Source organism: Toxorhynchites rutilus, chromosome 2 (genome assembly GCF_029784135.1).
Source record: "Toxorhynchites rutilus septentrionalis strain SRP chromosome 2, ASM2978413v1, whole genome shotgun sequence".
In the NCBI taxonomy this organism is placed as follows: Eukaryota; Metazoa; Arthropoda; class Insecta; order Diptera; family Culicidae; genus Toxorhynchites; species Toxorhynchites rutilus.
The window spans coordinates 146,969,828-147,114,006 of NC_073745.1; the positions used below are offsets into that span (position 1 = coordinate 146,969,828).

The 144,179-nt window shown below is 37.6% G+C and overlaps 1 protein-coding gene across 5 annotated transcripts; it reads right to left on the reverse strand.

Moving 5' to 3' along the window:
- Window positions 1-5,503: 5,503 nt before the first annotated feature.
- LOC129767560 (protein Teyrha-meyrha) lies at window positions 5,504-81,790 on the reverse strand. Of its 5 annotated transcripts, none has more exons than XM_055768586.1 (10): window positions 80,989-81,790; window positions 64,548-64,778; window positions 64,263-64,452; window positions 7,794-8,020; window positions 7,506-7,697; window positions 7,116-7,431; window positions 6,783-7,059; window positions 6,508-6,715; window positions 6,348-6,422; window positions 5,504-6,274 (listed from the first exon to the last, which is right to left on the reverse strand). In XM_055768586.1, the coding sequence occupies exons 1-10, from the start codon at window positions 81,103-81,105 to the stop codon at window positions 6,203-6,205; spliced, it is 1,905 nt and encodes a 634-aa protein (XP_055624561.1). In that variant the 5' UTR covers window positions 81,106-81,790; the 3' UTR covers window positions 5,504-6,202. The 5 variants fall into 5 exon arrangements, 4 of the variants coding, with proteins under 4 accessions (XP_055624561.1, XP_055624560.1, XP_055624559.1 ...); XM_055768585.1 differs by having other exon boundaries at window positions 5,505-6,274; window positions 7,116-7,428; window positions 64,263-64,467; XM_055768584.1 differs by having other exon boundaries at window positions 5,505-6,274; window positions 64,263-64,467.
- Window positions 81,791-144,179: the final 62,389 nt, after the last annotated feature.

Genomic DNA, 144,179 nt, shown 5'->3' on the forward strand with positions numbered 1-144,179 from the left:
CTGTACAGTACAAGGTTCTAGCGTCTATTCGATCTACTACAAGTAACTATGACACTGACATTGAATGTTTTGTGACACGTACAATTACTTCCGAATTACCACTCGAAGCATTTGAGTCTAGGGCTCTGGAAATCCCCCAAGATTTAGTATTGGCTGATCCATATTTCAACATACCTGACCGAATCGACGTTTTACTGGGTATGGATATTTACACAAGTATTCTAAAGAATAATTGTGTGCCTCTCTTGAACGGAAGTCCAGTGATGCAAGAAACCGCCCTTGGTTGGGTAATTGGTGGAACTATCGATGTAAACAAAACTATGATTTCTGCTGTATTGTCCGATGAGGATTTGAATAATTCGCTTAAGAAGTTCTGGGAATTGAGTGCTGTGATTCCGAATCTACATACACCGTAGAGGAAAAATCGTTGTGCTCCCGTGGCCGAGTGGTTAGCGTCAAACCTAACATGCCGGAGGTTCGGGTTCGATTCCCGTTCTGGTCGGGGAAATTTTTCTTCAAAGAAATTTCCTCTGACTTGCACTGTGGTCACGCGTATTCTAGAGCTTGCCACTCAGAATGCATTCAAGGCGTGTTATTTGGCATAGAAATTTCAACTAAGTACTAATGAAAATGACGCAAGTAATACTACGTTGAGACGGCGGAGTTCCTCTAGGAACGTTAGTGCCATATAAGAAGAAGAAGAGATGGTCGCTATGTAGTGGAAATGCCGTTCAAGCAAGGTTGCCCCAACTTGGGAGATTCAACGCAAATGGCTTTGCAGCGACTAAAGTGCTTAGAAAAACGCCTGAATAGAAATTGGACGTTGGCTAACGAATACGTAGAATTCATTTCAGAGTACACTGCTCTTGGACATATGGTCAAGGTTTGTCCATTGATTAAATATCAACTAAATTCCGAAGAATGCTTTTTTTTCTCCCTCATCATGCTGTTGAGAAACCTGAGAGCAGTACAACGAAATGTCGTGTAGTCTTTGATGGTTCTGCCACATCAAATAATGGCAGATCTTTAAATGATAATCTTCTCGTTGGTCCAGTTATCCAATCAAAAATGTTTGACGTTCTATTAAGATTTCGTACTCATAAAGTCGCCTTTAGTGCCGATGTGATCAAAATGTATCGACAAGTAAAACTCGCAGGCAAGCACTAGTCCTTTCAACAAATTTTATGGAGATCAAATGATGCAGATGAGCCCGATGTGTACCGATTAACAACAGTTACGTATGGTTTAGCTTGCGCTCCCTTTCAAGCGGTTCGTGCAGTGAAACAACTTTGTATCGATGAAGCGAAAACATTCCCGTTGGCGGCGCATATAGTTCAAGAAGATACGTACATGGACGATATTTACTCGGGTGCTGATACAGTTGAAAATGATAGTTTTCTAATCAACCAAATGATTGCACTCTTCAGAAGCGGCAAGTTTGAGCTTCACAAATGGTGCTCCAAAAGTAATGCTGTATTAGCTCAACTACCGAAGGAGAAAATCCAACAAAAACTAATTATTTTTTTTTTTTATTAATTCGTTTATTTTTACAGGCTCAGTTACTTAAGTTTAAAGGAGCCGAATTCTTAAATATATTTTTAAAACTATATATATATATAAACAATTTTCTTACATCTATGGTTAGTAAGGTGGAAAACCGATTACTCGCGGTGTACTCGAGTTTAGAAGGGTGACATATTTTTAGGAGAAGGATGGGATATAAGGAAATTGTAACAATGTTGATGAACACTCAATTCTTAAATCTATTCTTATATCTATAGTTTATTTACATGTCAACTTATTCTACTATTTATAGCAAGGGGACGAATTACCCGCAAAGGAAGGAAAGGAGGGTATAAGGATGTAGGGACAATCACACACGAAGATCTATAGCTTTAAGGAAAACATATATATGGGACATGTAATCAAGGTCTAAAACTATTAATTGATGAGAATCAATCTGTGAAGGCCCTCGGTATAATCTGGAAGCCAGAAGAAGATGTGTTTATGTTCAATGTTCCTCCACAAACAAGCACAGATTGCCCACCAACTAAAAGAAGAATATTATCGGACATCTCGAAATTCTTTGATCCAATTGGTTTCGCCGGACCTATCACTCTAATTGCTAAACTCATAATGCAGAATCTCTGGCGAAAGGGTGCGCAGTGGGATGATCCTGTTGAATAAGATGATATCCAAAAATGGACACAATTCAAGGCGCAGTTGGAATTTTTGCGTCATATTAAGATTCAACGATGTATCCTTCCTCTAGCTACCAAATCCAGCTGACATCATATCGAGAGGCATCATGCCAAAGGAGTTTCGAGAAACAACATTATGGTGGGAAGGTCCCGAATTCCTGCATCGTCCGGAGGATACATGGCCTATTGGGTATCGCGAGCCGGAAGAAATTCCGGAAATCAAAGTTATCGCTAGCTTCAGTACCGAGCGACCTAAGGAAACCTTCGTAATATTCAAGGATTGCAGCTCATACCGCCGTATGATTCGTGTGATGGTTTGGGTCCAAAGATTCATTCGTATGTTAAAGAAACAGCCAGATGTTCCAAGAACCGAAGTTATGAATCAATCAGAGAAAACCGCAGCTCTACATCAGTTGGTGAAAATAGCTCAAGAGGAGGCCTACTCTGATCTATTGAATCATTTGAGAATGGGAAAGACAGTTCCTACATCACATAAGTTAGTCAACCTTTCACCTTTCCTGGATGAACATGGGGTTCTGCGCGTTGGAGGAAGATTACGACATAGAGATTGCCAATTCGACGTGAAACATCAGTACATCATTCCGCCGTACCATAAATTCACAGAAGCGGTTATTCGTGAGTATCATCAAGAAAATCTCCATTCTGGTAATCAGTTAACTTTGGCGATGATACGTGAAACATTCTGGATTGAACGGGGAAAAAGCGCTGTTAAACGATTCTCCTGCTTACGTTGCTGTCGATTTAACCCAATGCCAACACAACAATATATGGGCGACCTACCAGCGGAACGAGTGGAATTAGTGTACCCTTTCTATAACACTGGAGTAGACTTCTGTGGACCAGTGTATCTGAAGCCAGCGATTCGTTCAACGTCCCGAGTGAAGGCATACATAAGTGTCTTTGTGTGTATGGCAACCAAGGCAATACATTTGGAGTTAGTAGGATCCCTGACTTCGGTGGCGTTCCTTGCTGCTTTACGTAGATTCATATCACGTCGCGGTAAATGTGCCAAGCTTTTCTCCGACAATGCGACGAATTTTGCCAAAGCAAACCACGATTTGAGATAACTATATGATCAGTTTCGATCCCAACCGTTCCTGAGAAACTTAGAAGATTTCGTTCAAGATAAAAATATTCAATGGGTCTACATTCCGCCGCGAGCACCTGCATTTGGAGGATTGTGGGAAGCCGGAGTTCGTTCTGTGAAACATCATCTGCATCGAATACTTGGAGAAGCTGTACTAACCTTTGAAGAAATGTCTACCGCTTTGACCAGAATTGAAGCTACTTTGAACTCTAGACCGCTGTGTGCACTTACTGACGATCCTAACGATTTTAATGCATTGACACCTGGTCATTTCTTGATATTTCGACCGCTCAATGCAATTGCAGAACCAGATCTAGCTGATGAAAATCTACATGCTTTGTCTCGGTGGGAGCGTATAACCCAGTACGTACAACATTTTTGGCGTAGATGGAATGTGGATTACGTCAACCAACTCCAAAAACGCTCAAAATGGCACACTAGAATAACTGTGAAAACAGGACAATTGGTGGTAGTTCGTGAGGACAACGTGCCACCGCAACAATGGCTGTTAGGAAGAATTGTCGATCTATTTCCTGGCAAGGATGGCGTAGTACGAGTTGTGACAGTGAAAACATCACGAGGATTGTATAAGAGACCAGTTTCACGATTGAGTTTTCTCCCCATTCGTGACAATCAAACGCCAGCATTGAAGAACGAAGAGCGGTGAACATCCGATCAGTCCCGATAGAAGATGTTGAAAGATTCCTTTCAACGGGGGGAGAAATGTACGAAATGCAACCAGTTCCGAGAACAACATGAAACAGAACTGTCCTGAGGAATCGATTCCAGCGTAGCATCATTGATGATCAAACCCTTTTACGATTTGACGAAACTCCAATCCATATGACGAGATGTGAGAAAGTACGCTAAATAGAATTGTGTAGAGAATGTAAGCTATTGTTTCGAAGACTATATAAACCATCAAATTTCCTTATTAATCTCTCTTGGACTCTCTTGGATTCTTGACCACTTAACCGTTTACAATTCTTGCACTTGTGTAGATAAATTAGAAACCAAAGACAAATGTGATAATAAAAAGTTAATTTGTTCTGAGAAATGAGTGTTTGATTGAGCCGACGTGCAATATCTTCGTCCATCCGGAATTAGTGCTTATTGGAAATATACAGTCCACCAATAACGTCTCGAACAAACGTTTTTACAAAAACGAATACGCACTATTATCTACTGTAGAATGAAGGTTTCCTTGACAATGTAGTTTCGAACTTTCCAGTTATTTTAGGTAACTAAATCGTCATCCTCGAAATTGAAAAAATTAGATCAAAACAACAGAAAAGTTTTCTTTCCTAATAACTATTTGCCACTTTCATGAAATGTATCTTGTTTATATGTGTGAACTGCTGGTCTAATAATGTGTCAAACGAATACACAGTTTTGCGAAATTTTTATGCTCATTTGTTTCAAAATTGCCAATGCGCACTTTTGCCTCGTGCGCACCTTTGCCCCGCAAAACTCTAAATAAATCCAAAAATGAGCCAATATATAGTGCAAATTTGAACATTTTTTACGCATGCTGCATGATTTATGTGTCCCTGATTTAACTCAAGAGAAACTAAAAAGATCAAACAATCTGACATGCCAGACAAGCACGCAATTTGCTAACTTACCCTAATAAGCAACTAATCAATGGCAGCGACGGCGCGTCATCACGGATAACATTCCAACTTTTTCCGTCTCGTGCTGCGTTCCTGTCTTGTCCAGCTACCGATGCAAGCGGCAAAATATGGAAAAAAAAACGCAGCCTTTTCGTCGAGCGGCGGCGGTATTTTTGTGGCAGCTTTTCGAATTATTACTTCGTGCTGCCAGCCAGCAGCTCAGTTCACAGTTCACAAAAAAAATCGGCGGGCTTGGGGAATGGGTTGTAAAACCGTTGCCTAGAAATCGAAATGATGGACAAATACAACAAGAATGGACCGACGGCTACCTGTATTTCGGAAGTTAACCCGCCGGGAGGTAATACTTTTATTGGTGCCAATAATTTGTCTAATAAATTTAGTCGGAATGAAATTGTGAATGTGTTGAATTTGTGAACTTGATGGTTGCTGGATGGATGAATGAATGGATGGGTGATTTCGGATTAAGCAGTCAGACAAAAATCTTAAGATTCATGATTTTAATTATATATTCCACTTATCATCTTTTGAAAGGTTATTTTTTCAAATAGTTTTGTTTTACTTTTACACAAAAGATACAGTTGTTTTTCACTGAGTCGTTATCATTTCCTGCCTTTGAGGGATAGAAATTTCTCTGTGAAAATATTGAGAATGGAAAGAGCTTACTTTTCAATAACTTTTCATAGACATTAACATAACAAATTTGAACGACGGCTTGCAGCTGCGTCGCACAGCATATGGTTTCCGTGCGATGTTGCGTGAATATCATTGTTCATTTGATTTAATTTTTCCAGATTGGCTATTTGCAATACGATTATCTAGTCATATCGGGATAACAGTAAAGCCGTTACTAGTTTTGTTAGATTACTTTCAGAAAGTGATTGATATTTCAGTTATCGCCAATTGGATTTTCATTATTGTTTAATTTTCTCGCTTTTATCACTGGACTCACTCTCAAAATTTCAATCATACAGTTCTGGATTCCTGGACGAGGGATGCACTCTCCGAACATCGAACATTTTCATCGAGTTGAAAATTATATTGCACATGAATTTTACGCATTTGTTTTCGTTTAGTTTTTTGGTTAGCTTTAAATGAATTTTTTTCTTTGTGTTTTTACCTGCAGATGTTCGGAGAAGACTCATGGTCTTATCGTAAGACGATTGATTTACTATCATGTATTGTTTTTATTCAATATAAGTTCTACGGTAGCAAAAATAAATAAGAATAAGAAACAGGTAGCAAAATAAATAGGTGTTTGTTCAAGCGTGAATTTTCCTAAAGTCAGAGTTCGTGGTGACAATCTTACAGCGCGGGCAGGACTTGGAGGATTCCTGTTTGAAAAGAGAGTGAAAATTCGGATTCAATCATTTTGATTCTGTTCAGACTTTGGTCGATTAAACTCACCGTTTCGGTGATCCAACATTCCTCACACAGATAGTGGCCGCAAATTTTCGAGATTATCAGTGTTTTACATTTTTCCTGTTTGAATCAAAAGAAAGAACAACAACAGAAAAAAAACATAAGTTGGTAACGACGTTTCGTAATCGACAGGTTACGAGCTAACCTTACATATGAAACATTTATAGTGCGGCGATCCTTCCAGTTCTCGTATTCGGGCCTTCAGTTCCTCAAGAACTTGAGCTTTGGACGTTGGTTCGGCCGACTCCGATGTACTCACGTAGGAGTCGGAATTGGGTGTGGTTCCCGCCGTTCGGATTGGTATAGGGTCCGTTGCGGAGTCGATTTCAACAGATGAAGTAGCCTCCTCGGTACTGTGGGATTCGGAAATTTGCGGCTGTTGTAATTTATATCGTTCGGATTAAGGATGTTGGGACCTACCTGTTTTTTTCATCGCGTGGAATCGTGTGGATATTGGGACCTCCGCCATGGTGGCTTCCCAGCGTGACTAGCGTGGGCCGTGGTCTCTTCACGCACTCCTCGTCGTCCGTGTTGTCCACGATCACTTCTTCGTCGTTGTCGGTGATCATATCCTGGCTGTGGTCGTGATCCTGTTCGTAGTCAACATCGATTCGCTGGTCGCTGCTGGTGGGAGTTACGCGGGTAATTGAGTTATCGGATGTGGCTGTACCTATAATGTGTGACATTCGAATAAGATCTTAAGCTACGCATCAATATAGTTTTCACATTCGAATTCCGGGTTAGGTAACTTACAATTAAGCGGCAGGTTTAATCTCGCTTTTCTATCCCAATGAGGTACAATTGAACTAAGCGACGTGATGGCATTTTCCTCCAGAGGAGGAATTTTCGTCATCGGAGGGTCGGGCTTCAATGGGATGTTGTTGTTGTTGTTATTATTACTGTGCAGATTATTACTATTCGTATGGTGAATAACATTGGAGGTCATGTTGATTGCTCCGTTCGATGTTTCTTCGCCATAGCTCTCAACATCCACCGTTTCGTCCTCGTCCTGGGCAGAGGACTGACTGCTCTGCTGTTGTTGCTGGTGGTGGTGATGCTGCTGCTGCTGCTGTTAAAAATCAATTTCAATCACCAAATTAGATTTTGTCATGCTGAAAATGGGGACAGAAAGGCGAAACTAACCTTCCTCACGCAGTCCTCGATGTGTTGAGCAATTTCCTCTTGCGTCCGCTGTAGCCTTCCGTGGCAAACCGGGCAGGACTGGCAGTTCATATTCCCCAGAGCCAGCCCGAAACCATCCTCACCATCGAACTTCCGCTTCCGTAACTTACCCCGGAGGCGATCCTGGCGTTTGTTGCGGATATTTTTGAACGTCTATTTGTGGGAATGAGCGTGGCATAAATAGAAATGAAATGAGAATTCAATTTTTAGATTTCCATATCCTCGTCGTGGAAGCAGCTGATTACCCACCTCCCACCGACTGGTGCGCCCCTGGAGGGTATTTTGCATCGCGTGCATATCGACACTCAGCGTTCGTCGCAGCTCGAGCCTTTCGGCAGCGGAGCTCATCTTGGTGAGTCGACCGAGTTCGGCCGAGAAATGGGTCTCTAGGTCACTTGGTGCAAGCTGGATGCCACAGATGGGACACGAGTTGGGTGGTGGGGTACCGACGAAGCTCTTCTTTGGTGGACCGATTCCTGCGACGAGGAAAGGGAAGAGAAAGGACACTAAGAAATTGGTGGTGATGATAGCTTGTTTTGGGATAATAAATTTACTGGTCATAGTTAACACGAAGTTTCCATATTCGATCGCCTTTTTCATCGAACAGAGGTTACACCAATAAAAAAATGTTCTGTAATCTAATTACTACCTTTATTGTGTAGTTTGAATCATTTATTAGTTAGAATTGTTGTTGCAAAATATTTTCGAAATACTCCACTAACATCTTTCAAACCATAGTAATATTAAATATGCACAATAGGGTGAACAGAACTCCATAAGAAATTCCCAGAGACAAGTGACACTATTTGAAATTCTCAAAATCAAACACAACTATTTTGACACATTGTTTTTGGCTGATACCGCTTCGGTTCGGGAAACAATGCACTAAAATAAAAAGTTTCCATATATCGAAACATAATTCTCTCACTGCATGTGGGCTGACCCACTATTTTCATTCCACATTTCCCATGGAAGCTACCCTAAATCCGCGTAATATTGTTCGAGAAGTACCGATTTTAATTATAAACTAATTTGTTTTTAATATCCGATTATCACAGCAGCGACCGCAAGTTGGTTGCGCTCAATTTTAATTGCCTCTGCTCGATGAAAAAAAAAACAGATTGAGCGTAGAACTCTCCAAAATAAATAACACACCATAGGTGAGGTTTAAAAATCATAAACACTGTTCGCCGCAAATATTGTTCCAACAAATGTAGGAGACTCGTCACTGACTAGAACACGTCACCCACATTCAACCGCAAAAAAACCGCTCCCAATTCCAAATTCTCCATTTCCGGCAGTGGAAAAGTGTCAACAACTTGCTGTGGTTGATTTTCCACCTCATGTAGCCGGAATGGTGGTGCGAGTTTGCTGTTGGTCAACGGCGGAGTGTGAATTCCGATTCGATCTAATCAGCTGCTTCTGGCACCGAGTCTAATGAGAAATGACCCCTTGCAATCTTTCGAGCGTTGCATTCGTGGTTTCGTTAAAACTAGAGATCATGAGAGACCAGATAACAATCGATGGTGACAATTATACTAATCGACTTACCCGGAGAATGATAAACCATCCTCTGAAACAGTACGAGAATAAATCTAGAATGGAGGTGCTTTATGCTCAAACTATTTTAAATTCAGCCCCACTTGTGAACGTTGAATGCGGTTCCATGCGTGGTTATGGCAAACATCGTCCTCGAAAATCACTGTAACAACTATACATTTTCTATTTTTTCCATCCCGGAAGTTCTAATCCTATATCAACGATTGCCCTACCGGTGTGGAACACACATTCCCATTTCGGGGATTTTTGGGAATTTGTGTACGAGCATATGCAGTTAGGTTCTCTTTCTCTCGCTTCGAAGCCATGTTTTCGCATCACCCAATTTTTGTCTCACTGGGTGAACATCAACTCAGAGCCAGCTGCTGCGAAGTGATTTTGCAACTAAACGGGCACTCGTGTACTCGGGTTATACATTGATGGACACAAACAACACACGCGTTCATGTTCTGGAGTCATGTTACATTAGTTTGAAAGAGGGAACGGAGTGTCCAAAATCAGCTGATCAGTATAAATTTACTTGGAAAATGGGTTTTCACCAATTTATTGAAAATTTTCTGGATAATCTGGACGAAATTTCCTTATCTTTATGAGTGTTAGCTCAAAATATAAATATATATATATTTTGAAACCTTTATTTCAGCTTTTCACATTTTTGTCATAATTTTGAAATTTTACAAGTAAAAAAATTGTCGGGTATACCGTTCTGAATCGTATTTCGGACGATTTGTAATAATATCTTGAAATTCTTAATGCCCTGATGATATAACTATAAAATTAATATCACAGTTCATTCTTTAGTGTAACCCCTTGGTTTCGCTATCGTTTGGTCGGTGTTAAGTCAGAGTGAACCAAGTCGCAAAATTGAAAAAATCGAGTGATTGATTGCATTAGGTTAAGCATTTCGTAAGCTACATTCCACATTTATCAGATTTGGAAAATCACGCGTATAGCAGGAATAACGTATTGAAATAGTTTTGAATGATCAACGAAAACCCTTTGTAGCATCAAACTTCTAGCTAGTTTTTCTTGAAATCATAAATATGTCACATGATCCGGTCTGACTTAACACCGATTTTTATGAATTACAGCTGACCCGGCAAACTTCGTCCCGCCCAAAATTAGTTTTTTTGTTGTCAATACCTTGAAACATTCACGTTCTCTTATTATGAGCAAGTTCATGGGTCCAATCCAGAACTGTTCATTGATTGATCGACCCCGTTGAATTTACCTTTTACTATAAAATTCCTAGTATTTCTAACAAAACTCATCATTATAATATCAGATTATTTTCAGACACAATTCTCGTTCAAGATTTTTCAACCACTTGCAATTAACATGTTTCTCCGTTACATGGAATAAATGTTTTATACAGAACATATGATAGAACATAGCCCTAATCGGACAATTCCTTCCTCGAGGTCTGCTCTTATCAACACATCCGGCGATCCTTTTTTTTTGTATAGATAGAAGAAGATATAAGAGTGCGTTTCATCACATTAAAATCCATTTCCTGTTTCGAACAAAGATCAATTTCGCTAGCACAAACATCCAAAGGTGGAGTGTCTTGCTGCCCTGTGTCATTGTAAACAAACAATGCTTCAACTTATATTCTAGTGTATTGGTATTGGTAACTACCATACACTGCATGATTTTCATATGTGTATGTGCAATCGCTGAGTATAAAGAAATGTTTTTGTATTTTTAAAGTGACAAGTTTGTATAAAACCAGTTACATCTTCTGTTGTTTTAGTTGTTTTGATCAATAAATCTAGAAAATGCCGAAGGCAAAAGTGCTCACGGAGAGAGGAGAAATACAAATCGATGCATTTCAGCAAAGAAATGTTAGTATCACAGAAATTGTTCGTCGAATTGGACGATTCCATCAAGGTGCTCAATTATTTGGCGAATCCTCAGAATACAGTGAGAAGAAAAGAACTCCACGTAAATCGAAGCTCTCTGACCGGGATAAGCGAAAATAGTAAGAACAGCTTTGAATACCTCGAAATCGCTTGTGCAAGTAAAGCAATCTTTGAATTTAAATGTTTCACGGTAGACATTTCGTCAAATTTTGATATAAAAGTCCTTACATAAAGAGGGCTTAAAAGGTTAATACTTCTAATCTTATACCATCTCACATCGGATGACGACTGGTTTTTGCCAAAGCTCACATGAATTGACAGTGGGGCATGGTATTTTGTGACAAAGAATGTTTTCAAAAGAATACATTTTGCTATACACCATAACGAAAATTTCTTTAATGTATAGGTTATCATCAGTGACGAAAAAAAGTTCAATTTCGATGGTCCTGATGGTTTCAACGGGTACTGGCGTAATTTACGTAAGGATGAACATTATTTTTCGACCAGGAATTTTGGTGGAGGCTCATGTATGATTTGGGCTGGATTCTATGCAACCGGAAAACTCATCTTGAGTTTTCCGGTTGCATAGCTTTCACTTCATTCAAAATGAATAGCAAGGATTAAATACATGTTCTGGAATCCTCTCTCCTACCGTTTTTGCGATACATCGTCGCAAAGATTTCAAATTTCAGCAAAACAATGTTATTATTCATACCAGCGAGGAATCTAAGCAATCGATTAAAGATCAAAAACATAATTTTTTGGTCGGACTCTTCACACTTGAATCCCGTTGAAAATCTTAGGGGATCCTTGTACGCAGAATCTACACTGAGAGAAAGCGGATTGATTGGCTCAAGGCCGCAATATCGGAGATAGGGGAAAATATACAGAAATCCGTTCTACAAAATTTGGTAAATAGTACGCCAACACGAATTTTTCAGGCTATTAACCAAAATGGCAAGGTTACCAATTATTGACATGTAAATCTACCGATTGTTTGAATTTTTCATTGATAATGCTTATGAATTTCGGAATGGTCTCATAAAAACTGGACAGCTGAAATTATCATATTTAAGCCCAATAGATAAAAAATGACTTTTTTGAAATTCTAACTGTGGTACAGCGAAATATATTCAGGGTGGTCTTATAGAAGTTGTATAGAGTGTATGCATAACGTTACTCCTGCAGTGGCCACAAGCGAGTTCTGGGATAAAGAAGTATAAAGAAGTACAACCTGCGATGATGTTTGTTGAAATGACGAAGCGCCAAAAACTTGAGCAACGGAAAAGAAAAATTGAGTTGAAACAGAAAGAAAAAGAAATCCAAACATTAGCTATGTTGAGGAAGTAGGAAGCAGAAAGAAAAACTTGAATAATTGAAAAGGGTAAAAAACGAATTAAGAAAGCGAAATTGGTACAAAAGAATAATGACAAAATAGATGGAAATATGAAACAAAACTGAATGTGAAATGTGAATAACCTTGAATTATTTTATTACATTGAACAACAAATAACTTGAATTTAAATATATAAATATATTTTAAACTAGGAAGTTACAAAATAAAAAAACATTAATAAACGACAAGCATTTTGGGGGAAAATAGGGGAAAGGACAAATGCTTGCAATTATCACAAAAGAGGCTGTTGAAATTTATTTCAAGTTGATTAAAACAACAAGTGATGAAAGTTCTATTACAAGTTTTGTTAGCGACGATCACCGCGAAAATGGCACCACGGCTGTGGAAGTGTAACCTGGGCCAAACATTTTACTCCGTGCGCATAATTAGAGACATTAATGACAGAATGACAGATTGACAAAAAGAAAAACAGACAGAAAGACACAAAGACACAAATAAATATAGTTAGACAGAAGAAACCTTTTGAGAAAACGTGAAAGCTCTCCTGAAAACCATTTGTTATAAAGACAAACTCGGAAACATATATACATATTGGATAGACAAATGTAAGCTAACAAATTAAAATTTATATGAATTTTTGAATGAAAAATAAATATTTGCAACTTGAAGCTGACACAGAATAAATATTGTGTTTGCTCTCAGGAATAAATATCCTGGATATCAGCAAATTTGCTGATAAGCGTCAAAAAGTTTACAAGCCATCAATGGTCGTAATAATTTGTAATAAATTGAGCTTATAACTACAAGAAACCGTTATGCAAACAGACTATCCAAAATTCGAATTAAGTCTGTCCGAAATTTGTTTATTTTCATAAATAGTGAAGTTTGATTCTTATTCGCTTTAATTGAAAAACATTTTTCAGCCATTCCATGCCAAACCGATATAGTGGTTCTCAGATTTCCATGAAATGTGGTAGTTTTGTTCTCTATTGCAAAATATTAGACCCGTATTTTTTATTTTTTCGTTAGGGTGACCATTTCCATTTTAGGGTGGTCCGAAAAATAATTTTTCTTCAACTTTTTCCCAAAAATGAGTTTTTTTCGAAAATTCATAACTTTTGAATCACTGAACCGATTTAGATGATTGACATATCAAATTGAAACCAATGAGCCTTTTGTTATTGAACTTGCAAAAACAATGGATTCTGTTTTCGTAATTATTGATTGTAGTTGTTTTTTGTTGTTTTCATGGCTTTGGACTAGGCACTATTTTAAAAAATATTTTTTCCTGAAAGCTAAGGATTTTTTACATAACATATCTTGATATCAGAGATGCTATGTTTTTCGATTTTAAAAACAAGCTCATTGTTCATTGAAGCTCATTGGCTTCAATTTGATATGTCGATCATCTAGAACGGTTGAGTGATTCGAAAGTTATGAATTTTTGAAAAAAGTCATTTTTGGGAAAAAGTAAAAATGATTGATTTTTCGAACCACCCTAAATTGGAAATGTCACCCTAACGAAAAAATAAAAAAAAAATATTTTTTCGTTAGGGTTTTGTAATAAAGAACAAAATTACCACTTTTTACGAGAATCTTAGAACCACTATATTGGTTTGGCATGGAATGGTTTTATTCGACTTTTTTATGTTTTCAACCAAGTAGGTACCAAAGTAGAAGGCTTTAAAACATGTTGAGCTAATGTATCTAAAATATCAACCAAAGTGTAGATTAGTTTTCTGCATCAAATGTCTTAAGTGACCGAAATATGATTTAGAACGGTATATCGTGATCTATCTTGGTTGTTTTCAATACTTTTAAACGCAGTTGCCGATCATTAGTTCCACTACTCTGATCTTTACGAACGATCGTTTTCTATTTATGGAAATATATAATGATATCGTGTATGATTAAGTAACCTAGTTTACAGTAGGCAATTTTTACTCCTGAAATGCGCAACATTTGGAAACAAAACGAATGACGCATCTACAGAAGATCTATTGAAAATTAAAAAAGTGAAGGAAATAATAATGATTATTCGAAGGTTTCAAATTATTAAAACAACAAAATAAGATCACCAAAAGCAGCATTGTAGAAAATTATCAATCATCCGATTGTTTGTGATTGTGAGACACAAATTTTCACAGTTGCTGAAACAGATACTTTGCAATCGTCTCTACGCCAATGAAAATCTAGAATGCATTATTTGTAGCGAAAAAAACTGTGAGCTAATTCGCGTGAAAAAAACCTCCCAAGCAGATGACACCGAAAACAGTGCTCAGACAAAATCTAATTTAACTCTGATTTCAATCTTCTTCTTCTTCTTCTTATTTTTTTTCCTGACGCTCCTCACAGCGCGTCTTCACTTAATTAAATTCTTTTTATTCTGTCGCCAAACTGCTCTATTTCCTTCCATCCGGTGTGAAATCGCTTTTCTCTTTTTTTTTTTTCAAAACGACAACTTTGCAACAGGATAACAATTTTCACCCGCTGCTTTCGGCGGCCGCGGTGATGATCAACGACAGCCGAAAGGATATTACAACTTAAGCCAAGCGTCAACTTTTCTGTGATCTTTTAAGTCCCTCTCGAAAATCTTCGGTCTTTTGCTCTTTTCCGAATATAATCCTCATAAGAAGCATTCGAAAGAAGAAAAAGAAAAAAAATCACCCCAGTTTTTTTTGCCAAATGGTTCCCTTCGATTGTCACTTGGTATTTTTTATCTGCCCTGAAGGGAATGGGTTGTGGAAAGATCAGTTGGACTCTCACCCACAATCGAAAAGTTTGAAATTGAATAAAAAGTGATGCGTCAAGCGTTAAATGGGATTTTTTCCTCTATCTCTCTCTCTCTCTCTCGTTGGTTTTGAATGAAGGCCATCCTGGCAAGTGTTTGAGCGTAAAGTGGCCAGTTTTGGGGGACGCGGTTCACAAGCGTCCTTCGGTTCAAGTGAGCGGCAATTGTGCGTACGAGATTATGACGACCCACTGAGGCTGGAAGTAATAAACTTTTTTTTCGGACACGGCTTAATCTGTCATCTCTCGTATACCCCGAGGGGGTGAAAGGGTTCGCCCTGAAGAACATGCTGACATTCTATGCGTGTGCTCATGGGGAGAGGAGAAAGCCCTCCGTGACCATTCCCGATAATAAATGTAATTTATTGGTGGTGTTTGTGGTTCACCGATGTATTCGTTGATATTCTACGGTAGTGGTGCGAGCTATTCAAACTTCTCAGCAATTATTGTATCGTAACTTTTGGCGAGCCCGAATCCGTTGCAGTGTCAAACTTATGCCATCGATTCGCTATTCAATGTAAATTTTAATATTTCCATTCAGATTTTCCATATTTGTTTGTCACTCGACTACTCCTCGTCGAGTTACGCTTGCGGCCCAGTGGGATGCATCGCGCGCAGTTTGTGATCTGATAGCCCCCGATGAAGAATCTCCCCTTGTGCAACTGTCAACTGTGTCGACATGCGATGCATTACCACTAAGGCGAAACTCGCCAAGAGTGCAGCTTCTTTACGTCCTCCGCGTGGCATCGATGAAGGTTTGGAGTAATTGTTATTGCGTTTAACGTACCAAGAAATTAGAATAAAACAGATTATTTGCTGCCAGGTTTATTGTTCTCCAGCGGGGAAGAGCCTAGGAGTTCGATGAGATGAATGTACAGCGAATGCGTGCAGTCTGGGGTGCATCATTTGAATCGAATGAATGCCTCATTTCGAGTGCTGCAGATTGGCGTGTTTTTTCCACCGTTGATGACAAGTGGGTATTCATATGCTATCGGATGTGTTTGTCCGCACTTCACCTTTTATAGATCATAGATGTTCGAAGGGACAAAGAACGAATGAAGAAAGGTCATAGTAAGCGGACGTCATACGAAGCGTTTTGTGAAAAACCGTTTTTTTATGTCAATATGTACTTATGCATGTGAAGAACTTTTTTTTTACTTTTTTACGACTTTTTTTACAAAGAATTTTATATGGAATCGAAACTTCGTTGTGTAATAATAGGCGGTAGATCAATATAAGCGGAGTCCTAATAAACAGATTCTACTGTATATTCATTTCTTATCGCTCTTTGGGTGTTCCATCCAGAATTGGGGAATCTGAGGTGAAACATGTAACCAAATATTTTTAATCAATATTCATAGAAAAAATGGTCTACTTAAAATACGAATCCTTATGTTATAGTGGTTCCATCTTAATGTCGTGAGCTATCGTGAGCTCACTTCGTTTTCGGGTCGAGAAGCCGACTCTGAGGTTAAGTCTATCTCTGAGCTAGCCATACTTACATACGCACCAAAAGTTGACTAAACAGCTACGAAAATTATGTTTGTGTCAGTATAAACAATCAGCTGAAATTATTTCAATTTTCATTAAAAGATGCACTGAAAAACATTATTCTAATAATTGTTTTTCTAATAACAACTTTTTCACGTTTTCTTTGAAAAAATTACAACTAATTCTAATTTTTATTGATGTCGAAATAGCGATATAGTGTCTTCGAAAATTTTTGATCTTATCAAAATATGGACTTTTGTCGAAGACGTCACCTCTTTATCTTTTATAATTTCTGGATGTTTGCAGAGTATGTAAATCGTGATAACAAACACACAAAAATGTTACGAGTAGAACATCAATAGTAATCGTTCAAAGCAAACATGAGAAACAGATGTATGGGTGACTTGTCGATAATTGTATGGACTATTTAAATCATTTTCAGAGTATAATAATCTTTAAAAGAAAAATAAATTTTAATTTTCAAGGTTTTTTTTCTCAATTTTTTAAAAATTTGTTTGATATTTTTACGTTGGACTACGTCTTTGATTTCTATATAGGGGGGTCACTCTGCGGAATGTAACGCATGTAACGATTCATTAAGAGATTTCAAACACATTTTACGTAAAATCGTTATTGCGATATATGTTGGACAGGAAATTTATCCAGTATTTGTTTTGCTCAAAACATGAACAGTGAATATAGTAAGAAAAAGTTAGAAATTTGTCCATTAAAATGGTTGTGTTATTACGATTTTACTAACCACTCGTTTTCCCCCACAACGCAACGATCCATTTTTTGCCTACATTCGGGCGTTAGCTCACAATGTGAGTCGATGCGTATAATTAATTATTCTCCATTTGCCGATGATTGGCATTTATCAGCTATTGTATTGTATGTTGTCCAATCAATTCGTGCTCAATTCACGTTATTATCGTGTAGGTTTTGCTACCAGAAATTTATGTAATATTGGTGCAGGATATGATAGGACATGATATTGAGATATTGAATTTAATTAGCTACTGATTTAGAGGTTCGAAATGGTATACTCACACATGTCAGATCATGATAGCTTGAGAAGTCGCGATCTTAATATTATGTTATATGTTTTCCTTAGAAGTAATTATGTTATTATTTATTCAAAAAACATCACTAAAATTTCTAAAAAAATCTGATTTAAAAACTATAAAACCTTTGAAATTTTGATCAGAGAATGAAATAAAGGAAATAATTTAAGTTTTATTTATAAAATAACAAACAAATTTTATAAAACAAAATTAATTAAAAAAATTAAGAATAAAAAATAATTTTTCTCAAAAATATGTATGAACGAACATTAAATGCATAGACCATACGATTATCAACAAATTACTCATACATCGGAAAAAGTGTACTGCTACAGGAAAAGAGTTTTTTTTAATAACCACTTTTTCGTGTTTTCTTTGAAAAATTATCAATTATGTTCTACTCGTAACATTTACGAGAAAAACATTATTTTTCCAGGAGAGTCCATATCATATATTCCAGAAACTATAAAAGATAGAAAGTTAACGTCTTGGACGAAAGTCCATTTTTTATACTTTGAATAAAATTAGAATTAGTTGAATTTTTTTCAAAGAAAACATGAAAAATCTGTTGTAAAAAAAAAATTCCATGTAAATATGCCCATATTCCGATGGACTATACTGCCGTTCTACGCATAGTTGTCTCATGTTCCAAAATCAGCAACTGAGAAAAACGCAATCAAAGTTTTCCCGCATATTTGTCTACCAAAAGCTTCAAGCATTTCAATTTAGCAATACACCGTGTTTTTTATAAGCACTATACTACTGTGTAATGAAATGTGATGAGATCCCCTCACTGAATCAATCAGGCTTGATTACGGGTTTAAAAATTCATGGTGGGACTGTTATGCCTAGAATATCAACATGGGACAATTGAACTTGATTTTTTGATATACTGGGAACAACAAATATTTTTTTTTGTTTTTCCGAAAGATTATGTATAGAAACATCATTTTATGAAGAAATGAGTGATCTGCAACACCTTCGCAGAATATAAATCTCATTGTTATTAGGCATTCGCTAACAAGGTGGACACGTGTTCTGTTAAACTTTTTCTTATTTGTTTGAGAATTAGTTCGTTCTTCCAAACCATAAATGAGTGCATTAGGCCTGCTGAAAGTGTGACATGAAATTCTTGTACTTGAACCGACTTATTCGATATGGATCTACAAAAAATACATTGTGGGACAGTTATGAATAGAATATCAACATGGGGCAATTGAGCTTGATGTTGTTTTTTTAAAGTTGAGAATAAACTATATGTTTTTTCGAGTTTTTCCGTAAGATTATGCATAAAAACAACGTTTTATGAAGAGAAGTGAAAATCGTCAAGAAGTAAAATGGGACAACTATGCGTAGAACGGCAGTATACGCGCTGCTCATATATTTTTTTAAGAATTAAAAAACATACATTTTTGGGAAAAATAATTTCAATTTTTAAAATAATTTTGTTCAGTGTATTTTGTGATGAAAATTTACACAATTTCCAACATTTAATTCTTTCAACAAAATTTTTCAGGTATTATAGTTTTCGAGTTTGATTTTTTTTTGAAAAATAGTCTATTTTTTGGAGATTCAAATATGCAAAAATGCTCAAATTACCAATGTCTTTACACCCACAACATATCACTACGATCTGTGATGTTCTTACTCCTAAGACTAGTTAGCATGAAATTCATCAATAGCAAAGCATGCGCATTTATTGTTTTATCGATTCCGTTCCGATAAAATTCCGGTCAGACAATAGACAAAAATATGAATAGTTTGAAGAGAGGAAACAATATTTCATCGAGATTCGATCGGAACGTTACTGTACCTAATAGGGTATCACTTCGATGAAAATATTTCCAACAGCAACTTTAAACCTAGGAATTATCCGAAACAGTGCACATAAAAAGCACTGCATTCCTTTCATTCACAAATAGCATTCGATTATAAAATCTTTCATTACACGGAAGGAGTATCAATTGAATGGCACATAATTTCTCCCACAGCCATAATGCGTGCCATATTCGACAAATTTAGCTCACCCGTGCGCCCCCCGTTCGATTGATGCACACTTTATGGATGCAATTTTTACGGACCTTCCAACGAGCGACCCCAATGATGTCCAATGGATGTGAACTTTATGGCTAGCGTTAATGCAGCGGTCACTGGAGGCAGAAAAAAACATCTCTCTTTATGGCACCCGACTTGCCGGGGCGAATGAAACCCGTCGGTATATAATACACACTTATTGAATGCACTTCCTTTCTCTCAATAAATTCTTCAAGCTTGAGTAAGAGACAATCGCCACTGAATCCTGGGCCGATCAGTGCCTTCATTACCGTCCACTTGCCGGTTAGTCATGCGATGTTCATAACCGAAGAACCGCCAGCGTCCGGTCCGGTGCCGGAGTGAGTGAGTGTGCATCCGTCGATGTTTTTATGATCATTTAGTACATTGTAAAAGTTTATTTTTACAGCACTTTTGGGAAAGGTTTTGAGAACGGCGGTGCTTTTTTGACTCGAGCAGCAAGCGAGAGAGCGATGCATTTGCGTCCCACCGATTCTAACGACCAGAACAAATACGGAATCTAAAAGCTTTTAGTCATTCTTCCGATAATGGACTCCGAAAGAATATTCTATCGTGGAAATTCGTTGATTTCATATTTATATGTATATCAAAGCAGTCATTTCACCCAGAACGAAAAAAATCGAACAAAGGGTGAAATCAGTCGCATTTCTACAGTCCGTTCGCATTCCGAAGCCTCACATTCTGACCACTAATAATCGTTAAAATATCTGTCGCACGTACGTACGATTTCAAATAGTGTTGAAATTTTGCGCACGTGACACTCAAAACGATTTATTGCCACCCACCAAACGGTTCGAAGGGTTCGTTCACTTCTGCGGGATCAGCAAAAAATACACGCGCAAAATATCTCCCAAACAGGAGATCAGGGGGTGGAGTTATTGATATTTGAACTTCACGAATTCACTACCCGTCGTCGTCTCCGGTGGCCTGAAATGGACCGTGTGTGCACCGTCATCCGGTGCCGGCGGGTTGAGATTTGTAGTTGCACATCGATTGCAATTCATCGCTCAAACGGTCGCTTCTCGTGTCGCGTCGAGACTCATCTGATTTGCATCACAGAAAGATTGGATTCGTTTTACCACTGATTGAAAACCAGATTGGAAATCTTCCAAACAAGCAAACAAAATTCAGGTACCTTTTTAGCTAGACTGCGAAGTACGCGCGTCAAGTAGACGACACACATTGTTCGCTAATGGGCCTCCGATTTGAAGAAGTACTGCGATTTTGTGTAGTTTTTTTTATAATAATCTGTGCGTTTGCTATGCAAAATGAAAACATTGTCATTACGGTAGCATATGCTGCGAGAGCAAATGAATTGATTAGTGACAAAGGGTAACATGGTTTGTGCTTGCCGCATTTTCAGGAAAATATTAGGGATAATTATACTCGACTAGCTGACCCGGCAAACTTCGTCCAGCCCAAAATTTATTTTTTGTTATCAATACCTTCAAACATTCACGTTTTCTTAGTAAGCGCACATTCATGGGTCCAATCACAGAACTGTTCATTGATTGATCTTCTGATCTACCCTTTCAAATTACCTTTTATTATAAAATTCCTAGTACTTTTACCAAAACTCGTAATTATAATATTAGATTATTTTCAGACACAATTCTCGTTCAGGATTTTTGAACCACTTGTAGATAACATGTTTCTCCGTTACATGGAATCAATGTTTGATACAAAAAATTTGATAGAATAAAGACTGCCCTAAATCGGACAATTCCTTTCTCGAGGTTTGCTCTTATCAACACATTCGGCGATCCTTTTTTATTTTTATAGATAGAAGAAGATATAGGAGTGCGTTTTATCACATTGAAATCAATTTCGTTAGCGCAAACATCAAATGGACTAACAACGCTTGCCACTATATAATTATAGAAAATATGCGAATTGAATTTTCAGAATTCTCCCATTTTCATTCAAAGTTTTCCGAAAATTTTCAATTTTAATGAAGGTTGAAATATGTGTATTGGTTTTACGGGACCTCCTCTCCATTCTTGAGGATGGAGGGGGGTCATTTTCGTACCCAAAAACCTCCACATGCCAAATTCCGTTTGCTGGATTAATTCTCGAGTAATGCAGAAATCTGTGTTTCATTTGCGGACAAAGATTTGCATACCAAACAAATTGAAATTATCTGAGAATTGCTTGATATGTTATGCATAACGATTCCCTAATTCATAAATGGTTTAAATTAACAAAAATTTGAAGCATACCCATTTTCTCAAACTTTTGTTTTGTAAATTTCTCTGCTTTCTATATCGAGGAACGATTGGAGTTATGAGGTAGAATGTTTTATACATCACTGCGTTCGTGCATAAAGCGCTCGCTCGAACTGCAAATGCAGCGTTCGTTCATGCGGGCACTGTTAAGAAAGGAAATATTGCAAATGAATCCCGCTTGTTTAGAACATATTAAGAGTTTTTCAATAAGAGCGCTACAAAAGTTTTTTTTAAATTAAAAAAAACCGTTTTGGATATCAATGAAATTCTTTACTCATGTGAAAGTACATTTGATGCCATTATGTATGGAACTCGATTTCTTTTGCATGGCCACAAAACGCTGGCACGCTTGCAGAAGTCCAGACGATGACCCTAATTTTCGACGGTTTTCAAGCACAAATCGGTCGATACTGCTGGAATTTCACGTTCGATATTCGTACGTAGTTCATCAATCGTCGTTGACTTGTTGGTGTAGACCATAGACTTGACGTAGCACCACAGGAAATAGTCTAACGACGTCAAACTGCACGACCGAGGCGGACAATTGACTGGGCCATTTCGTGAGATAACACGCTCAGCAAATTTGGTTTTCAAGAAATCGATTGTTCAATTCGCTGTGTGGCTTGTGACGCCATCCTGTTGAAACCACATATTGTCCAAGTCCATATGATCCAATTCGGGCCAAAAATATTCGGTTATCATTGAGTGGTAACGATTCCCATTCACAGTAACGTGCCGGTCTAAATCATCACGAAAGAAGTACGGCCCAATGACCCCGCCGGACCATAAACCGCACCAAACCGTAATTTTTTCGGGATGCAATGGTGACTCATAGTACGAGTACGTGTGGATTGCTGCCTGACCGATAACGCACATTTTGCTTATTGACGAAGCCATTCAGCCAGAAATGAGCCTCATCGCTGAAGATGATTTTTCGATGAAAATCCAGATCATTTTCAAGTTGTTATTCAGTCCAATTCTCGAACATACGATGCTTCTGGTGATCAAGCGGCTTCAGTTCTTGCGTCAATTTGATCTTGTAATGATGTAGGCTTAAATCTTTTCCCCAAATTCGTCACATAGACGTCACAGAGATGCCCAACGTTTGATGGGCGCTAGTGGCAGCAATATTCTCGACACTACGGGCACTTCTTTGTCTCACTGCCACGGGAACATTTTGTACTGTGCATGTGGATTCTAATTTTTCCACTAGATGCTCAATTGTTGATCTGGCAGGACGATTATGGCGACCAGAAATTGGACGTAGCGCTCTTAAAGTTCAGGCCACTGACTCCGAATTTCGGTAGTAAATTCTAATAATCTCGACTCGTTGTTGGATCGTATATCTTTTCATTATGAAAGGCAAATCTTACTGAAGAGAAATGTTAAGAGAGCGGGAAACATATGGCGTCATTTGCTCGCCCCATCGGTCTACTTTTGTAGCGTCCCTTTTGAAATACCCGTTATAAACAAGCCATTCGCGATTTTTAATACTCGTTCTCGTTTCTCTGATGTCACACATATCGGTTTTGCTCGTTACAAATTCAAGAGCAAAATTATTTCGGAGGATCGAAAACAATCTTCATCGAAAACGATTGGTCAGTGTTTGCGACAAAAAAAAACCTTTTTTCGACAGCCGCCCACAACCGAAAGTTCTGCTTGTTTGCAACCCCACTCAGGTGGAAGCAATCCTCATAATTATTTAAAAACGCATGAAGAGGAACGCTCCCGTGGTCGAGTTGTTAGCGTCACACCTAACATGCCGGGGATTCGGGTTCGATACCCGTTCTGGTCGGGGGCCACTCAGAATGCATTCAAGGCGTGTTATTTGGCATATAAATCTTAACTAAGTACTAAGTACGCGTTACGAAAGATTTCAGGGACATGCATTGTTCAAAGTCTTCATATTGTGCTTTGGTCTGCTCAAACCTCGAGTATGCTTGTGTGGTATGGTCGCCTTATTATCAAAATGGCGTTCAGCGAATCGAGGCGATTTAACGCAAATTCGTTCGTTTCGCTCTGCGAAAATTGCCTTGGAACGATCCTTTAAATCTTCCAAATTATGAAGATCGCTCTAATTTAATTGGACTAGACTCACTAAATCTACGTAGAGACGTCGCTAAAGCGATTTTCGTATCAGACCTGATCCTCTCAATCATCGACTGTTCTAATCTTCTCCAATTAATAAATTTTAATATAAGGATACGAACTTTGCGCTCTCATAAATTCATTTGTGTTCTCTCTTCACGCACTAATTACGGGTATAATGAACCTGTTTCGAGTATGTTTTCAACCGCTCGTACACTTCGTACGATTTTAACGACCCGTTCACACCTGAAAAAAGATTTTTTCTAGTGCCCTTAGATATTAAGTAGCATTTAAGTTAGTTTTAGTATATCATTAGGGCACTCTTGTTCTGGCCTGTTGATCTATCTATATATATAAAAATGGATTTCTGTCTGCCTGTCTGTCTGATTCTTATGGACTCGGAAACTACTGAACCGATCAACATGAAAATTGGTATGTACGGGTTTTTGGGGCCGGGGAAGGTTTTCGTGATAGTTTGAGACCCCTCCCCCCTCTCTAAAGGGGGGCTGCCATACAAATTAAACACACATTTCTACATTACTCGGCAACTTATGAAGTAAATGGAACCAAATTAGGCATATTGAGGTTTTAGGGTGCAATAAATGTTTCTATGGTGGTTAGACACTGCACCCCCCCTCTCTAATCGGGGCTACCATAGAAATGAAATACAAATTTCTGCATTACTCTAGAATTATTCTAGCAAATGAAACCAAATTAGGCATATTAAGGTTTTAGGGTGCAATAAATTTTTCTATGATGGTTAGACTCTCCATCCCCCTCTCTAAGGAAGGGTGGGGGGTTTGGTCAACATCACAACATCACATCACAACTGAAAATTTTCGGAAAACTCTGAAGGAAAAAGGGAAAATTCGGAGAATTAAATTCTCATATGTTCTACAATTACATAGTGACAAGTGCTGTGTTGTTCGAAACTGGAAATGGATTTTAATATGATGAAACGCACTCCTAAATCTTCTTCTATCTATACCAAAAAATAAAGGATCGCCGGATGTGTTGATAAGAGCAGAACTCGAGGAAGGAATTGTCCGATTTAGGGCGGTCTTTATTCTATCATATTTTCTGTATAAAACATTTCTCCCATGTAACGGAAAAACATGTTATTTGCAAGTGGTTGAAAAATCTTGAACGAGAATTGTGTCTGAAAATAATCTGATATTATAATGATGAGTTTTGTTAGAAATACTAGGAATTTTATAGTAAAAGGTAAATTCAACGGAGATCAACCAATGAACAGTTATGCGATTGGACCCTTGAACTTGCTCATAGTAAGAAAACGTGAATGTTTAAAGGTATTGATAACAACAAACAAATTTTGGGCGGGACGAAGTTTGCCGGATCAGCTAGTAACAAATAAATAAACAATAAACAGTTTGTACTTAGTGCCATTTAAGAAGAAGAAGAAGTTGGAAACGGAATTGTCTGACGTATTTCTTTACCAAGCCTTTTACGACTGGCATGATCAAATTCATTTGATTACTGAGTTAATTTATTTATTTATTTGGAGTGATCCCTCAAGCCCACTTAAGTGTGGCTCATTCAATTCTTAAATGGGCATAGAACCTCCTCTTTTTAGGCATCAACAGGTTTAAATAATCCTAGTGACACATACAGGCAAACCTTTTCTTGTGCGGAGGATAGGAACCGCATAAAAAAAGTTTCCCCCATGAAAATAACTCAAATACACGCCGTTCACCGTTCATTTTCCTTTTGTTTCCCTACTTTGCGAAGGGACAGTTTGCCTTTTCGGTTGCGCGTGGCTGTTTCGTGTTTTTAGTTACATGCCGAAACATGATGCTGTTAGATATAATGTCATGCAAAAACTTGGAAAAACTTAGGGCATTTGATGGGAGGAAGGGAATGATTTCAGAAGTGGATAATTGAGACACAAATATACTTTTTTCGCATTGAAATGCATATAAACCATTGGAAAAAAACTAAATGGACGATAACTTTGTCAAATATGCTTCTTTTCATATACCGCACAAAAAAATCGCACAAAAAAACCGCACAAGAACAGAAAACCGCACAAAAATGACACAAAAAAAAATTACACAAAAAAAAATGGCACAAAAACAGGTTTTACTGTACTGTACTTACACAACATCAAATATCTTATTCTACTTAATAGTAAACCTAGACTAAACTAATGGAACACAATATAATAAGCTAAACTAAACTAACGGAGCACTTCACGAAATCTACTTTTATTAGCAGAGCGGGACAAATGGAAATCAAAAACACAATAAAAACGTAGTTAATATGATTTTGTAGCGATGGAATTTGAAAAAAAGTGTTCTTCAATTCCTATGTCTATTTCTTTGTGAACACTTTACACATCAATTATTAGAAATACTTCTTCCTTTTTATGTCGAAGAATGCTAATAGAATCATCAAACAGAAATTTTAGTTACAGATACAGCATCTTTTTGAACGAGGCAAGAAAAGTTCGAAAGATGACTAATCGATATAAACCAGGACCAGCAATACAAATATTTTTTGTACTCAAACTATGGTACAAATTAAAATGGTTGTAAAAACGGGACTGTCCCGTTTAAAACGATACGTTTGGTCAGCCTATATATATTCTAAGTGAATTTATCATCCGATTTGAAAAATCTTTAAAATTTCGGGGATTCTCATGAACCAGCATGTCTAGTGAACAAATCAACAACCATTCATGGAACATCGCCGGTTAGCGGAGTCATGTTCGAGCTACATTGTTCCACTTAAACGAATTCCGCACACACGGCTGATGTTATTAAATATGAGAAAGTTATTACAAATTTTATCATGTGCTTTTATGATGGAATTACTGAGCTAAATTCCAACAACATGCCTACATACAATCCCAACACCGGCACTACCGGTGGTTGACATTTTCCGCTGGGATCAAACGCAACGTTAACTGCAGCCGTCGCCACTGACAGCGCCATCGTCTCTCAGATATCAGCATCAACTTCATCGACACATTAGATTACACCACAGTGCAGTCCGTAGTTCACAATAATCCCCGATTTCAGCAAGCCAATGCGTGTTGTAACACACTTTCCACCAGAGCCCGGCGGGTAATTAGAACATATTTTTATGTTAATAAATCAGGCGTTTTTCTGTTTGCACAACCGATTTACCTCCGATTCCGCATGGTGTGCGGAGCGGCTCAGCATCTATCAAAACGATCGCTAACTATGGGTACGTGTGTGAATGAGTTTCCGTTAGTGCGCTGCCTTATGGTTGTGTGTGACATAAAGTTTATAAAAGCGTTACAACTCGCAATTTACAGTTCTCAATCACCGAGGTTAACAGTTGTGCCTGGGCTCGAAAACGGGGGCAAGCGGTACAAAATGCTCCGAGAGAATAATTGGCGGCAATAAATTAGAGGAGATTATTATTTGTAGTAATTTATTTATTTACCTTGCGCATTCATCGTATTATGATAGTGTTGCTTGACGAGCTGCCGAGATCCGACAAGTCGGATACTTTGGTCGTACATGGGGATGCGACTAGAAGTTGCTCTCTAGGTTGATGTATTTATTTGGTACAGGAAAGGTCATTACAACAATTAAAATATTGCCTTTTGTAGATTTTAATATTTTCCTTCGAACAGAATCGAACTCGTGCTAATAATCACATTGAATCTACACATGGACATTCGGCGAACGGCGAAAGGAAAATAGCTCCACTTGCTGCAATGATCCAATTAAGCGGGGCAGTAACAAATAAATCAACTTAAGGAATGAGCCTGTATTATTGCCCAGCACTGGATAGTGAAACTGTATCACAAATCAGCTCCACAGACACCCTCTTCGAATGTCTTTCCCCCCAGAGTGCTTGCTTGCAAGCTGGATATGGTTCAATTCGTACGACCCGTCATCACTCTTATGGCAAATAATAATTCTCGTAACTCTCCGAAAGTATGTCCCTTCTGGAGATCAGGTCCGAGTCTGTCTGACCGAAGAGTCAGTCCGTCAGTCAGCGAGGCGTAAAATGAGAACCGCATCCAATAAAGTTTCATAACTTGTTAAATGTGATTTCTTTATTATTGAATTATTTTCCTTTTAACGTTCGTTTTACTTGGTTCGCCTTCGGTCGGAACGGATGTCAGAACAAATCAGAGGAACTGTGTGCTAAACAGTATTTTCTCTTCTTCGAAAAATTGCAACACAGTTGGTGACCGTGTACTTCGGATTTGGCAATAGATAAGAAATTGCCAAATCACGAACAGTACATGCAAAATCTTTCGAACAGCCACACCAAATCTCTCGCACCCTCTAATTTGCTTCGGCGCTTCCTCCCCTCCCTACTTTGTGGCTTATACAATGATAAATATCAGATTATATTATTTTTCTAAAATATTACAAATTGTTTGCGACCCAGATGTTATACACTGATCCCATTGAACGTCACTGTCTTCCTTTATGTTTTTTTTTGTTCGCGCTCCGACTATCGCTCTCTTCGCCGATGGATGGAAAGCCCTTATAAGCTTCTCCGTCCGCATGAATCGCTCTTTTTCGCAATCTTTGTCAGCTTCGGAACAAATGACGGGCAGTTGAAAAGGGATGAATGGCACTTTTTTTTCTCTCCGGTATCTGTGTCCTTCCGAGCTCGAGAGCATGAGCGGCGGTCGGTGTGGAACAGAAGGTATGATTTTGTGTATCTATTTAATAAAAAGTTGTTGACTTTTTTTTATTGCCTTGTCTTGTCTGCTGTCTGTTTTCCCCCATCATCAACTAGGGACGGGAACTGGTGTTGGTTTTAGGGATTAGTCCTGCAACAGGGGGAATATCTGGAACACGCAAACTACCGCGCTCCATAGGGTATGGCACGACTGAGCGTTTAATCCGTCGAAGTCATTCACACTTTGTTTGGGTCTTTCCACGGATCGGTCAGGCTCGCTGAATCCGATCAATTGAAATAATTTTTCAATGCGAGAGATTATAAAATTTGTCAGTGAAAATGAAAATAAAAGCGGTGGAAAATCTCTCGAAATTTGTTGGGTGAAGAAGGAAAAAAAACGGAAACCCACAGCCTTCGAAATGGGAAGAAGATTGGCAGGGAATAAAATTTTTATTTCATTTCCATCAAAGCATAAACTTAATTTAATACTTCGGCATGGTTAAAATGTGGCAAAGTGTGAACTCCGTCGGGACCGCATTCGTGCAACACTTCACACTCGGCTGATGGCGTTGAAAAGCCGTTCCCTGGTATGGTCGGTAGTTGATTAAATTTTGAAGATTTTAATCGGTTTTCGGCAATTCACATCGAAATCAGGCTCTCATCGGGGCCACACTCGATTGCCAGGCATCTGGCGCAATCCAGGCAACCGCTTACTGTCGCTCGAAGATTAACTACCGGTTGTGGCACTTTGGTCCAGCCGCCGCCGAGGAGCCTTTTTTGCCGTGACTGACTGACTGACTGACTGATCGGAGAGGATTAATTTCGTTCTGCCTTGTCAGAACGGCGAACGTTTAGTACGACACCATCAGCGGTGGCAGCAGCGATGGGAACTGATTCCGGGCAGCGGATCAAAAGTGTTGATTTGAGGATCGTTTTATGGGTACATGGTACGGATGTGACTTGAGAAAGCCTTTGATAAACTAGCTACTGTGTCTGTTCACACTTTTGTGGTATTTTAAGCCGTTTGGGTTGGAGAAATCGATGAAGTTATATCGTGGCGGCGCGATGAACTGTGGTTCGGCTGAGCTCGAGTCCTCGCAGCTAGTGACTACTCAAAGTATCGATGGGCCGTGACGAGTTATAATTATGCATAATTTTTGTTTTTTTTTGTGTAGAGCTATTCTCTGGCGAATCGTTCACTCACACAACTCGACCCGATTTGGCTCGAAACTTTTTTTTAACATTTCTGCTTCTCCAAACAAAATGTTATAGTCTGTTTCCAGCTTTTAAGAAACCAAAACCAAGCTCAATTGTCCCATGTTGATATTCTATTCATAACTGTCCCACCATATTTTTTTTGTAAATTCATATCAAATAAATCGGTTCAAGTACAAGAATTTTATGTCACGCTTTCAGCAGGACTAATGTTTTCATTTCTGGTTTGGAAAAACTAACTAATTCTCAAACAAATAAAAAAAGGTCAACAGAACACGTGTACACCTTGTTAGCGAATGCCTTATAACAACGAGATATATAGAGTATTGCAGATCACTCCCTTCTTCATAAAACGATGTTTTAATGCATAATCTAAATAAAAACACAAAAAACTTATTGTTGTATTTCAAAAAAACAACATCAACTTCAATTGTCCCATGTTGATATTCTGGGCATAACTTTCCCACCATGTATTTTTAAGCCTGTAACCAAGATTGATTGATTCAAATGAGAGGATCTTTTCACATTTCATTAAACAATAGTTCTCTGCTTATAAAAAAACCCAGTGTATTGCTGAACAGAAATGCTCAAAGCTTCTGGTAGACAAATATGCTAGAAAACTTTGAATGTGTTTTTCTCAGTTGCTGATTTTGGAACATGGAACAACTATGCGTAGAACGGCAGTATATGTATTCGAAATCGATAAAAAAAACAATTTGATAAATTTTGAATAAATAGTTTTATTGTTAATTTTGAATAAAGGGAAAAAATATATTTTTTTAGATCAATTTTCTATAATTTTTACTCAGACACAAAATCAAATTATTTTACCTTTTTAAAGTTCAATTGATATTAAAAATAAAAAAAAAATCAAATATTCAATAAACATATTCAAGATTATTCCGTAAATCCGTAAACAAGGATGTTACGCCTCTTTCCAAAACGATTGTGCCGTTTTGTCTCATATTCCGAACACTTAAGCTTTGATGGCCATTAAACAGTGTTTCATTACACAAAATGGTACTCTTCGCGAAATTAATTTGGTTTTTGGATACAATTTTTTGATTTGACAACAATAAAATTGATTCACAAATCCATATTCATGGTGAAAAACTAAAAATATGTTTAATCGTTTTAGTCTCAGCTATACTTCTTTGGAAAAATATTATGCTCGCAAAAAAATGGTTTTTGCTCTTGTAATTATTGATTGTATTTGTTTCCCATAGTTTACATGGTTTCGGGACCAAGGGCGGTATATCGGTACCGATACCTGTAAATGATGCTAACATAAAGTCTATAACCCAAAAAATGTCAAGGTTTTGAATATTAAATTATTTATAACATCATAGTCCAGTAAATTCACATTTAAAAATTAAGTGTTTTCAATTTGAATCATGCGTAAAAACTTGATTCATATTCCGAACACCAATTTTAATGAACATTTCTGTATAAAATATCATTTTATTTTATCCATTTATTGTAGGTTCTAACCGTTTCTAGGACATAACATGAAAACAACAAACGAAATTGTTGGAAAAACTACAAAAACTGAAAAATTAACCATGTTTGTTTTTTACGAAATTTGCTAATGCAAACATTTTATCGTTGGTTTTGATTGTCACTTTTTTGAAAATGCTTGATATTACAAATTATAGGCTGCATCAATACCTGTAAATGATGTTAAAATGAAGCCTTTAACTCAAAGAATGTTAAGGTTTTCATTATTCAATTATTTGTTACATTAAAGTTCAGTAAATTTACATTTAATATGAAGTGTTCGGAATTTGAATCATGCGTCGAAACTTGATTCAAATTCCGAACACGACATCAATGCAAATTTCAATGAGTATTTCTGCATAAAATATCATTTTTTTCATCCATTTGTTGTAGGTTAATACCTTTTCTAGCACATGAATTTTTGACCCGAAGTCCCCCCTTTTGGATTTTTTCTCAATATAACCCGAAATGTTAATTAGAAACAACTGTTATTCGGAGTTGCGCCTTTTTATTATTAATGTGAATATTTTTTGTAGATATGGCCTTCCAGTTATGTAATAAGGATTTGTTCGATCATTTAAGAAGAACAACTGTGCAGAATATAACTGCCTCAACTCCCGTGAGGAATTCATTAAACGACTTTACACGCGCTTCTACGAAAGAAATTTGGCAGATTTGTTAGTAAATTAGTAGAGAAATTAGACTCTGTAAACACTTTACAATTTGGTAAATATTGGGCATTCGTCTCCATTATTTTGTAGGCCCATCTCATTCGAATTCGCCGAAGAGACACCAGAGTTAACGCGGGACAGAGGAGCAGAAGTAAGTGCCGAATACTCTAATCTCGATCCATACTGTTGCAGTATTGAACAGAAAGAGATTTCTGTTAATTTTAACCTACTCCTTGCGATGATCAATGGAAAAGTAAGCTAGTTTAGTTTTGACAAATTTCTCGTAAAGCTATTAGGTGTACAAGTTTCTTTGGTTCCACAATAAATGGCGTAACTTGATTATTATTCCAGTGAATCAAATTTCAAGACATTTGTTGGAATGCTACTGTCATTGCGCGTCTTTTTCAGTATATGTCAAAAAGTTGAAGCGTAAACAGCATAGTTTTTTGCCACTTCGAATATATCAAATTTCGTACCAACGAGAGTGCTTTTGCGGGGAGTGTTGCTTGATTGCTTCAATATGAAGAAAAAAGCTGCGGAAAGTCATCGCATTTTGGTGAATGTTTATGGTGACCATGCTCCAACTGAGCGATGGTGTCAGACGTGGTTTGCCCGGTTGAATAGAGGAAATTTTGACTTGGAAGACGACGAACGTTCCGGACCGCCAAAAAAGTTTGAAGACAAAGAATTGGAGGCTTTACTCGATAAAAATCCGTCACAAACGCAACAAGAACTTGCAGATACACCTGGAGTAGCTCAGCAAATCATATCCGATCGTTTAAAAGCAATGGTAATGATCGGAAAGATAGGACATTGGGTGCCTAGGAATTGAAGCCACGAGACGTCGAAACATCCGCATGTTTGAGTGTATGATTCATATTGCGTATCGACTAGGAGTTAAAAAATTTCAGGTAAGAAAAAAATTAATAAGATTGAACAAACAAATGCAGAGGTATCAACTAACTGTACACATTGTTTCAGATTCTTCCTGATGAAGATAAAGAAATTGTGAAATAAACTACACAACACATCAAAGATAAATTCAAAGACGAGACTGCATTAACTATTGATCGCATACTACAAGGTAACGTCCTGAACAACTATATAAAATGTAAACATTGGACATGATTGATGATATTCTTTGCTTTGTTCAACAGGAAAAGGTACAACAAACGGCGGAAACACCGTCCAAAGATTTTTTAGAGATGCGGAGAAAAGCGCGGAAATGAGTGGATTGGATGTGGAACTCCTCAAAAGATTTAAAATCCTCCTCACAGCGATTAACTCAGGGATAAGCATCAGCAATGCAATGAATATGCCCCAGATGCTGTTCGACTTTACACGCAAAAGTACGAATGGTATTATATGTCATCCCATACCTATAAACTGCTGCTTCACGGAGCAGAAATAATTCGAAATTCTTTCCTACCAATAGGTAAATTAATTAAAAGATTTGAATTTGACAAATGAACATGTGAATTTAACGATAATGTTATAGGGCAACTATCCGAGGAAGCAGCCGAAGCTTCGAATAAATTTTATAGAGTATAGGTATTTATAGGTATACTCTATAAAATATAGGTATTTATAGGTATCGGGAAAGCTTAATGTTAAATACATCCCGATTGAGGACCAATACCGATCTAATGAATCGATTATTAATCAACTCTGACCCATACATATCGACATTGAGGAAAAAACAAACGAAGAGAAAAACAGTTGTAAGCGAAGAAGTCCTGAGCTGACTGAATATCGAGGAAAAGATACAAGCTTCTCATGATGCCGGTGAAGAGAATCTTCATATTGAAGACCAAGTTCAGCTTGAAGATGAAGTAATTCAGATTGAGGACGAAGATGAAGAAGAAGAGTATGAAACAGAAGCCGATGAAAGCGAGGAAGGAGATGTAAAGATGGAAGGAGGCGAAGTCGATATGTAGCAGTACAGCGCGGACACGATTATATACAGTTTTTGATTTCTTTTCACTGTATATAATCGAATCCTGTATATAATCGATTCAAAAAAAATTTTTTTATATGTTTTTTATGCATGTATTCTTGTTTTTTTTTTTAAATAAAAGAAGAATTTGATTTTTGATTCATTCCCTTAAAGTCAGAAAACACCTTTCTCACATGAACAAAATAAATTTATCCAGATTCTCTCTCGAGGTGATAGACGATCATATTTGATGAAAAAACCCTGCTACGCGTATGTTCGAATTTCAACAATGACATACTTATAGAACTTTTTGTTTGTTTCGGGCTCTGTTGCCTCAAACTGGCTGTACATTAAAAAGAACGCTACGGAAGACGATTCTAGTGCTTTCATTTGAAAGATGTGAAAATTTAGTACAGGATATAGTAGTGGAACAACTAAATTAGTGGATTTTAATAACATTTTGGAAGTGAAAAACTTAAAAGTTAATAATTATTAATGTGTTTTTATTAATTTTATCCGAAAAATTTATATTAAACTAGACTGTTTCTATCAATTAAATTTAAGTTCGTCCACTCTACAATTTGTTCTTTGACGCCCAACTTCTATCTTTCTTAATTTGGCTGCAATATAGATATAAACAATTCCTGGCGAAAATTCAAGCAAAATTATCAACAATCACGATTTTTACCCCACTGTACATGTAATAGCCACTTAACTTCACCTTAACGTTGGAAGGTTAAATTTTTTCTTGAAATAAGCCATATTTGAAATATAAAAAAAATATTTTTTTCCAAACTGTATATAATCGAGTCCAAAATTGTATATAATCGAATCACATATAATCGAGTCCGACCTGTACATAAGAAGGCATTTTTTAAATTTTATGTTGTAGAACTTGTGATGCTTTTTTCAATAAGTATCTATACTTTTTTCAATAAGTATGTATGTTTTTTTTCAATAATTGTAGCTATCTAACCATATTGTTGAACAGCTATTTGTGATGTTTTTTCCATTAATATACCTATCTAATTATTTTGCCAAATATTTTACTACACTATTTTAAATAATATTTTTATCTCTAGTATTGATTTTCGATTGTTCATTTGAAAACCAAACATTATTAAATAAAAAATATTGCACTTTTCCCCTTCACATCATCTCTCATTTTATTTTTTTGGTTGAACCGAGTTGAGAAATGAACTCTGCGTATCCGAAAATATACACTTTGTTACCAAACACGACAAAAACTGAAAAATTTGAACCCCCGTTTTTTGGGTTTTTTGGTGAAACAGAGTTATAAAATGAACTCAGTGCATCCGAAAACCCCAGTCTACCAAAAATTGGATTTTTAGCTCAAAAATCTGAGTTTTGGCCGCCTAAATTTTCTCAGGGACCACTGTGCGCGCTGCGGAGAAAGTGATGATGGTTTTAAATGTTGCAATGTGAGTTTATATGCAGTTTGTAGTTATTTCCTTGATTTACAATGTTAGAATCATAAAAAAAATTGATTGCGATGAGTTTGATAGATATTTCATATATAACATGTTATTTTCTTACCTTTTTCAGTTGTGAAAACAGTATAAGTAATAAGTGCAGTATAACTGCACAGATCGCAATCTGTGCAAACTGCGACTAACTATTAATCCTCACCCATCATAACCAAATGTTTTTCTCTTGGTAACTCTGAGTTGACCAAAGCATTGCTAGACTGAAACTAGTTCGAATAATTGAGTTACTCTCCTTCCTAGTTTTGTTTACAACTCCTAACAAGAATTTGCTCCATGGGAATGAGTGTCTCTATGACGTACGCTTTACGATTCTCGCTCTCTCGTCCGGGCGTTCAATTTTCCTTTCCGAGTGCGTTTACTTCGATGAAACTGGTTAAAATAAAAAAATGCGCTACAGCAGATAGGACGACTTTAATGTTTAATGTTTCACGGAGGATTTCTCAGATGGTGTTTAAATTAATATACAAGAGACTACAAACAATATTCCCCCTCAAATCACTAATTTTATGAGTTAATGTAAATGCGTTATTGGCCAAGGCTATTACGACATCGAACACGTGGTCCTGCGAGATATATTTTTCCGCCAGCCCAAATACAGACCTCTTTTTTTGGGCCCGAGTAAACTGGTGGCTAGAAAAGACCTTGCTTTATTTTTAAATGTTTTTTTATCCTGAGACTGGCTCACCATATTGCACTGCTACTAAAACCGTAGGCTAACTTCAAGGATATTTTTTATTCATTTTCGGCGAATAATCAATAGAGTGCCGTGTTATGAAACATCAGAATAATAGCAAAAACAATATTACGATCAAAAGGTGTTGGACAGGTTATTCCAGACGACATCGGAATATATTCCATCTGATCATCTTTAGAAAGGTTAATGACCTTCAAAGGAGACATTTATCTTGGGCACATTGAATTGATGTTCATGACTTCCATTCGGATGTTTATCAGCTCTGATAATAATTGTGTGGTCCTCACAAAGCATATATTCCAATGCCGTCAGTTCACTGAAATTCTTCGCATACCGTTTGGTGATAAGGTACTGTTGGAACAATAGGTATCGCAGCAAATGATTATCAACATCCTGATAATCATTTGCTGCGATACCTATTGTTCCAACAGTATTCATTCGACAATATGAAGACTGAATACCTGAAATTAACCAGATTCAACCATGCAAATCTGCGGTCAAAGCAGTATGTACACTTGAGAGATGCAACAAGTTTGAAGGGATATAAAAAAACATTAGTCGTTCGATAAACCTACTGCTACATATGTCGGAAGTCCACGATATATGAATAACATACGTCCATACTAAATCATTACATTTATTCGCAACGAAGAACGTAACCACACAGAATTGAATTAATCAAATATGTGATCCGTTTTATCTACAAAATAAAAAAGGGTCTGAAATTCAATCGAATTCGAAAGGTGTTTCGTGAAGTCACTAATTGAATTACTATTGGAAAAATTATTTGGAGAGAAATGTGAATGTTCAGAATTATTGGTATCTAAAAAACGATTTTGGGCGGGATGAGATTCAACCAAATCTGCTGGTAATAACATTAATCAATTGTATCCATTACCCGTTTGCTGTTTATCGGGAGAGAGACGACAGAAAAATAAAATCGACACGAGACTGAGTCAGCCATTCACTGCGGTCAGTGCAATCAAGAATTAAAAATCCCTCGATGAGTGTCGTAAGATTTCAGTTGATCGACTCTTGTACACTACGATTAAGAACTCATCATCCGCTCTATGGAATGAGATTAACTGTTTGTGGCTTGCACTCACGATAAAACTTGAGTAGTAGAAGTAATGCAGAATGTACGCGAAAAAGTTTTGCACGAGTACTTCGAGAATAAAGATCTGTAGCATCGTGTCATCGGAAAAAAGTTGGGAATCGCAAATTCCACGGTGTCTGGTATCATAAAGAACGTCTGATTGTTGATCGGAAGCGAAGATCCTGGAAAAAAAGTCGTCAGATCAAACGTGTGGTTGGGGCCTTCAAACGGAAACCGAACGCCTCAGCTCGAGATGTGGCTGAAAAGTTACATGTGAGCAAGATTTTCGTGCAGAATACCAAAACTCGAGCTGGACTGCGTACGTTTAAGGTACAGAAGTCCCCAAACCGTCACGAAAAACACAATATGGTCGTAAAAAGCCATGTCCGGAAGTTGTACGACTAGAACCTAACGACGAGACATATTTGAGGGCAGACTTCAACCAGATTCCAGGAAACCTGTATCTGACTGCCAAGGATAATGGATAATTGGATGTTACCGAGAACTTCCGTTGACAATAAAGTCAACGTAAACAACGTCAACTGCGGCAACACACACGAGCTGGGTACAGCTTTCATCGTGATGGGGGAGATGCAAAAACGGGTGATTGGTTGGTGGCCGATCAATGAGAGAATGTGCAGATTGAGGATGAGAGGCCACTTCTTCAATATCAGCATTATCAACGTCCACAGCCCCCATCTAGCTAGCACCGATGACGATAAAGAAGAATTCTACGCGCAGCTAGAGCGTGAATACGATCGCTGCCCAAAACACGACATCAAAATCGTCATCGGTGATTTGAACGCTCAGGTCGGCCAGGAGGAGGAATTCAGACCGGTAATTGGTAGGTTCAGCGCCCATCAGCGAACCAACGAAAACGGCCTAAGACTTATCGACTTCGCTGCCTCCAAGAACATGGCCATACGTAGCACCTTCTTCCAGCACAGCCTCCAATACCGTTACACCTGGAGATCACCACAGCAAACAGAAACACAAATTGACCACGTTTTGATCGACGGTCGGCACTTCTCGGATATCATCGACGTCAGAACCTATCGTGGCGCTAACATCGATTCAGACCACTACCTGGTGATGGTCAAACTACGTTCTAAACTGTCAGTCGTCAATAACATAAGACACCAGCGCTCACCACGGTACCACTTACGACGACTACAGGAGCCGAACGTTGCTGCAACATATTCGCAGCGTCTTGAAGCTGCGTTACCGGGGGTAGACGAACTGGATGCTGTTCCCCTCGATGAATGCTGGAACTCCTTAAAATCAGCAATTAGCATCACAGCAGAGACCGTCATCGGGTATGAACAACGAGGACAACGGAACGAATGGTTTGACGACGAGTGCCGAGCGCTCCTGAACGAGAAGGATGCAGCACGCGCAGCCATGCTGCAACGAGCGACTCGACAAAACGTGGAACGATACAGACTGAAACGAAGGCAGCAAACACATCTCTTTCGGGAAAAAAAGCGCCGCCTGGAAGAGAAAGAGTGTCAGGAGATGGAGCTGCTTTATCGTTCTCGAGAATAGCGGAAGTTCTTCAAGAAACTAAACGCCTCGCACAAAGGCTTTGTGCCGCGGGCCGAAATGTGCAGAAACAAGGAAGGAGGCATCTTGACGAACAAAAGCGAGGTGATCGAAAGGTGGAGGCAGCACTACGATGAACACCTGAACAGCGCGCAGACAGGAGACCTAGACGGCGTTGAGGAGGACTACACCGGTGCAATGAACAACGACGACGTACCACCCCCGACGATGGGTGAAGTTAAGGAGGCCATTAATCAGATCAAGAGCCACAAAGCAGCTGGTAAGGATGGCCTCGTAGCGGAGCTCTTCAAGGGAGGGCCGAGAAAACTTGTAGAGTGTATGCACCGGTTGATAGTCAGGATCTGGGACACAGAACAGCTACCGGAGGAGTGGAAGGACGGGGTAATCTGCCCCATCTATAAAAAAGGCGACAAGTTGGATTGTGGGAACTATCGGGCCATCACAATCCTGAATGGTGCCTACAAAATTTTGTCTCAGATCCTCTTCCGCCGCCTATCGCCAACAGTAAGTAGATTTGTGGGAAGTTATCAGGCCGGATTCATGCCCGGTTGCTCGACGACGGACCAGATTTTTACACTGCGGCAGATCCTCCAAAAGTGCCGCGAGTATCAGGTCCCTACACACCACATCTTCGTCGACTTTAAGGCCGCATATGATACAATCGACCGACGACAGCTATGGAGGATCATGGTCGAACACGGCTTTCACCGAAAGCTGACAAGACTGATTCAGGCAACGATGAACGGTGTGCGGTGCAGTCTCAGGTGAGCTGTCGGAATCATTTGAGACTCACAGGGGACTTCGACAAGGCGATGGAATCTCCTGTCTGCTCTTCAACGTGGCGCTGGGAGGTGTTATGCGGAGAGCGGGCTTCAACATGCGGGGCACGATTTTCAACAAGTCTAGTCAGTTTATCTGCTTCGCCGACGACGTGGACATAATCGGAAGAACACATGCGACGGTAGCCGACTTATATACCCGACTGAAACACGAAGCAGGGCTGATTGGGCTTGGGATCAATGCGTCTAAGACTAAATACATGCTAGCAGGAGGGACTGATCGCAACAGAGTTCTTCTTGGTATTAGTGTTGTGATCGACGGCGACGAGCTCGAGGTGGTAGAGGAATTTGTCTACCTTGGCTCGTTGATAACAACTGACAACAACAACAGCCGTGAAATTCGAAGACGCATTGTCAATGGAAGTCGAGCCTACTATGGGCTCCGCAAATCCTTGAGGTCCAACCAACTCCGACCCCGTACGAAGTGTACCATGTACAAATCCCTAATTCGACCGGTTGTTCTCTATGGGCACGAAGCATGGACGATGCTTGAAGAGGACTCACAAGCGCTTGGAGTTTTCGAACGCCGAGTGCTCAGAACAATATACGGTGGTGTACAGGAAAGCGGAGTATGGAGAAGGAGAATGAACCACGAACTGGCGCAACTCTACGGCGAACCCAGCATTCAGAAAGTCGCCAAGGCTGGACGAGTGCGATGGGCAGGGCATGTTGCAAGATTGCCGGACAGCAGCCCTGCAAAGATGGTGTTCGCATCGAATCTGGTAGGAACAAGAAGGAGAGGAGCCCAGCGAGCGAGGTGGTTGGACCAGGTGGAGCAGGACTTGGCAAGAATCGGTGCAGCCGGGAGTTGGAGAACTGCAGCCATGGATCGGGATTATTGGCGAAAAATTGTGAAGAAGATCTAATCTCTCAATGGGATGTAGTATCATTATAAATAAAAATAAAAAAAAAATTGGTGATGGGACGTTGTATGTGTAGCGCACTTATTTCGGCTTTACCGGGCGGCTAAGACCGAACGATGCCGATTGGCGTAACAAAAATTATTAGCTTGGCGAGTTCTTCAGAGCACATTACATTGCCATTGATTTTCTAACGGAGATGCTCCTGTAGTCTAACGTGACGATTTACTTCCCATTGTTAGTTGTGGCGGCCGGATCGTCTGAACACTAGTAGAGATAGAGTTACTATCGTCGTCAGGCATGGCGTTCAATTCACGTGAATGCAATACTTCCAACTCAAAATCGTCGAATCAATCGGCATCTAGATTACCCCAAATGGACTTCCCGTCTGTATCACGGTCGACTGTCCGAAACAGAGCAACTTCCACGATGAATTGGAAATACTGCTCAAGAAACACAACATTAGGATGACATGAAGACAGGCAAAAGGTAAGTTCGAGGGTAAGCTGATAAGTCGTGCACACAGAAAATTCCGGAATTTTTCAGTGGTGGTATGAAAAAACTTGTAACACGTTGGATGAAATGTGTAGTGCTTAATGGTTTCAATTATAATTTTCCTATCTTTCTAGTGAGGTTAATCCGAAATCATCTTTCGGACAGATCATTCCACATCTCAATTTTTGAAATCAGTTTTACACATTGGTGCCGGAGTTACTCAAAAAAAACATTGTCGGTCCAATGTTCAGAATTTTCACCTCTCAGATTCCTTAGCTCCCTGATGGTGGTATATCTCAATAACTCTAGATTCGGTTAGATTAGGAGTTTCCTCTTTCAATTGTTTAAATGAGGAGGCCTAACTGATCCTTACTCTAGATGTCAAACTGATTTAAGATTGCGAGATGACAGAATTTGAACACGAAGTTATTTGCTAATCCATAAATTGTATTCTTTTACGAATTGAAACATCAAAATGAGTTTGAAGGACAACTTTTCTGTTCGACGAATGTTGACGAAGTTTTGTAATCCTCTGTCATTGCACCGCTTTCAATACACTGACCAACCGAAGTCATCGGTTTATCCGGTCTTCCCTGTGACATATCAGAAGTTTGATTATCGACGGAGTTGTCCTTCGAAATGGCCTCTAAAGTTGGTAGTTTCGAATTCACTGTTTTAACCCATCGCAGAAAAGTTGATTTTGGGAACACCTTGTATATGTCCTTAAAAACTGTCCAATGTCTTGTAATTGTTCTTCAATATCTCCGTATGGAATCTCCTGATTCCTGTGAAGATGTTACTTTACATCTCATTGGGAAAATAAATATTATGATCGCAAAACTCCAGTGAAAAATTGAAAAATTACGCGCACCTGAGGCTTCGTGAAGTCGGATCGGCCCTCGTAACGAGTACCGTAGATTTGCCCTCGTATCGAAAAACGAAGTCTTTGTCCGTTTCCACCATGAACTCCGTGAACGTTGGCTCATCAACAAACTTGATATAGAACTGGCCACCGTTCCATTTTTGTAGATGTTTTCGATGGGAATTGGCGTCCGGGCATCTGCGTCGCTAGACGTTATTTTATCCTTCAATGGAAGAATGACATGGATGTCACTTTGACATTGCAAAAAAGAGTGTTTCGAAGGTGATGTTGATGGAAAAAGATAATTTCGACGAATAAATATTCAAGAAAAAATATTCCCGTTTCTTTTTTTTTAACTCCGTGCACTATCGAAATTGATGAATGAAAATCAATACTGAATTGAAAAATACGACTCGTTCCGACTACCTAACGATCATCGAAAAAGCACTCAATTTTCCTGCCTATTAGTTGCAATTTATCGTACGCTCCCGCTGAGCGAGGACATGGTGACCCCTGGCACGGTGAAATTATACTTATTACTTCCATAATCATATCATGATCATCACCATCGCGTGTTATTCTCGACCTACCAGGACCTGGGAGAAGGCGATTGACACTCCAAACCGAACCCGGACCAACGCCGAGAAACTGAATGTACATTCCGGTTCCTAGCGACCTCAGTTGAAACTGAGTTCCGCAGCATTCCCAAACGGCTTGTCCAGGAAACGTGCTCTCAATCGTTCCCGATGGGTTGTGTTGTGTAACCAGAAGAGGAAATGTACTCCGGTAATCGGTTACTACTGCCACTGGATGTGAGTATGTGTGTGTGTGCGTGTGTGTTGACAATCACGGAGGATGACGATGATAACTCGCTCGACTTGGGATATAATTTGTGCGCTGTCCTCGGTCCCTTCGGAGAAACGCCAAACGAATTCATAATGCGTTTTGAATCTGTCTCTGGGGAGGAGTGTGGGGATACACAATTTTGCAACATTGATTTTCACACTCACGCGGGCTGCAAAGTAGGTATGTAACGAGTGCTGCAAAACCACCGGCAGACAGACAGAAGTCCCGGTGTCAATAAGTGACGGCTGCATTCCCTCACCGGCGCAGGGATCGACGTTTGATGTGGTCGGGATTCTGGCGGAGGGTGACATCACATATGACGACGAAGCGTGTCGTTACGATCGATTCCGTTTTTCAAACGCTATTATTTCCATGTTTGGAAAATTGAAAAATTTCACCCTTACTTTAAAGTGTCCCTCAAGGTTGCGATGATAGATACCCTCTGCGGAGTGAAGCTATTTTGAAGGTTGATTGATTTGGCGAAAGATGTAATCGCGAAGGGTGGAATCTAATTTGGATGTGCAAATTACGGAGCTGACAGCCACGGTTTAATAATCCGCTAAGGGGGGACAGTGTGTTAGCACATCATTTATCAAATGTGGGTGGATTGATACGATTCATATGTTTTATTGATTTATCGCAGTTTGATAACTAATATTCCACAAGGAGAGTAGTGGAGTGGGTAAAGCATGTGTTAAAAGAGTTACTGTAATTTCAAAATATCTAACACATTCCAGCTTTGACCGTTAAGGATTCTATTGAAAGAATGCAGGGCAAGAATGCATTACACCTCTTTGATGTTACCATTCCTATGTTCAGCTCATCCATTATGTCGCACCACAATAACATCACTCAAAAATGCGAAAGTCAAAACTCTAACGTCACCAGTTATACCACTGACAAATTGCAGACTGACGCGTGCTGACTTCCTCTTTCAAGAGAGTTTCAACAGCACTGCACATAGAAATGGTCTGGGAGCTTCACAAATATATAGAGACACTTCAAGCTCTGTGAACAACATAATAAGTGCAATAAAAACGGGAACTCGTCGGGATGAATTGATCAACAAAAATATAATGAAATAAAAAGTCATTCATTATTTGATTCCCGCGCACTTTCAAGAGAGGGTGAGTCAAAGATGAAAGGACAAATTTGTCGTTTTTATGATCTTGCCGTTGCTCTTTTCGCTCCGCACCGGTAGTAGCTATTGAAGAGTCAACTGTCCCCTCGTTGTTTCGCTCTGAAGTCCTCGTGTTTGTACCTTGGCATTCAGGACCGGTGTGCAGCGTGCAGTCTTTCCTAACAATAGTCTAATTGACAAATTACCAGGGGTTGGAAACTGTTTCAACGCCAGCGAGAGGATTTCCCATGTTTCATTGAATTTCGAAATTCTGCCCAAAAGGAGCGCCCAGCCAATGTGGTTTTCCAATTTCAATTAGCACAAAACAAATTCATAAATAATTTTTCTTGTTCACAATACACTAGACATACACCCAAAAGACCCCGGAGTGGTGATGGCGACGATTGTACGCAGCAGAGCATCAAACGGCTCGTTGCTGTGGAATGATGGTAAAAACGAGAACGGTGGCAAAAGGATGGTTTTGGAGATTGCCACTGCTGCCACTTTGATTTTTCCCTCGGGACTTCACAAGGATCATGCCGGAGCCGGCGGCAACGACGGGATGTGTAAAAATGTAATAACCGTAGGGGTTAGAGGATGACATCGATTATTTTATGAGTGTTGTATTATTTGATTTATTGCTTGGAGTATTTGGTTGGGATAATTCCTTCATGATTGATACGAGTAAATGCAGCAAACTGTTGGTGGAGGTACTTGAGGATGAATCCATTTGCTGAACTGTATCCAACAATAGGTTTACATCTTAATCATCGACACAATATCATGAGCTGTTGTGCTAATTCCTGTATTGGAATTACATCAACTACGTTTTTTTTAGTTGGTCTACTGCAGATTTAACGCATATTTTATATATAAAACATAGGTTCGTTTCTTACGTATAACTGATATCCACAAGGTAACGGATGATCAGATTTGATCTGTATTTGTTTTCGTTGTCGCCGCCTTAGCTCAAATGAGAATGATAGAAACAATTGGAAATATTGAACGAAAATATTTAAATTTAAAAAAAAGATTACCCATATGCAAAGTTGTTAGATATTTCCTACATGTGCACTAGATTTTTGTATCAATGATCTCATGATCTCATCAGTTCGTTTGGGTTTATAATGAGGGTTTGATTTTGTAAACACAGGCAAAAATCGTGTTTAAAGCTTGAGTCATTTAATACCTGAACGCAAAAAAATGTATCTGTCTCGGAACCATGGTTATTACATGAAAATTTTTTGATTATTTTGATTTTGATAAAATCTTGAACTTTTCTTCGAATACCACTCACATTTTGGACACTCTGTTGACAAACCTGAGCGGCCATTTGGTTCCACCATCTCTCCTATTTTATCGTATCCCGAGTCACCTTTCAACTTTTCTTCAATTTCTGTTTGACAATTGCTCAATATTTCTCGAATTGGCGGAATGGTGGGCAGTTGGGTGGATTGATGTGCTCTTCAATGAAATCCACCCCGTTGTCTCGGCACCACTTGCCATATCAAACTAAAAAATTACAGGTCTACTGCTCGGAAGAATACATTTTTTCAAGCACTTCTGCTTGTACATTCTGGAATCCATAGTCTTGTTTACCACGAAAACGTGTTTTTTTTTTGGTTCGCCCACAGAGATGTTTGGGAACGCTGCTCACGGTCAATTTAACCCATTCCGACTTCCGAATTGGACCAACGACTTTGCGAATAAAAATTCCATATCGATTATGTATTCTATGAAATATTGATGCCCACATTTTTATTATATTCTATGTAATATTGATACTCGACGCGTTTTTTGCAAGCAAGAAGATCTGCAACAAAATTGTGTCAGATAACGATTTCATACTACCGCGAGTAATCGGTTTCTACCTTATTAACAATAGAATTATGGAAAATTGTTCATAGATATATAGATATAATTAATATGTTTGGTTAAGAATTCGGCTCCTTTAAACTTATGTAATTGAGCCTGTAAAAATAAACGAATTAATAAAAAAAAACGATTTCATATTATAGTGACGAAGTTTTAGCGAGAAAACTAGAAAACGCACAGACAAACAGTTGAGTAAGAGTCAGAATGGCGTGTTTCATGTATTCAAATAACCACACCTAATAATTTTCATTCACATTCTCACAATTTAAAACTGCCTTCGGGCCTGTCGTACTGATAAGCAGACTTTACACTGTCAATACTATGAGGCCAGTTGAGAGCATAATGACAGCTGAACACAGTCGACGCTCGATATCGATAAAGAAATTCGGATTTTCTGATTCTGAGAGCATCAATATCTTGATTTTTTATATGAATGCATGATGTTGACGTTTTACTACACGGACTTCGGATCTGAGTGGCCAAATTTGCAAGTGTGTTTGTAAATTCACAGACATTTCGTTAGTCTTTTTTGCGATTGCAATTGATTTTTATAAGCTTCTGAAATTGTAGGAAGCATAAATGAGAGCATTTGGTTTGGAAAACTGAAACTATTAATAATGAAATACGGTTCTTTTCGCAATATAGATAAAAATTAAAAATCAACTGACAAGGTGATGTTGAGAGAGTAAATGGAACGGAACAATGTTTCAGGACTTTTTCACCGTTCTAAACAGCAAGCTAGCAAGCCGGGCAGCCACTTTAGTCTAAGGGTGGGTTTAGACCAGTGATATATTCATGTGAAGAAATATGATGAGATTTATAGAAATCGCATCAACCGTTTACACTAGCGTGAACTTCTATAATGAATATATTCATATTTTCGGTGAATTTATTCACCTAAAGTAGAACTGCATTCAACTTTAGTGATTTCTCACCAGTGAAGCGTTTACATATGCTGAATTTATTCAAGTTATATATACCTCGAATAAGTGTATCATATTTATTCTCACCCGTTTACACCTATTTTCACGCGAAGAAAAAAAACTATAGCTATAGATCTCCCTAATGTAAACCCGCCATAAGTTGTGTGTTTCTTCATTTTTCGCTGTGTGTACCGTTCCGAATCATATTTCGGACGCCTAAGGCATATGATGCAGAAAACAGATCTAAACTTTATGCACATGTATTATTCGGTAGATATTTTTAATAAATTAGTTCAATATGCTTTTAGGCTTTCTACTTTGGTACCTATTTGATTGAAAACATAAGAAAATCATCGAATAAAATGCCTTTCAAATGAAGCGAATAAGAATCAAACTTCGGACACTAAATCAAATTTCGGACAGATTGAATTCAAATTTCGGACACTTTATTTTGTAATTTTATGGACGAAAATTACATTACACTTGATTATATTTTATAGCCAACTGCGAAACACTTACCAAGCAATCACAGTAAACTGTTAACGATGATTAGAACTGATGAAACACGGGAGAAATTTAAATATTTATGAACGGATAAATTCTACGTCCTCACGCAAAACAAACGTCAAACACAAACGATAATGAGAGGTGCTGTTGAATTTTTTTCCAACTATGTAATAATTCAAATGTTATTCTCAAAGGAAGTGATAGTGAAACCAAGGGATCACTCTAAAGAAGCGATGTTAAATTTATAGTTCTATCATCAGTACATGAAGCATTTCAAGATATAAGAACAAAGTGTCCGAAATATGATGTTGTCCGAATTATGATTCAGAACGGTATACAATTGGAGAATGAGAAGATCTGGGAAAATTACGGGCGAAAAAAAAACCATAATTCAAGGTATTGGGTGAATATATAAGTCATAAATTATACACAAAAAAATTAGAGGAACAGAGTGCGAAGTCGGAAATTTTATGTAATTTTGACATGCTGTAACTTCGTGAAAAATCAACGCATATCGACGGAATGTACATAATTTTGAAGCTACAACTTCATAAAGACGAAAGTTACGAATCGTTCATTCGGAGAGTCGGTATGATTTTATACTTCTGATACTATTTCCGATTAAATGCTTCTCTACAAACTTTGAAAAATCGGCTAGAAAAAACGGCAGAACATATCAATATGAAACGTTCACAGATTTTTAGGGAATCCACTAGGCTAAAATCTGCCTGTAAACATTAGAACTTACTGCGATATTTGCAGAATTCGGTGGATTTTGTAAAGCACTATAAAAATCCTGTTTTTGGCACTTTTTTGAAACCGATGCAAACAATTTAAATAATGTTTTTATCGTCAAAGTAATAAATTATCCTTGTACAGATTTGCGATGCGATGGTTGATTATTTATCATCAAAGACGAATCCCATTGATATGCGATATGCGTTTTCACGAAGTTGCAACATGTTAAAAATCACTAAAAATTTTCGACTATTCCGTCTATTTCTCTCATTTTTTGTCGAGTGTATAAGAGAGCTTGCTGATAATATAATTTGCATATATTTCCGCAGACTAAAAAAAAAAATAAAATCTCTGAAACTGATAGGAACAGTCTGTATTTATGAAGCTAGTATTATGATGTGTTTTTGAGTAAGAAATACGAATCCTAGAGTGAAAATTATGAATGAAAATTAACATTTCCGAATCAAATTAGTATTCTATGTGAATTAAAATCACTTTGTTTATGCAAGTGGTGGAGCAATTGTATACGGAAATTATGCCTGAAATTGATTTTATATTATAAAAATGAGTTTAAGTAAGAATATCGAAAAAAATTTATCAATTCAAATTTGCCTTTGAGCCTTCTAATCTGATGGAGAATAGTTTGAAATAGTTTGGATCCGAAACTCGAATGCGGAACCGATATGTTTTCGATAAACATTGTGACATGTTTTGAAGCAAGCTCGACTTGGTGCATTTGTTTGTTTGATTGAAAGTTGAAAAAAAGGGAATGCAGTGACTTCGAAAGCAATCCTCTTTTGAATTCGAATATTGGTGTGCCAAACGGCAAAGACTCTTTCCAGCGTTACGTGACAACGATCTGACTCACTAAAATATGTTTTTCAACGCTTAAAAACGTGGCGCATGATTTCCGAAAAGGAAATGTTATCAAAGTAAAAGTTGAGAACATTTCCTAGAAAAATTATCAGTTGGGTTTCTGACTCTTAAGCATTAATGTTGTGTTTCCAGCTCCGTTTCAAAACATACAACTAAATGATTAGTTCTATGATTTGTCAACAACAGATGAAGGTAAATTTTAGCATATTCAGTTTTCCAGAAAACTTGTAAGAACCTTGCAAATATTGACCGGCATTTTGTGACTTGCTATATATTAATTTTTATGTTACTTATTTTCCTGAATTGTTCATACATTTTCTCTTCCAAGGGCCCAGTCAATAATTTTTTTGGTGCATATTGTCATGGAATGGGTCATGGGTTATTAAAGGGTGTGTCACATCAAATTGCATCACGGAAAAAACGCTGTAGAAATTCGCCCAGTAGACCGAGCCTTTTGAAAATTTTAGACAGTAAAATGAAAACTATTAAACAACTTTTGGCATTTTCTTTTTATTCATACTTTGAGCCCAAGCCCGTATGTTCGCATCTTCCTCTTTACCCCGTCCATAAGGTTCTGTACAACGTCAGGTTGTAGTTTTTTTTTGAACAGAAATCCATTTTCTCTTGAAGTCCGCCTCCGATTTGACAACTTTTGGGTTCTTCCGGAGGGCCTGCTTCATAATCGCCCAATATTTCTCTATTGGGCGAAGCTCCGGCGCGTTGGGCGGGTTCATTTCCTTTGGCACGAAGGTGACCCCGTTGGCTTCGTACCACTCCAACACGTCCTTTGAATAGTGGCACGAAGCGAGATCCGGCCAGAAGATGGTCAGGCCCTCGTGCTGCTTCAATAGTGGTAGTAAGCGCTTCTGTAGGCACTCCTTAAGGTAAACCTGCCCGTTTACCGTGCCGGTCATCACGAAGGGGGCGCTCCGCTTTCCGCAAGAGCAGATCGCTTGCCACACCATGTACTTTTTGGCAAACTTGGAGAGTTTCTGCTTGCGAATCTCCTCCGGAACGCTGAATTTGTCCTCTGCGGAGAAGAACAACAGGCCCGGCAGCTGACGAAAGTCCGCTTTGACGTAGGTTTCGTCGTCCATTACCAGGCAATGCGGCTTCGTCAGCATTTCGGTGTACAGCTTCCGGGCTCGCGTCTTCCCCACCATGTTTTGCCTTTCGTCGCGGTTAGGAGCCTTCTGAACCTTGTATGTACGCAGGCCCTCCCGCTGCTTGGTCCGCTGGACGAATGAACTTGACAAATTCAGCTTATTGGCGACATCCCGGACCGAACTTCTCCGATCACGTCTAAACTGCTTAACTACGCGCTTGTGATCTTTTTCACCGACGAAGCATCCATTTTGTCGTTCTTCACCTTCCGGTCGATGGTTAGGTTCTCGAAGTATCGTTTTAGTACTCTGCTGACCGTGGATTGGACGATTCCCAGCATCTTACCGATGTCCCGATGTGACAACTCCGGATTCTCGAAATGAGTGCGCAGGATCTTTTTCGTTCGACGACATTTTTCCAAATTTACGAAAAATTGACAGTGAAGCATGGCCAACGTGATCTATACACTCTTATCTGATTATAAGCGAAAGCTGAAGATATAATTCCTAAAAATTAAATTTCTACAGCGTTTTTTCCGTGATACAATTTGATGTGACACACCCTTTAGAAAGCACATTTTTAGCAAGGCAGCGATTGGGAAAAATCATCTGAAACTTAAAAACGTACGGATCAGTTGTGGATCACCCTGGCGGAGGCAGGAAGCGCAAAACGGATGTAAAAAGTCAAAAAGAACCCGAAGGTAACTGTCCGTGAAATCAAGGAAATTCTTCAGTTATCAGTTTTCGGTCGAACTGTTCGTTGTCGTTTCGTAGAGTTTGTTAAGGAGCATGCTGATAAGTCCCAAGAGTTCTGAAAAACGGTTTTCAGGGTGGATGTATCAAAATTCGAGTTTGACAGGAAGCGGCGGGCTCGTGTGCGACACAGATCAGGTGGGCAGCTTCAGGAGTGCTACATCCAGAGCACGGTGAAGCATGGATCAGAAAATTTGATGATCTGGGAGTGTTTTTCTTGCGGTGGAGAGGAAAGCCTCGAAAAAATCGCCGTAAAAATTCCATTGGGAGACATCAGGATTGTGTTGTGCAGGTGCAAACTTAAATTAATATTAACTAAACAACTAGAACACATGCACTCTTTTTTTATTGCCACTTATGAGAACCAAACAACCAAAGGAATGCACAATTGGAATGCTGTCAAAAGACGTCATGCAGTGTGAATATTGTTGAAGAATGTGGATTCAATCTGTCATGGAACGTAGTTTATTCTGGGACAAATTTCAATATCAACATCCTGCGGGAACACCTGGAGGTTTCGCTGATCCGGAAGGGTCTTGAAGAGGAGTTCGTATTTCAGCAGGACAACGATCCAAAGCATACTGCCAACAACACCAAGTCGGTTTATTTAACTGCAGCGCTTTTAGTGGTCGGATCTGAAAAGTTTTGACAGAAGTTTGTTTTGAAGTGTTTTTTTTTGCGGTGAAGTGGAAAGTAAAAATCGCTGGGATAATGAAGACAGACTACTATATTAACATCCTGCATCCTTGAAGAGTAATTAATATTTCAGCAGGACAACGACCCGAAGCATACTACCAAGAAAACCAAGTCTTCCGGTCTTTTCGAATCAATCCACTGGAATTGCCTCCACAAAGCCCGGACCTCAACCCCATTGAGAATTTGTGAGTGATTCTCAAAACTACAAAACAAAAATAGCGTCATAAAAAATTGTGTTTAATTGTCCAAAAAAATGTATTTTTTTATGAAGCGTGTCTGGGAGCAGCTTGATCCACAGCACATAAAAACCTGTTGGAGAGCATCCCGAAGCGTCTGCAGCAGGTTCTGAAGACCAAAGGAGGGCACATTAACTATTAAAATGCTTTTCATTCACTGAAGTTTTCTTTTCTGGAATCAAAATGAGGTGGACTCTTTTTGTCATTTTTTTTCAATAGAAATTGTTTTTTAAGTAAAACTCTTTTTTCAGTAAACAATAAGTGCAACTTTGAATGAACATAAAAAATAGTTATCAAAAGAGACTATGATGCGTTTACTTTAATATGAACCAACTGAATGAGATTAATTTTAAAATTTATTTACTTGTATTCATTCACCAACTTTGAAACAAAAAAAAAAGTTAGGTTACAATCTATTTTATCCATTGACTAATTAGAATTCGAGAGGCATCGGCTGTTATCGATCTCGAAAGCACAAAAAATATCGTTCTATCATCATATTCTCATTTAAAATATTCAGACAATTTCACCTACAATTTGGTAAAAACTAATTTCACCAATGGTTAACACGTTGAGCCCCATGTCGGTCAAAAACCCCAAAACTAATAATTATCACCGTCGATTGGGGTGAAAATGGGTCAAAAATTGTAGTTTTCGAGCTTTTTGTTGAATAACTATCGTAAATTAGAGTAAAACACAATTCTAATTACGTAGAAATGTTTTCTAATAATGAACACTCGTAAGTGTTCAAGGAATTGTTGAATAATATTAATTTTTCACTGAACTACGATTAAATGAAAGTTAACCCAATCTCACCCCTTAGAGGGGGTGACAATGGGTCAAAGTAGTGAACATTACTTTCTATTAAGAATTTGTGTTTAGAAATCAGTTTCTCAATAACTTCAAGATAATTTAAAAACATGTAAGTGTCTTGAATGATTATTTGAGTTACGAAAATAGTGTCAATCCACCTAGAAGTGCGATGGAAATGTTTATATACAGCCATTCCATGTCAAACCGATAGAGTGGTTCTCAGATTTTCGTGAAAAGTGGTAGTTTTGATCTTTATCGCAAAACATTAGACCCGTATTTTTTTATCATTAGGGTGATCATTTCCTTTTTGGGATGGTCCGAAAGATCTTTTTTTCCAAAAATTACTTTTTTTAAACTCATGATTTTTGAACTACGGCACCAATTCATATGATCGACATATCAAATTAAAGTCAATTAGCTAGTCTCTTTTCGAAAAATATTATACTTGTAAAAATTTTGGATTTTGGTCTTATAGTTATTGATTGTATTTTTTTATAGTTTACACTGTCTCGGGCGCTATATTTTTTATATTTTTCCTTGAAAGCTAAGATTTTTTAAAATAACATATCCAAAATTCAGAGATGCGCTATTTTGTGTTATTGAGTTATAATTTTTCAAATTTTACCGATGGTCCGAAAACTCTTTTTTCCATTTTCTCCCAAAAATGACTTTTTTTAAATTCATAAATTTTAAACTACCTGGACGATTCAGATTATCTATATACCTATTTGAAGCCACATGAAATACCACATATGCATGAACATTGAATTCTAGTCGCATATATGTTGTCCAGTCGCATAGGAATGTTGAACAAAAACTGAAAACATGTTAACTTTGCAAAATCGCTCGAAATCGAAAAACAACCTCTCTGATGCTCGGATATGTTATGTAAAAAAACCTCAGCTTTCAAGAAAAAATATAAAAAATATGATAACCTTAGTTCCGAAACCATGTAAGCTATGAGAAACAATTACAATCAATAATTATGGAAACAAAATCAATTTTTCTCCAAGTGTAATATTTTTTCAAACAAGACTTGGCTTTAATTTGATATGTCGATCGTCTAATTCGGTTCAGTAATTCAAAAGTTGGCATGGAATTCAATTTTGTGCTTGACCTATTCTCACTCCCACTCAGTGTAAATAAGAGATTATTTCAAAAATATTGAAATCGAATGAATAAAAAATGCGATGTTCAAAATCAGTAATGACTCATCTAGCAAGACTTTGAAGAATAATTCTATCCAATATTTACAATTTTAGTAGTAGTTTAGTGTGTTATTTGATGGCTATTTACACATAAAACTTTGATAAATTATTTAATAATAACTGTTTGTATTACGGTTAAGTATTACGCATTGGAAGTTGTGGAAATGTGTCTCTTATTATACGACTCACAGCTTTCAAAGATATTCGCAATATTTGTCAAGATATTACTAATAGTTTCTCCATTTTTTACCCAATTTCACCCCCATAACCCATTTTCACCACTATCGACGGTATATGTTTTGGCATCCCGATTTATTACATTAAATGAGTCTAAAAATAACAGAAAATGCGCTGCTCCCTCATACTGCTATATCATTTGTATAATATATATGCTATAGCAATATAAGAGCAACTTGAGCGAACGAACAAGAGACACATTGCAAATAACCACGTATTAAAGCTTTTCGCATATTTTGCCACATACACGGCCCAGATCGAGAAAGATATAGATTCACGTTTATGTTCTCCTTTTCGCTCTCAGAAAACATTTTTCAACTTCATTTTATAATGAGGTGAAATATTATGTATTTAAGCAACAGCGCCAGTGGCTATGTGGATAGCGTAGTCTTGTAAAACAGCCTTGCATTCTAGCCGGCTTTGGTTCGATCCCCGTTGACATCGTTTGGTCTTTTTTTGTACAATCCCAAAATAGATGAAAAAAAAGAGATGTCTGCTCCCATACATACAAATGTTTTAAAGCTTTTGAAACAGATGCTTTTACTCGCTCATTTCACCCTTCAGCACACGAAACAGCTTTTTTTTGCCGAAGATGAGATATTTTCAGTCAACGTTAGTTTGGGTGTAGGGGCCGACGGAATAAAAAATAACATGATTTGTTTTCGGATGGTTTACGATATGTGACTACCTTCTAGTCGAATTTCTGACTATTTTTTGTATACAATAAAATTTTCGAATATTGATATTGTGCAAATACTTTCGATGCGGACTGAAACTGAAAAGCGCAGCAAGAACAATTCGGGGCTCAACGTGTTAAAAATGCTATTAGCTACCCCACTTCAAGTTGATATTCTAATGCTGTGTTTGCTTTTGGTAAACATATTTTAAAAACGTCAACATCGATACACGCCGCCACCTAATTACTTGCCAGGCGAGCACGACGCATCACGACGACAGACATTGTTTAAATTAACATTCTCCACTTAATGGATTCTTAAGATTTTCCACCACCATTTCCAAAACAATACCAAACGGAGGGCAGCGAAGCAAAGAATTTACGACCTTACAAGGTGCCATATATCTTCACCTCTTCGTCGAACGTTTCAAACGCATAACACAACTCGTACGCAAAGCCAAGCGCCAAGCAAATGATCTATCATCACCATCACATCACCATCCGCGAGGATCAGCAAGGGGACAGAAAGGCCATAAAGATTACACTCACAAATAGATCACATCGAAAGGCGGCGGAGAGCGGAACGACCGCAACGATTATTTAATTATTCCGCGCTTAGACAAATGGTTGCATATCGGGTCTAACCACGTTACCCGGAGATGAAGACGGATCGTTTGGGTCACTTTCCACATCGTGTCCGTGTTAAGCAAGACACGAGATCCGACACAATCACGTTTCTGTTTAAATTTTTTCTCCATTCAGTGTTCCATCGACTTGAAGGCGAAACAATGTTTAGTCGCGTGCTGTCTGAGGGGGAAAACTCGCGATCAATATCACAAAGGGGTATTGCTGGTACATGTTTCGTGGAAGTGTTTTCTAATGAAATCGTAAACAATGGTTGGAGAGAAATATCAAAGAAAATTTTCCTAAATTGTGGACATGTATCACATGACACTCGGCGCAGGCTTTGAGATATTTCCCAAGTAAAACAACCAGCGCCTTGTAACATGATGGAAGTATAAATAAACCTTTTTCCTATCGGATGTCAGTGTGTTTGTCTTTTTCCGTCATTCGTAAACGAATCGCTGCTGCCCTGAATTATCGACTAATTGTTTGTTGCTTTAATCTTTCCGTATAATTATAAACCACCGATGCTCAGTGGAAAGCAAAACTTCGTAAATAAAGTACCACTTACCTTGGCATTCGCACTCAAAACGCTTCCATAAATATGACAAGCGGTACATTACTGCCACCGTATGGCTGCAGCTGGAAATTCCGTGAGCTTTTGTTTGGATAAAACCGTTGTTTATAATACACGCTCTAAACAATACTACACATTTTCGAGTTGGAGTAAATGATTTCGGTTTAACTAGCTTTGTTTTCAACGTTTGATTCGTTCGTGTTATTATTCGATTTCTTCTTCAACTCAGTGCTATGTTGTCTTCGAGAAAAAAAACATTTCCTCGCACACACCGTGCATAATTTTAAAACTTCAATTTGAAACGATTGCAAAATTATTGCAAACAATAAAGGAAAACTATTGAATCAACCGCCGACGGCCGGTGTATTGTACAATAAAACTTTACAACCGTTAAACTCTAACGAGATCTCCTAAAACCGTGCTAATCCGCAATGGGCCGTTCGTCACAGTTTACCATACAGCCCGAAGCTATATGAGGCTATATGAGCAGCAATAGAAACGTTTACCATTTTGCGGTGGGTCAATTTTACGGTTCGGGATGCAGCATGCGAGCCCACATGCAGAGCTCTGCATCACAGGTTGTGATTTCTAATTTAATCAGCAATTAATTAGCTTTAATGGAAGCAATAAGCCGAACTACTGCAATTGTACCCCGCTGACCGATGGTATAGTGGGTGATGATGATATGGGGAGGATAAGAACTATTTACAGTCCCTTAACGTTTTATTGGGTGGTCAGCTCGGCGTGTTGTGATGGGAAAGATAAGTGTCTTCTGAGGAATATCATTATGTGATGTGTTCACTAGAGAGTTTGCAGATATGATTCATTCAGCCTTGCATTACGGAATATAAAGCCAAGTATATAGCCATGGACAAAAACATATACGAAACATTTGAAAAAATATAAAATCGTAACGATACAGAAAAAATTGGCATGACCTTTGCAGACCCAAAATAGTGATGTGTTCCACATTTTTCGAGATTTTTTCCAATGTTTTATCGTAATTTCATCCATTTTTCATTTATTCATTAATTTGTACTTGTAGAGTAAGGGTTCACCCTTTTAAATATTCTTCAATTGTTTACACCACAAAACAATCCAGCTTTAAACAAAAAAATAACCTAAACTGTCATCCATGCATGTTGACCATTCTCAACATTCCAAAATTAATCTATCTCCTTGCTTATTAATTCCATTCAGCTAGCCGATACACTCACGACGGAATCTTGGAAAAGAATTAATAGAGTTTATGTCAGTTGGAAGCAGATTCCACCAAATAATTGCACTTAAAAAGAAAGTATCGCTATAATAAGATGTAATATGATTTGTGAGAACAAAGTGGCGAGCTCTAGTGCTCCGAAAGGATCGTAATTTACTGAAAAGATAGTGAGAACCGTGATGGATAGTTTTAAATAATGTGACACAGGATCGCAATTTCAAGAAACCTATACGCTAGAAAACCTAGACAAAACCTAGACAAGTTGAAACCAATCGAACACAGTGGTTAACTGCTACCCTCAAATAAGCAGCGACTGGAGCGTTCAAAATCAATTCAGAACCTTAAGAAAAGTAAGGTAAAAGAAGGATTTTAAATAACTTGATTTTTGTTGAAACGGATAGCATACTCGATGTTAGTCTAAGATGTCGTAGGTCTGCATAGATTTTCCTGCATTGTGAATTTACTTGCACATTCCATTCAAGGTTAGATTGAAAAATTACACCGAGGTCGGAAGCTTCATCAACATACTCAATTCTTTCATGATTATGTCTGGTAAATTTGTGCCCGTGTAACGTCTAACAATAAACATTGCTTTAGTTTTCGTTGAATTGATAGGAAGTAGATTATCCACAGCTCGGCTGGAATCTGGGATAGAGTAATTACACTAAATAGTAAGCAGAGTTCGTTGACCTCACCTTTCGAAATTTTCAGCACCTACGCACGAAGTGGAACCCGATGCAGAAACGAAGATTGAGACGGGGACCTATCTAGGTTCAACAGTTGCGTCAATGAGTATACTGTTAAAAAAGTTTTCCTGTTGTATCTTTAAAAAATACTTAAAATCACACTCTTCACTTTTTGATCTGTTTCGCTCGGCGGCTCAGAATGGAAAGATCGATTGTGGTATTCTTCCCGATTGCGAAACCTTCTGAATTTTATAGAATCTCTTTCCTATTTCTATCCCTACTTTCGGTTCCGACATACTGTTTTATGTGTTCGTTAATCTAGAATCATCGTCGAGGACTACTAAGATCTCGATTGATTATTCCGAGCGTTCTGATTCTATTAATACGGGTAATCTACAAATAGGCGTAACTCTAATAAAACATTCATGAAACGACCCACTCGTTTCAACTTTCTTCAGAACTTTCTCATGAAGTGAACCTTTTGAGTGACAATCGGAAATCACCAATTACAAGTATCAGCCTCCTTCAATAGTCAGTCAATTCCGCAGAAGAAGACGGTTAAGATTCTCGGGACAAAATATTGTAGTCGGTTAAGTTTCTTGGAGCAGAAGTGTTAAAAAAACCTCCTCTCAGTTAAAGAAAACTGTAAACCGCGCTTGGATCTTTTGTACACCCTTGTATAACCTCACCACAGCAACAACAGAGTTGACAACTTCTATGTTCAGCAACTGAATTAGTTGTAAAGCAACAGAGTTCAACGAATAACTAGGCGACCGTACTGTATCCTGTCTAAAGGTTGGTCCGCAGTAAAGGCAAAAAGGTGTTAATTTATTACAGCGCTTCTGGTGCATACTTACAAAGAAAAAAAAATTAGAAAAACTGGGCAATTATGACGAGAAAACTGAAGATAAAGAGTAATGTGACTAAAAACATCACTTAAATGAAAATTGTGTGATGTAAAATAGCCAAAACAATGGATGATATGATTGTGCGCCGCTTTATGAACCGAATGACCGAATAACTTAGAGAATTCTTTCAAAACCGTGACGATTTTTTGTTGTCTGTAGTTGTTTAATGGATCATTCTCTACTGCCTTCGGTTTCCTGTGCGCAGTTAGGAATCCTTCCTTTCACACATGTTGTTGCTTCCACGGTATTTCATATGACATGCGGGAATGGAAAATCAAGCCATATTAAGAGGGTCAATTGAATATTGCGTCAGTTTTTCAACCAAAATAACCGAAATGCGAACTCACTGGGTTCGAAAAAGTGGAGTTCCTCCGATATACAAATCGATAATTATAATATTGAGAGGGCGTTCAAATCTGAAGAACAAAATCAAACGGCAATTGTATTCGCTGTTGCTATAGCTTTAAAAGTTCCGCCGGTTAGGCATCGGCCCAAACCTGCGTTTCTCATCGTGATCCAAATCGTTTCCGCCAGAGCTATTACTGCCCTACCCTCTACTTTACTTTACCCTAACACTGTTGCCGCATAAATATCAGACCATCCATGGAAACAAGAAAGCGAACCACTTTGAAAAAAAAAACATCTAGGATAACTATAACAACAAAGTTCCGCAACTATTGGTTAATTAATGTTATAATCCCATGACACTGCTGCGAAGTTCTGCCTAACCGTATATTAGCTTCACCATAGAGGACAAATCCCATGATGCCTGACCTACCATGACAACATGAGCGGTGGAACCTTCCACGTAGAATGCGATTCAAGTCACGTCCGATTGTCCGTCGAGCATTTCCGTTTCGTCTGGCCCAAATATGAAAACCTGTGGAAAAACCTTGAATATCGAGCAGCATCCGCAGCGTTTTTCAAGACGACATCCTTCCATCGGCAACATTAATCTGCTCCCTTTAGGACGCAGGTCTCACCCACCAAATCTTAAAATTTATCGATCATTCGATTTAAGATATACGCCGGTTCACATCAGTGATTTGTCATAGTTATCCTGGTTGTTTAAGACAAAAGCAGGGACTGCCGCTACATGAAGCTATGAGGTATACGAGGGCGAATTGATCAGGGACAAGGTTTGTGACAAATCTCATATCTATTCGGCATCTTACTGGAGTACCCCAGTTCAACATCGAGACAAAACTGGAAAACAAGTTCAGAAGTCGAGTGAAATGTTTTATGAAGTTTCCTGAGCGCGGATACAAGCAGGGATCCCAATAGGTTTCTTGCTACAGTCGTTATTAAATTGAATCGTGTGTCTCTGTGTGCACGTAACTACCATAACAAAAAGAAATGAAGGTGACAGCTTTTGAAATATTATCGTGTAACAGTATATTTGGTACACCTGGATACAAGGTATGCGCGGTCAATACATTCGCAGTTCCTCAGTTTACCTACAGTTTTGGACCAGTCAAATTAAGTCAAATTTGAGTGGATGATGAGAAAGGGTCGAGGTAAGGTCGAATGAAATCTGGTGGTAAGCTCTATCCTATCTATATATATCATCAACTAGGTGATTACCTAAAGCACATAATGTCAGGCTGTCCCGCTTCGGTTAACGTAGCCCCAGAGCACAACATCGTCATGGTACGAGTTGTCCATGGACAACTGGAGACTCCAGTGTGGTTTACTGGAAGTTCTCTTGCCGATTTATCGGTACCAATCTACCCCTGTCTTAGAAAATGACAGTTTCAACATGTAATGGATCGCACTGTTCTGAACGATTTTTCGTTCCACCACAACCGATCAGATATTATGGTTTATATCAAGAGCGACCGGCAAGTCACGATCATCGATGTCGTTGGAACTGGAACTGTCTCGATAATACTGTTGGAAGCACTGAAGGTTTAGACCATAGAGCAAAAATTGATTGGAATGCAAAAGTCGATCATCATCAACATCTGCATGATTTTCTAAAAGTAAAAAAGGGGAGCATAAACGTAAACCTATATCCTCTTAGGTCTGAACCGTGTATGTGGAAAAGTATGCGAATAGGTTAAATGCGTGTTTATTAGCAGTTTCTTGTTTCGCTCGCTCATATTGCTCTTATATTGCTATGGCATATATATTATACTAATGCTATACCAGTATGGGAGAGTAGTACATTTTATGTTTTTTCTGTCATTTAATGTAATAAATCAGAATGCCGAAACGTGTGCTAAACATTAATTTTGGGTGTATGATTGGGAATTAAGTGGTATGGATTTACTTGACAAATCTCGGAGAAGACGGCTGAACTATAATGACTCTACGTAAATCGAAGCTCTGGATTGCGGGAAATAATACGAACTGTTTCAAATAAGATGATTCTCATGGATTCAATTTGAATGCTGGCGTGTTTTACAGAAGAACGATCAATATTTTTTAACCCGGAACTTGAAACTGTAAGATATCTTTCACATTTTTTAAAATGAGTAATAACATTTGGTAAACAGTATGTACAATAGGATTTTTTACGAAATTAAGTGAAACGTTCAGGTTATTGAAATAAGAAATTTTGATGCTTTTGCTTGATTAAAAAGTACGATTCATTCGAACTGAATTTATGTGTTTCTTGTAGTACTAAATAATGTATCATTTACTCAAGTCTTATTACATGCGTTACTATGAAACATATTGATGATGGTTGAGGTTGAGGAACACATTTAGATTGGTTTGAGGTAGCAGTGAGAATTGCATAATATGCAGCGGGTCAAAAAGGGTAGGTACGTGATGAAATAATAAACTTATAGGATCCCAGTGATGAATATTATTGTTTCCGAGGAATCTGGAATAACGGATGAATTGAATGGGAAGTTAACTTTACGGTATGTAAGTATTTAAGTAAAAACCAAACCCACAAAGAGTATTACAATAACGGTGAGGAAAAAACGATAAGGATTGTTGTGGTTGATCACTATTAAAATTATAAAAAAAACTATTGATAAATCAGAAGAGCATTCAATAATTCATCTGGAAATCAGTACACTCTGTCCAACTTTTATAAGACCACCCTGATTCTATTTCGTTGCAACAAAAACAGTTAAAATTTCAACAACACACAATTATACATTGTTGAATGCTTAGAATGAGGTATATTTAACGTCAATTTTGTTCAAAAGAGTTGTTTGTTTTTTTATTGTGCTTAAAAATGATAATTTCAGCTGTTCAGTTTCTATAAGACCATTTCAAAATTCATAAGTATTATCAATGAAAAATTTAAAACGATCGGCTGATTTACATGTCAATAACTGGCAAACTTGCCATTTCGACTAATAACCTGGAAAAAAAACGGTTTTCTCGATATTTTTTCTATGTTTCCGAAATTGCGAACTTAAGCTCTTCAATCGTGGTGTACCGCTTTCCCTCAGCGTAGATTCTGCGTACAAGGATCCCCCTAAGATTTTCTACAGGATTCAAGTCTAGGGCGCAAGCCGGCCAGTCCAAAAAAATAAGTTTTTGGTCCTTAATCCATTACTTAGTTTACTTGCTGGTATGATTAGTAGCATTGTTTTGCTGGTATGTGATTTTTTTGTGACGATATCCACGCAAAAAATGGTTGGAGAAAGGATTTCAGAACATGTATGTAATCCTTGAATGATGTGAAAGCTATCTTGAGCTTTCCGGTTGCATAGAATCCTGCCCAAACCATGTAAGTATGAAGCATGCACGAACCTCCACCAACATCCTTGGTTGGAAAATACTTCCCTTCTTCCGTAAATCACGCCAGTATCTGTTGAAACCATCAGGACCATCCAAATTGATCTTTTTTTGCCAGTGAAGATAACCTCTACATTGAGGAACTTTTCGTTATGGTATATAGCAAAATGTATTCTTTTGGAAGCATTCTTTGTCACAACATACCATGTCCCACTGTTGGTTCATGTGAGATTTGGCAATACTCAGACGTCTTCCAATGTGAGATGGTGTAAGATGAGGAGCTTTAACCTTTTAAGACCGTTTTATGTGAGTATTTTTTACTAAAACATGACGAATTGTCATTCGAGTAACATTTAAATTGAAATATTGCTTTATTTGCACAAGCGATTTTGAGGTATTCGAAGCTGTTCTAACTGTTTCTCGTTCATCTCGGTCAGAGAGCTTGGACTTACATGGAGCTCTCTCCTTCTTACCATACCTTTGAGGATTCGCCAAATAATTGAGCACTACTTGATGGTCCGACAAGCAATTTCTCTGATACCAACATTTTCTTGGTAAAATACATCGATTTGTCTTTCTTCGCTCTCCGTGAGCACTTTTCCCTTTGGCATTTTCCAGATTTATTGATCAAAACAACTGAAACAACGGAAAATGTAACTGATCTTATAGAAACTTGACACTTGAAAAATACAAAAACATTTGTTTACGCTCAGCGTTTCCACACACGCATATGAAAATCATGCTGTGTATGTTAGTCACCAATACCTACATACCAGAATATAAATTGAAATATTGTTTGTTTACAATGGCACAATTATCACCTGGTCTTATAGAAGTTGGACAGAGTGTAGGTGATGAGCTGAAACTGAGACCAACAGTACATCATTTTTATGGGCCTTCTACTAAATTGTAAGTTTGTTGTTTGCTAGGTTTATGTTCTGCTGCAGTCATCATTAGGCCATGGAGAGTGTCATTGTCATTCAAAACGCCGTTGACATGTTGGCTAGTCTGTAATTCGCGGAGCTAAATGAATTCGAACAAGGTAGAATGAATACCTTCAACCATGTACGTTACTATATTTGAAAATAAAATGTTTGAATGGATTGTAATAGGGCGTTGCCAATCCCATAGACGAATTAGCGCCCTCAGATATGAATTAATGGAATGGGATCTGTGTTCATAGACAACTTTCAGGAAGCCCCCAGAATACTACTGCTATCGAAACTCAGAATTCGTTCGCAACTACTAAATGCCATTTTTCCACGAAAAACTGTTCAATCAACACACCGCTTTCGCTTGTTTATGGGCACTTCCAGCTCTTCTAATAGATACATCTCTGCTCTGAGTCGCGGGAGGCGCACAATTTATGACTGTTTAGATCCCCGCTTAGTTTGCTTCCTACTGTGGCCTCAACAGCGCCACGCGGAACCCTTTTTCCCGACGAGCATAATGCTTCATCGCTTCTCTGCGTTTCCCCGCTTCTTTGCGGAGGAGTCCCGAGAGGCGATGAAATTTGATTCCAAAAATCATAACTTATCCCAAAATTGCCTCTTTTACATCGCTTTGGGTATGTGGCAACAAAGAGAGAAAAATATCGAGAAAAAGAAGGCAAAAGGTCATAGAGCATGAGAATTTTCCGGTAAGTGCCGATGCTTGTTCTTAGCGCGTGTTCCGGACGGTCGCATATGTCGAAGTCTTTTTTTTTTGCTTCTCTGTCTCTCTCTCGGCCTTAAACCACCGGATGAAAAATGGTGTTAACAGATTTCTAGTGAAACGAGGCACGCTTCGGCAATATCAATAAAAATTAATTATCACTTTCTTCTCGCGCTGATGCTGGACCAACATTTGCCGGGGGGAAAAAAGACGAAAGTCGTAACATTAGAGCGATTTATGCCGACTCATTAGAGGTAGTCCCGTGTACCACACAGTTTGCGTCGGTCAAATGGATTTGTAAACGATTAACGTACGCAGCATGGACTGGTTTACTGATTGAAAGGAAGTAAAGCGCGGTACTTACGTCTGAAGCCAGGTGTTTCCGGACTCCGCTCGGGACTGCAGATTCGATCCCGCTCTCGGTCGCCTTCCTCGCTGGTGTGCCCCTCCATCGATTCATCTTTGGCTGGAGGGGATAGTGAGGTGCATGCCGGACTCGATGAATCCGACGTCCGGAAGGATTCCGAACCTGAGCTGCCACCGAACAGGAGACCCTTTGAGAAGATATTCTGAAATCACTTATCGTTATCATGTTCGGCAGAGAGAGAGAGAGAGAGCGTCACGCGCCGATAACTGGCCCGAATCTTACTTGATCGATTCCGAATCCGAGGCATTTGGGAGGCGCGAAAGCAGACGACAGGGGCAGGTTCGATGGGAACGGTTTTACGAAGGCTCCTCCCCCGCTGAAGGGACTAGTGCCGCTCGCCGTCGATACGGCCGGGTTGAGCGGGTGTAGGAAATGAGGCTGGAAGCCGTGCAGCAGATGGGCTCCGTAGCCACTCATCAGGGAGATATGGTGCAGATCTTTGGCGTCTGGGAGCTATGGGAAAGAAATAAATGTACAGATTTCGATTATTTAGGGTGGCATTCTATTAAAAATAACATTGTAGTTTAAGATCTGATCTAATATTTTGTTTTGGCAGACAACCGAGAATGTTTGATGAAGTTATTGCACGAGTTCACGTTTACAGACACTAACAACCAGTATAAATGGTCCAAATATTCACCATGCAACAAATAGCCTAACGTAGTCCGACGTCATCTATGCGGCCGTGTTCCGAGCAGGGTTACCATATCTACAGAATAATCTGTATTTCTACAGATTTTTTTGATTTTTTGAGACCTATAATCTGTAGATAAAGATTTCAGTTTTTTTGGGTTTCATACAGAATATACAGATTTTAAAAAATAACGTTCCAATAAAAGTAACGGCTTGATGTTAAAAATATATTTCCCGTTTCACCCATTTTATTCATATAGCCTTCGAATATGTTTAAATGAGAATTACTTGTTTTCAACATTCATGTGTAGCATGATGTCCTACATTCAAATGCCAACGTCTGCGTTCTAGGTTAGTATTATTTATATAAATTAACATAGAACGCCAAATGTGTTGGTAAGCACAAAACCCGAGTATGGACGGAATGGTCCGATTTGAGCCGGCTTTATTTGGTATTCGTCTCTGCCCGAAAAAACTTTGAGGGAAAGTTCGAATGCAAGTAATTCTATGTTCTTGAATGTCATCGTTGTTAGTTCAATTAGATTTTGCGTTTGCGAAATTAGGCTTCGTGTTCCGTTGGTGTGAAGCGAAAATGACAATGGATTCTCAGGTGGAATAGGGATTCGAAATTCAAAATTATGAATGAAAACTTACTTTTCTGTATCACACATGTATTACATGTAACGGAGAAAAATGTTATTTGCAAATGAATCAAAAATCTTTAGCGAAAATGATGTCTGAAAATAGTTTTTTATTATAATGAGTCTTGGAAGTTTTGGAAGAAGTACTAGAGAATTTCTATTAAAAGGAAATTGTAATGGGTCAATTAGAAGCTAAGTCAATGGAAAGTTCTGCGATTGAAACGTGAATGTTCGAAAGAATTTATATAAAAAAATCAATTTTGGGTGGAACGAATAATAATAAATAAAAAACACTGTTTATCTTTCCTAACTATAGAGAATGTAAAATACAAAAGGGCACTCATATTCACCCATATTCTATATTTCGATTGATTCGAAATAATTCGAACGACTTGATTAGATTCCATTCTGTATTCCGTTCGAGTTGTTTTTGCATTTCGTTCGATCTGTTTTTCTTCGAACATTGAATGGAGAAATCGTTCGAAATGTGAAATTATAACTCGAACGAAATAACGGTTTCGAACGAAATGCAAATCCGGTGGAATGCAGAATCGGGGTGATATTAAAAAAGTATCTAAAAAGAGGATAAAGACGTTTTGATGCAGGATTACGTTTCGAGAATATATGGGGAGTACATATAACAAATTGTTCAATTTTGTTTGTTTTATTCTCAGAAATTTCATGATGATTTCATGATTTATGATGATTTTTACCAATTGATTTGGGCTTTCCCTAACAATCTATTTTAATGCAATTATAAAATTTCCTATAGCTAATATGTTAAAATAGCATTGAAAATAGAGCTTCTAATTCTCCATACATTCGTGTAGACCGCAAGACACTTCCCTAATACGGATTAGAGAATCGGTATAGTCGAATTGGAAAAACACATTGTGGTTTAGACATTTATACTAATCATTGAAAATGCTGAATTTCCCCTCAAAAAATAACTCTCACTGGAATCCGTCGTTGAACATCACCTAGAGAGATTCAACTACGACCGAAACCAAAAAAATAAACGAAGTTTGAACCATTTAAACGATTCGATGAGCAAACATATTTTACTGTTTTCTGAACTACGTTTTGCTATTGACTGTGGAATTGATCAAAACAAACCGAAACACCTGTATTCACTCAGATTTATTCGGAGGCCAGAACACTTTATCTTACTCTTTGTAGCAATTCATCGAAATAAATCAATGAAAAATAATGTCGAAACCTGCCCGTATCTTAAGCATTAGCTTCATAGTATTTATCTGCTCAAGTGTTGACTGCCCTCTAGTTTTTGAATTGTTTCCTTATTACATGTTACCTTTTAATTCATTACAACCATTACATTTTTGTGTGGTTTTACGTGGATACCATCAGCATCGTCTAATCAATAATAACTATACCAATCAATGATACTAAAGTTGAGTTTATGCCTGAAAATTGGACTTATAAATTTAATACAAATTTCAATACAGATTTTTGAGAAAAATATAAGATAAAAAGATTTTTTTTCAGACCAAAAACACAGATTTTATTATGGCAACCCTGGTTCCGAACACATCCCTCCATCTTTTTTCCGAGCAGAATGATATTTCTTCATATTGTGACATTGTAACATATGTGATATTTAGCAGAGTTCTTTAAAAAAAACGAATAAATTGGATTGACACGGTCATTCATTGTGTAATCACTGAATCTAGAGAAATGAAGCTTCATAAGTACAATTTTAAAAGAATATCGGACTCATACTTTATAGTTTCTTTCATGCAATTCATCGTGATATTACTATTACCGGTGGTGCATTGTAGAATTCGACGAGGAAGAAAATTAAGTTGATCATGTTGACTACCGTCGGCTCATGTGTGAGGTGAGAAAAAAGCTTACCAATTGAACAAACATTTGATTGCAGAACAAATGCGCTATCGATTTGTTCGAACCCACTATTCACTGCAGAATATATATGTAGTCGTTTTTTTAGAATTTTGCTGTTTATCTTCAATATTCTCCAAAGTCTTCTATCAGTCTAATTTGAGTGGAGACAAACACAACGATATGAAGACGACCCAAATCCGACCAAAACAAGAATGGAAGCAATAAATTCACATGTCCTTATTAGAATAGAACATCAAAATGAATTCTCCATATCTTCAATGAGTCAGAACAATTTTTAAAAAAACTCCTAATTCTTAAAAAAAACTCCTAACATTTGGTCTTGTGCTTGATTCATATCTTCTGCAACATTCTTTGAATGTTTACCACTCATTTAACATATTTAGCCGTACCGCAAGTTATGTAACGAGTTCAAAGCATTGATGAATGAAGAGTTCCAACAAAGTTATTCTTTAATTTTAATTAGTGATCAACATTCATCATCATTTCTTGGAAAAAGATTTTTTTTCTGACTTATTTAGGAAAATTACGCATTATTTTTTCCGTGAATCCTGCTGTGCTAGCTATCTCATTTATCTTTAGTCGTTCATAATTTAAAATCATTGTTTGTACATTGTCCACACTTACTTCAGTAATTGTTTTTGGTCTTTTGAAGTAGAACTACGTATTTCGGTAAGGATGCTAAATTAGGAAACATATCACGTTTTTATGAAATAAAGTTAACGATAATAGCTACTTTCGCAGTGAAAGAATTTAGATACACTCTGTCCAACTTCTATAAGACCACCTTTATACCGATCTGAATCATATTTCGGACACTTTGTTCTAATATCTTGAAATGCTTCATGCACTAATGATATAACTATAAATTCAATATCACATTTTCTTCTTTAGAGTGATCCCTTGGTTTCACTATAACTTCGTTTGAGAATAACATTTGAATTATCACATAGTAGGAAAAAATTCAACAGCATCACTCACTATCGTTTGTATTTGACGTTTGTTTTGCGTGAGCACGTAGAATTCACCCGTCCATAAATATTTAACTTTCTCCCGTGTCTCATCAGTTCTCATCATCATTAACAGTTTACTGTGATTGCTTGGTAAGTGTTTCGCAGTTGACTATAAAATATAATCAAGTGTAATGTAATTTTCGTCCATAAAATTACAAAATAAAGTGTCCGAAATTTGAATTAAATTTGTCCGAAATTTGATTTAGTGTCCGAAGTTTGATTCTTATTCGCTCCATTTGAAAAGCATTTTATTCGATGATTTTATTAAGTTTTCAATCAAATAGGTATCAAAGTAGAAAGCTTGAAAGCATATTGAACTAATTTATTAAAAATATCTACCAACTAATACCTTTGCATAAATTTTAGATCAGTTTTCTGCATCATATGCCTCAAGCGTCCGAAATATGATTTGGAACGGTAATTATCGTTGTAACAAAACGGTTATTTCAACAAGATATTTTCATCCAAAGTCGAATGCTTAGAATAAAGTAGGGTAAGTGTACCAATTATGGAGGAGATATGTCACCAACTTGCAGAAATTTGCGAATAAATACTCTATTTTAGTTCAAAAGTATACTTTTCTTAGCAGTTTGGACTCTGTTTTTTAAGATTCTCACTGATATTTCGATGATCAATTGAAATAACAAAAATTGTATAAAAACGTGTTTGAAAATGCCACTTCCATGTACCCATTACGGTAATAGTGTTCCCGGAGTTTCGTAATAAGTGTACCTATTATGGTAATAGTCGGAGTCACATGGATAATAGGATTCAAATAATACTTCAATAATAAATTTTAAATAAAACTCTGTCTCTATATTTTATTTCTAGTATGCAATACCTTGTCGTTAATTCTATACTCGACAAAAATTATGGGAACGGAGCGCAAAGTCGAAATTTTAAAGTGATTTCAGAAACGCTGTAACTTTGTGAAAAACCAACGCATGAAGATAGGATACACATCATTTTAAAGCTTCAAGTTTTGAGATGTAAAACTTGAATGCTCCTATCTATAAAAATCGATTTTTCAGTTTTTTTAAAGATTTTGTAGATTAACACAGTGTTTTATTATCCAAGTCGTAGTAAACCCAATTAACCTTAACAATCAGCATTTCTCTGATTCCAAGAACGTTCCTGTAGTTCATTTTACTACAGGAAAAGGTTTTAATAGAATGTAAAATTTCCTAATAAAAGTGTTTTTCTAATGAACACTTTTTCAATAATGCTGCTATTCCCAAATCAGATGGCAGTTTTGAAAATTCCAATAAATTCTGTACAAAACTCATTATTTATTGTTCATTATTCGGCAATTTTTGCCAAATTTTTGCTTTTGCTTTGATCGATTCTCTTAATTGACTTTCTCCTATATTCTCGATAGCCATAGCCTTCCATAGACAGATATTGTGCCACATAATTTCAATATGCAAAGAACATCAATCAATTATTTGTATTCAAAACTAGCTGACTCGGCGAACTTCGTCCCGCCCAAAATAGATTTTTTGATTTGAATACTTTCAAACATCCACGTTTTATTACTAAGTGAACGTTAGTGAGTCCAATCACTGAACTCTTCATTGATTGATTACCCTTGACCTTTTACAATTTCCTTTTACTATAAATTGTCTAGTACTTCTACAAAAAATCGTCCTTATAATATAACATTATTGTCAGACACAATTCTCGTTCAAGATTCTTCAAGCATTTGGAAATAACATGTTTCTCCGCTGTATGGAATACATATTTTTTTTTATCTTCGCTTATTTTTCGTCGGCCTATTTCCGCCACTTCAGTGCCAATCACCGACATCAGGGAGGCGACTCCATCTGTTCCTACCTATCAGACTCAACAACACATGAGCCGGGCCAACTTCTTTTACTTCCCCTCCGAAGGAAGACGTAACCAGATATTTTTCGCCTCAGAAAATCCCAACGACGCCAGCTGGGATTGAACCCAGGCCGATCGGATTGTGAGGCTGTTACGCTAACCACACAACCACTGGCGCCGTCAAATATGGAATACATGTTTGATACAGAGAATATTACAAAATAAAGACAGCTCAAATCGGACCATTCCTTCCTCGGGTTTAGGGCACACCAACACATTTGGCCTTCCATTTTTGTTTATATAGATAGACGATTTAGGAATGCGTTATTCCGTCTGAAAATCCTTTTCCACTTTCGAACAAAAATCAATTTCGTTAGCGCCAATATCAAATGGGCCAACAACGCTTAGCTAATTGTAAAACATATGGGAATTCAATTTTCCGAATTTTCCGATTTTTCTCTCCGCTATATTGATCTACGGAAAGAGACGAATACAACGAAATATAGATGACTCAAATTGAACCATTCGCTCCTCGGGTTTTGCGCTTACCAACACATTTGGCCTTCCATTTTTATTTATAGGGATATAAGATATGGAAATGCGTTATTTCGCCTGAAAATCCATTTCCACTTACGAACAAAAATCAATTTCGATAGCGCAAATATCGAATGGACTAACAACGCTTATTATGATGTAATTTTCGAACATGTGGGAATTCAATTTTTCGAATTTTCCGACCTTCCTTCAGAGTTTTCCGAAAATTTTCCGGTTTTTCTCTCCACTATATTGATCTACGGGAAGAGACGAATACAACAAAATAAAGAAGGCTACAATCGGACCATCCCTTCTTCGGGTTTTCCACTTACTAACAGATTTTGTCTTACATTTTTATTTATATAGATTGAACAAACCAAGAACTTCAGGGATGATAATCTGATAGAGGGTACACTTAATCAACTACAAATGAGAAACGAATTATCAAGCATTAAAAGTTCTGGTTCCGGATCGCATCTTCTGTTAATGGGAAATTATAGTTTTTTTTCTAATATCCCGCCGGATACCAAATATTGACCGGATAAGCAGGATACTGAATATCCGTTTCATCTCTAGATTAGTCTGTTGTTGAGTGCATCCCGGTTTGAAAATAACTGCCTGCTCCTCGTTGCTAGGCCTCTCTGCTAGCTGACAAGAGAATCACAAAGACGTGAGGGTTGTAATGCAGTTTTCGTTTCTCTTCTGGAACTGAACAAAGGATATTAACCCATTCACTTAAGATTTAATTTTCAACATTTTGGATCAAACAAATATGCTTCGGTCGGACACGCATAGTGCTATTTCACTACACTGCTGAGCGTTCAAAAGCGACCTATGATATGCAACTGCACAGCGTTAAAACGTTAGTTACAACCTAAGTGGTGCGGACTCAATTCACTTCATTTTCAAGTAAATTCATGCATTTTTTCAAGCGATTTCTTGCAATAAATTCTCAGACCACCAGAGATGCCAGATTTACAGATATGTTTGGAAATTCACAGACATATATGTAAAATACTTTTTATTTTTGTTGCAGACTTTTTGGATATAACAATATTTCACAGGTTCATGAAAAATGAGAGGCTCTACTCATCACATCAAAGATATTTGACTCACCGTATGACATTTTTCCATAGTAGTAACATAAAAAGTTTTCATATGTAGTATATATCAATACACATGACGTTAGACATATTATTTGAGTCATTCATTAACACTTTGCCGCCCGGTGTAACCACAGTGATCACGTTTGCAAAATAGGTCGCACCGAAGTGATGTCGTGAGCATAGTATCGCTCAGTGGCCGACGACAGTACTTCAGTATCTTTTGCATTCTGTTGGTGTTTTGTTTGGTAACAATAACTTGTACACGTCAACGTTTTCTATGATTTCAAAAGTACTTCTGCCCCGACATCATTGCAGACGAAAGAGACGATAGGATTCTTCACAATGAATGAAAAATTGCATTCATTTACTATATATATCTACTATACATCTACTATACTGCCATTTAACGCATAGTTGTCCCATGTTACTTTCTGACGATTTTCTCTTTTCTTCATAAAACGTTGTTTTTATGCATAATCACAAAAACGTATAGTTTATTCCCAACTTTTAAAATAACAACATCAAGCTCAATTGTCCCATGTTGATATTCTATTCATAACTGTTCCACCATGTATTTTTTGTACATCCATATCGAACAAGTCGGTTCAAGTACAAGAATTTCAAGTCACACTTTCAGCAGGCCTAGTGCTTATAAAAAACCCGGTGTATTGCTAAATTGAAATGCTTAAAGCTTTTGGTAGACAAATATGCGACAAAACTTTGATTGCGTTTTTCTCAGTTGCTGATTTTGAAACATGGGACAACTATGCGTAGAACGGCAGTATGCTACACTTCGAAATTTCATTGACTACATCCAAGCGATAACGGAGATCGTTTCATTCCAGTTCATGAGCATCCCTTCAACCTCGTACCGTTAGCCTATATATATATCTTCTTCTTCTTGAATGGCGTTAACGTTCCCTGTGGAACTTTTGCCGTCTCAACGTATGCATTATTTAGCGTCATTTATTAATACTTAGTTGAGATTTCTTAAGCCAAATAACACGCCTTGAATGTATTCCGAGGGGCAAGCTCTAGAATACGCGTGACCACAGTGCAAGTCGGAGGAAATTTCTTTGACGAAAAATCCTCCGGCCAGAACGGGAATCGAACCCGAACACCCGGCATGATAATCTGAGACGCTAACCACTCGGCCACGGGTGCACACAATATATATATCTACATTAATAAAAATGAAAAGCCAAATCTGTTCGTAAGCGGAAAACCCGAAGAAGGGATGGCCCGATTTTAGCCTTCTTAATTTTGCTGTATTCGTCTCTTCCCGTAAATCAATACAGTGGAGAGCAAAATCGAAAAAAAATCGAAAAACTCTGAAGAAATGTCGGAAAATTTGGAAAATTTAATTCGCATATTCAAATTACATCATTATAAGCGTTGTAACAATGGTAAATATGGAAGGCCAAATGGGTTGGTAATCGCAAAATCCGATGAAGGAAAGGTCCCTTTTGAGCCATCGTCAGCTAGTATACATATATACAGCCATTCCATGCGTTCTCAAGGAGATTTTTCGGACCACCGGTTAACTTTGAAAAATCATGTCTTAAAAACGAAAAAATAGCATCTCTAAAATCGAGATATGTTATGTAAAACATTCTCATCTTTCAAAAAAATATAAAAAATATAGTGCCCTCTAGTCCAAAGCCATGAATACGATAAAAAACAAATACAATCGGTAATTACGAAAATAAAATCCATTTTTTTTAAGTTAAAATTTTTTTTAAAAAAAACTAGCTCTTTGGCTTCATTCAGATATGTCGATAATCTAAACCGGTTCAGTGGTTCTGAAGTTATGAATTTTTGAAAAAAGTCAGTTTTGGGAAAAACATATTTTTCGGACCACCCTAAAATGTAAATGGTCACCCTAACGAAAAAATAAAAAAGGGGCTAATGTTTTGCGATAAAGAACAAAACTACCACTTTTCATCGAAATCTGAGAACCACTATATCGGTTTGGCATGGAATGGCTGTATATATACAAAATATACATATACAAAATATTCAATAATATACAAAAGACAAACTTACGTGCATCGCGATGTACAAAATATTAATGAATCTATGAAAATTAACGTTAAAAGACATTTCTACAGATCCGCAAACTTTTACAGAAATTTCCACATTTTTAACAGACTTTCACATATTTTTACAGACTTTTATTAAAAATCATCTGGCAACTCTTCTTTCCACTTTTCATCGAATATTTTCAAATCGCAGGAGTAAACATTTACGTGACTGTGACTTCGTTTGTTTTTATTTCGTTCGGAAAAATATTATATCACGGAAAGTGGACATTACAAACGCGTTGCTCAGTGAAAGGCTGCCCGAGTACAAGTGAAAATGTTCGCGTTAGCTTTTATCGAATACGCTCGGAAACATATTTACAGACGCGTTGGGTCGATTTTTGTGGAGACGATAAACTAGTTCCGAATAAGGGTTCCCGTATCTGTGGAGTAAGTACGATGTTTGAATTATTAAAAACCAAAAATGTAGCAAACCTTTCATACACATTTTCAGGTTTATTTTAATAGAAATACATCGTTACATTTCAACCGGAAAAGAAACCTCGTGAGAAACCGTAATGCCTTTTCCACAATTAAGCCGGTAGTTGACTCAGAAGATTACGTCCATCATCAACACGAAGCGCAGATTGCTTTACCGTTATATTCAGCACCAGGACTAGCAGATTTCATTCGGTCAGATTCACTAGCAAAGCTGTGTCCACCGAAACGTCTCCAAAACATTTCACTTTTGCTATGTATGTACGTATCGAAATTGTCGAATTTTGCTCCCACATTAAAATCTTGGAGTGAACTAAGCGTTATTCGTAGGTAGTTTATGTTCTGTCAGGTTCTGATACTCATATGAAAATCATGCAGTGTATGGTAGATGCCAATATCAGTACACTAGAATATTAATTGAAGCGTTTTTTGTTTACAATGACACATCATCAGGATCATCACCTGATCTTATGGAAGTTGGACAGAGTGTAGTTTGCATACCAATAGGATCGGATATACTCTGTGATTTGTTTGATATGCGATACAGACAAAATTTTTTTTGTGCTGGGGATAGGGACCGCACAAAAAAAGTTTCCCCCAAGAAAATAACTTAAATCCACGCAGTTCACCGTTCAATTTCCTTTTGTTTCCCTGCTTTACGATGGGACAGTTTGCCTTTTCGGCTCCGCGTGGCTGTTTTGTGCTTTTAGTTGCATGTCGAAACATGTTGCTGTTAGAAATCATGTCATACAAAAACTTAGAATATTTGATGAGAGGAGGGGAATGATTTCAGAAGTGGATAATTGAGACGCAAATATGTTTTTTTCGCACTGAAATGTATATAAAGCATCGAAAAAAGCTAAATGGACGATAACTTCGTCAAATATGCTTCTTTTCATACACCGCACAAGAACAGAAAATCGCACAAAAATAATCGCACAAAAAAAAATCGCACAAAAACAGGTTTTACTGCACATAACAATACACTGAATTGTTCAAATCGATGAAAATCGAATGCATTCACATTTTCCCATACATTTGTTTCGTCTATTTGTGTGCTTACCTAGCTGTACCGTCAATAAGGAGTAACATCGATTGCACGATTGCATGACTCGATGTCAACTTATCCACATTGCCAGAGCGTAAAAGTAGAGCATTTGTGTTTTCTATTATCCATTTTAAATTCAACAGTCATCCAGCTACCAATCAGTTGGCGACTACGAAGGTGCTTGAAATCCCCTTTTACAAAGCGGAGAGCTTTCGGTAAGATTTTTTTTTAAATTGGCCTTTTTCAAGACTACATGCGAAGAAACTGAAAAAATACTTTTACTATCTCACTCTTGCTCCCTCTCTCACTCTCTTCTCATTAAACCAGTCTTGCTCCTGTCAGCTGGTGGTCAACATCACTACAAGTGGTCGATACTATACGGTGTTGTGATTAAAAACGTGGTGCGATTTTGTTTGAACTTCAAATTATAGGTGGAATTCGATGAAATTTTTCACACCGTCTGGTGGAGAGTTCATATGTATATCTGTCTCACGCGCATACATTATTGTTGATTTCACGCATCTCCATGTGAAACGGTCGCCATTGATGTTTTGCTTATTAGAAATGTGGAATAATGGTGATGATGAAACAAACAAACCTCTTCAACTGATTCTACAAAACCACCGAAACAATCAGCACGACCCTGAAACCGTGAAACATTTTTCTAAAGAATCATTCATACAGAAATATATCAAAATCGATGCGACCTAAAATAATATCTGAAATGATAAACGAGTAGCTCATAGTACATCACACCCAGCTGGTCCCACCAAATAGACAACACAACCTTCTGGCCGGGGTATCCATACTTTGCCCGACGTTTAGTATTGTCGTAACGGGCCCACCTTTCATCGCCTACCGATCGGATATGGTTTGCTGAGCTACTCCAAGTGTATCTCAAGTTCTTGTTGCGTTTGTGACTGATCTTGATCGAGTAAATCCTCCAATTCTTCATATCTAAACCTTTTTTGCCGTCCGGAACGTTCTTCGTCTTCCAAGCCAAAATTACCACTTTTAAACCGTGCAAACCACGTCTGACACGTTCGCTCAGTTGAAGCATGATCATTATAAACTTCCACCAAAATGCGATGACTTCTCGCAGCTTTTTTCTTCATATTGAAGTAATGAAGTATCACTTTCCGCAAAAACACTCTCGTTGGTACCAAATTCGACATATTCGAAGTGACAAAAAAATATGTTGTTAACGCTTTAACTTTTTGACAAATACTGAAAAAGACGCGCAATGACAGTGGCTTTCCAACGAATGTCTGGAAATTTGATTCACTGGAGTAATGACCAAGTTCTCCATCTGTTGTAAACCCGAAGGAACTTACCGGTACACCTAATAATTTCATATTCCTACGTAGTATGGAATGGAATTGCTCCATATGAACAGCTATGTACAAAATGGTTCATAAAATTTTCAACAAATCATTTATTGTCAAGAAGAAAAACAGATTTTTCCATTATTTTTCTACCATTCTATCGATGCAATGATCAAATTTATTTGAATTCTGTAAGTAGATTAACTCATTAGGAGAGTGAAATGGTGGATGCAAATTATCTTATCGTTTTTCATTTAAATTTTACAGATCTTAGGTTTCGTCCGAAAAAAATGGTAAAATGGTATTCGGATATTTGGTGCGTACACAGGGCGAGGAAGAGTTTTCCATTCGAGTGTTATTTTGGTGTTATTCAGTGTGCGACTGAGCTATATTGTGAGGTAGAATAACATTACCACCGTTACTCGCTATTGCTGGTCTTCCTTCGCAACAGCTCATCATTAAATGTATTCAGTTGACTTATGTAGATTTGATATCATTATATAACATTTGAGGGCGGAAATGTGGCTAGTGTTCTAATAATTCACATTCAGAGCATCTATTTCCCATTCAGACCAATACAACTGGATATAGAAGATAGGTCAATCAATAATTTTCAATTGAATAAGTCAGTCATTTTGAACATTGAAAAAAAGAATATGTGAAATTTCAAAAAATATCGAATTAGTTGTTCTTTTAAGAAAAAATCAAAATTCTGTATAATTCGTGTATTCATTCGTATCTCACCTCTAAGAATAGTTGGATAATTCGTGAATGGTGATGACATTATTCATATTCCATTAACGTTTGTAAACATAAATATCCAACTTATTCTAACTTAGTAAGAGAAAAAAATATTTAGGAATAAATTAAAAATTTGCGAGTTTTTTTTCTGCATTTCTTCTTCCTACCTTATAAGTGTAAAGTGTAAAAATATCGGAAAAAAATTTCAACAGTACATAGTATTGAAATGCATTTATCATTTTCACAATATTGTTTTTTTTTTCGAATAATACTACACGAAAACTACTCCAAAGTTGCTAATTTATTTTTATTTCTTACTCTGTTTTATGAATATATTGAAATAGCACTCGTAGATTATCTTTCATGGACACCTTTCCGATAGAATGTGTTATGGGAGATATATTCAAAATGATTTCAGTTCAAATTTCTCTTTTTAATTTATTATTTCCACGGATCTCAGACGGTTTGATGGTTACCAGGTGTGCCAGTGAAAATTGTCCAGTATTTTCGACGAAGGCTAACCTCAAAGTATTTTTGTCGAAGTAATTCCCGTTTGATTCTACCTGTTTCACCCCACACTCTGGCAAATCGTGGATTACTTTTCATTAATTTTTTTTTGCTCCAACGTAAACCATTCGCTAACCCGACCAAGTGCTGCTTTGCAAGTGCATGTCTCTTTGAAGCAGAGAAGGTGATAATCGGACAGGGCCAGTTCTGGAGAATACGGCGGGTACGATAACGTTCCCTAATTATGTGTTTCTATTGTGATTTTCACGGATTCAGGGGTATGCGCCGGGGCGGATTTTTGACCGAAACATTACAGTTCATTGAGGCGGTGAAAGCCATGATTTTCTGCGCATAGGGTTCTCCCAATAATGTTATAACAAGCAACCGATGAGTTTTGACCGCTTTTTTCTACAAGTGAAAGACAAAAGGAAACACTATTTATTCAGAACGAAACTCGACATTTTTTTAATCAAGTTACCGTTCTGAATCATATTTCGGACTACATCATATTTCGGACACTTTGTTCTAATATCTTGAAATGCTTAATGCTCTGATGATATAACTATAAAATTGATATTACAATTGCTTCTTTAGATTAATCCCTTGGTTTCACTATCATTTCATATGAGAACTACATTTGAATTATAACATAGTCGGCAAAAATCTATCAACACTACTCACTATCGTTTGTGTTTGACGTTTGCTTAGCATGAGCATGTAGAATTTACCCGTTCATCAATACTTAAATTTCTCCCGTGTTTCATCAGTTCTCATCATCGTTAACAGTTCACTGTAATTGCTTGGTAAGTGTTTCGCAGTTGACTATAAAATATAATCAAGTGTAATGTAATTTTCGTCCATAAAATTACAAAATAAAGTGTCCGAAATTTGAATTCAATCTGTCCGAAAGTAGAAAGCTTAAAAGCATATTGAACTAATTTATTAAAAATATCAACCAACTAATAACTGTACATAAAGTTTAGACCTGTTTTTTGCATCATATGCATTAAGCGTCCGGGATATGTTTCAGAACGGTACTTTGTTTTGGACACTAACATATTTTTGAAGTCTAATTTCAAATTAGAAAACAAAAAGTGGGTTATATCTGTGATATAAGGTGCACAAGGTGGACGTAGGACTAACGATGGCTCAGCAATCAATAAATAAAAAACATATAACTCTTATACCTTTTATTTTTTTAACAAAGTGATTATCATACCTCTTCGTTTAGCCTCAAAAGATATATTAACGCTCAAAGGATGAATCGAAATTACCCAGCGCAAATAATATCCCCTCACCAAGTCCCGACAGTTAAAATCATCGATCGATAGTGGCATTCGTGAGAATTCGATACGAAGCATAGAAGAGCATAGTGTTTGGCGAGTCTTTTTCTTCTTCTTGAATTATAGAGACTATAAACGTTTGCAGTTCATTCGTATCTAGCCCTGAGAAGGGCCCTTGGGGAAAACTCAATCCAAACTCCTTCTCCAACTACCTTTACAAAGACGCTTCTGACAGTATGTCATATGATAATAAAGGTAACTATTATAAGCATATAAGCTTATAAGCATTCCCTTTCCAACAAAAATACCTTCCACTACCATAAGAAACGATGGCCCTAATACGTTTAAAAATTTCCTTAGAACCGCTATAAAACCGTGGCATTCAACGTGTTAATAGATTGGTGTGATTTCATTAGCCCGTTTTCATAACAATTTTTAAGCTATAACGCGTAGACACTTTATCTATCGAATGAAGTGGTTATCATACCATTTCGTTCAGCCGGCTTTGTTGTTCCAGCGGAACGCTCTAGTTTTAAAATTTTAATGAGTAAAAGTTTTTCAAAATTCACTGAATTACGTCAAGAATGTACAGCATCACAGTCAGACAGTTGACAGGATGAACTAATTTACATCCCGGTAGCTGCAGACTGGAAATTGACACTTTCTAAACTTTTGGAACCAAGAACCATAAATTTTTTCGAAAAGAAATGTTTTCAGACAAGTTTGCTGCTTCTTCAGGTGCAACTGTTACAATTCAAATTTATCGTCACTATAGTTTCTAAGAAATGGAAGCTTGCTAACACCATGGAGCTATTGGCCTGTTGAGGAATACTCGATGATTGTGGATGGCAAACTGAAGAAGAGGGACAGAATTCGGCTGCCAAATAAATGAGAAACCAGCAAGTGCATGTAATAAAGGGCTGCGTAAAAAGTACGAATAATGGGCTCTGATTAGAAGTAACATTCAAACAAAGGTCTTATAAAAAGCATAAAACCGAGTAACGGCTTCTCGAAAATACATTGAAAATAAAATAATAAATCGTCCGATTTTCTTCATATATTTTAATTATTGTGAAACTTCGTTAACGTTTAAAATCTTACCAAATTATAATACAAACGTTTTGTGATTATAAAACGGCTTACAAATGTCGGTCGATCGACATTTAGCGCTGTCAATATCGATTGTGTTGAAATTGGCTTGAAACAATCTTTTCAAATTGCATTGACATATCAAGAATCTTTATTATTTTTCTTCTAACAGTTTCGAATACCTATGACATACATAGTATTCAAATCATGAATATAGTGGAGTCATACTTACTCTCCATAAGCATTTAAGAGTACGTCGTATGGAAAAATATATCATCGACTGTATACATATATCACAACATTGTGTGATCTAATGAAAATGCTTCAGCAGGAATGTACAGTATCAATATTTGTCAAACCATTATACTCGGTTCATTGGATAAAAATGTTTTATTTTGACTAGTGACGATTATCATTCGTTCAATCAACAGAGTTTCACTGCCCCAACCATTATCACACCCTCAATCGTTACGCCCGAGCCACCCCCCTTCATAAAACAAATTTATGCCACAAACATACTTGCGAGTGAAACGGTCTCTGTATTCGCAATGCGTCGCTTAATCCATTCGCAGCCTGGGAGAACACAACTAGCGCAGGCGATGACATATGGGACGATCCATAGCTGGGATTATCCATGGCACGGACACGGCACGAATTGTTCCACACGAAGCACTACCAATAATAACAGGCTCAGTATAACAGCGTCACCACCCGCGATATGGGTCAACATTTAGCACTCGAATATCACAAAATTTTAGCAAGATTGTATGTTGCGTCAACGAGTTTCGTTCCGATATCAAAACAAATATTTGGAAAGGCCTTATCGCTGTCAACACAAGAAAATCTATCACTAATAAGCTCGACGTTTGATACGATGCGGTGCGCGATCACACTGAGTCTCACGTAAAAATATTCTTCCCACTCAACTAGTCTCACATTACCGCATTAAATATCGCTGGCTGTCACTAGCTTGGGCATAACTGCAACTAAACCTAGTGTTGCCCCGTGCACTGCAACTTGGCGTGTTCCTGCCGAAGGTAGTCATTTAAAATGTTCACTAAACAGAGAGCTCCACTAAACACACTCACACCTTGGGACCCGATTCACTGTGTGGAGGTTGCTTGGGGTGTGGAAGCGGGAGGGTTCGAAAGTACACACCCGCGCAGGGTGGGAATTAGGCAGGCGAAGGGTAGTCGTTGTCGTATTGTCACAATTAACTAACTCGCGGCGACGACGACGGCGGCGGCAACGACGATGGCAATGGCAAAAACGAAAATCACGTCCTTCCGCAACTGACACCTGAGATGTACTGAAGTTGTAACGCAGATGCAGGCTATCAATTCTCGACGGTGTTGCGAAGTAGTACGCCTGTCCGCCAGGTTGGAGCGAGCGAGAGGGCAACAACCAATCCATTCACCGGATCAGGGCAATGGCAAATAAGGGCTGGGTCTGGGGCGGCAAACGAGGACAAGTCCACTGCCGCTTGAGTTGATGCAAACCAGTTCTGCGGAGTTCATATTCGAATAGAAACACGCGCTCTCTCCCGCTCGCGATGTTTTGTTTGACTGCTGCACGCTGGTTGGTGAGATCTCTGAGAGAGCGTGTTCCATTTCTCTTGCTCTTCTGCACATTTTCGTTATGTGCGTTCTCGTATATAAAAGAAAATCAATAGCCTGGCCCATTTCACTGACGTTGGCGCAAGCGTCTTTGGGGCGTGGCTTACCAGTTTGGCAGCACTACTATTGCTGCTCGACTGTTATTATGAACTAGGTCGCTTGCAATATGAACTCAACCCCGTCAAAACGGATGACTTTTCCGGCGGCTGTGAAGGGAAAATCCAACATGTGGACCCCTAGCAGTGGCTTGCGGTTGTGATTGGTAGTATAGTGACTTTAATCAACTGATGGCGATTTAAGACACTCTGCTGGAGTGTGGAATGCTAGTTCTGATATACCGAACCATGCTCCGATTTATTCAATATTTCATGCTCAAAAAATTTTATGTTGCATTATTCATTTCTATTTTAATGCTGAAAATATTTTGTAGATATACGAATCAACGCTACTCGACGCAATCTGTGATTCTGATACTCGGTAAAATCTCAGCTAAGCTATGTTTAAAGCCAAAAAAAAAAGGAGAAAAATCACTGTATGCATTGCCCATCGCTAGTCGCTCTCTACTTTTTTTTACTTTCTAAGCATTTGTTTTTCAACATAAAAATCATTTTAGTGTCCAATTCAATCTAAATCAATCTGTAGCTCTTCTTGAGAAAAAAATGGAGTAGAACCCTTCTTTGGCGTAAAACAGGGTTAGTTTCACGAAACATTGTATCGGACTATTGAAATATTATAAAACGGCTTATTACAACGGTTTATTATTGACGAACCCTCCTAAGAATGTTATTTAGGGATTTCTATGATAGAGCAATTCTATGCCTATGCCAGAATTTTGGACATTCAGTCGTATTTTCCAGCTGAAGTATGCATTCTTTTTACATCAACCATTACATACCAAACCGATATAGTGGTTCTCAGATGATTGTTAAACCTTATTGTTAAACATCAAACACGTATTTTTTTTATTGTTTCATTAGGGTGCCCCTTTCCATTTTAGAATGGTCCAAATAATAACATTTTTCTCGTCTTTTTCTCCCTTTTTCCAAAAATTTATAACTGATTTTTTTAACTACTTCAGATGGACGCCATATCAAATTGAACCCTATAAGCTAGTTTTCTTTATTTCAATTTATATTATAAATATTACACTTGCGAAAAATCTGGATTTTGTTTTCGTAATTATTGATTGTATTTGTTTTTTTATAGTTTACTCGGTTTAATATAGATAGCGCTATTTTTTTCTATTTTTTTCCTGAACGCTGAGGTTTTTTTTACATAATGTATCCAAAAATCAGAGTGGTGCATTTTATTCGTCTTTCATCTAGGTCAACTAGGCAAACTATGAAAACCAAAATACAATCAATAATTACGGAAACAAAATGCATTTTTTTGCAAATACAACATTTTTTTGAAGAATACTAACTCATTAGCTTCAATTTGATATATCTATCATCTCAATCGGTCCAGTAATCAAAAAATTGTGCAATAAAAAAAAATCATTTCACTTAATTTCAAAAACGAATAGAATTAATAATTACAAAAACAAAATAAAATTTTTCGCAAGTGTAATGTTCTTTTCAAAAAAGACTAGCTCACTGGATCCAATTTGATAAACCGTTCATCTGAATCGGTTGGGTATTTCCAAAGGAATTTTTGAAAAGTTTTTGGAAAAACGGTAAAAAAAAGATTTCTCTGATAGTTTGCGATAAGGTATAAAACTACAAGTTTCCACGAAAATCTGGGAACCACTATATCGGTTTGGCACCGAATGGCTGATATGTGTTAAACTAATAAACATTATGGCTGTCAGTTATACCGATTCTGTTTTACATGCAACGGAATTTGCGTACGTCACCATTTTTGAACTTTAATAATTGAACTTCAAAACTCGTTTAATTTCTTCGGCATCATATACACTATGGGGGGTAGCTTAGAGGGATTCTATTATGGAGAGATAAAAAACACATTTGATGAAAAACCCCTCTACGCATATCCTGAAATCTTAACCAGTACATCCAGGTTCTTACACGGTTCGAGGTTTTTTACAATGTTTTTACGCGGATTATCCAACCGACACGGGTTTTTTACGGTGTCCCTCAGTAATATTTTAAATGACCAAATCAACTCTCTCAAACCGCTCTACGATAGTTCTTTGACACCAAACTGCCATTTCTTTTTCTATCGTTGCAAATACGCAATTACGTTATGCTTCAAATATCAATACTAATAAACTGATAAACTGTTGGGGGTCTCCGTAGCCACATTGGTTGCGCGTTCGCTTAGTAAGCGATCGATCGTGAGTTCAACACTCAGGGCCCTCATTGACCATCTTTGTGTTATTACAGAATAACTGTCTCCGCTGTCCGGTCTAACTGGATAATGGAAGAACAGAAGGGAAACTCTTACGCCTAAATGGCTACTGTGTAAATGTGTACCATATGCAATGGTATATAGGGGGAATACTCTAACGCCGAAAAATGGCAACTGTGTTGCAATGTGCTAATTATAGATATGATAAACATGTGATATGTACACGATTATAATTCGGCTCTGTTACAGCTAAAATGCTAATGAGCCTAAAATAAACAAAAGGGATAAAAAAAACTGATAAACTGTCTATGATGTTTTTGATTTGGAAAGGGATTTGCAGCTGTGTACAGAAAACCAAAGTTCTAGTCACAAATAGGACAAAGGACTCAAAAATGTATAGGAAAGAGTGCCGGCAGAAATGTCTCCTTCCATTTGTTAAGACTGACAAAGCTCTGGTGAAGTTTTGACCAGATTTCGCAAACTGCCTTTTTGTCGGTACAAATTGAGATGCACAAATTGAGAAATGTGGGATTTAGCGCGTTTACATGATACTTTACATTTTACAATAATTCAATTATTCATATTTTAAATATTCTTTCAAATACATTTATTCAGGAGGCTTTCATACAACAAAAATTAATAGCAATATTATACCTTACTATTCTGAGCATACATATTCACAGTTGCACACAAAATTGACTAAAAGGACAAGTAATTCCCATATCGATTAAACTCTAACGCCATCTGATGAATAGATTCATTAAGACCATGATTACCGTGTTGCGAACCAACCTGTAGTAAATATTGAGGCCGAAACATGAACGAAAATTAAAAGGTGTTGACTTTGTGGATACATTGTCATTGCTGCTTTGCTGCAATTGCTGCTTAAGACGATCTACCTCAGCCCATTAGCTCACCCTAAGGCATTGAAAGATGTGTTCGATATAGCTGAAATCGGAAACATATAATTATTAACTGCCCCACAGGTAAATAGTGTTTAGGTTCCACCCGGGGTTACCAAATATACAGAATATTCTGTATTTTACAGATTTTTCACAAAATTTCAGATACAGAATCTGTATATACAGAATTACTGATTTTCAGCAAAGATACAGAATTCACAGATTTTTTTTTAAATGCTGTTTCTAAACTTTGTTCTACTGCTCATCAATAATGTCAACCGCACTTTTCAATCAGAAGGTTCTTAATTTTGCAAACTTTATAATGAGACATGAATGTTATGTTTGGTAACTTGTGTTTGGAGAGCTAAGTGCTGCTCTTCATGTGAAATACTTTGAAAACTTTCTGAAGAAGCCTGAGGATGTTTGCGTTGGTATCGATGCAGAAAAAAGCTGAAAAAGGATTGGACGCAGCTAGGAAGTTGATCTTCAAATCGATTTGTCGTGACTTTTCTATTGAACTGGTGAAACATAACTACGGTTTTGATAAACCCTCAAATTTTCGTCAAGCTACAGACCCTTAATGATTTGATGCGCCAATTTCCCCAATTCGTTGAAGCGGGTAATAGACAATGCTTGAATTCATGCTACTCAAGTCGAATCTTATGGGGCAAAAATTGAGTAATTCGGATATAACTTAGTCCCAGCTGTTGGATGTCAAAATGGCGTAATGGGATTTTTTTTTGTATCCATTGCTAAGGTCGTTTGTAAGGCATTTTTTGATTATTCATCAGCATGTGTTGAGCGAATATTTTTGCTTTGCAGTGCCAACAAAACAAAGTCCGAAAATCGATTGGCTCTCACAATTATGGACTCTATTATGAAAGCGAAGAACTATGTAGCGGTTCAAGGAGGAGCATCAAGGATGAAGTTGAAGGAAAATTTGAAGGCAAAAATCACAACCAAATTTAAATTACAAAATTTCAAGACAACAAAACCATGAAAAACATGATACAATTCAGGGGCTGAAAACTATTCTATGAATTATTTTGTTTTATTAACACGACTTTAACAACCCATAAATAATATAAAAAGTGAACATAAACTTTTATTTTCGTTTTTTCCCTTAACTTTTCGATACAGATTTTTACAGATTTTTTGACTAAGAATACAGATACATAGATTTTTTCAGAATTTTCAGAAATAAATGTGGCAACGCTGGTTCCACCATTATGCAAACTAGTGGGAGTTCTACCTCCGGAACGGTTCATCCTATTTTGATGAAATAGTTTTTCCCAGGTTCTCCACTAAATTTTCTGTCATCGTACATATGATTTTATTGAAATTTTGAAAAATAAAATTTTGGTGAATGTTTTTGTTTAATCAGTGAATCGACCCCAAACCGTTTAACAAATCGATTCGTCATCATCGATTTTTCAACAAGATCGCACAATCCATTATTTCGCGAAAAACTATTTTTAATTTAACACGTTATGGAGCCGATCTGGCGTAGTGGTAACATCCATACCTCTCACGCAGAGATCACGAGTTCAATTCTCACTCCCGACATTCTTCCAAAAATGGAAATAAAATTGACGAACCAGCCGAAATGTGCTGAAAGTCACTATAATAGAGAAAAAATAAATTAACACGTTGAGCCCCGCGTCCGTTCCTAGGAGCCGACGTTGAGCTTTTTGGTAGAAAAACGCTGACAGACTGGAACTGAAGGTTACAGAATAAGAAAATAAAAATATAAGGTACACCGGGGCAAGTTGAAACGATTTTTTTTGAAGTTCAACTTGAGAGTTATCTTAAAAAATCACTAAATCACTAAATTGAAATCTGTTTGCATCGTATACAATGTATGACAGATTACTCTAGATAAAAAAATAGAGGTTCACACGGAATGTTTCGAAAAATATCAATTTTTAAAATGTTTAGTTTTCAAATGCATTGTTTCAACTTGTCCCGTAGAGCGGGATAAGTTGAAACGCGAACTATCATTAGTTTAATGCGCGGTTTTGCTTCCCGAACTATCCACAACTATTTTCTTCTTCTTCTTCTTAACACATTAGGCACCGCGTCGGTCCCTAGGGACCGACGTTGAGCTTTTTTGTAGGAAAGCGTTGACAGACTGGGACTGACAGTTACAAAATAAGAAAATAAAAATATATATGGTTTGTTTTCGGATGTTTTACAAAATTTGACTACTTTCTAGTCGAATTTCTGATTATTTTCTATTTATACAATGAGAATCTGTTGCAGCTGGAACCGACACTGGTATTATGCAAACGCTCTTGATGCGGGCTGAATGGAAAGCGCAGCAATACTAATTCGGGGCTCAACGTGTTAAATGGTACCTAGAGTAACTTCGCCGTCTCTACGTAGTATTACTTGCGTTGTTTTTATTAGTACTTAGTCGAGATTTCTATGCCAAATAACACGCCTTAAATGCATTTTGAGTGGCAAGCTCTAGAATACACGTGACCACAGTGCAAGTCGGAGGAAATTTTTCTGACGAAAAGGACCTCCGACCAGAACGGGGATTGAGCCCGAACTACCGGCATGTTATGTGTGACGCTAGCTACTCGGCCACGGGAGGACCTACAACTGATTCATGAAACATTAAATTGAATTACATATAAATAACATGGCTTTTGGTACACTCGAGATGTGGGGGAGCAGCCTGACACACGCAAAATGGACACTACATACTAATAATTAATAGGCTAAATGATCTTGGTTTGTCCAATTTGGGGTGTTTTTACGCAACTAGTAAATGCAAATCGATTTTTCTTCATGAAAATCACACATAATCGATACGAGTTTGGGTTTGTTGAAAAGCCCCAAGTCTCTAGTTGCTAATAGAGGGTGTGTCACATCAAATTGCATCACGGAAAAAACGCTATAGAAATTAAATTTTTAGGAATTATATCTTCAGCTTTCGCTTATAATCAGATAAGAGTGTATAGATCACGTTGGCCATGCTTCACTGTCAATAATCGTAAATTTGGAAAAATGTCGTCGAACGAAAAAGAGCGTCGTGAATTAATCCTGTGCACTAATTTCGAGAATCCGGAGTTGTCACATCGGGACATCGGTAAGATGCTGGGAATCGTCCAATCCACGGTCAGCAGAGTACTAAAACAATACTTCGAGAACCTAACCATCGACCGGAAGGTGAAGAACGGCAAAAATGGATGCTCCGTCAGTGAAAAAGATCACAAGCGCGTAGTTAAGCAGTTTAGACGTGATCCGAGAAGTTCGGTCCGGGATGTCGCCAATAAGTTGAATTTGTCAAGTTCATTCGTCCAGCGGACCAAGCAGCGGGAGGGCCTGCGTACATACAAGGTTCAGAAGGCTCTTAACCGCGACGAAAGGCAAAACATGGTGGGGAAGACGCGAGCCCGGAAGCTGTACACCGAAATGCTGACGAAGCAGCATTGCCTGGTAATGGACGACTAAATCTACGTCAAAGCGGACTTTCGTCAGCTGCCGGGCCTGTTGTTCTTCTCCGCAGAGGACAAATTCAGCGTTCCGGAGGAGATTCGCAAGCAGAAACTATCCAAGTTTGCCAAAAAGTACATGGTGTGGCAAGCGATCTGCTCTTGCGGAAAGCGGAGCGCCCCCTTCGTGATGACCGGCACGGTAAACGGGCAGGTTTACCTTAAGGAGTACCTACAGAAGCGCTTACTACCACTATTGAAGCAGCACGAGGGCCCGACCATCTTCTGGCCGGATCTCGCTTCGTGCCACTATACAAAGGACGTGTTGGAGTGGTACGAAGCCAACGGGGTCACCTTCGTGCCAAAGGAAATGAACCCGCCCAACGCGCCGGAGCTTCGCCCAATAGAGAAATATTGGGCGATTATGAAGCAGGCCCTCCGGAAGAACCCAAAAGTTGTCAAATCGGAGGCGGACTTCAAGAGAAAATGGATTTCTGTTAAAAAAAACTACAACCTGACGTTGTACAGAACCTTATGGACGGGTTAAAGAGGAAGGTGCGAGCATACGGGCTTGGGCTCGAAGTATGAATAAAAAGAAAATGCCAAAAGTTGTTTAATAGTTTTATTTTACTGTCTAAAATTTTCAAAAGGATCGGTCTACTGGGCGAATTTCTACAGCGTTTTTTCCGTGATGCAATTTGATGTGACACACCCTTTACTACCATAAGATGTTGAAATTATTCAAATTTTAATGTTTTTTAACGATTTTCCTTAAAGAAGAATTTTGATCATGGTTTGACCACCTCTGATCATGGTTTGCCCAAAAAAATGATCATGGTTTGTCCGGTTTTAGAAATCTCCATTTTTGAATGAAAACATTCGAATTCACAATTAGATGTTGCATTTATCATTGCTTGAGTTTACTGTCATCATATTGATTCATTCATAATTTAGGCTTTCTTCAGAATATTGCCTTTTCTTGGGCATTTTAGAAGTGTTCACCTCAACACAATCAACACAGAAAAACCATACTTCTGCTATGCGCGAAGCACACCATAAACAAACATAAACAAACTGCAGCCCGCCAAGCGGTTGCCATAGAAATCATGTGGACAAAACAACATTATTAAATTGGACAACTCATGATCAGAATTGAGTTCATCAAAATGCGTTAATTTAATGGTTTAGCTATGTAAATCCGATACAAATGGTGAGCAAGCATGATGTTTACAATATTTATAAGTGTTGTAATCCAGAAAAGGTCTGAATACGTACCAAATAATCATCTGGTGATCGATTAAAAGTTAGCTCGAATGAGGGGCGCATTGACACAATAGAAGGTGTATTTTATAATCCTTTAAAACATGTGATTTCGTAAAAATATACTATCAAACTACTATAAATCATGTAAAAGGCAATTATATGTTTCGAAACATTTGATGGCCTTACTTGACACAGGAGCGCTGAATTAGAGCATTCAAAAAAGTGGGCAAACCATGATCATATTTTCGACTGGACAAACCAAGATCATTTACCCTATACGAAACAATAACATGAAGAAAACTATTTTAGATGCTTTCATGTTAGAGTAGAGTCACTAAAAACGATCGCTGATGAGGTTTATGAGATTATTCAAATATTCATATATTACGTAACGCACTCAGGAAGGGAGGAGGGGATGGCTTGTGGGAACTTGTTCAGAAATAAACCCAAATAAGTCTAAACATTTTTATGCAAATGAACATTTGTTACACGTTATGTAGGGAAAAGAGAGTCTAAAATAGTGGAAAAATGCATTACGTAATATTTGAATGACTCTTTGTTGCAAAATTAAGAAATTTGACTTGTCTGATGACTATGTATTCATAATTTACGTAGAACATTCTGAGGAACGAAATATGAATAATTCTAATTTTTTAAATTTACCATCATTCATTTATACAGCTAATCGATGAATAACATCCGGCACATGCAGCAAAGTTTAAAAACAGGAGTGGGTTATATCTGTGGTATAACCGCAAGGGTGACGTAGGACTATTGTTGATTTAGTGATCATTTTTTTTCAGTTGCATCTGAATCAACTCAATTCTCGTTTGAGAAATTGTTGAGTAAACATCGTTTGCCAGTGCGCGTAGAGCGGGAATTCCTTCTTAAGATTCATTACACCTCTAATAAATTGCCGAAAGACGTGGTCTTACGTTGATCGAACTTGATTGAAAAATCGCAAAGCCAAATGTATTTGGTCGCAGTGTAATATGGTTAGAAAACATTAGAATAAACTCTTTCGCTTGAATGTTGTTTTCAATTCCCAGGGGAATTGGCAGGTTATTTTTCAGCAACGATAACATCTTTCCGGAATCTTCTCGACGCTGGATGGCAACCAAACGAAAATAGTTCCGCGCGTGTATGTGTGTGTGTGTGGTGGCTGCTCCGATGTCTCAAGTGGAACCGTTTGTGGCATCACTCTCCTCCTGATGGATTCCCTTCTGGCCTAAGGTGCACAAACAGGCTTTTGGTGACACCGTTCATCAGCGCTTTCATTACAAACGAAGTTAGCTTCACCACAACAGCGACAACATGCTCCAATCGCTGTTCCATTATAACTGAGTAGATTTCCGAGCGGCGCTCGCTTGTATACCGATTGGTGATTTCAATAGCTTGTTTTGAAAGTAAGGCTATTGAAACAAGTAAGTAACAAGTAGACATTTTATCTTTCGAATGAAGTGTTTATCATACCATTTCGTTCGGTTGTTTAGGAGCTTTTAACGCTCAAAATCTAGGTCTCCGGCGTAACGCTTTCGTTTTCGAAACTTTGTTTTTACACCCCAGTATAGAAATGAAAGACGTAGTCCTACGTCAAAAATAGTCGATTTTCACTGTTTTTTCAACTTACCCCTGGGTTGAAAAAAACATGGGGTGAGTTGAGATGCTCAGAGCTATGCGCAAAAAGATTTTTCGGTTCAGTTTTTGAAACCACTACAATTGATTAATTATCCCTATTTAATTATCAGACGTGCAATTCTGGCGATATTTTTGAAAAAAATCAATGTTTTTGGACGATTGAAAAATATTTCAACGCGCAAAAATATTTGTTTTGATTTCACGAACGAAAAAATGTAAACAAAGGCACGGATTGCGTCAAGGCATTCCAATATTCTGGTAATGGCTGTCATAATATGGGTTGAAATGGTATGGTTTGTTTTCTGATGTTTTACAAAATGTGATTAGAGACTAGTCGAAATTTTGACTATTCTCATTATATACTATAATATATCTTCGGGAGCGAGGACCGACACTGATATTGTGTAAACGCTCTTGATGCGGGCTAAATGGAGAGCGCAGCAAGAATAATTCGGGGTTCAACGTGTTAATTGCACAGAGTTTTCTAATCAAACAAAAGATTTGGAAACAAAAATATGTTCAATGTTTTGAAATTAATTGCGAATTGATATAATTTCTGTAAATCGTTTTTTTATCTTACCGTGTGTGTCTTATGAAAATGTTGAGCTGTCGGTAAATTCCAACAGCATTCTTTGCTCCGCGCCTAGAAAAGTCCAATTTTATATACATCTCTCGTCACACAGAACCAAGTAAGAGTTTGCCGAGGAAATAAAAATCTTAACTGTGAGTAGTTCTCTTGGCTTGGCGATGGAAGCCGGAAGGGTGAAAGTGTTCCTTTCCCGAGAAAGGCTCTTAGTATACACAAACCAACACTCACGGCACCGACTCGACGAAGTATGTGAATTATTTTCTCTTCCTGGCATTGGGCTCTTCCCGTTGGTTTTTCCGCATGGAACTACGCTCTGCTGCCAGGGACCTCCCAGTGATACGACATCGCAACCGCTGGCACAAATGGGAAGCCGTTGGAACCAAGTTAACGGTTATATACACTTTCTAATTGTATTCCGGGAAACAAGAATACTTTTTTTCTTGGCTTTAGAACTCTGGCACTGGGTGTCATAATGGGGGAAACTGTGATAGGTTCGCTTTGGCGTGGTTGGTTCATTCCAAGACGATCATTTTGTGCCGCGGTATGCTTTGTTCGATAGGAAGCTTTTTTTTGTATCATGTTGAATCCTACAACTGTGGTGGCGAGCGGAAAAAAGAGAGTAACTGATCTGATATGCTCAACATGGCACATCGTGTATGGCAGCGCTTCATCGCTCGGGAACTAAATTGGATTTCCTTAGGGTTATAATATCAGCGTTTTCGTTCGATATTGATGAGTTTTTGTGGCTATCGATGTAGTTATTTGTTTCATTGTTAATTCACAATTCGCTTCAACAGTTGGAAATACAAACAATTTCATACACAACGCTTCATTCTACTAATTCTGATCCAACTATACCACTTCTTTAGGCAGGCGAATAATTAATCAAACTAATCTTCTTATGTCTAAGACATAATAAAATGCTGATATCCATATCAACTAATACTCTTCAATGGGATCTGTTGATCCAACAAATTGTTGCAACCCTCTTCCCTTGGAAGCTTTCTCTCCAACAATTGCACCATCTTTCTCAAGCAAACTTTCTTATTCTTGCAAAACTAATAATTACCAGCAATTAACTCTGCCAGCATTTATCCTTCCGACCGGAGTTAACTTTTCTTTAGTCTGACCCGGAAACAATGCCGCCCCATCTTATCGTAACCCATCAGATAAGTGCCAATCTGCTTGGAAAGGGCCGGAGAAGCATGAGCCTTCGGGCAGAAAAGAAGAGTTTCCATGCCAGGCGACGGCACTTGTTCGACTCTTTTTGATATCACCACCCCTTCCTGGTGTCGGCGGTAGCTTCGAATCGGACGCAGTTAGACCAGACCGACTAGCAGGAGAGATAATGTCAGTTAGTAGAGTAAACACATGTGTGTACCATAAATCACTTTTACGCTTATCCTATTTAGTTTATAGTGCCCAGCCCGATCCCTGTGCCGGTGTTGACGTGTCGCTTCTGTTACCTCTGCTGTTCGAGAGCAATGCGTCCAAAGCATGGTTGCTTCGAAGTGCTCACTTGGAACGCTGCACTGGAAGCTAGAAGACATTCCGGCAGACGACTTAAACAACTATGGCCGCTTGCTTGCAGTTGCTGCCGGATGAAATGAGTGGCCGGGCATAAATCTACTAACTCCTTAAGTGTTGAGATTGATGGAAAAATGTACCTTTTGACGAGGAACGTAATGTTGGGTGCTATTTTTAGGGCCAGCTTAACAGGCTGTGTATATCGGGGCGGATGCCGTCGGAGAGTTTGTTGAAGGGAACAGTGTCCGAATTATGCCGAGTTATAACAATACTATATTATACAGGTCCAATTTATCATGATGCAAAAATGATAAATTTTTTCATTTTTTTCTTTACCTAATGAATAAATAGCTTAAAGGGGAGAACCTACTCTGGAAAGCCGAAATCGTTTTTTGCATGTTCGGGAGGTTTCAGAAATGTTGTGCCGAAAGGATTTTTCGATATTTCATCTCGTTGAAAAATTACAGTAAAAACTATGCAATCACTCCAAAGGAAGTAGCATTGCTGTACGACTTTTTGAACGCGTTTTTATCGAAACCACTAGCTGACCCGACAAACTTCTTCCCGCCAAAATTTATGTTTCGTTATCACATCCACGTTTTCTTACTGAACGCACGTTCATGGGTCCAATCGCACAGCTGTTCAATGATTGATCTTCTAATCTACCCTTTAATATTATTTTTTACTGTAAAATTTCAGTACATCTACAAAAATTCGATATTATAATATCAGATTATTTTCAGATACAATCCTCGTTCAAAATTTTTCATCCACTTGCAAATAACATTTTTCTCTGTTACATGGAATGAATGTTTGATACAGAAAATATGATAGAATGAAGACAGCCCTAAATCGAACAATTCCTTTCTCGAGTTTTGCTCTTATCAACACATTTGGCGATTCGTTTTTACTTGTATAGATAGAAGACGATATAGGAGCGCATTTATCACATTCAAATCCATTTCCACTTTCGAACGAAGATCAATTTCGTTAGCGCAAACGTCAAATGGACTATCAACGCTTGTCAATATGTGATTGTTTTTCGAATTTTCCCATTTTCTTTCTGAGTTTTCCAAAAAATTTCAATTGTCATGTTTGGTTGTAATATGTGTATAGTTTTTAGGGGACCCCCTCTCCATTCCAGAGGCGGAAGAGGTGTCCTCAAATTCCAAATTTGACTCCATTTGCTTGATTAGTTCTCGAGTTATGCAGAAATTTGTGTTTAATTTGTATGGCAGCTCCCATGCCCTTAGAGAGGGGGTAGGTGTATCGAACCACCGTAGAAACATTTATTGCCACCTAAAACCTCCATATACCAGATTTGGTTCCTTCTGCTTGATTAGTTCTCGAGTTATGCAGAAATTTGTGTTTCATTTGTATGGTAGCCCCTTTTTTAGAGAGAAGGGAAGGGGTATCTAACCACCGTAGAAACGTTCGTGTCTCCTAAAACCTCCACATGCCAAATTTGGCTCGATTAGCTTGATTAGTTCTCGAGTTATACATAATTTTATGCTTCATTTGTATGGCAGCTTCTCCTTAGAAAGGGGGAGGAGTGTTGAACCACCATAGAAACGTTTATCGATCCCTAAAACCTCTATATGCCAAGTTGGATTCCATTTGCTTGATTAGTTTTCGAGTATACAGAAATTTGTGTTTTATTTTCATGACAGCCACCCTTAGAGAGGGAGAGGGGTCTCGAACAATCATTAACCGCGCTTTAAGAAACTCGGATTTTACATACAAACCAGGCTAATCCGTAGCGCGTTGTATGGAAACCATCTACCGTGTTTTATGGAAACCGTGCTATAAGAAACTCAGAATAAGTACAAATCACATCATTCGTACCGCGTAGTATGGAGATCAATGAGATATCATAAAAGAAAATGATGAAAAAATAAAACAAAAAGTAGAAGAGTCTGAGCCTAGAGGCTCGGACGGAAATTTGACGTAGGACTGTAATTGTTCAGAACAGTTGTTTTTTCAAATGTAATTATTTCCATTGTTCAGAAATCTGTCAATTTAATTCTATTGAAACTCTAAATAGTAGCCCTGAAAAGGCCGGAAACCGTCAAACGGTTCCTAACGGTTTGTACTCATAATCGAGAGCAGTAGCTTTTTCGGTGGAATAATGCTCGTTTGCAGACTATCACAATCAAGTCGTATTGGTTGTACTGCTCAATCTATCATAGAAGGAATTGAGTCATAAGGAATTAGGAATATGAGTCAAGAAGATTAACCCTTTGTGGTCGTTTGTCTGCTCTCAGTCACCACAGCAAGGGATCATACTAAATACATCATTGAACGATGTTATAGTTTAATTTTTTACTAAACGTATTTCAATGTCCAGTGAACTTTTTCACGAATGTATACGGAGTTTCCGTGAATAATAGGTAACGGTACTTGATATTAACAAAATATTGTAAGCGTGGAAAGATAAGAAGATCTATTTCAAGGGAAATTGACTCCGACCGCAAAGGGTTAGTATTTCATTTCGTTTCATTTTTGTGATGCGATGTAATGACGATCTCAATAGGTCCTCGCGTGATAATCGCTGCGATCCTCCTAGTATTGATATCATTTCTCGCTGTACAATTGCCCATGTTGCCGCAGCCCGGATAACACTCGCTTATGATGTGCGTCACCCCGTCATATACAAAAGTCATTCCCTAACTGGAATATCTTTAACTGGACTTATCTATAACAGGGCGTACGTTAACTGGGATGCAAAGCAGTTATGTATCAATAATAGATGTTATCTTCAATTCGAAATATTGCTTTTGCTGTTTTGCAGTCCAATTAGCGAGTAAAATTCGATAAGTGTAATGATTTTTCGGCCCAATTAACGAACCTTTCTTATTTGTTAAATTGTACACTTGTGTTATTATTTCCACTGTTGAAGTCTCAGGCGAAAAAAATACTGGATAAATTTGCTGTCTAATGGTATATATTATAACAGATATCGTAAGAACGATTTAGCATAATATGCATTTGAAAACTCTTAGACAAACATTACATTTTTCGTAGAGTGACCCCCTATATAGAAATCACAGACATAGTCCTACGCCAAACTAAACTAAAAAATTTCATTTAATTGTGCAAATTTCAAAACTGCACTCGGGTGTTCTTCTCTGATAAAAGTGTATCCCTACCTAGATGGGGACTACGGATGTTGATGATGCTGAAGTTAAAGAAGTGGCTTCGCATACTCAATCTGCACATTATTTCTGTAACCATTTTTAAAGCATACTAATTTTTTGAAAATAAAATACAATACGCTTGTGCACATTTGTGAACTCTACAACAGTTCATGTTGCAAACGTTTATCTTCGAATAAAGTATTAGTAGCAGCTGAATACTACTTAAATAATGAGAGAGTGCAGAATTCATTCAAACTCTTGTGAACATCCTTTCTCTTTAACATTTCAGATAAACCCCCTTCCGCTTTCTGCCGTACTGTTTTCTACCGCTCCTCTAACCCTGCTTCATAACCAAACGGGTGCACCTTTTTCCGTAGATTTGCCTTAAGCTCATCAAGTAGTTTGATAGGTTTGGCAATGACAGCTAATTTTGCAGCACATCTTGACTTCCTCTAAGCCGGAGCTTGCCTGAAACCTATGTCGTAAACGGCTAAGAGATTATCTTGAATGTTTATATAAACATATCCAGTTAAAATCATGCATTGGTTGCACGAAAAGAACTGATGGGACGTTGTTGAACGGAAACCGCGCTCTAAGAGTACCGCGTTACAGGAGGGTTGACTGTACCACAAATCATAACACAATATAAGATAAAGTATCGAGACGATTGTTGCAGAGCTTTTCTCACAGTAATCTCTCGTGTTCATCTTAAACAGCATTATATGAAAAATGGTTTCGATCTATAATCGCATCACATCGGTCTTTTCGTGTTAATTTTCATCAGTTGATGTTGGTGACGAAGCGTGCTGCCAGGACTCACATAAGAAAGAAACTACATCTTTCTATATTTTTTCTTCAGTGCCCTGTTCACTGTTTTGAACTTAACATCATTGTTATTTCCGTTCGTTTGATCCAGTTCATTGAGCAATAGATGTTGCATTCGACGATAGAAAAAAAGTTTTTATCAATCTATTATCGAAGAAAATTCTATCCCCACAATGGTGAATAAATTAAAAAGGACTTTAGTTTGTAGTTTTATTTTGGGCTCAAAACGCACTTTTGCGACAGCTGATTTTGGAACAATTCACAAAATAGTTTCTGGTTCATCCAGGCATTAGGAGATCCTCGATAGTCCATTGAATGTGTCGTTTCTTTGCAGCTTCGAAAGTTTTTTTTGATCTTCCAATTATCATCAATGGCAGATTATGAGTATCAGAAACAACAAACATGGCATTGAAATAATCAGTTTTGATTCCTGCAACGTTTTTTACCTCCAAATGTGTTAATGTAATGTTTTAATGTTTTAAATCTGGAATCTGGTTCGTCGCAATTTTATACATAAATCAGCCGAACCTATTTTAAGAAATAAGGCACCACTGAACTTACACGGCGCAGGTACTCCAAAATTAGGTTCTTACTTGTTGGCCTGCAAGTGAATGTCTTCAGACGAAATAAAAATTTTAACTTCTCGTTGTTTGAGAAACTACATGTATACAACCGTTTCTAGCTTGCTATGTTTTTCTTCGAAGTTGAATAGATTTTTTTTATTAATTGAAACCAAAGGAATTTTATCTTCAGTAGCATATTTTTTATTCGTCACTTTTTGTAACTTTTTTCTGTGTTTTTTTTAAATATCCAACCTTTTCGTAAACCTAATAGTTAGGTTTGTTTTGTTTAAGTATTTTTTGTTTTGTATTTTTTGTTGTACAGCTTTTTCTTCAAGTTACTTCGGTCAGACAGGTGTAGTAGGTTACTCCTGGAGTCCCGCAAGCATGGCAAAATAAAATATTTTGCTGTTTGCAGTCTCTCCAAAAATGGCCATATTTTCTGCAATTCCTGCAGAGTGAATTGGGTTCCTGGAATGCTCGTTTTTCTGTAAATTTTGTTGAATTTGGTTTTAAAAATTTATTTCCATCCGCTTTCCTGTCTTTGTCAAAAGCGCAAATTTTAATATCATCTGAAGATGACGAACAGGAATCTAAGGTTGCATCAACATGTCTAATGTTTTTTTTCCCTGGCTAAGAAGCATTTACATATATTCGATCGCTGACAGAGCATACTTAAATGTGAAATATTCTTAATTTTGAAAAATGATAATTTAGTTTCATAAGATCTACGCATGTTGTTTTTCAACACTTTTAATCCTTTACGTTCCGAATACTGTTTAGTCATCCTTTCGAACATCCCTTCAATTTCCGAACAAAAGGCTACAAAAGATTCACCCTTCTTCCGTTTTCTGTCTTTAATTTCCTGCAAAATTTTCCTATCTTTATTAGGATTTCCGAATCTTATTATTAACTGTTTAGAATTTTTTTTTCTCATTTCATTTCATTTTATTCATTCATGAATACTTGCAGAGTGAGGACTTCTCCTTTTTAAATTCTGCAATTGGTTTCAATACGACCACATCTTAAATTTTGGATCAGAATTCAATGAATAGCTACCGGTTTTCTAATTCTAATTTCTAATTTCTTCCCTCTAGCCAATCTATGCATTCACGACTGAACCGTCCGCGTGATCGAATGATTTTAATTTCAGCTGGTAGCTGGTTCCACAGAATATTTGCTCGTACGAAGAATGAGTCTCTAAAATGAGAGGTATTTACTTGTGGCAGAACAAAATTTTGGGTTCGCGTGCCTCTAAAAGAAATAAGCTTTTCAAAAAAAAAAGGGGACCATGATATTCTAAACAGAAAGTTGATGTATCGCATTTTAAGAAAATTATGAAAAAAACATCCCAATAGCTGATGGTGAAGATGGGAAACACGAGAAAACGTACTAATACCGAATATCCATCTAACACACCCATTTAGCGCAACCCTCAATCTCTCGAGAGCAGCTACAGAAGCATTCGATGTTAATTCCAAATTTATTCCATGTTGAATATTTTCTTTTGAAGGTAAAATACCGTCGACGCGCTTCGCCTGAAAACAAAATGAAAAAACAGACATCTGGGTCATCTTTCGGCAGCCATCAGTTCTCGGGTAATTCCTTTTTTTATGTTTCTATTCTTATTCTCTTTTTCAGATTTCGCATTCTTCTTATTTTTATCACTTACTGCTGAGCCTGATTTTTCCATTTCCTTCTTATTCTCTGTATGGCCTTCTACCTTTTTCCAGTCTACCTTTTCCTGATCATGTCACATCGAGGACCAGAAGGTCCTCGATGTGACTTTCAGATGTTTCATCAACTGTATTAATGGGGGAAATTTTACTAACTTTCATGCTTTCTATTATTTCTTTTGCAAAACTACTCTCAAATTGTAAACTTTGATCCAACAACGTGATATTTTCCTCTGCCTCTACTTTACTTTCCGGCGATTCCGACTCCCAGCTTTCTTCTCTATCACTCAAATTCATCAACTTTCTCGTTAGCGTTTTATACGTCTCTATTAATTTCGAAATTTGTATTAGTGTCTCAAATTTCTGACCTTCCTGTGAAATAATTTCCCTTGAACTTTTTCTTTCAAACCTGTTTCGATTTTCTTCAATTTCCTATCCGCGTTGACGGCATTGAGCTTCGTATTAAGAAATGGGGAAGTAGGCATGACAATATGGGTTTGCAGAAGAAATGAACGTACTTTTAAAATAAAAATTATAAATGAAAATTATTTTTACCAAACCAAATTAGTACTCTATGTAAATGAAAATTACTTTTTATAGTAAGTAGTGAAAAAATATCATTCACAAATTTTGTCTAAAGATAATTTTGTATTATAATGGTAAGTTTTGGTGAGAATATCTGAAAATTCATAGAAAATAGTTTAAATCAGGGTCAGAACAACCTACTTTCAGCAGGTAAATAACGCCAAGAAAAAAAATTCATACAAATTTTAGCAATTTAAATCTGCCTTAGGGTCAACCAATCCGATAGAGAATAGTTGGCCTCATACAAACTAATAGCGTATCCAGACGTCGACACCATTCCGCCGTCAACGCGAATTTACCAAAGGTAATTCCTCTCCCATATTACTTTCTATATTCCATGTTTTACTTCCTTTTCCCTCATCCTGAGAAATATTCTTCAATCGTTCTCTTTTATGCTGCACTGATTCCTTGATATTCTGTTTTCTAATTTCCAATTCATATTCTAATTCGTTGTCGCTTAAATCATATGGATGAATACGGCTGATCAATACAATTGATATAAATGCTTAGAATTATTTTTTCCTATTCAATTATCATCAGGTAGAAGCGGTTATCATCATTTAAACTCGTTCGAATTGGTTTAAGTATCGGGGACCGGTTATAAGCGGGCAATACAACAATGTCAACTGAAGCCTCTTTGTTTGCAATCACAGATTGTTTTCATAGAAGGCAGACATGATGAAGTCCTGATGTTCACCCGATCAAACTAATAAAGTTATTCAAAATGGAATTTCAAGACGCATGCCGTCTTTTCTATCCCATCTCCAGCCGAAGTGGTAAACAAGCGAACTGAATGAAATAATTCCGTAGTTCTGCGTCAACAACGCGGTCTTTTCTTGCATACACCTTGCACCTCACTAGCCAAAACACTTCTTTCCTGTTATGTTGAGCAATTCTAATAAAACAGACAGATACATCATCTCTTTCAACAAGACGAATAAATGTTCGAAAAGTTATTAACTAATTTCGGGTAAAAAGCAATTTAAGGCATGGGTTTCCGAATAAATCGTAGTACAACAGGGCATTACCACATTTTTTTCATACTCAAAATACGGTACAAATTGATAAAAAGACGGGACAATCCAAAATGGTCGAAAGTACCGTTTTCTCGACCATTTAAAACAGTAAAGCAGTATAGAATCAGTCTAAACCGTCGTATCGTTCTTCTTGGATGGCGTTAACGTTCCCTGTGGAACCTTTGCCGTCTCAACGTATGTATTAACTAGCGTCATTTATTAATAGTTATTTGAGATTTCTTAAGCCAAATAACACGCCTTGAATGTATTCCGAGGGGCAAGCTCTAGAATACGCGTGACCACAGTGCAAGTCGAAGGGAATTTGTCGGGAATCGAACCCGAACACCCGGCATGATAATGTGAGACGTTAACCACTCGGCCACGGGTGCACTGTTGTATCGTTTTACACAGCTTGATTTTATTTTCATCCGACCGTAGAACTTTCTTCCTTCAACTTACTGATGAATGGACGTCTATGCAGTGAACACCCTGTTCAGGTATTCCTACAATATTCAATGCTGTATTTTTTCCTGTAGTTCATTAAACATAGTCGTTAGCCATAAACATCAATTGACCTGTGAAATAAAAATTAACTCCTTCACCGAAGGTAAGTTAAAATTTTCATGCATTGCAAGTTTTTTGACGTAGAACTACGTCTTTCAGGAAGGGTGCCAAATCAGAAAATAGGTCACGTTTTTATGAAATAAAGTTAACGTTAATAACTATTTTCACTGTGAACGAATTCTCATGATGCATACCAATCGAATCGGAAATTCTCTTAGATTTGTTTGATATTCTATACATTACAATTCACTAATCTCTAAACGGTTTAAATTCATGAAAACTGGAAGAACTTCCTTTTTATTAAACGGTTTTTTTAGCTTGCCCTGTAATCTGTTTGTATGTTTGTATGTTTGTATGTTTGTAACATTTTTGTCTGTAGCGCTGATCCACATTAATAGAAATTTGACCCCCTTCCTGTTGACCGATTGATCTGAAATTTGGAACACACCTTTATCTCTGTAGTCATCATAAAACTGCGTATTTGATGATCTTGAAAATCCAAGATCGACATCTTGGATTTTCAAGATCATGAAATGGCTAAAAAATGATTTGGGCGGATCACATATTTTTTCAAAACCTTATCAATATGGGTTTTCCAAAACCCCATCAATATGGGTATCAAATGGAAGGGCTTGACAAGTAGAATACGGTTACTTAAGAAAAATTCAAATCTAAGATGGCTGCCACTACAAAATGGCGGGCTGCATATTTTCTCAAAACTTCATTCATATGGGTATCAAATGAAAGGGCTTGACTAGTAGAATACGGTTATTTATGATAAATGTAAATCCAAGATGGCTATATAGCTTCTCAAAACCTCATTAATATGGGTATCAAATGAAAGGGCTTGACTAGTAAAACACCGTTATTTATGAAAAATGCAAATCCAAGATGGCTGCCAGTACAAAATGGCGGACTACATATTTTATCAAAACCCCATTAACACGTTCGCCGCCCAAAGCGGCTTTCTTAAGTTTCTTGCGGAGCCCAACTTGCGAATAAATTATTGAATGAAGATCAGACTTAGTTTGTAGACAACTTTTACATGATCTAGCAATATTTTATTTAATTTGAAGATGAATTGACAACAATAACATATGCTGAAGTCATGTTATATGGGTTTTGTAAAAAGCTGCCATACAAACCATCTGCACCATAAATCAATAAAAAGTACAGTATAAACATTATAATAATATGGACATAATTTTATTATTTTTCTACATATCCTATAGTTACACTTAGGTGCCTATTCTATCAAATTCCTTTTAAAAATCCTATTAAATTTGAACGAGGAAAGTGTCACCCATATCTGGGTGACGGGGCGTCGAAAGTTTTAATATGGGTATCAAATGAAAGGGCTTGACTAGTAGTACACAGTTATTTATGAAAAATGCAAATCTATGATGCAAATGGCGGGCTGCATATTTTCTCAAAACCCGATTAATATGGGTATCAAATGAAAGGGCCTGAATAGTAGATCACAGTAGATCATGAAAAATCCGAATCCATGATGGCAGCAATCACAAAACAGCAAATTACTTTATTAAACGGTTTTATTTAGCTTGAACTGTTCGTATGTATGTTTGTATGTCTGTAGGGTTGTCCCACATTAATAGAAATTTGACCAATAGGAACTGACCGAATTTATAAAATACCTTTATCTCTGCCGTCATTTTAAAACTGCTTATATTGAAAAATCCAATTTGGCCACCGTTACAAAATAGCTGATTCCATATCATCTCAAAAAAAAAGTTTGATTGAGATATGTGTATCAAACGAATGAACTTGACTTGGAGAACACACAAAGTATTTTCTGTAATCCACTCAATATCGGTATCAAATGAAATTTTTTGACTGATAGAATACGGTACAATGGTTTTATTGTAGAGAAATTTTCTAATGAAACAGATAATGTATAAAAAACTAAAAAATTAAATATGTAAAAAAAACCTTTTTAAGTTAAACGGTTTAATTGTGATTAAACATAATAATGTACTAAAAGCTAGAAAATAATTAGGCAAGTAGCAGTTAGCAGTTATCAACCTCTCCTTTATTAGTCTAGGGCATTGATAAGACTAAAATAAAATCGTGGGGCACGTTGGATTTCCATTATCCACAATTAGCGACTTCATCATATGTCCCACGATTTTATTTTAGTCTTATCAATGCCCTAGACCAGGGGTTTTCAAATGGTGCTCCGCGAAGTTATAGCAAGTGGTCCCACTTGAAAACCCACCTTGAAAAAACAATTTTTTAATTCAATTTCACTGGGCATATAGTAATTTATTTTGTTTACTCCGGGTCAGATGTCGTGTAACTGGGACGCGTATCCGAAATAGAGCTGTCTCCAGTTGGGTAATGTAAGAGCAAATAGGGTTCGTTTTACTGATGCAAAAATGCAGGTGCTCCGTTAAATGGTTTTACTATATTAAGTGCTCTGCCATAAAAAAAAATCTGAAAACCCCTGCCCTAGACTAATGAAGGAGAGGTGTGATAACTGCCAACTGCTACTTGCCTAATTATTTTCTAGCTTTTAGCACATTATTATGTTTAATCACAATTATACCGTTTAACTTAAAAAGTTTTTTTTACTTATTTTATTTCCCATACATTTGTTCTGCCGATTTGTGTATTTCGTGTTTCGAATGCTTATAATTCGAACATTTCTTAACAGATCGGAGAGATGTTTGCATCAATTAATAGGAAATATTTCTACGCGTCTATATATAAAATGTTATTTTTCATGAGATGAACAATTGAATATCTGAGCGTTATCTAAAAGTCCTAACTGCCATGTTTTGATTGGCCCGATTTACGGTTTCTCCAACACAGACTTCAAAATCGATGTACCTGTGGAAATACGCTTTGCAAATATACATGCAAGTCGGGGTATTTTTGATCCCACCGAGCTGTGTTTTCCCAACACGGACTTCAAAATCAATGTGCCTTGGAGACAAATATGCAAGTCGGGGGTATTTTTCCCCACTGAGCTGTGTTTCCCTAACACGGACTTCTAAATCAATGTGCCTGGGGGAATCCGCTTTGCAAATACATGTAAGTCGGGGGTAGTTTTTGGTGTTGAGTATTTTCGTTCTCGCTTGTCGTTGTGCAGACCGGAATATATTTCCCTAAAAATTACATTCAAACTGAGAAGCCTAGGAAAATCATCATTTCAGATTCTAGAGGTGAATGAACTTTCGCGGTTCGAGAACTACGTAAACATGCGATGTGCAATAATTTCAGAGGGATATGTAAAACACAATGATCGTTTGACAATTCTTCCGTTTACATATTTTGGTAGTTCCAGGCATCATATCAAACGTAAAAGGACGTTCATCAAATTTATTTGTAACGAAGAACATAATCTATTACAAAAATTTCGATGCATTTTAAAATAATATTCGAAGGGGTCACTTGATTGCATAATATAATTTCGTAGTTCTACGTCAAAAATATGAGGTCGTGTCCTAGATACAACCCCTTACAATTTTTCTGTCTGATTTCACCTTGAAATGCCTTGCCTCTCACGCTAAAGGTCACGAGTTCAATTCTCACTCCCGACATTCTTCCAAAAATGGAAGTAAAAAGTGACGAACCAGCCAAATGATTTGAAAATCACTATAATACAGATAAAAAAAAAAAAAACCTTGAAATGCTTATTGTATACTATTTCAAAATTCTAATAGGCGCAAAATTCGATATTTCGCGGCCGATCCGGCAGAGCTCGCCTAGTAAGTCGTACTCCGCACACGCGTCTCTATTTCTAACCGAAAATATATGTAGTTCATACACATATGGCTGGCACAAGTCTCACTCGGCAACAAAAGCAAATACTAAATTATTTGCTTGTTTTCTAGCGAGTTCGCAAGTTACTGAACTTCACATAGCTGGGAAGTATGGATGCCAACTGTTTCGGGAAATGATAAATTTTCCAATATCCAGAAACGGCGCAAATCGAGTGCCACAGTACATAGCAGGGAGCATCGAACGGCGACGGTGCTTTGCTGTACATAGCGAACAGAATGCTTTCTCGCCGTCATCACTACATTTTACCAAACAGAAGGGAACTCCGGTCCAATATACCGACAAAGAGAATAACTACCCCAGACCTCTGAGACTGCACAGCGAGTCGAGTGAATTCTGAAATCACCGGGAAAGCTACTGTATATAACACACCAGCGACAGGGACAGAACTACGGTTTAGATTTTTTTTGTGCTTGTTCGTTTGGCGAAATAACAACCACCGGAGAGGGAGCTTCCTGTGGAAAACAGCAATAAAATGCCTTTATATACCGAGGCAAGAGTGGCTATAAATGTTTATACGCACATTTCTCACTTGTATAACCATCTAAAACGGAAAAGTTGCAAAACAAGCCACGATCGTATGAAGTAGGAAATTGTTAGCACCCACCGTAGATGGAATGGTTCTTCTCGACAGACAGACAAAGTATTCGACGATCCCTGTAATTATTTTTCTCTTTTTCCAGTGAATATATGTTAGGCCTCGTCGCCATTCATTTATCATCCCATCTACGAAAACCACCCCGACCAGATGGAGAAACCAAATGGAAAAAAGCGACTGTAATCGAAATACCGGTATGGCACTCGTGTGTGTGTGTTCAGCATCTTTCCCGTTGCCTCGTATTCTAAAAAACAAAAAAATGAGTGGTCCTAAACTTTTCTCTATTTCATTTCATTCCGCCACTTTCAGGCTACTGTTTGGTGTGATGCTATGACCGTTTCGTCCATAAAAAGCATACCTATCAAAGAGTTGTTACGAGTGTCTTCGGTTTGGTGGCGAATAAAAATGCTAAAATATCAGCTTCCCGCCTGTTTCGTTGTATGGTTGTGGTCATCAAGCAGCACGCGATGGATAATTTTCTCACAATTTCATTTTATTTAATTTATTATAGCTCCTCCTTTCATCGCTAAAATGATTCTCTGTTTGACACCTGGTGGGAAGTTCCGTTATTTTTCGCTCATAAAGAGCGTTTCATCTCGAATCTGCCGCAAATAAAGAACATCATTGAAAGATGGCGCAGTGAAATTTCAAATTCCGCACGATGAGTTACAACATTTTCTATTTTTAACAGAACAGTTCGAGAATGGTGAATTATTTGCCATCGTAAACCCCACTGTACGTAATTTAGTAGAGTAAATAACATGTCATTAGTTCACGTCGGTAGCATATTTTGTTGGTGGCGAGCAACTGAAGTGACCAATTGGTCAGAAATAAACGCGAAATTTTAATCAGTTCTCTTAACAGTCCGACATTCTCTACTTCGTTTGTCATTTGGGACTGTGTTAAAAATAGAGGTTTTCTGATGAAACGTGTTAAAAAAAGCGTGTGTTTTGTATTTCTAGTGGTATTTAATTACCCCAAAGATAATGATATAATTTTGAACACGAATGATTTTAATGGCAATTTTTGAAGAGAGGACACATACTGATTTTGTGTTCATGTGAGACAATCTTTTGGACGCATCTAGAATAAGAGAAATTTTATGTAGCAAATGTCCCCTATTTCTAAAATTTTAAAATTCATCCATTAGTCCATTTTTGAAGAGGTTTGTTTTTCATTTTAGAATGCAATACACAAAAATTGAAGAAAGTTCATGAAGTTTTTTCATGAATCGAGACATACGGTACATTTGCCTTCTATTTTTTTGAAGAGATTTCATGTAAATGTAAATGTAGAATAAATTGTAATGTCATGTAATTTCATGTAAATGGTTGCGACTTCACATGAGGTGGTCTACGGGAAAGGCACAATTTCGAGCATTTCGACTGGTTTCTCCACTGACCTGTGTGATATTCTTTTCCAAGCCCTCATTTGTTGCTGTTTTGTTTTATTCGCCTAAACGCGGAATTTTAGATAATTTACAGGTACAAGGCGAGAGATTAATTGGGAATATGTATTGTATATATTTTTGTGGCCAGTTTAACGAATGTTATGCTCCTTTCGTATTTTCTTGTTTTCCTTCGTTGTTTCAGTTCTCTTCACAATACTTGAGGAAGCGTAGGAAGGGCAAATTTCTTTCATCATGTCACCCACATTTCCATTATGGCGTATACAGGGTGTTAGGTTACATAGTACAACTATTTCAAAGTGTGGTCAACCATTATAAAGGATGTCCCACATCAAATTGTATCAAGGAAAAAAACGCTGTAGAAAATTACCTAGTTGACTGATCTGTTAAAAAAAAATCATGTCCTTGTGTACGAAAGTGACCCCGTTGGCTTCGTACCACTTCAGGACTTCCTTTGAATAGTGGCACGAAGCTAGATCCGGCTAGGAGATCGTAGGGCTCTCGTGTTGCTTCAACAAAGGAAGCAGACGCTTTTGTAGACACTCCTTAAGATAGATCTACCCGTTTACAGTAGCCCGGTAGTCACTAACGGCGCACTCCGTTTGCCACCTGAGCAGATCGCTTGCCAAATCATGTATTCCTTGGCAAACTTTTAAAGTTTCTGCCTCCTTACTTCCCCAGGAACATCAAACTTGTGCTGGGTGGTGAAGAACAGTAGCCCCGGAAGCTGACGGAAGTCCTCCTTGACGTAAGTCTCATCATCCATGATGAGACAATGAGGTTTCGTCAGCATCGTCAGCATCCACCGTATTTTGACGTTCGTCACGATTTGGAGCTTTTGTACCAGGGTCGCCACATTTGATTCTGTAAAATGTTCTGAAAAATTCTGTATATCTGTATTCTTAGAAAAAGAATCTGTATAAAAAATCTGTATCGAAAAATTAAGTGATAAAATGAATATAATGGTTTATTTTCATTTTGATTATTTTTTTATTTATGAGTTGTTGAAGTCGTATCAATGCAAAAAAATAAATCATAAAAAGGTTTTCTCCTAATCCTCGGAATTTTATGATGTATGTTGATGGTTCCTCTGGATTTTCCCAAGATTTTTGACACTTAGGATTCTCGTTTTGTTGGTTTTGTTGAATGTTGTCTTCAAATTTTTCGTCAATTTCATCCAAGAAGCTCTTCCTTGAGCCGATACATCATTTTTCGCATTCAAAAAAGAGTTTGTAACTGTGTGGGCCAACCGATTTACGGACTTTGTTTTGTTGGCATTGCAAAGCGAAAATATTCGCTCAACATACGCTGATGGATGTTATCAAAATCGTCTTTTCTCATCATGCCTTTTGGCACCCAACAGCTGGGACCAAGTTATATCTGAGTCACTCAAATTTCGCCCCATAAGATTCCTCTTGAGTTCGTTATCCAAGCCTTGTGTATTTTTGTCTCCCGATGACGAAAATTTGAGGGTTTATCAAGGCCGTAGTTTTGATAACCAGATCGCTGAAATCAAATCGCTTTGCAATATGTTTCACGAGTTCAATATAGAAGTCACAAAAGATTAAATTGAAGGTCAGCTTCCTAGCTGAATCAAATACTTGTTCAGCTTTTTTTTCTCGATACCAACGTAAACATTCTCAGGCTTCTTCAGAAGGTCTTCGAAATCCGTCCACATCAAGGTCAACATCAGCGAATCGTTGCACGTAGTTCTCAAAACCTAAGTTGCTCAACATGATCAACAATAACATACTTGTCCCATTATAAAGTTCTCGAAATTGAGAACTTTCTGATTAAAAAATTCAATTGGCGTTATTGTTCTACCGTTATGAGCGGTAGAAAATAGTTTAGGAACAGCATAATCGGTTTAGTCATAGGATCGTTTAACTGAGTCAATGCACGATTGGCGGATTGATTATTATCATACTTAACTTGGAACGAAAAGAGTAGTTTAAGCTTTCCAAATCGCTCAAGATTTCGTTTAATAATTGCCTCCAATGAAAGTGATCTCATTACGTTGCGTTGAACTTTTATATAAATCAAGGTATGTATCTAAAATTTAATTTAAATAAATCTGTAAATTCTGTATTTTTGCTGAAAATCTGTTATTCTGTGTATACAGATTCTGTATCCGAAACTTGGCGAAAAATCTGTAAAATAAAGAATATTCTGTATATGTGGAAACCCTGCTTTGTACGTATGCAGTCCCTCCCGATGCTTGGCTCTCAGAACGAAAGATTGCGGGTAATCTTGTATACGGATGCATTTAAACACACTTGGATGTGTTTCCCTACTACAGACTACAAAAGCAGGCACCGTGGCGTTATTGTCACTGATGATGAAAGCAAACTGAGATGAATTTTTATGCCATTAGACCTTAGGATACGAAACACTTGTACTAAAGAATATCAAATTTTTAATTCCTCCAATGTTCACTCTGGTTGGCAATAATTTCCTAGTCCTACCTTAAGAATGCGGAATAGTCTTGGACATCATCCTTCTGATTTTTAGATTATACTAGCTGACCCGGCAAACTTCGTCCCGCCCAAAATTTATTTTTTGTTATCAAAACCTCCTAACATTCACGTTTTCTTACTTACGATCATGGGTCCAATCGCAGAACTGTTAATTGATTCATCTTCTAATTGACCCTTTACAATTTACGTTTGATATAAAAATCAAATGAACTAACAACGCTTGTCACTATGTAATTCTAGAACATATGGGAATTTTCCGAATTTTCCCATTTCCTTCCAGAGTTTTCCGAAAAATTTTCAATTGTCATGTTTGGTTGAAATATGTGTAATATTTCTATGGGACCCCCTCATACCATCATACCATCATAGAAACATTTCTCGTTCCCAAAAACCCTCACATCCCAAATTTGGCTCCATTTGATTGATTAGTTCTCGAATTATGCAGAAGTTTGTGTTCCAATTGTATGGCAGCCTCCATTTAGAGTGGGGAGAGCAGTGTCTATCCAACATAGAAACATTTATTGCACCCTAAAGCCTGCTCATGCCAAATTTGGGTTCGTTTGCTTGATTCATTCTCGAGTTATACTGAAATTTGTGTTTCATTTTTATGACAGCCCCCCCTTAGACAGGGGGAAGGGGTCTTGAATTATCGTAAAAATAAAGTGACCAGATGGTCAGAGGTCTAACGCGGGACACAAAAACCAAAACGTTATGTGTATACGTTATGTGAACAAAAACCATAGTTTAGCGTCTAGAGTCTAAACTGATCAGTATTATTTCTTTCTGAGTATCGGCACTCAGTTGTGATTTTTCGGTGGTTTAGATTTTGTTTACGCCCGAAAATCACTCGCTCAATCTGAGAATTTACGCCTGGCAAGCACGATTCAAATTCTACAATTTTCTTCAAATTACCGAATGGAATGCTCGAAAATTCCAATTCATTTTTCATCAATTTTAGTGTTAACGTATGCATTAAAAAATGGACTAATTTCGGATGGCGATGAAAGATAATTTATAGGAACAAATTTCCTTTAAATCTTACGTTTATTAAGTCTACAACAAAAATGATTCAAGGCTGTTGATTCGCAGCAGCAGCACTGTCAAGCAACTTGATGATTTTTCCATACTGCAAGCTCCACCCCACAGCGAAGGATTTGGACATCCTGAGGCACTTTGTGTCCGCCAGATATAGCCGATCTGGTAGTTACAATCCTCTTTATTCCGCGCGGCGAGTGACGTGAGATTGCAAAGTTTACTCCTATTTGATGCTCGAGTCGATAACAAAGGAGGACATGACTTCAAATCTCACCTAGTGACTAACTATAGTCACGCCATTCGCCTACGGGAATGCAGTCACTTCAGCCATCTCACGTCATTCGCCGCGTAGAATAAGGGGGAATATCATCTCTTCGCCGCTCCTAAAGCCGGAGGATCGAAGCAACCGGCCAAACAGTGCAGAAGTATCAGGCCAAAATGGACATTTTTATGCGGAAGCGTCAGACGAGACCGGCCGTATCTGAGCACCAGGTAATCACCCAGAAGGAGTAGCTTGAGGTGCTGGTGAAAAACTTCTTTCCGGTGAAAACTTCTTTTCGGCGAAAGAAGTGAAAAACTTCTTTCCGGCGAAAGAAGTTAAAAACTTCTTTTCGTACTCATAATGAAAGACGAGACGTACTTGATGCTAGAATTCAATGAATGGCAGTGAACCGGGTACTTTACGATCCCCAGGTAAGCGATGACGTCGAATATATCATTCACATAAAGTTCTCGAAGAAGATCCTTCTCTGACAGACGTGAAGGGAATGTCTAAGCCGTTCTTCTTTCGAGTCATATGGTGAACTGGAAGATATATAGTACGAAGTGCTTACCGGAGTTGGGAAGGTGATGTGGGTTTTATGCCGAACCTGGGATCAGCCCATTATGCCAAAAGATCACTGGAGGATGGATCGGTTGGAGATAAATATTGTCGCGAAGACCACTAACCTTCCCAACATTTCCCAGCTTCACCCGATAGAAAACTTTTGGGCGAATGGCCCAAATAGAGAGACAGACGACCACCAAAGCCACGAAAAGGTAAAATAACACGCCGATATACATCTTTTCATCGGCCATGTTTCAGGTTCCGCCCAACTTCCGTGAGACCGCCCAGCGCTTCATTTACGATACTTTATCAAACAACCCTGCCTCTTCAGTCGAGTATACACTAGGTCTTCCGACTTATTTAAAACGTTAAGCCCGTCTAACCGCCCGTCCGTTTCGTCTAACTTACGTTGTTCCCTGCGGATCAATAGGGGACTTTTATAAAAATCATTTTTCAATTTTGTTGCTGTCGCTTCCAATTGACACTCTCTAAACAAAAAGCCAAATGTCAGTGCGATGAAACCAGCTCAACGTATTAATCTTTGGATGCATTAGAAGCGCTCTTGAACAGTCTGCCAAAAAAATAGTTTTTTGAGGTTCATCCATTTAAGAAAATCAACATGATCAAATTGTGATATAGAAATATATTGATATCGCGGGACATTTTCGTTTCTTTTGCCAAATGCGGGACGTTTCTCGGGACGGAATCTAACGCGGGACATTTTGTTGAAATGCGGGACTGTCCCGCGTAACGCGGGACGTCTGGTCAGTTTACGTAAAAACCTTCCCCGGCCCCAAATTTTAACGTCGATCGGTTCAGAAGTTTCCGAGTCCATAAGAATCAGACAGACAGAAATCCATTTATATATACAGCCATTCCACGCCAAACCGATATAGTGGTTCTCAGATTTTCGTCAAAAGTGGTAGTTTTGTTCTTCATCGCAAATTATTTATTTCTTTATTTCGTCAAACTATAGTAGACAACAAATTACATACATTACATTACAATTACAATATACTTAATGAATAATTTATAGCTATATATATGAAAATCAATTATAAGAGGTATCATGTCTTTAGTATTAATAATAAATTACGAACAGCAAAGCAGCAAACATATATAACAACACTGTAATTCACGAATACAATGATATTTCAGTCAATGAGTTTTTCAATAATTTCTTCGTCATTGTCATATCAATTACATTACTGTACTTATTGTACGTTCTCATCATTCTATTAAGTGGACCATTCATAGCATATAAAGTTCGAAATCAAGTTGGTTTGAACAAATTCCGTGCTCGCAAGTCTCGTGTTGGTGCATAAAAATTTAGATTTTAAGTAAGTTTTCAGAGCTAATCCTGTGTGAAACTAAGTCAATTAAACATGAAATTGTGGCATTTTCTCTGCGTTTCTCAAGTGTTTCATTACTTATTAACATACAACGAGCTTCATATGGGGGAAGGGGAGTGTTGTTCAGCCTAGCTTTCTCAGGGCAAATAATAAAAATTGTTTTTGTACTGATTATATTCGATTGGAGTGCAGTTCTTGATAGGGTGCCCATACAACACTGCAATATTCTAAAATAGATCTTTCAAAACTTATATACAATGTTTTTTAATTGTGTATGGATCACTGAAATTGTAACTAAATCTTTTTATGAAACCGAGCATACTATTTGCTTTATTGATCATTGTATTGTAATGTTCGCCAAAAGTGAGTTTCGAATCAAGAATTATACCTAAATCTCTAATTTTGACGCATCTCTCTACAGTTTCAAATCCTAGAGAACATATGAAGTCATAAGTTTTATGTTTTCGAGTATACGATATAATATTACATTTTTTCACATTAATATCTAAAAGACTTTTCACGCACCATTCGAAGACAACATCTACTTCTTGTTGGAAAATCACAAGGTTTGGTTACTTCCATGTACAATTTCATATCATCAGTATATATTAGAATGTTGAGGTTAGTTAATACTAGTGACACATCATTTACGAATAGGATGAAAAGTAAAGGGCCTAAGTGAGAACCTTGTGGAACTCCGGATGTGACATTCACTGGATTAGAGATTTTTCCTTTAAAGCGAACAAACTGTGTTCTATTGGTGAGGTAAGATTCTACCCACTTCAATAAAGTTCCAGTTACTCCCATACGTTGGAGCTTGAAAATAAGCATTGGAATATCTACTCTGTCGAAAGCCTTGCTGAAGTCTGTATAAAGAGTCTCGACAACGTTGCCTCTATCCATTACCGCAAGAGAATAGGATACAAATTCTAACAGATTTGTGGCAGTGGATCTTCCTTTATAAAAACCATGTTGATTCGGTGAAATATAATGTTTTAACTGATTGAACATTTTAGTATTGACAATAGATTCAAATAATTTGGGAATACAAGATAATATGGCGATGCCACGATAGTTATTTATGTCAGAACGGTTACCCGATTTGAATATGGGTAGTAGGAATAGTAGGACAAAGGATGAACGAAAGCCGATGCCAACTTTTTCAACAACATTGGAGGGATACCATCCGGTCCGGGACCTTTAGATGAATCCAGACCCTCCAGCGCGATAAGAAGTTCATTAGCGGTAATATTGTTAATTGAGACCGAGTTTGCACACTCGGGTAAAAACGAAAAATAATCGTAATTTCGAACCACGTTATCTGTTGTGTAGTTACCTTTGAAAAAACGGGCGAATTGATTACTAAATAATATCACTATCATTTGATCCAACGTATTCTCCAAATTTCATACTTGATGGAAAATTATTAGATTTCATCTTTTTTTTTATCCCTTTTGTTTATTTTAGGCTCATTAGCATTTTAGCTGTAACAGAGCCGAATTTCAATCGTGTACATGTCACATGTTTATCATATCTATAATTAGCACATTACACAGTTGCCATGTTTTCGGCGTTAGAGTATTCCCTTCTATACCATTGCATATGGTACACATTTACACAGTTGCCATATAAGCGTAAGAGTTTTCGTTCTGTTCTTCCATTATCCAGTTAGACCGGACAGCGGAGACAGTTGATTGATGATTGTTGAGTTATTTATAGAACAGCAGCCCGATGTGTCTTGCAGAGCAGAGCAGTTGTATGGATGAATCGATCTTATTTCGACCGTGGATCGATCTCCATCGCTGATGATTGGTTGCGTGGACGTAGTTATTCTGTAACAACACAAAGATGGTCAATGAGGGCCCTGAGTTTTGAACTCACGATCGATCGCTTACTAAGCGAACGCGCAACCAATGTGGCTACGGAGACCCCCTAGATTTCATCTTATCGCTGGCAAAACTGAAAAAATTCTTAGGATTGGATTTAATATTACTTTCTATCCTTGTAATATACCTTTCATATTCTAGTGATATTTTCGCATCAAGGTTTTTACAAATATCTTTGTATATGATTAAATTATCTAATGTTTCGCTGGCTTTGTATCTTTTATGAGCCTTTGTTTTTTGTTTTTGAGATTTTTAATATCACGAGTGAACCATACTGGTGTTTTTGAATTTGTAATAAGTTTTTTCTTTCTTGTTGGAACATGTTCGCTTATGATTCTATACAGATTATCATCAAAAATTTCAACAGCTTTGTGTATGTTCCTTTCATCTTTAAGTAGAAATGACCAATTTATATCATTAAGCTTACAATTAATTTGCTCGTAGTCTGCCTTTTTGAAATCAAAATTTATCTCAAAATCGCAATCGGCGGGGCGTGTACTTGTGCTATCGATAAATAAAGAGTATTCTATAGCGGTGTGGAATTTTTCATTTTTCCAAAGAGGACATTCAGCTTTCGAAACATGGAAATCTTCTGTGCAATTAGTAAACAACAAGTCTTGGAAACAATTTAGTTCATTTGAAATAGGATTGATTTGACAAAGACCTAGTTGGCTTGTTTTATCGAAAATAAGTTGCAATGTCTCATTTTCGTCTACAATCGGGAGTAAGATTGATTCGTTCTCCTCGTCTACAATGAAATCAATTGTATTTTGATTGAAGTCCCCGTTAATATGGATTTTAATATTAGGGTCGAGTTCATCAATAAATGACTCTGCAATATTTAAAAATTTCTCATAAGAATGTTTTTTGGCAAAATTAGGAAGGAAATAGATAGATACAAAAACATGTGTTTGGCCATTAATACATACTTTAACCCATACATCATCAAATTCTTTATGCTGTTCACTAGGAATACGAACTGCGTTTAACAAGGCATTTACAGCAATGAGTACACCACCCCCGATTTTTTATCACACAATGACAAATCCCGATCACACCTAAACACGTTAAAATTGCTACCAAATAATTCTTCACTTTTCACTGTGTCGTTCCAACTGGTTTCAGTGGCCAGTATTACATTGTAAGGCAAGCATTAACTGTTTTATATATAATATTTGTTTCATTTTCGCCGCACTACGCATTTTATTGAAATTTTGACAATAAATAATTATTTCAAGCAAACCAGTATGAACTAAATCTTCATCCGAAGAATGCGTCAGTGGTGGTGAAAACTCGAGCAACCGTTATTGGTCGTACAGCAGCATGGCATGCACCTGTGAGACGATGAAAGTAGCTGCGTTGTGTGTGGAGGTTGATGGTCCACAGGATATGGGTTAAGCACCTCTCCTCTTTGGAAGTTGATCATTCGTGGATTCGTTTCGGTTTGAAATTGTATTGGTCGATAGCTAGCCGGTAGCCCAGAGAATTGATACTTCGCTGCCGCCAGAAGCTCTCTGTCCGTTGGAAGTTGGATGTTTCTGTGTTGACCGCTAGCCATGTTTCCAAGTATACCTCTATTATTGATAGTGTTTCTGCTATTGATGGGGTTGTTTCGATTGTTATTCCTTTGGTTATCATTATGATAGCTGTTATATCGATTGCGGCTATAACTGCGGTCAAAACTGTAACGGTTGCGAACATTATTATGATGATTGACATTGTGGTTATTGTTGTTGTTGTTGTTGTTGTTATTGTTGTTGTTGTTATACCCGCGATATCTAGTTCGTTGCCTTCGCTTCCTTGCCTTTTCTGCTTGCTTTTGTTGCTGCAAACGACGCGTTATGCGTGCATCGTGCTTTCCATACTTTTTTGCTGCCTAGTAGACGCCACCCGGAATTATTAAGCTCCGTATGCAAACTTGGGCGCGTACCCGATTGACTACTAACACTCTGTTCATGGGAATTAGGGCACGAATTTGATGATGAAGGCAAAGATGTAGCATTCTGTATTATGGCAATGTTTGCTGACAGCGACTTAAGTTCGTCCATAATATCCAGTTCCAGTACGGGGTTTGAGGTCATCGTACTGCTAGTAGCAATTTCGAGCGATAGCTGATTGATTTGATTGATTGAACTATTCATCAAACGTATTTCATTGGCCATATCAGATATAGTTGGTTGTAGTGATGTAGATAAGTTGTGGCTGCCCGTTGCCAGCATAGCAGTATCCAGTAACGATGTTATATGGTTCTTTATGGTAGCAATGTTGTCATCAGAACCGATGCTTCTGTTCGCCTTTAGCCCATTTTTAATTTCCAATAGCAGAATCTCAATGCGATCAATTCCCTCGTGCAGAATATCCATGTTGTTTTGCTGAGCTGCGCGATGAATTACTTCTGTGTTCTGGTTAATTATTCCAGCCAATTGCGTTTGCTGATTTTCCAACGATTTCAATTCGAAGTTAAGTGTCACAAGAGATTGACACGAACTACAGCAAGGAAGTACATATGAGTGTACGTCAATTTTCCTCTACTTCTTCGTTGGACCGGAACTCCCACGCAGGCAGCATGAAATGTGCGTGTGCAACCGACGCAGGTCCACATTACCGTGTCGACGGCAGAGTCCAATAAGCAGATTTCGCAGCTCATTGTTGGAAAATAGTGAGGTGTTGTTGAAAAATAGCGATGTGTGAAAATAGCGAGGTGTACACACAGAAATTATTAATCACAAACATGAAACGTACGTAACTGGGAGCGAATTAAAAACACGTCCGAACCGATTGACGATTGACGAAATATAGCACCTATAGTCCCGAGACCATGAAAACTATAAAAAACAAATACAATCAATAATAATGAAAACATAATTCAAATTTTCTGCAACTGCAGTATTTTTGCAAGAAAGACCAGCTAATTGGCTTTAATTTGATATGTCGAACATCTGAATTGGTTCATTGGTTTGAAAGTTTTGAATTTTTGAAAAAAGTCATTTTTGGCAAAAATGATTTTTTGGACCACCCTAAAATGGAAATGGTCACCCTAACAAAAAAAAACGGTTCTAATAATTTGCGATGAAGAACGAAACTACCACTTTTGACGAAAATATGAGAACCACTGTATCGGTTTGGCATGGAATGGCTGTATATATAGATTCTACTATTCCCATTTTCCTGTTAGACTTGTTTCTATGTCAAGAAATACTCGAAAAAAAACTTTGTGGTAGCGTTTTTAATGTTATTTTTTTCCGTGTTCGACTTTCACGATTATGAATATTTTTGCGTTGAATTGCTCTATATTCTAACCATGATGATATTACTGGGTAATGCACTTTATGTATCGCATGCTCGGTCTCGGACAGGTGTGATTGAAGAAATTCGTTTCAAAAATGTCAATTTGCATTATTTATAAGGTTTTTTATTTTATCTGTCCAGTGGTCTTCGTTGCAATTATTGGTGTTCAATTCTTCTTTTGGAAATCAAATTCAATCCACTGAAGTAATTGGCTGTTCAAAATGCTATTGCTCGCATCCATTTTATCATTAGGCGATGAATCAAATCAATAAAATCTAGAACCGCTTCAATCAATTTGAAATAGCTAACAATCATCATAACGAATCATTGTTTGTAATACCTAATGAAGCCACATTTTCGACCCACACAGTTTCCACGCTTAAATTACCGCTTTCGGTCAAGTGTGTCCACACTTTTTTCATCCCAACGACACCACCGAAGCCAAACAATCACTCTGGCATATTGACTTCCGCACTTTGCACACCATACTCTGCGATTCAGGTTCCCGAGAAGCCAGTCCTTGTCCACTTCTAGAGCCGATTGCCGAACTGTTGGGGTGGTTCATCTGTATAGAATGCAAAAGCAAACGCCCTACCAAAGCGGATCATCGCAAGCAGATTTGTTCGTTAACTCGAAACAATATGCAAACAAACGACTCGAATGTTTTGAAATCTGTCTCACCAATAAATATTTATCATTTCTGGCCTTCAGAGTTGAAAGCGGTATTATGAAAAAAGGAGAGTGGGGTTATGTAAATATGCCACCTGGTAGCAGCCAGGTTCTGCCGGGGTAAATGTTCTTTTGCAGGGGATTTTCTCTTAGATTCGCAGCAATTGAATTCAAAGATGGGTTGCCGCTAAGTGCGAATCCATATCACCAACCCGTTATTCGTGGTTCAATATTTGAGCCGGCCACAGTTGTGTCCGGAGTAAGTCCGCGAGCTACCAAACTGTGAAACATTTGTTTGAATGAATTAGCTGTGTTTTGGCGGAACGTCCCTTTAGCTATGGTTACCCGCATTGGAGCATGATAATTTACACTGTTTGCTCTTAATTTGCACAAATTTTGTGGTAATACTAAAAGCGCGGATTTTTCCACTGTGTTTATCCCTCTGAAATGAATTTGAATAAAATTCAATTTGCTTGATTGTGGAAACTTTGAATTCTGGTGTGACCGTGTTGATTCAGAAGCTACCAACAACGTCGTCATAAAGATATCAAATCCAACGCATGTGAAATTCTTCCCAGATTGGAAATATTACCAGTCGTAAATTTTCCACTCCCAATCCTTTGCATCTTTTACGAAAACCATCAGTGTAAAACAGAATTCATGGCATCGCCCAATTACCACTTAATCTCGTTCTTTGTTTTCCGTAATGGGTCCTTCAAATGCTCATCCTTTCCCTCCGCATTGTTCCGTCCCATATCCGACCTTTTATCAAGTGTGAAAACATCCTCCAAACAACTCTACTTTACCCTCTCCCCCCAACTGACACAGATTCATCGGACCATGAAGACATGTTCGTCTCGTATCATTCCTCAATTTTCCGGCGAGAATAAACGAATACTTGCCCGTCGCTTTCGATGTACATTTCATCCCCTTCATTTTTTGTGGGTGTTTTTGTGTGTCGGTCTTTGTTTGGGCAAATTAAATTTACAACATCCAGCACTCGATGATGCGCATCGAGAAGTTGTCGTTTTTCCCATTTCGTACCGTGTGTGTGTAGCTCTGGCATGTAGGGAACCGGGGTGCGAGGAGCCGCCGTACATTTTTCACACATTCGCTATCCGAGAAGTAGTGGTGAAGCGGCGAAAGTAATACCGGAACACGAATCGAGCGTTTTCCACACAATGATCAAACAAACATTCCGATGGTTTTCCTATTTTTGGAGAGTCTGTTCGAATGATTACATGCTGTACTTTGATCGGATAGAATCTGCCGCGTTCGGTTCATTGTAAATCAATTACGATCGAATGGTTTGCGTTAGGTAATGTTGTGTTGTCGAACTTCAATATTTCAACTATCGTTCGTAAAATTTGAAGGCAGGTAAATTTAACCACTATTGAAAAAAAAAGTTTTTGATTGTTATAATATTATTTTAATTAATTTATTGTACATAAAATACGATAATTATAACTTTTGGTAGATATCACAGATTGTCACTTAAATTGTGTAACTCTTCCCATTCCTCTCTTCTTGTGCGTTAAATTTCGTAGAAGAAGTCAAATATTTAAATTTGCTTAGTGATCTTTTTAAGTGAGAATGTCACGCATTTTTTTATCTAACTCTCCTACGAGGGTCACTGTTTATATTTCGGGAATTGGCAACACTGATGTCATGTGAGTCCATCTGACGGTTCCATCGTAAAGTTTGACATTTTTGACGTACTCAGAACATTTTGTTTATTTTTTATTTAGTTGAAAGTTTGGTCTCGGCAAAAAAATGGAACTGAATCGTGAACATTTTCGTGCGATGATTTTTTACGACTTTCGACGTGGATTATCACAACAAGAGTGCGTCAATAAACTTAAATTGACTTTTGGCGATGAAGCTCCATTAAAAACCACTGTGTATCGCTGGTATAGTGAATTCAATCGTGGTCGTAGTTCGCTGTCCGACGAGTTTCGTGTAGGTCGTCCAAAATCGACTGTAGTGCCAGAAAACATCGATGCTGTGCACGAAATGATTAAGCAAGATCGTCATGTAACCTATTGTGAGATTGAGCCATCCCTAAGCATTAGTTCCACCAGCATATATGCGATTTTACATGAACACTTAGTTGTGCGAAAATTATGTTCACGTTGGATCCCACATAATTTGACAATCGCTCAAAAAAAAGGGTCGTGTCGATTGGAATAAATGCTTTCTTCTTCTTCTTCTTTTTGGCTTTAAGAGGGTTTAAACTTTTCAGTTCATTCGCCTCTAATATATATAAATGCTTTGAAAATTGGTTTAAGCGCATGCAAAAGTGTATCGATCATCGTGGCGAGTACTTTGAAAAACAATAAAAATATATTCACAGCTTAACTATTTGTTTTTGTTCCTATTCCCGAAATATAAATAGTGACCCTCGTATACTCGCGCGAAAAATTGTTACTAGTATATTCACAGACTGTGCGTGTCTCTATAATATTGCTATTCTGTATTTTCGTCGTTGTTGGTATTCATTTAAAGAAAAAGATATACATCCAGGTTTTCTTTTACGCGGGGGATACGTACCTCGTAATAAAAACCGCGTAAAAAACCGCATTAATTGCAAAATCCGCGTAAAAAACCACGTTTTTTGGAAAATTCGCGTAAAAAACCGCGTTAATTGGAAAATCCGCGTAAAAAAACCGCGGTAATTCGAAAATCCGCGTAAAAAAAACGCCCCGTTGTACAGCCCGCTGAGCTACCCGTTACCTAACACCTAAAATCCATGTAAGAATCGTAATAAGGTGCGGCACTAATTTCCTTCATAAGCGCTAAGCTGCGTTACAAGCACTAATTACCGTAATATGCTCTGAGGGAACATAAGTGAAAAATGTGAGCTGAGGGGGAGGTGTGATATTGCACTGGTCCTTTTTTTAACGCTGGTTCCGCTTAAAAAAAACCACGTTAATTGGAAAATCCGCGTAAAAAAACCGCGTTAATTGGAAAATCCGCGTAAAAACCCGCGTTAATCGGAAAATCCGCGTAAAAAAACCGCGTTAATTGGAAAATCCGCGTAAAAAAACCTGGGTGTAATTAATTTACACCTCGCACGACCATGATTGGTTCTTTTATGTTTCGTTTTGACGTAGGATTACGCCTTTCGGGAACATATTGTTGTACAAATTGAAAATCGAAAATCGAGCACATCGTGAAAATTGTCCGATTTCAAACGCTTATTGCTCAGTCATTTCATGATGGATTGATGAAATTTTTGCGTCAATCGATTTCGACACTCCATAACAATTTTTTATATTGAATATAATAACATAAGTCATGAAACTAACTATTGAACAATTGAAAAATATCAACCCCTATCCTAATTTCATATCAATGTAAGTGTAAAATTGTATATGGTCGCAGTTGTGTTAAAAATGATTTGATATATGAAACGATTTATTTCAATTTTCATGAATAAAAACCAAGGTGTGTTCCCGCTCGAGAACGGGTCGTTCGGTTTAAGTTGTTTTGTTATGTTCATTTTCACCCAAGGAAACGGTAAACAAAGTTCATGCGCGAGACAAAATTGGAAAAGTGAAGAAATATTCTAAAAAGTGATTACCCATATGCTTTACATATAGTATTAGGTGTTGTTAATCCAATTAAAATTCGCATTGGGTTGAATAAACCCTCAGAAAGCAAAAATTATAAAACAAAATTACCTTTTTTATTTCAAATATGTTTTCTCTATATTAAAGTAACATGTTTTTACTGATGAGAAAAATTGATAATTGTTGTTAATAATAATTCGGTATTGGTAATTATCTTATATTACATTGGTGAGTTTTTTTTCCTTTGTTTCATCCATACATAACACAGGAGGCATCTCGTCTAGGGTCACGGAGGCGGTTTCATCATATCTCATTCCACTTCGGCATCTTCTATCTAATCTGCTCCCGTGGCCAAGTGGTTAGCGTCACACCTAACATGCCAGGGATTCGGGTTCGATTCCCGTTCTGGTCGGGGGAATTTTTCGTCAAAGAAATTTCCTCCGGCTTGCACTGTGGTCACGCGTATTCTAGAGCTTGTCACTCAGAATGCATTCAATGCGTGTTATTTGGCATAGTACTATTAAAAATGACGCAAGTAATACTACATTGAGACGGCGAAGTTCCTCTAGGAAAGTTAGTGCCATTTAAGAAGAAGAATAAGAATCTTCTATCTAAAATGCACCACCCAACGAATGTTTATCATACTTCTGTCATCATCATTCGGTAAACACTGGTGGAGTGAACAAACAATACCCAACAACCAAACAAAATTGTCCTTTTCAGGGCCACCAAATCGTTATCAAAAAGTTTAACGATGTAATTCCTCAAACATATCCAAAATCAACAGATAGCCTAACGGAATCCTACGTCAACCATGCGGTCGTATCTCGGATACAACCCTCCTGTGATTTTTTTTCACATTCAAACCGTAACACGTAGTGCTTTCTGTGTTTTCAGTCCCGGGTGTAGTGCACCACGCACCACCAATACGTATCGTACCGGAGGTTGATAAGACATTGATATTCTTCTGATAATTCCTCGGTTGATAAATGACTGGTCACTTTCGTACCCAAAGATATGAACTCCCCCAACGCACCGGAACTAACTCCCATTGAAAAATACTGGGTTATTATGAAGCAGGCACTAATGAAGCATCCCAAGGAGGTCAAATCTGAGGAAGACATGAAGAAAAAGTGGGTTTCCGTACAGAAGAAGCTGCAGCCAGATGTTGTACAGAACTTTATGAGTGGGGTTAATCGTAAGGTTTTTCCGTGATGAAATCTGAGACCGAATTGATATATGCAACGTAGCAGACGGCATTCGATTTTTTTTTGTATTGCCATGGTCAGCTTCCATTTCTTTCACGTAGTAAGTCGTTTTTATTTGGTCCGAATTAATGCACAAAAAGTGGCAGTGACCTTGACGTGATTAGAAAAAAATAATCCCGTTGACGACAATCGAACTGCTGGCTACAACGAAATTTCTCTTGGTTGTAGAAGATCTGAATGAAAGTTCCGTTGATCACGTTCGTACCCTAAGTTATGAAAGACATAAAGTGTCTGGTATCGAAGGAGGTAAACATCATTTGGAGGGCCTAATGTGGAAATGGAATGGAGCTGGTGATATCCCAACCTGAATAATGATATTTTACTGAGTTGTTGCAGATCTGGTTGCGAGTTTCATTGAAACTGTGTGGAAACGTAAGAATCCATTTAATAACTGGGAAATATAGAAACATGTATAACGAATTTCATGCCAACTCATCTTAGTAGTTGGCAGCACCATCTGAGATAGCAATGAAACGTTGTGGGTGTAAAGACATGGGTCATTTAAGCAACTTTGCATACTTGAAATACTCGAAAAACAATTAGACTACTTTTTGGAAAAAGCCAATTTTTTTTTCTTAATTTTTTACAAAAACATATAACTTAAAAACTACGATACCTACAAAATTCATGTCAAAGAATAAAATGTAAGAAATTGTTTAAATTTTTACAAAAAATTAACAAAAAAAATTTGGAATAAAATTTCGCTGACAAAAAAGTTATTTTAAAAATTAAAATTCATTTTTCTCAAAAACGTATTTTTTCAAAATTCCCAAAAATATATATATATATATGAATAGCCCTTAAAACTTCCAACAAGTCGTCCATACATCGGAAGATGGGTACTTTTACAGGGAAAAAGTTTTTCGAACAACAACTTTTCATGTTTTCTTTAAAAAAAAAATACAATTTATCCTAATTTTGTTTAAAGGCAAGATAGCGATATAGTGTATTCGACAAAGTTTTAGATCTTATTGAAATATAAACTTTTGTCGAAGACATCAACTTTCTATCTCTTATGTATGAAGAATGAAATAATGTTTTGCTAGTAACACATAAAATTTACTAATTGAACATAGCATTTTTTCAAAGAAAAACATAAAAAAGTTGTTGTTCGAAAAACTTTTCCATGTAAATGTGCCCATCGTCCGATATATGGAAGACTCGTTGGAAATTTTAAGGGCTATTTATATCTATTTCGTTCAGAGTTTTGTAAGCATATGTTTTCGAGAAAAATGAATTTAAATTTTCAAAATATTTTTTTTTCAATGAAACTTTTTTCCAAAATGTTTTTTGATAATTTTTAATAAAAACCAAAATAATTTCCTACATTCCATTCTTTGACTAAAATTTTGTAGGCCTGATATTTTTTTAAAGGTTTTTTTTAAATTTTAATTTTTTTAACTCTTTTTTCAAAAATCTTAATTTAAAACTATAACATCCACAAAAAGATGGTCAGAGAATGAAATAAAGGAAATTACTTAGGATTTCATTAAAAATTATCAAACAATTTTTTGGAAGGAAATTTAATTGAAAAAAAATAATTCGAAAATTAAAATTCATTTTTCTCGAAAACATATGCTTTTAAAATTCTGAAAAAATAGATATAAATAGCCCTTAGAATTTCCAACAAGTTTACCATACATCGGACGAAGGGACATTTACATGGAAGAAGTTTTTCGAACAACAACTTTTTCATTTTTTACTTTGAAAAAAATACTGTTAATGTTTAATTTATTTTTATGTGTAAATTATCGCAATTTACATGCTCTGCTAACTTTTCTCTATTTGGAAACATGTCAAGAACATGTCAAACGTGAGAATTTACACACAAAAATGTTACGAGCAAAACATTATTGCTTTCAGGAGTCTTCATACAAAAATGACTTATATTCCAAAAACTACCAAACTGATAGAAAGGTGATGTCTTCGACAAAAAATCTCATCTAAAACTTTTTCGAATACACTACATCACTATCTTGACTTTAAACAAAATTGTATTTTTCAAAGAAAATATAAAAAAGTTGTTGTTAGAAAAACTTTTTCCCTGTAAAAGTGCCCTTCTTCCAATGTATGGACGACTTGTTGGAAATTTTAAGGGCTATTCATATATTTGAGAATTTTAAAATTATACGTTTTGGAGAAAAAATTGTTTTTACATTTTTAAAACAACTTTTTTTCAGCGAAATTTTCGGTATTTTTTCGTAAAAGTTTAAACAATTTCCTACATTTCATCCCTTGACATGAATTTTGTAGGTATCGTAGTTTTTAAGCTATAAATTTTTGTAAATATTTAAGAAAAAAGAATTGTTTTTTTTCAAAATGTTGTCTAATTACTTTTCGAATATTTCAAGTATGCAAAGTTGCTCAATTGACCCATGTCTTTACACCCACAACGATTCATCGCTATCTGAGATGGTGCTGCCAACTCCTAAGATGAGTTGGCTTGAATTTCGTCAAATGGAAAGTAGACAAAAGCACGCAAATTTTATACAAACTAAAATCAAAATTGGGTACTTGACTATACCGTTGTACTGCAGGTGGTGATGGCTCGCTCAGCCAGATGGTACACTGTTCGAAACCAATCTAAAATTGCACCAAACCCGTTCGAAGGAATGCTATAATGATACGCATCGGGCGGGATTCGTACTTCACGTACACTCAGTAAAACTCACGCTGGGAAAAAGATAAATTAATTTAAATGTTGGAATTATGATAATGATTTTAATTAAATTAATTCAAATTTAAAACGGTTTAGGTCAGCCATCAGCAGTGGTAGCCACCGGCACGTATCAAATCAAACACTCCCACCGTCCGGCAGTTGTATGATTTGGAAATTTAGGTGGTTGAACATCAGTACGAGCTCAAAAAAAAGTTTCACTCTGTTGCAGATTCGCTCGATTATATGCGGTGGGGCGAATGACGGCGCTGGGTACACTTTTTTGGGTTGAGTACAATAACAAGCGAAACCAGCAGCATAAAAATGAATTCTACCCCGTGAAGCTCCACATGGCGCGTAACATATGCAAAAGCGAGCACGTTTCCACCTCCGGTCCACGGTTATCAATTTAGAGCGCGCCGAGTTCGTGATACAATTTTTCATTCATTGGATTTTTTATTATTAAATGCATAAATATCGCAAAGCTACGTGAGATGAGTACCGAAAGAGTGCTGGAGTTTAGGGATAGGCAGTTGCAGTTTTTTTGTTGGTTTTGCGTGGTGGTCATGACAGACATTGCTTCAAATGGAAATTGACCAATTAAATTGATGTAGCCAACTCGCGCCCATAGAACTCGATTCGCGATCACATATCACGCAAATTTACAGCAAGATGCATGAATGGGTTAAATACCACAATCAAAAATTAAACTTGAGCTTCGAGTGACATTCCCGCAAAATAGCGCTTCGCTGTCAACAGCGTTACACAAAAAATACCATCGACCGGAGAGTATTCCAAAAATGGTAACACCGCTTTCGCCTGACCACTTCAAGGCAATAATTGCTCCATTTTTTTAGGATGATTGAATGTTATTGCGCTGCTGGCTGCTTGTGTCAGTCAGTCCTTTTAAGGCTTTTTCGAATTTTTTCAGTTCATCACCACAAAACATATCACCTTTGGGAGATAAATGTTTGTCTCGATCATTACAAAATGCATGATACGCTCAAGGTACGACGGGCGGACGCACAAAACTGACAGAAACTGCAACGCGCCAAAAAAAGTTGCGACGAAATTGAGATGTTTCCAACATGTGCATTTTGTTGCTCCCTTTACTGATCCCATTTTGACGGGTAGATGAACACTGGTGTTGGGATAATTTCATTTATATTTGCGAGTATGTCGCGAATTTTAAGCATAAGGCTTTGAAGGCTGAGATCTTTGCATTAACGTTCATTCATGCTAGAGAAATCAAAACAACCACCGCGGCGTCGGTGAATCTATCGCATCGTAAAAGTAAACAGTCAATCCTATCGATTTGTCAGTTTCTGTCCTTTTTTGCGACGGCATCTACCTTCTTCAGTTGATGTTCCCAAATAGACGAATCGGAATGACTGATGTAATGGTCCACTGCTCAGATTGTAAACAAGCTCATAAATCTTGGTTTCGATGAATCAGAAATGTGACACGCGAGAAGCTGACGTATCTACGGATATAGAGAGCACCGCACAAACAAAAAAAAAACGTTTTCAGGGAGCAACATCAACAAACGCACCCCCGTAAAAAACATAAAATCCGTGAAGCATCCTTGTATTATGACACCTTATCAAATTGATACATACCTTCAAGTTGCGAACAATTTATTGTATTTTATTACGGTGCGTTTGACTTCCTTTTCTTCGCACTCCGGATCTGTTTGTTGAGCATTTCCAGTTCTCAAGTGTAACCATTCGAAGGGGCGGAAAATGTGGTAATTTTTTCGACATATTCAATTTACCTATGAAAAACATCCGTACAAATAGGGGCACACTTCAAGATCTGTGCGATTTGTGAGAGTTGTTTACGAATCAATTGGCCACGGTTTACGGTGGAAGTGAAAATATTTGCCGACAGGCCAACGATGTCTTTGGATACACATGGGACAATGCGAACGAATGGATGAAATATTTTACCAAATCAAATTATGCATGGGTGTGTGAAAAGGGGCAGAGGGGATGAATTTGTCCTTTCTGCTCTCAAGTGATACTGTCATGGGATTTGGAGTGTCGATACTGGAGAGGTATCACTATTTGCAAGCTGGTTTGTTATTTCTATGTACACTATTATTTTTTGGTGAATTCGATACGCATGCACATTTGTTTTGATTAATGAGCTCTGGTTTCAGGCAGCTGTTTCTTTAGTTGGACTCCGAATTTCGCGGTTATTGAAATAGATCGATTGATGTTACCAGTGATTATTTGACACTGTATTATGCAATTGAACGTAAGTTAGTGTAAGTAATATGAATTCATTTTATTTCATGTTGCAGATAAAGGAGATATCGAAGAAGCGATTGGCAGTAGCGGTTAAAAAAGGTGCAATACAATTATTCAATAGTCTGCATTTCCATCTATGATTTAGTATTTGACGATCTATAGAAGAAGATCTTGACGAATAGATTTTTGGCATAGGCATAGGGATCGATCAACTGATGAATTCGGTACTAGACAATCGATCTTTGCCGAATAATGCCGAATCGACATTTAAAAAATCAAATGCCAATTTATTTATTTACTAGCTGACCCGGCAAACTTCGTCTCGCCCAAAATTTATTTTTCGTTATCACATCCACGTTTTCTTATTAAGCGCACGTTAATGGGTCCAATCGCAAAACTGTTCACTGATTGATCTTTTAATCTACCCTTTAAAATTACCTTTTAGTATAAAATTCCTAGTACTTCTATCAAAACTCGTCATTATAAAATCAGATCATTTTCAGACACAGTTCTCGTTCATGATTTTTCAACCACTTGCAAATAACATGTTTCACCGTTACATGGAATAAATGTTTGATACAGAAAATATGATAAAATAAAGACAGTCCTAAACCGGACAATTCCTTTCTCGAGTTTTGCTCTTTGCACATTCGGCGATCCATTTTTATTTATATATAATCGCAAAACTGTTCACTGATTGATCTTTTAATCTACCCTTTAAAATTACCTTTTAGTATAAAATTCCTAGTACTTCTATCAAAACTCGTCATTATAAAATCAGATCATTTTCAGACACAGTTCTCGTTCATGATTTTTCAACCACTTGCAAATAACATGTTTCACCGTTACATGGAATAAATGTTTGATACAGAAAATATGATAAAATAAAGACAGTCCTAAACCGGACAATTCCTTTCTCGAGTTTTGCTCTTTGCACATTCGGCGATCCATTTTTATTTATATATATGAAGATAGAAGACGATATAGGTGTGCGTTTTATCGTTATAAATTACCCATTAAACCCATTTCCCCTTTCGAACGAAGATCAATTTCGTTAGCGCAAACATCAAATGGACTAATAACGCTTGTCAATATGTAATTGTAGAACATATGCGAAATGAATTTTTTGAAATTTTCCATTTTTTTTCAGAGTTTTCCGAAAATTTTCAATTGTTAGGTTTGGTTGGAATATGTTTGGTTGAAATATGTATATTATTTTTATGGGACCCCCTCTCCATTCCAGAGGAGGGAGGGGTGTCATACCATCATAGAAACATTTCTCGTACCCAAAAACCCTCACATTCCAAATTTGACTCAATATGCTTGATAATTTCTCAAGTTATGCAGAAGTTTGAGTTTCATTTGTATCGTAGCCCTTCTTAGAGAGGGGGAGGAGTGTCTACTCACCATAGAAACATTTCGTGCCCCCTAAAACCTTCACATGCCAAATTTGGCTCCATTTACTTGATTAGTTTTCGAGTTATACAGAAATTCGTGTTTCATTTGTGTTTCGTTTTCCCCTTTAGAGAGGAGGGAGGAGTGTCTATCCACCATAGAAACATTTATTACACCCTAAAACTCTGACATGCTATTTTTGGTTCTGTATGCTTGATTAGTTCTTGAGTTTTGCAGATATTTATGCTTCATTAGTTTGGCTAACACCCCCCCCCCCCTAAGAGAGGGGAGTGTCTAACTACCATAGAAACATTTACTATACCGTAAAACGTTTCGTTTGCTTGACTAATTTCCGAGTAATGCAGAAATTTGTGTTTCATTTGTATGGTAGTCCCCCTTAGAGAGGGGGAGGAGTGTCTAACTACCATAGAAACATGTATTGCCTTCAAAACCTCCACATGCCAAATCCGGTTTCGTTTGTTTGATTAATTACCGAGTATTGCAGAAATTTGTTTTTCATTTGTGTGGCAGCCCCCCCCCCCTCCTTAGAAAGGGAACTATCTCGAACTATCATAACTTGGATAATTTTAACAAACATCTTCCTGAATATAATGCAAATCATTTACGTATTTTACAATGGAACATTAGAGGCATGAATGAACTAAGTAAATTTGATCATATTCTTAAGACACTCGATCATTGCCGAAATCCGATTGATGTTGTCGTTGTAGGGGAAACATGGGTTAAAACGGAAAACAAGTCACTGTACAATATTCCAGGATATAATTCTGTTTTCTCATGCAGAGGTAACTCTAGTGGAGGATTGGCTATATTCGTCAGAAACGATATACCATGTACTGTTCTAAGTAATACGCACGATGATGTTGAGTTTGTCTTGAGTGGACGGAATTATAATATTCATGGGTTTTATCGACCCCCATCATATGAAATTAACAGCTTCTTAAACACTTTAGAAAACCTTTTAGATTCTATTGATGAGACTCCTTCATATTTCCTTGTTGGTGATGTCAATATTCCTATTAATCATCAAAACAACAATGTGGTCAGAAAATATAGATCATTATTGAATCTTTTGGGTTTGCATGTTTAAATACCTTTCCTACCAGACCAATAAGTTCGAACATTCTTGATCATGTTATTTGCAAAATTGAAGATATTCCGCGATCAAGGAATGACACCATTCATACTGATGTGCGTGATCACTGTATACTTATACTGTCTGTCAAATTGCATGTCAATAAGCAAAAAATGATCCTCACCAAAACTGTCATCGACCGCCGGAAGCTTTATATAGACTTCAAAAGTTTTTCGTGCAATCATGGGCCAGTTCAGAATGTTGATTCCTGCTTTTCCTGTATTATATCTACTTATAATTCGCTGTTAACTAAACACTCAAAACTCATTAGGAAGCAGGTTGACACAAAAGGGATTTCTTGTCCATGGATGACGTTCAATCTTTGGTCGTTGGTAAAAATGAAGAATAACTACGTTAAGTGGGTGAAAAGAAATCCGAATGATAATCATCTTCGAGATCTTTTGAAACACATATCCAACAAAGTGAGTTAATTGAAAAAAAAAATACTAAAAAATCCTATTATGATAATTTGTTGAATAGCATCTCTCATGCGAAAATGTGGAAGAACATAAATCTTATCTTCGGAAAATCTGCTAAAGCTGAATCAATAACGCTGGTTGACAATCAGGAAACATTCGAAATATTCAATGATTTTTTCGCTAAGTAGGACAAAAATTAGCTGACTCAATTCACATCGATCCTTTTGTGAAGCCTCGTTCAAACATACAATGGGTTTCAAAAACGATTTATTTGGCTCCAGCTTCGGAGAATGAAGTTATTCTACTCATAAACGACCTAGAACGGAATAAAAGTTGCGGTTGCGACAATATTTCAACTGACATTCTCAAAAGTAACTCCATTGTTTTCTCACGTATTCTGTCGGAAGCCTACAATAAAATTTTGGAAACAGGTTACTACCCGGATTTTCTAAAAACTGCTAGGGTTGCTCCTATTTACAAATCGGGAGACGCATGTGATCCTAGCAATTATCGTCCAATTTCAACGTTGTCAATTTTCAATAAAATACTGGAAAAATTACTAATTAAAAGAATCACATCTTTTCTTGAAAAACATAAAGTATTGTATGACTTGCAGTATGGTTTTCGAAAAGGGAGTAGTACATCTACCGCAACTGCTGAATTGTTGGATAACGTTATAAATGGAATTGATTCTAAACAAGTAGTTGGTGCGCTTTTCTTAGATTTGCGTAAGACATTCGACACTTTGAATCACTCCATTCTGCTGAAAAAACTCGATAGCTATGGAATCAGGGGTGTTGCAAACGACGTGATTCGCAGCTATTTGTCAGAAAGAACACAACAGTTTGTACAGTAGGTGTTTCTAGCAGTTCAACGAAGTCTATTGGAGTGGGCGTATCCCAAGGGAGTAACATAGGTCCGTTATTATTTCTTCTGTACGTTAACGACTTATACAGGCTCCAGTTGAAGGGAACTCCGCGTCTTTTTGCAGATGATACCGCACTTTTCTATCCCCAAACTAATGTTGAGCAAATAGTTTGTAGCATGAATCATGATTATAGTACGAGCATACCGTCTTGTTGAAAATTATATCGGTAAACTCTTTGACACTGATTTGGTGGCCCTGAGAAGGGCCGTTTCGTTTGATTGTTCGGTATTGTTTGTTCACTCCACCAGTGTTTACCGAGTGATGATGATAGAAGAATGGTAAACAGTCATTGGAAGGTACGTATCAGATAAAAGATGCCGAAGTGCAACTAGATATGATGAAAACCAACCTCTGTGATCCTAGACGAGATCAAGGCGCGTAGAAGTATATCCTAAGGTGGGCCAACTTGCTAAAACCACTCTTCAGTCATCTTGGAAGTCTACTGTGTTTTGTTTGTAAACAAAACACAATACGCTTGTGCCCAAGCTCGCTCATGATCAGTCTGTCTCTTTCATGCTTCAAGGAAATAATTCCCCTTCTGCTTTCTTCCGTACTGTTTTCATATACCGCTCCCCTACCCAACTTAGTGACGAAACGGCCTCACCTAGTACCATAGACCCGTCTTGGACGAGATGCCTCCTGTGTCATGTACAATGAAATAGAGACAAAAAAAACTCACCAATGTAATATAATATAGGGTTTTCCATTTCGGGCTTCCGAAAGTATACAGCTCTGCGCTGACAACCGTTTGACATAGCTGTCAACCAAAGCGTCATATCGTTAGTTGAATGTCTGCCATTTTACAATATGGATCGTTTTAGCATCGCACAACGTTATACAACATCGCACAAAATTATACTATAAAAATGATGAAAAACCGACAAATGTTTATTTTGTTTTTCGAGCATTACGGACGGATTTTGGTCGTCATGGACGGCCTACAGAGCACACAATCGCTAATGTGTAATGCGTAAATTCGAACAAACTGAATCCGTAGCGGATATTGTGAAACCTGTGCATCATCGTAATGTGCGTTCGGCCGAAAATATTGCTGCTGTTGCTGCCAGTGTGGAGTATGACCCGAATGTTTCGATTCCACGGCGTGCTCAGCAATTGGGCTTGTCAAACACATCATTGTGACGAATTTTGCATTTGGACTTGCACCTACCTCCATATAAAGTCCAACTGGTACAAAAATTAGAGCGTGGTGACCATGGAATGCGTCGGGCATACGTCGATTGGGTGAACGAACAACAGCAGCAAAATGCTGAATTTTCGCATCAAATTTTCTTCAGCGATGAGGCACATTTCGAGCTCGGTGGCTATGTGAACACCCAAAATTTCCGTATATGGGGCTCAGAAAATCCACACGTGATTGTTAAGAGACCATTGCATCCGCCAAAAGTCACTGTTTGGTGCGCATTATGGTCTGGTGGAGTCATCGGGCCGTATTTCTTTGAAAATGAGGACGGCGAGACGGTAACTGTGAATGGTGAGCGCTATGGCCGCATGTTAACCGATTTTTTTTGCCACAAATTGAAGATATGGATACGGATGACATGTGGTTTCAGCAGGACGGCGCCACGTGCCACACAACACGACCGAACATGGCTATATTGCTAACGAAATTTGAGGGACGCATAATTTCGCGTTTTGGTGATGCCAATTGGCCGTCCGGATCATGCGATTTGAACCCGCTAGACTTTTTTTTGTGGGGTTATGCGAAAGACCGTGTCTATGCCAACTCTCCGCAAACTCTTGAACGTTTGAAAGACAACATTCGTGAAGTTATGACCGGGATACCGCCCCATATGTGCCGAAAAGTCATCGAAAATTAGCTGTTCCGGATCAAGGTGTGCGAGGAAGCCCTAGGTGGACATTTGAATGATGTTGTATTTCACACATAATGGCATAAACCAAACTTTAATTTGAAATAAAAGTTTCATCGAAATTCGAATTCTAAGTGTGTTTTATTTCAATTTACTTTCGGAATTTAAAGTTGGAAAACCCTGTATAATTACTAATACCGAACACAATTATTAATTTTTCTAATCAATAAAAACTTGTTACTTTACTATAGACAAAACATATTTGAAACGGAAAAGGTTATTTTCTTATAATTTTTAGTGTTTATTCAATCGAATGCGAATTTTAATTGGACAAACAACACCTATACTATACTATATGTAGAGAAAAAATGGGAAATCACTTTTTCTAATGTTTCTTCACTTTTCCAATATTTCTCGCCGTATGAACTTTCCTTGGGTGAAAATGAACACAACAAAACATACAGCTTAAGCCGAACGATCCGTTCTCGAGCGGTAACACAACTTGCTTTTTATTTATGAAAATTGAAATAAATCGTTTAATATATGAAGTCATTTTTGACACAACTGCTACCATATACAATTTTACACTTACACTTGTGTTAAATTTTTCATAATACACAATCGGTCATTGATATGAAATTTCACGAAGCCAACATCATTAAAGTTCCAAATTTAAATTTTATTTGCAAGGATTAATCGTATCACTCACCTTACTTGCAATATAAAAATGCCCCCGACTTTCATATATTTGCAATGCCGATTTCCCCCAGGCAGCTTGGTTTTGATGTCTCTGTTAGGGAATACATTTCGGTAGGAACAAAAGTTCCCCCTAGTTTCATGTATTTGCAATGCAAATTTCCACCAGGCAGCTTGGTTTGGATGTCTCTGTTAGGGACCCACCGCATGTGTCGTCAATTTCGACCATTCAGAAATGGGTATTTCCTTTAGGATAGAGGTTGAAAGTTTCAATTGTTCAATAGTTAGTTTCATGACATATATTATTTTCTTCAATATAAAAAATTGTTATGGAGTGCCGAAATCGATTGAAGTGAAAATTCATCAATCCATCATTAAATGACTGAGCAATAAGCGTTTGAAATTGGACAATTTTCACGATGTGCTCGATTTTCGTTTTTCAATTTGTACCCGAATATGTCCCGAAAGACGTAATCCTACGTCGAACAAAAAATACATGGTATACGCTCTCACAGTAAGAAAATTTTCTGTGAATAATGCTGATCACTGTAGGAGGCATGAATGCTTAAAATATTTTTTTCTGCCTCAATCTCATGTTGTGTTCAATAATTTAACGACGAATTGAACTTTTCATATTATTTCTCATGCTTCGGGAAACGTGGTAAAAGCGAAACATTTTCAGTGATAAAATCGATAGTTATAATAACGAGACGTTACACAATCACAGTGATACAATCGACTGATACAGTGATACAGTGATACAATCGAGATGTTACTGTATAACGGATTTTCGTTTATACAAACCAACTTTTAACTGATTTTTTTGAGGCAGTAATGTAGAAAAATGGCGGAACTGTTAAAATTGAACTTTAGCGATCACAACTCATCAAAACTCTGGTCTGATCCAAAAACGCCGGAATATGAAAAAATCAACATAAATTGATTTGCTGCCCATGCCTCGTTGCCCCGTTGGGATCAATTGTACCATAGCTTATTCACACGACGCTTCAAATTTAAGAAAATGGCTCAAAAACCAAAGATTTTTTTTTAGTGAGGCATTAATCAATAATTGCCTGACCGAAGGGACAAATATGCTGCTCCAGCTCCAATCACCGACATCAGGAAGGCGGATCCACCTGTTCCTACCTATCAGACTCAACCACTAATGAGCCGGGGCAACAGTATTTTTACTTGCTTCCGAAGGAAGGCGTAACCAGATATTTTTCGACTCAGAAAATCCCAACGACGCCAGCTGGGATTGAACCCACGCCGGACGGGTTATGAGACTGTTACGCTAACCACACAGCCACTGACGCAATGTCCATTACTTTGAATGAAATTTTTCAAACCATTCGAATACAATAAACGTGTATTCATCATTAAAAAAGTCTGTTTCATATTTATACACATGGTACATGAATATAGAAATCTAAAAATGTAAAATATAAAGAATGTTTATCCTAAATATCCTGAAAATATTTTCATTTTTATCAAGAATTTGTGTGTTTCTAAAAGCTCAATACAATTATCAATGAACTTTGTTTTTAATATTTGTAGATTTTGCGATAGTGTAATACTATTACCCTACCATTACACTGGAGAATGTAGTCTGAGAACGAGACGAGGGATAAGTTTCAGGCAGCAGCTGTTACCAACACTCCAGCCAACGCACCTCCTTCGACCGTTTTAAATCGTGGGGTTGATCCGATTTCCAAACATCATCATGCTCGTTAGTCAAACACACAACAGTCAAGGATGCTGCTCTAATGACGAGCAAAACTCGGTCAGTCAGTACGTAACACATTTCGGCGTCCCTTCGTTCCGAACGTGTTGGCACCGTAACGAAATGCCATGTTTGCCTGAATCGAATTAGCAGTAATTTATTAGCCCCGACACATCCTTGTAACCCAAATTTTCATTCATGACGTCGCCTGAATTAACTGTTTGAAGCTTCCGAATTTGGCAAAATTAACCGCAAAATGACTCGCCCTTAAGAAGATTCGTCTGGGAAGAAGGGAAAATGTACCGCAAAAGTATTCATATGTGTGTTTCTGATCTTCACATGCTGAAGGAGCTGAAGAAAAAACAATGTTTTACCAATACACCTGGTAGCACGAAAATGGGATCATTTTTCGGGTGTGGAACGAGATTCCCCTTCTCATCTGTACTCAATATGACAAAATGATAATTCCTTGAATAATATCTACACACTTCGGTATCGGGAACAATGGGCACAAACCGTAAGAGGAGTTATTGCCGAACGAGAGCGATTTCAAGAGGTTGAACAATTGACTTTGATACTTCTGAGGATGCTCTGATTTATGCTTACTCGGGATGCAGTGAATCTTTCTTGTTCCGTTAGAGGTACAATGCCGTCAGTGTTGGAAGGCTGCCTGAGAAATAATGTATCACTGTTATTTCCTCTACAAATCGCACTGGCATCAGTGCCACACGAAGGGGGAAGCTGTGTGAAAAATTGCGAAGAATTTGCATTCAATGGCTCAGCATGCAAACAGCTACGGATTAGCATGCGCCCCGGCTTGAGTGGATATGCTCCATCCTTCGCTTCGCTCGATTTCTGCAGTTGAGAAATATCGAAATGTGTCTTTCGGCGGGAAAAGTGTGTACTTACTGAGAAGAGTGGTGCGATATTTACACATCCGCCACTTTTCCACTGTACCACTGCTACTCGATTCTTCAAGGCTTACAAGATAAAAAAAGTGTTTCAAAAGTTGTTGAACATCGCATTGAATTTAAATACATTATGCGGAAGGTTTTATGTAAATATTTTCGGGAGTAGTAGAATCGAGAACGAGGCGCGACAGATGGGTCGAATTGTGTCCGCACAGAAGCGTATAATATGGAATTACTGAAATTTTGCACAACGACAGAAATTAAGAAAACAATCGGAATAAGGGAAAGAAGAATTGAGATCGTTTATGATCAATTCAGTATTCCATTAAATTCTTGTGAACACTATTTTCTGTCACTCGAAGATGTTGTATCCTAATAAAATATACTCTCACATCATATCCTCTCGAAATAAAACAGTTTTCTCCCAATGCGATACCCAATTTCGATAACGACTCTATCGCTTCTTTGGAATGTCATATTTGCAATGGGGCATAATTCTCGATCATCCCAATCCAATCATGCAAATTTATTTCCGAAATTGGTTGAAACACCAACCGAGCTTCTTTCGGTATCGCGAAATTTCCATCAAATAAAGTCGGGCGAAAGCGCGTGCATCAGGAATATAGCACTTTTAAACTGCTGCGCAAACATGTAAAATTGATCCCTTAATTTTGAAAAGGATCAACCGAAGAAACACCCAACGGAGGAAAAAAAAACAAATAAATAACGGCACACACGCGGCAATATCCTTACTTCACACACATCACTGCACTCGGAGGAGAAGGGGAAAAGTTGCAAAAACCCTCCTCGGCCTCGACATCAGAAGAAGCGGCCGCTTTTATTTATGCAAAATACCGAAAACGATAAACGGTTCCGTAATCGATGATTTTGCTTTAAATTTTAAGTTTGTGTAGCAACTCCACCCAAAAGGCATAGATTTCGGACGGCTTTTGATGCCAACTCCTGCTGCCACCCATATGAGTTTAAAATCCGAACTTGCGGTGAAAGGAAACCGGAATGAATTGCATATGAGATAGTGATAAGTTACTTCCGTGTTTTTGGCGAAGCAATTTCCCCTACGATTCGGTTCGATGTTCGGTTCGATATGGGTTCGGGCGAAATGTGGATAAAACGAGAGCATGTGTTTGACTGCAGAGGATCAGTGGGATTATACATGCGGGAAAAGCTGTGCTATTAAAATGTAAAATGAGGTGATTTGTAAACAAATACACTTGGCAAAGATTATCCGTTGATAGCGGCATTTTATGTGTTATATGACAGCAGTGAACTCAAAAGCAAATTGCTCGCTCACGGAATCCGTTGAAGAAAACCTATTTGCATCCTCACTCATGAATGGCATAATTATTATTGTGCCATAATGTCTTCAATGATCCTTATGTAAACTATAAGTGTTCTTCTTACGTAGTAGTGACGTTCTTCGTCCATTCAACGTAGCATTACTTGCGTATTTTTTATTACTTCATAGTTGAGATTTCAATGTCAGATAACACACAATGAATGCATTTAAAGTGCATTTCGAAGAATTTTTTTCACGGAATATTTCCAGGCTACAATGAGAATCGAACTGGCAGCTCCAATCACGATAAGTGTGTCGACAACAACCCACTACACTGATGGAAATTAATATAAAGACAAGCATTTTTTTAAGCAACTAGCTGATCCGGCAAACTTCGTCCCGCCCAAAATTTGTTTTTCATTCACGTTTTCTTACTATGAGCAAGTTCATGGGTCCAATCGCAGAACTGTTCATTGATTAATCTTTTAATCGACCCCGTTGAATTTACCTTTTACTATAAAATTCCTAGTATTTCTAACAAAACTCATTATTATAATATAAGATTATTTTCAGATAAAATTCTCGTTCAAGCACCACTTGCAAATAACATGTTTCTCCGTTACATGGAATAAATGTTTTATACAGAAAATATGATAGAAAAATGACATCCCTAAATCGGACAATTCTTTACTCGAATTCTGCTCTTATCAACACATTCGGTGATACTTTTAATTGGTATAGATAGAAGAAGATATAGGAGTGCGTTTCATCACATTAAAATCCACTTCCAGTTTCGAACAAAGATCAATTTCGCTAGCGCAAACATCAATTCGACTAACAGCACTTGTCACTATGTAATTGTAGAACATATGGGAATTTAATTTTTCGAATTTTTCCTTATTCCTTCAGAGTTTTCCGAAAATTTTCAATTATATATTTTTGGTTGAATTATGTGTATTATTTTTATGGGTCCCCCTCTCCATTCCAAAGGAGATAGGGATGTCATACCATCATAGAAACATTTTTCATACCCAAAAACCCTCACACCCAAATTGTGCTTGATTAGTTCTTGAGTTATGCAGAAGTTTGTGTTTGTGTGCCCCCTGTAATTTGTGTTCCCTTTGTATGGCAGCCCCCCCCCCCTTTAGAAAAGGGGGGTGGAGTGTTTAACCACAATAGAAACATTTATTGTACTCTAAAACCTCCATATGCCTAATTTGGTTCTATTTGCTTGATTAGTTCTCGAGTTGCAGATGTTTGCAGAAATGATGCAGAAATTTGTGTTTCATTTCTATAAGAGAGGGGAGGAGTGTGGGAACGTTTCGTATCCCCTAAAACATTCGCATGACAAATTTGGCTCCATTTGCTTGATTAGTTTTCGAATTATTCAGAAATTTGTCTTTCATTTGTATGGCAGCTCCCCCTTAGAGAGGGGGTGGAGTGTCTAACTAAAAACATTTATTACACCCTAAAACTTCCACATGCCAAATTTCGTTTTATTTGCTTGATTAATTCCCGAGTAATGTACAGGGTTTTCCATTTCGGGCTTCTGAAAGTATACAGCCCTGCGCTGACAACCGTTTGACATAGCTGTCAACCAAAGCGTCATATCGTTAGTTGAATGTCTGCTATTTTACAATATGGATCGTTTTAGCAACGTGTTAATTTTGTTAAATTATACTATAAAAATGACGAAAACCGGCAAATGTTTTTCAAGCATTACGGACGGATTTTGGTCGTCATGGACGGCCTACAGAGCACACAATCGCTAATGTAGTGCGTAAATTCGAACAAACTGGATCCGTAGCGGATATTGTGAAACCTGTGCATCATCGTAATGTGCGTTCGGCCGAAAATATTGCTGCTGTTGCTGCCAGTGTGGAGTATGACCCGAATGTTTCGATTCCACGGCGTGCTCAGCAATTGGGCTTGTCAAACACATCATTGTGACGAATTTTGCATTTGGACTTGCACCTACCTCCATATAAAGTCCAACTGGTACAAAAATTAGAGCGTGGTGACCATGGAATGCGTTGGGCATACGTCGATTGGGTGAACGAACAACAGCAGCAAAATGCTGAATTTTCGCATCAAATTTTCTTTCGCTCGGTGCACGGTTTTCGAGCTCGGTGGTTATGTTAACACCCAAAATTTCCGTATATGGGGCTCAGAAAATCCACACGTGATTGTTGTGAGGCCATTGCATCCGCCAAAAGTCACTGTTTGATCCGCATTATGGTCTGGTTGAGTCATCGGGCCGTATTTCTTTGAAAATGAGGACGGCGAGACGGTAACTGTGAATGGTGAGCGCTATGGCCGCATGTTAACCGATTTTTTTTGCCACAAATTGAAGATATGGATACGGATGACATGTGGTTTCAGCAGGACGGCGCCACGTGCCACACAACACGACGGAACATGGCCATATTGCGAACGAAATTTGAGGGACGCATCATTTCGCTTTTTGGTGATGCCAATTGGCCGTCCAGATCATGCGATTTGAACCCGCTAGACTTTTTTTTGTGGGGTTATGCGAAAGACCGTGTCTATGCCAACTCTCCGCAAACTCTTGTACATTTGCAAGACAACATTCGTGAAGTTATGACCGAGATACCGCCCCATATGTGCCGAAAAGTCATCGAAAATTAGCTGTTCCGGATCAAGGTGTGCGAGGAAGCCCTAGGTGGACATTTGAATGATGTTGTATTTCACACATAATGGCATAAACCAAACTTTAACTTGAAATTTAACTTTAATTTGATAATTAATTTTCAATTAATTTTTGTACTTTAATTTGAAAATTGAAAATAACTTTAATTTGAAATAAAAGTTTCATCGAAATTCGAATTCAAAGTTTGTTTTATTTCAATTTACTTTCGGAATTTAAAGTTGGAAAACCCTGTAGAAATTTGTGTTTAATTTGTATGGTAGCTCCCCCTTAGAGAGAAGGGAGAGGTCTCACACTATCACGAAAATCTTCCCCGGCCCCAAAAGTCCCGACACACCAATTTTCACGTTGATCGCTTCTGTAGTTTCTGAGTCCATAAGAATCAGACAGACAGACAGACAGACAGAAATAATCCTTTTATTTATATATATATATATATATATATATATATATATATATATATATATATATATATATATATATATATATATATATATATATATATATAGTCGGGGTATTGACTAGTCTCGAATTATTACATGAGTCGGAACTGATTCAAGAGGTTGTTAATACAATCGTCTTCGACAAGGGTTATTGCTTCGCAGATGTCACAATATATATATATATATATATATATATATATATATATATATATATATATATATACATATATATATGTATATATATATATATATATATATATATATATAAATTATGCCGTGATATACGAGAACGGGTTTTAAAAAAAACTTTTATTAGCTTAACGACACAATAATTTATTGTTAACTATCTGAACCTCGATTAAGAACTGACTCGAATATAATTCTACAAGCCTTTTTATTAATTACATTCTGCTGTCTCTTCATTCTTGGTATGGCCTGATTATCCTGCAAGCTTCGATCGCGTGGTCTGGTTCATATTGCACGCGTCATCGATTTAGTGGGTATGCGGCCGCACGTTGTTGGCTCCGTCTGGCTGTCTCTGTTGCTATGTGGATTGATTCTGCTGACGCTTTGGCTTCGGGCATGCTCTGGTCGGTCTGTTGTGGTGTAACGCCTCCCCCCTTAGACTGTCGTCCGTCCTCGGATGACTTACCAAAGAAGAGAAGTCTCGGAAGTGGTTCAAGAATGAATTCCGATTTGCGGGTGGGATTTCCGTGTTCCTCGTTAGATCTAGTTTGGTTTCCAGTCTCCAAAACGTTTTCCTTCTTTGCCTTCGATTTTCTGTTAATGATATAGACGATAAAAGAGCAGAGAAAGGTTAGTGCGAGAAGGATTCCTCCTCCGATGGTTGTCGTCTTCTTCGAGCGATGCAGGTCCAACTTTATCTCTTGGAGATGGTTTAAGTGTTCCAGTTTGATGTGGGTGAACTCGTTCAGATCCTCCGAGTAGTTGAGCTGAATGAATTTGGTTCCATAGATTGGTATGAGGTATTCCTTGTGGTCTGATAGATGTTTCTGACTATTAAATGTGAGATTCATCACCTTGATCGTACATTCATCTGTTTCGATAACAGTCGGGGTATTGACTAGTCTCGAATTATTACATGAGTCGGAAATCAATACTTTTTGGTTCGTGTCTAGTAGTATGATTCCTTTTTTTATTTCTTGTATTCTGATGTGCTGTCTGACGGGTTTCAGGATACATTTTGGTGTCAACTGATTCAAGAGGTTGTTAATACAATCGTCTTCGACAAGGGTTATTGCTTCGCAGATGTCACAAATATGATCTTGCTTGTAAATAATGTCCCTATGCTTTGCCACCAGTTTTATGTTTGTATTTATTCTTGTGTTGTTTATGTTTAGCGTCTGGATGTTGATGAGGTCGAACTCGTTGCCTTCCAGGATGGGTATTTTTGCCAAAATTAGAATGTCGTTGCCTTTTACAATTACACTTCCTGAGGTATATTGAAATATTTGATCTAAGTAATCTAAATTCAATTTTTGT

What these genes read in the sequence shown, in the direction of transcription:
- LOC129767560 (XM_055768584.1), bottom strand. Translation starts at nt 81,105, where the DNA reads ATGGATAATCCCAGCTATGGATCGTCCCATATGTCATCGCCTGCGCTA. An exon ending in TCGGATTCGGAATCGATCAA is followed by an intron (nt 64,468 to 64,547) that starts GTAAGATTCGGG and finishes AAGTGATTTCAG; the next exon opens with AATATCTTCTCAAAGGGTCT. An exon ending in TCGAGGACTGCGTGAGGAAG is followed by an intron (nt 7,432 to 7,505) that starts GTTAGTTTCGCC and finishes GATTTTTAACAG; the next exon opens with CAGCAGCAGCAGCATCACCA.